The following is a 113447-nucleotide window of genomic DNA, read 5'->3' on the forward strand; positions in this document are numbered from 1 at the left end:
AGCATTCCCTCAATTTTCATTTTCCTTTTGTTCACTCAAATAACCTTGATGCAAAACTAGCTTGAAAGATTCACAGGATCCTTTCTTCCTTTTGTGTATTACAAATAGCTTGAGCTCGGAGAGGACCTGAAATGCTAATGCGAGGGATCAAATCGGGGCGAAGCCGGGTGAACTGTAACGCTACATGACTTTTCCCACATGCCGCGCATTGTTTCCCCGCGCCGCTGGCTCGCCGCCGCCGCCGTGCTTGACGCATTTGCATATTGAAATGACGCTTGATGAATGGAGAGCCGTGCAGGTACCCGGCAGGTATCAGCCGCGTGGCTTTCTAATATCGCTGGCATCACGCCGCGCTAAAAGACTTGCTGTGGACGACCGAACTTTGGAAATGCAACAGCGACGCTTTATGCTCAAAACGTGCAGGAATATTCCAAAAATGCTGCAAAATTACAGGAGAACTTCAGTTGAACTGCAATTTCTAGGTGTCATCCCACGTCTGACACCAGAAAGAGGCGGCTGCGTCGTCGTGAGAGTGAACACGGCCGAAATATCAAGTCAGCTATCATTTGATAATTGTGGGAAACTTAATTCTAAGAAAAACATATTGCTTAAAAAAGGGCCTAGTGCTCTAGGTGTGTCACACAACTTGAAAGAAATAGTCCACAGCATCTCAGCAATCTCAAGAATCTGTTTACCTGTCACAAGCGTTGTCCCATTTCTGGCATCACGTCTTCGTAGCCGCTTAGGACCTTAACTGATTTATTACAGAGAATCTAATTTATTATTAGGACAAAAATATGCGCATGACTTTTTTTTCTTTTACAGAACCATAGAGTCCTATCAAATTCCGAGCCGGCAGGGGGCGCGCTCGTTTGCCTGCAGGTTGGTTGATTACAAGCACCTGTGGCGAAAGCCGAACTGTGGCAAAAAAACAAAAAACAGAACATTATGAACAATATATTACAGGGCTACTGTAAATTCGACACTCCTGCTTCATATATTTAACTTTTCAAAAGCGTTTCGAAAAGACCTGCTGGTTTACGACGTATGTATATAGAACTTCGTCCCTACTTACGTACATAAAATGTTCCACTGACACCTAACAGCAAACCAAACTCATGAGCTCATGTTCTCACAAAAATAAACGTACTCAAACATTTTCAAAGAGACAAGCATAAATGAAATTCAGTGAGTGTCATTCAAATCCCCAAATTGATGGCTCACTAACCTGCGAGAAAGGTCGGTCCTTGGTGCGTACGTGCGTGACGCTTTCTGAAGACGAGTACATACCAGCGGTCGCTTGTCCAACTAAGCTATGTTTACGGAGGACACACATTTTCTAAACTTCAAACGAACTGTCGATCGACGCCGTGTGGGGATGATGTTTACGGAGGACACACATTTTCTAAACTTGAAACGAACCGTCGACGCTGCATGGGGATGGAGTGGACATCCCCGAGCCGAGCCGAGCCGAGCCGAGCCGAGCCGAGCCGAGCCGAGCCGAGCCGAGCCGAGCCGAGCCGAGCCGAGCCGAGCCGACGCGCTCTTCCTCAACTTCCGGTTGGATGCGCTGGTGAGTTTGCTGCCCTGTGGTTGATATCAGTATTACACCTTTCAATGGCTCAGCCAAAAGAAACCAATGGAGGGAGGGCCACTCTGAATGTGAAAGAGGGCCGCCAGTTTCCCATCCCTGCTGTCGAATGTCAACAAACAATCCTTAGAGTTTGTTGCCATTCCACTTGTGACACCACATCCCACTGAACTGCGACAACCATGACAGGAAAGGAAATTTCCTGCAATTGGCCTCAGCTGGAGGTTTACACACCAACGTAAAACCCACTTGAACGCTGTCGCTAACCAAAACAGCAGCCTTTCATCCAGGTGTGCGTTTGTGAAGGAGGCTTGCGGAGTCTTTTCAACTGCTCATGAGAGAGAGAGAAAAAAAAAAAAAAAAAAGAGCGTAGACTTGGATCTTTCCTCCTGTTGATTTCTGACATTTGCGGCATGTTTTCTTGTCCCGCCACAAGACGGGAGACGAGGAGCAACATGCTTCCTGGGGGTGTTGCAGAGAAGCTTGTCTGAGCTCAATAATTCATATTTGTCTGCGTGTGTGTGTGCGTGTGTGTGTGTGTGTGTGCGTGTGAGACCGCCGCCGCATGGGTGCATTCTCATGAAAACCACAGCGGAGCAGCATAAATGTTTCACCACCCGCAGCAGCCACTTCTGTCAAAAGACATGAAAAAAAACAACTTGGAATGACACATAGATGTCCCACAAAATGGCAAGAGCTAAAGAGAGAATTTGAAACACCTTACCCGAATCAACTTCTATGTACCAATTGGCCCAAAATGTTTCAAAAGCGCCTCCAAACATCAAGCGCGACCTTGCAAGTGCTGATTAACATTCGGCCTGATGGTGTCTGAGAAGCAGCTCGTCAAGGGCAGCGGTGCCAATTTTGCGAGGAGCAAAAGAAAAAACGTTTGCAAAAGGACGCTCAGCGTTGTGTCGCCGTGTGAGACTGACCTCGCAGAAATTGAAGCCAGCACGTTACATTGAACGAGAAAGCGCTAAAGGCTGACGAGAATAACGACGATGATGAAAAGAAAAACCATAGTATTCAAGTTTATAATCTTAAAAAAGTCGTGTTTCGCATAATTAGCTGATGCGAATTATTTTCATGATATTTTGCCTTTTCTCCTGTAATTTGACACGGGGTTGGTTCGCTCGCTCGCTCGCTCTCTCGCTCGCTCGCAGTAGTGGGCATTAGACAAGAAGCGTTGCGAGTGTCTCTTCAGGGGTTTATTTACAAGAACAACAACAAGAAAATCTTGCCACACTCTCACTGACGATGGCCGTGCGCTCTACAGACTGTGTACGACGGTCCTCCTCTTGAGGCTCTCCACGTACTCATTAGCCTGGTCCAAGCTGGTCTTCTTCTCCACGGTGGGCGGAGGGCCCTCCACCAGCTTGACAAAGTAGTGGCAGTAGACTTTGTCCATGATTCCAAACATGCCTCTGCCGTGGTAGCGGATGCGCTTCAGGTACATGCCTTTCCCCGTGTTAGACTCGGCTGCGGCGCCGGCAAAGCGAGAGAAAGAAAGAGAGCGAGGGAGGGAGGGAGGGAGAACATAAATGGGGAGGCGGTAAAGAGGAACATTTAGCTCACCTAACACAGACGCAACTTTACGGTGCCTTGTGGGCTTGTAAATGTAAAAACTACCCTAATGATGGCTGAGATGTAAATATGAGGGGAAAGGGAGGGGGCGGGGTCCGCATCGATAGTAGCTGCTGGTGTTACATTGCCCTCTAGTGGAACAAATGATCGTTTCACTCACCCACGTAGAGGTTGGACTTGTACTCCACGTTGTGATTCTTCACCGCCATCTCCTGAGCCTCCAAGAGCACCTGAAACATAAATGGTCATTTCCATAACTCTTCTGACCTTTCAACTTGGGGCTTATAAACGAACTTCTCTCATGATCTTGGCCCCTTTTTTGTCATTGAACTCCAACTGCGCCACGGCCTCGTCGATGCTCATCCCCCTAATCTGTATGGGAAACATCACAGGATCATTTACAACACGCCTCTGTTCAAATTGCCAAACCGTTGAGCCCAAGTTGAATCAATTCAAAACTTGACCCGTTATTACTGACCATTTTAGCCAGGTACCACATCTTGTCTTTGCTGTACTTGATCTGTCTCCTTGAATGATGGATCTCCTGTGCAGGCGCCAGGGAGAACGTGTTGTGTTGTCATTATGTTATGGTTGTCATTTGCAACAGGCGAAAAAGAACATACGGCTGGTCTGCGGGGCTCGCCGGGCAGCTGAGGCGGATAAATGATCTTGTTCTTCCTCTCCCAGTGCTTTGCTTCTAATGCGGTGCTGGTGTGGAAACAGGACAGCTGATGAGGGCCGGCAGCTGCTGTCGCTAACCTGGACACAACCATAAAGTGAGGCAAAAATGAAGAATGTTGAGGTCAAGTAAAGATGACTGCACTGCAGTACATCCATCTGACATACCTCGGTTGAAAAAGTCCCAAAATACTCCTCATTGACACAAGACCTTTAAATAAACCGACAAAAATGTTATATTGAAACGATGTATGGACATTTCAAGTAATAAAATGTCATATTTCCCTTACCGCATCTGTTCACGGTCGCGGCCATTTTGGCTACCGTCAACGAATTGCTTTACGGCAACGCAGTGTTTACATTTTTTTTTTTTGCCTGATCTCTAAAATATTTTATTTGGATGACATAAATTCCCTTTTAAATGTAGTTGAATAGGAACTATGATTGATACGGTATTAATAATTTGGTTAATTCACCCAAACATATGGTTAGACATGAATTCTTTTGTCGTAAAAGGAGTGTTTTGGGGCTTGCCTGATCAACAGGGTTTTACGACAACACGCTGACATACGGTCGTTGCCGTGACGCTCCGCCAGTCATGGGAAACATGTGAGATGCGCATTTGTGTTGCTTCCAAGACTTATTTTTCCTTTTTTAAAGTTGGGAATCATTTCAACGCTTACCACATTGATCATGCATGAACGACTCCTTCCCGCCTCTCCCAATTGGTACTGCTCTCGCTGCTGTGATGTCAGCAGCGGCGGCTTACTGGGCTTCGGAGCCAAAAACTTCATTTATTTGATTGACGTGTCTGCTGCGACTTGCAGTACTCAAGGTAAGTAAGTGAAAGTTACGTAAAACAGTATATGCATCTATATGCAAACAACAGTGCGCCCCCCGTCAAACCCTCCCATTCGGTCCAAAATCAATGCATTCCCTGGTGACCGGTCTCTTTACTTTGTACGTATGTTCAACGTCCCAGGTCTTCTTGTGGGCCACAAAGGCTTGGTGTCGGGAGTTTCCTTCTGCCAGGATGTGACGCAGAGTCACATCTGTGCCAGCGCCTCCGTCGATGGCGTCATCCTCTTCTGGGACACCAAAACTCGATCTGTTTTACGGGAGCGTGCGGCTCATCAGGTCAGTTCTGCAGCTCCGGTTTGATGCCAATCCCAAATAATGACCATTCTTTCATTCTCAGAGCGCTATCTCAGCCTTGCACTGGTCCCCGCTGGACAAGAATCTGGTGGTGTCGGGCGATGAGAAAGGCATTGTGGTGTGTCACTGGTACAACACGGGAGACACAGCCAGCTTCTTCCCCGAACCTAGAAGTATCATCTGCCTCACCTGCTCCCCGCACAACTGGAACACCGTGGCGGTCGGGTAAGATGACGACGCCGACGCTAAAAAAAACAACATATACGTATATATATATATATATATACACACACATATACATATTTACACATATACATACATATATACTATATATATATATATATATATATATATATATACACACACATATACATATTTACACATATACATACATATATACTATATATTTGACTCATTCCTTGGGCTTTATACTTTTGTGCAGATACAAAGACGGCATGATTGCGCTCATCGACGTGAGCAAGAAGGGTGAGGTGACGCGTCGGCTCCGCGGCCACGACGACGACATCCATTCACTGGTGTGGTCGCCGCTCGCCGACGAGGACGCCCTCCATTTGAGAGCGGAGGCCGGCGACGGTAAGGGTAGTCAACCAGACCGTAATGTCATTTTTCGTCCAAACGTTTGCCGACGTCTCTTGCCTACGCTCCAGCTTCAAACGGACCGAGCGCGGGAGAGGAGAAGGGCTGCTACCTGGCGTCAGGAAGCAAAGACCAGACGGTGAGGATCTGGAGCACGGCCACAGGAAAAGGTGAATCGTCTTGAACAAAAGGACAAAATAAAAACGTTGTTGATGACTGAGGAAATGGGGCGCTTGTGCGCAGGCGTGTCCACCCTGAAGCTGCCCTTTGTGAAGAGACGAGGCTCTGCCGTCGACCCCACGCTCAAAGAGAGACTCTGGCTCAACCTCCACTGGCCCAAAGGCCGACCCGCGCGGCTCGTTTCCAGTTGCTTCAGGTCCGGTCGACCGACCGACCGTCCGTCCACGTCTTCGGCGGACATGCCATAAACACTCTTGCTCGTGCGCAGCGGTGAACTGCTGATGTGGGACCTGACCCGGACGGGCAAGCAGAGGTGGACCCTGTTCGGCTCGTCGTCCGAGGGCCAGAACCACAGCAGGATCGTGTTCAACACCGCCGGCTTCACGCTGCCCGACGGCCGCGAGCTGCTCGTCAGCACGTCCTTGGACAGAGAGGTCAGATAACGAACGTCGCCTAGCGTCATGCTAACACATTGTGGGAAAAGATAGGCTAAGACAATTAGCATCCGATTGATCTTTTTTGTTTGAGCGAGCAATTCCCCTCGAATAAAAGCACAAATTGCCCATGTTCAGCTTTTGCCTTAGTTTTCCACTCCGCTGATGTTCAGGTGAAATGTTGGGACCTGGCTGACCTGGACTGCCGTTGGACGCTGCCCACGCTGGGCGGCTTCGTGTACAGCTCGGCCTTCTCGCCCGTGGCTCGCGGCTGCCTGGCGCTGGGCGTGGGCGACAACATGATCCGCGTGTGGAACACGCTCTCCGCCCACAACCCCTACGACGCCCGTTGCTTTTGGCAGGGAATCAAGTCCAAAGTCACAGCGGTAAGAAAGCCTCGTTTGGCGCAAATTTCCAGCAATGGGAGCAATGAGTTTCTACAAAATGGACTTTTGGGTCATTGCAGCTGGCTTGGCATCCCAAACGAGAGGGAACCTTGGCGTTTGGGACAGACGATGGGAAAGTGGGAATCTACGAAGTCTTCTCCAGCAAGTAAGAGGTCTTTTTCACCTCACCTCCACTTATCGCTGACTCTGTCATCTCCTCGCAGGCCGCCTCAGATCTCCAGCTCCTACCACAAAAAGACAGTGTACTCGCTGGCCTGGGGACCGCCGCTCCCCCCGATGTCATTCGGTACGAACGTCTTTCCAGCACGATTATAAAGCCGGTCAGCAAAAAGAGAGAAAGGAAAAAAAAAACAATCTCCGCACGTCTCTCTCGCCGCCTTTCTTGTAATTGACTGTGTAATTGAACGAGCTCAGTTCTTTGAAGAAACTTGGGCCAGATGGCGTTTTAATGAGTCCATCCGTCAAACGCCGGCTCTCGGGCCCTGATTGTTGCCATGCCGACCATCTGCCTTTTGTGGGACTAAGAGAAACCTTTCGTGTCAGGTCATTTGTCTTATTAAGACACGATGGTGTTTGATGTATTTATTTTTACTTTGAAACACCTGCATGCTGAGTGGACGCGGCAAAACATCTGCTCTTCCCGTCGCATTTAAGGAAGGAGACGTCGGTCTGAGAAGAACTACAAAATGAGCTTATTTGTACTTGCGCCTGTATTATACCGCCCCCCGGTGACCGTCCAAAATGCTGTCGACGTGTGGTCTTCAGGCGCGGCGGCGGCGGCGGAAGGCAAGGCGTCCCACAGCCTGTACAGCTGCGCCGGCGAGGGCGTGATCCTGCAGCACCAGCCCACCGACCTGAGCGGCGACGCCTGCGACCTCGACAAACTCATCCGGCAGACCAACGACATCAAGGTACGCAGGGAGGGGGCAAAGTGCCGTGGACCTTTGGAACAAGTTTTCTCTCTTTTGTTAACAGCACAAGCTTTCTCCTCACACCGACCTCAGCTGGAAGCCGGACGGCAAAGTGGTGGCGATCGGCAACGAGGACGGGTAAACGAGGGCCGCCCGGCCACGCCCGGCCCGCCCCGGCCACGCCACGCCACGTCCCTCGTCAAGCCCCGCTCTTCCCGCAGGTGCATCGACATCTACCGGGCTCCGTCGCTGAAGCTTGTGTGCAGCATCCAGCAGCACCACAAAGTGATCAACGCGCTGCGATGGCACCCCGAAGACAACGCGCCGCCGGAGCTGCACGGCCTGCTGGCGTCGGGCTCCTGCAACGCCATCGTCTACGTGCACGACCTGCGCCGGCTCATAGGTCTTTGACCAACGATTGAAAATGAAGTGCAATGAATATTAGGGCGAGCGACAAAGATGAATGTTTCCCGCTGCAGAGAATCCTCCGGAGAAGCCCTCGGTGTTGACGGAGCCGTATCGCCGATTGTGCGGCCACACCAACAAAATCACCGGCCTGGCTTGGAGTCCGCACCACAGCGCCAGACTGGCCAGCGCCTCCTACGACGGGACGGCCCAGGTAACCGCCTTCTTGTTCTCGCCGCCAGTGTGCCGTTTCGACATTTTCTTTGCGGTGTTCAGGTGTGGGACGTGGAGCAGGAGGCGGCGCTCTGCAACTACCGCGGCCACGTGGGCTACCTGCTGAGCGTGCACTGGTCCCCCGTGGATCCGGACGTCATCTGGACGGGAGGGAAAGACTTCACCGTGCAGGAGTGGAGAGTCTCCAAGCAGGAGTTCACAAAGCCGCCCAAAGGTGACGCTACGCCGCCCACCCAAACCAGCAAAGCCTCATCTTCTTCCTCTCAGGGAAGAAAATGGTGGACCTGAAGGAGAAAGCCAAGCAGAAGAAAAAGAGCAAAAAGTCAACAGATGCAGCGTCTCCGGAAGCGAACGGCGAGCACGTGACCAACGGACAGGGAGCCCCGGACGAAGCCGAAGAGGATGTCGGCTCGACGGGCGGTCCCGTGCCCCCGCCAGGTGAAAACGGCGCCTTGCCACCTTGTCTTGCGCAACCTAACAGAACATCTGTGTGCAAGGTTCCTCAGCACCGCAAAGGAAATGCGCACCTGGAGCCAAGAGCAAAGACAAACAAGGTACCTTCCACCACATTGCGTGCGTGCGTGCGCGCCTAATGGCTCACGCTCATGTGTGCAGCGTTTGCCGACTCGACGGCTCTCAAGAGGAAGAAGGCTCGCTCCGTCCTGCCCCTGAGCACCTCCATGGACCACCGGCCCAAAGAGGATCTGCTGCAGGATTGCCTGACGCTGGCCTCCATTACGCACGACGCCGGTAAGCGGACGCTGGAAACTCAAGTGTGCGATTCACGTGCGTTGACTCACTCTGTTCTCCTGTACCGGCACGCTAGCGCCCCCCGCTGGCTGCGTCGCCGGCCAGGGCGAGCACGTCCACCTCGGTCTGTTCTCCGACAGGGCCGCCCTGCACCGGATGTTCCGCGCCGAAGGTGTGTTTGACTTTCACGTGCTCCCGGCGGCTCTAAACTAAGACGAGAGGGTTTCTCCTCTTTTCTTTTTTTTTTTTTTTTTTCTTTCTTTCTTTCCCCTCTTAGAGGAGGCTCACGTGGAGGGCGGCCACGTGGAGTCGGCCGTCTACCTCCGGCTGTGGAGCGGCGACCTGGAGGGGGCGCTGCGGCTTGCCGCCGAGAGAGGAGAGCTGAGCGACCACCTCATCGCCGTGGCTCCTGCGGGTGAGAAACGTGGCCGTGGCGAGGCAGCGTGTGACTTTGCGCTCACTCACTTGCTCGCTCACTGGCTGGCTGGCTGGCTGGCTGGCTGGCTGGCTGGCTGGGGTCTCGCTGGCAGCGGGTTACGCGGTGTGGAGCGACGCCGTGCAGCGCTACGTCAAGCAGCTGTGTCTGCAGGAGCAGCACGTGAAGGCGGCCGCTTACCTGCTGGCCATCGATCGCGTGGACCAGGCCGTGCAGCTGCTGCACTCGCACAAGCTCCACAGGTACGTGGTTGAGATGATTTCATTGCGTCGTTAGTTTTGTTTCACGTCATTTCGATTTCAAGTCCTCATAAACGGCTGTGGCTTTCGTGGTGTTTTTAGGGAGGCCATCGCTCTGGCCAAAGCGCGGCTGCCGGCTGACGATCCCGTCCTGAAGGAGCTCTACACCAGTTGGGCTGTCACGTTGGAAAAAGACGGCCATTTCTCGGCAGCCGCCAAATGGTGACTTGCCACGGCTTCGAGCCCATCGCTCCGACGGCAGATGCGTGTCGTTGCATCCGGTTCACGTTACGTGGCGTTCTCCCAGTTACATCGCGGCGGGCGCGAGCTTCGACGCAGCCAAGGCGATCGCCCGCAAGAACGACGTGACTTCGCTGAGGACGGCGGCGCGTTTGGCCAGCGCGGCGGGCGAGGTCTCTCTGGCCGAGTCGTTAGCCTCGCGCTGCGCCAAAGATTCGGCGGCGGCGCGGGATTGGGTGGCCGCACAGGAGGTTCTTTCCTCCCACCGGGGCCTGCTGGTCAGTGCATTTGGAAGAAATCACGAAAGGACGAATGGATTGTTTACAATTGACTACGTTGTTGCGCAGGTTCACAGGCTTCACCTCAGTGTGGCCGAACTGCTGTGCGCATCCCTCGCGGACGTCCTCCCCGAGATGCGTGGCGTTGGCCACGCGTGGGCGGCCCCGGGCTCCGGCGGCATCCTGGAACGGGCGCGCCACGTCTGGACGCAACACTTGGGCGTCCCTCCCGTGGACTCGGACGCCGGTCACGGCCACCTTGACGCTCGCGGCCACCTTGACGCTCGCGGCCACCTTAGCGCTCTGCTCGTCGAGCTTCAGGACGTAGAGAGCCCCCCGCACTCGGCCAGCCTCCCCCTCACGCAGGTAGCCGACCATAGTGGGCCAACTAAAAAAAGCTCATGTCTGAGCAATGTTTTAACGTCTCAGCGAGCTGCTATTTGTCTTTTAGGTGCTGCTGTGTTTGTCCCGTCACGTGGCCCGCGGTGTCCTGTCCTGGTTGCTCGATGACAGCGGCACCTTGGCAAAGGAGCTGTGGCTGGCGGCCGCGTGGCTCCGGGAGGCCGCCGACTTCCGGGTCTCGGCCGCCCTCTTTGGAATCCTGGCGGCCGCCTCGGAAGAGGTCGATTGCAACGTGGACGGAGAAGCTCGAGCCGCTGCCGACAGCCTGCGGGCGTGGGCCGCCTACCACCGTCTCTACCGGTTGTGGTGGCGACGCCCGGCTGACGATGGCAACGGGCTCCAGGCCCAGGGGTCACCGGAGGAAGAAGAAGAAGAAAGCCAGCTATCCGGTGAGCTGGACGTCTCCTCGCTTCTGTCAGAGCCTCACGCCGCGTGCCAGGCCGAGCAACGGGCGATGGAGGACTTGCAAAAGCGCCTGGCCCTCATGGTGGCGCGGCACGGCCGCGACCAAGAGCAACCTACTGAGGCTGGAGGCCAGTGAGTGCTTGTATTCTACTCGTGGAAATATAGCCATCTTGTGACCCTGCAGTGAGTGCTTGTATTCTACCCGTGGAAAACCAGCCATCTTGTGACGCGACGCTGTCCTTCCTTCTAGGCCCAAAGACACTTTTCTCTCCTTGACTTCAGAGATGGCAAAACACCAAAGGCAGCTGGCTGATATTCCTGACACCATCAAGGTAACAACACGAGATCCTAACAAAATTGAAACATTTCAGGGGTTGATCATTCTTTGCTCACAAAGTTTTCAATGACATACGGGGTCAGTTGTTGGGCCACGACGGCCCTGAGATGAGTGTAATGTGCGTCATTTCACAGCTCAGGCCTGTTTTAACCAATCGGCATCCTGCTCCTTGCTTCCACCGTCTAGCTGTATCCTCGTCCCGACGTAGCGGAGTGCTGCCTGGTCCTCCTCCACCTGGGCTCCCTTGTCCCGGAGTCCCCGCGGAGGGACGCCAAAAACCTGTTGGGGAAATACGGAACGGGCCCCACGCTAAGCAAGGCCTCCCGACCTTTTTTGGGCTAAATGACCTGTGCGCTCATTTTGTTGAATAAAAAAAAAAAAGAAAACTCAGAAGGTACGTCAAGAGCTTCCTTTTTTTTCTCCCCCACAGTTAAAAGAAGAAGCGGAGTGTACGTTGAAAATACATAACAATTTAATGTACAACAGTTTAAAACAAGTCAGAACGTCAAAACAACGGTAACATCTTCACGCCGACAGTAGTTTGGCCCGGTTTGGCAAAAAACGGACGCATGCATTTAAAAGGTTCTCTCTTGACATCCGGAGAAAAAATCTAAAACATTTTTATTTGTCTTTCCAAAAAATGATACATTAGAAATTTACATTGGGTGGAGGAGGGCCCTACCGGCCGGCCGGCCGGCGGGCGCTCACTTTAAAAGCGAGTGAGCGCAACTTGGTAAGAAAAAGCGCCGCTGGTGTTGTGGTCCCACGCTCGCTCGCTCGCTCGCTCGCTCGCTAACGACAACGAGCGAACCCAAAACGAAAAAGGATTTAAAAGCTTCTTAAAACAAGTGCAAGGAGAGCCAGGCTGGGAGTCAGTGCTTGTTGTTGCTCTCCTCCTGGCCCGAGCCGGAGATTCCGTTCTGGGGTTGCGTGGAGCCCGAGCCCAGGCCGTACAAGCGGCCGCAATACTTGGCGTCGTCGATGTTGTCCTCGAAGAAGAGCTGAGGGGGAAAGCAAAGGGACTGGTCAATGCTGGCCCAGCAATGTCCTTCCCCCCTGTGCGGAAGTGGGAGTGCCCGCCGCTACCTCTTTCATCCTGAAGAAGGCCATGCCGGTGAGCAGGGAGTCAGAACCTGCCTGATGCTGCCGCCCGATGCGCTTTAGCTCCAGCTGGTCCGCCACTTCCTGTAAGCCACCCTGAGAGATGTAAATGTTAGCAGGGCACCTTTCAATGGCCTACTTTGTCCACGTTGCTAAAGTGATATGAACACGTAAGCCTGCTGCATGCATGCATGCATGCACGCATGCGTACGTACCTTGAGGTTCTTGCAGCTCTTCATCAGGTATTTGACGTCGTAGATGGCAGGGAAGAAGAGGTTGAGAATCTGGAAGAAGTCGTGTTCCTCCTCGGGCAGCCTGGCGTCCGTCAGCAGCTTCACCAGGTAGCCAAAGTCGTAGCCGCTGTAGACAAAGGATGGTTGCCGCCGTTGTCATGATGAAAAATAGCAAACCCGGCCAGGCAGGCTTCAACAACCTGTGGAAGGAGAGCCACTTGACGTTGTCGCACAGCACCAGGCCCGACGTCATGAGAAGCTCGGCAAAGTAGAGCGTGTCGATGCCCTCCTCCTCGTGCTTCTTGAACTGAAGGCCCGAATTCTGCAGGAGGTCGATGGAGTCCTGAGAGTACATGTCTTCTCTGGAGTCAAAGAGAATTGTTCCAATTATTTTCACCTCCCCTACAAGCAAGTTGCCTCATCAATCATCTTGATCAAGTCTTGCGTAATAAAGCAAAGCAAACGACAATTTGACCTTCTTTCTATGCAGCAATGCTGCCGAGAACTTTAAAAATGGCGAGCGTACGTGAGGTTGAACTTGAAGTTGAACTGCCAGGTGGTGGTGCCGTGCGGGTAGTCGCCGTCCTGGTTCATGAAGGTGAGGCCCAGCTGGATGATCTTAAGCAGGTCCACGTTGCAGCGCAGCAGCTGATACTGGTAGTCCACCGTGCTGCGGAACTCACCGATGGGCCGCACCACCACGCCGGGGAATTCTGTGTCCTGGCCAGATAGAAAACCAAGTAGGTTTCGAAGTCAGTGCTTGTTGTCGCTCTCCTGCTGGCCCCATTCCGTTCTGGGGTTGCGTGGAGCCCGAGCCCAGGCAGGCCTTTTGGCGACGGCAAATGCTGTTTGGCTTTGTAGTGGGGGGGGCGGGGGGGGGGGAGGCCATTGTAGTAATCACTTACCATGGCAATGTAGTTGTAGCTCTGGATGATCTGTCGGATTTTCTTCATCTCATCGTCCACGTTGCTGGCCCAGACCTCGCAGATGATCTGGCTGGCGTCCGTGAGTGCGGCCGGCATGTTGGCGGCGGCTCACGAGACCTTTTGACGATCCCCACCGACAATTGTGCGGCGCTCCGGGGAGGGGCCAAATAATAGCTGATGGGGGGGACACACACATTCGCCATGAAATACATCCAGGCCTGGAAGTGCAGCAGCTTTTGCCAAGCACCCAGGCTAAACCTAGCTCCCCTCCGCTCCCCTCGTCCATGCTCTGCTCATGCTCTGCTCTGCTCATGCTCTGCTCATGCTCTGCTCATGCTCTGCTCATGCTCAGCTCAGCTCTCACTTCAACGTGCTTCTTTGATGCGCCAATGTACTACTTTCCAATAAGTGCATACCATTTCTCATGGTTTTAATGAGTCAAACACACACGAGACGAAAGGGGGCTCTTTTGCCAATCAAATCTCATTCATGTGATTCTTAGAGTGACTTTAGGTGTTCGTGATTTGATTGTAGCTTTTTTTTTAAAAGGAGCGCGCGTTGCATGATGGGTACGGCGCTCGGAGTTGTTTACTCCTACTCCTACCGGACAAGCTTTCGCGTTGCTTTCAATAGTAGGCTTGTTTTGTAACGCAGCAAGAATGATGGATGCCTCTTTGAGCGACTGTTGCTGTCCAACTCTGGGATTTGTAGCGACTTCCTAACGGGACAAGTAACGGCACCGACGCCGGGAGTTTAGCACTCTTGCTAACGTTTGCTAGCCAACGCATTGCAGGCATCACTGGTCGCTCCGCGGCCGCGTTTTTTTGCCTCGTCTCCGATAGCGATAAGGCCTGCCAAGCTGTCGACATGAAAAGAAAGCTGCTGCAGAAATGAAAACGACTGCGCGAATCTGCTTGTACCTGGCGATTTCCTCGACGTAGCCGAGCTAGCAAGTGCCGCACCGGTCTGCTTCTTCTTCTTCTTCTTCGTAGTTTCCGCCCGCGGCTCGGCTCGGGTCGCGGGCTACTTCCTTCTTTGTGGTGCCAATGGCTTCCGGTTCACGTCGTTACCGCCACCTGCAGGTCGTCCGCGAGGCGCATGGCAAGGGTGCGTAACGCAAATGGTTTTATTGAAGGAAAACGCATACAACACACTTGCCACTATCTCTTTTTTATTTAAAGCCCATCATTATGGTTTGTTACACTGTTGGGCTTCCTTCATATTTGACCACCTGAGCTTTGAGTTTTTTCAACCTGAATGGACGCGACTCCCAAAGCAGCAGTGGTAATAGTTCTGCAGTGGCATGTTGGACGCATAGAAAAAAGTCGAGTTAACACTGATTGAAACAGAACCAAAAAAAAAAAAAAACAGGTCTCCCCGCTCAGGAGTCGAGCGGATCGGCTTGTCTCTGGATGTGGCCGATCTCCAGAATGGGCATCAGGAGTTGGAAGGCATCCTGGATGTATGACGCGCTGTTGGATGCCTGCGACAAGGGGAAGGAAGATGCTTTCGTGCTTATGAGCACCAACAGAGCCCCAACTCTTCAATTTCGACACAAACCTCTAAGAAGACTCCCGTTATGAGCGGGTTGAGGACTTCTCCCTTCTCGTTGGACTGGGTGGAAAAAAAAAGAAGGAAATGAATCTTTGACTCATTTTCTCATCATATCTATTTTTCCACTCACCCCTGCAGTGGTCAGACAGGCGGTGAACTTCTTGGAAAGCAGCGAGACTTCTTTACACAGGACAACTGTCAGCCTGAAGGGAGGGAGGGAGGGAGGGAGGGAGGGAGGGAGGGAGGGAGGGAGGGAGGAAGGAAGGAAGGAAGGAAGGAAGGAAGGAAGGAAGGAAGGAAGGAAGGAAGGAAGGAAGGAAGGAAGGTGATACTTTGGCTTGATGCTGACATTTTGGCTGGTTAGCATGTCATGTTAAGTGCTAACTCTGCACCAAAGGTGCTGCAACCTCCATTTGCTGCAACAGTACACAGCAGTGGAGAGCCGTCTTACTGTGACAGGACGTCCGCCTCCACGTCTCCATTGGACAGCAGGAGGCTTTCGCCCAGCTTGTGGAAAAGCTCGATGGAGCGCGCCGTCAACTCGGCCAGACTCCTGATGGCGGCGGCGTTCACTTCCTGGGAAAATGAAAAGGTAACTAACAAAAGTAGCACCAGTTCGACATCTTCGGAATGCGGTGGGAATCTTGAACTGCAATCAAGCGGCCGTTTGAGCACAGGGTGGTGGCGCTGTTTCATGTGGCGTACCTCCACTGTGAGCTCGGTCCTTTCGTCGTCCTCCTCCTCACGGTCCTCTGCCGGTTTGCTCAGGTCTGCCATCACAGCGCAGGCGTCTTTGCAGGCCTGTTTTATTTGATTTCATAGTGTCCCCATTTGTTTTACTGGTCAGAACAGAGAGCGTAGGAGTAAGCGCACCCACTTAGCATATCACAAAATTACCTTGCTGAGTTTTTCAGCCGTGGTGGAGACACTGAGGCCCTCCAGAGCCCGGGCGAGCTCCGCCTCAAACTCGGAGCCGTCTCCGTCTGGAATTACACACGAGGATGATCCGTCATCGCCACCAATGCGGCAAATTCACCCAGGTGATGTTTTCAATGGGTTGGATTTTGCACCTTTCTTCTCATCCACGTCATCGTCGTCAAATTCCATCGTGGAGAATGCGTCCTTGATGAGCTGTAGCTCTCCTCTCAGCTTATTCCGCTGGACGCCCGACAGCGTCGTCAGCACCGACTTGACCTGTGGAAAAAGAACATCAATTTCAGGACGAATTCCTCTCCTCGTCCTCTCTCGCTTCCATCCTACCTTTGACTCGCTTTCCCGAGAAAGCATCTCCAGAGCCTCAAGGTGGGCCAGGCCCTGGTACTGGTCGAAGAGCACCCCGTAGTGAGCCGGCGGCGCCTTCTTCTCCGAGTCCGACGACTCCTCCGCCTGAAGCTCTTCTCGCTCCTTGGCCTCCCTCAGCACCTGGCCGAGAAGACGGAAAGGTCGGTCCTTGGGCTCTCGGCGTTCTGGCCTGACTTGCTCGCTTCACCTGAGAGAGCGTGGAGTTCCTGATCATGAGGCCTTTGGTTTTCTTGAAGCCGGGGTCGCCTTCCGCGATTACGTCCATCGTCTTCTTCCCGATGAACTCCAGCGCGTCCAGGCCACCGCTGATCATGGTCTTGCCCTGCGAGCACGACCCGAGTGGCGCCACTGACTTGACTGCAGCCGTGCGCTTTTGCCTTTAAAAAAAGTACGGAATGACTTACTGTGTTGTGAACGACGTCGGTGAGCGAGGAGAGCATCCCCATGGCGCCGCCCGCTGCCGCTGCCGCCGCCGCGCCGTCTCCACCCGCCGGTTCCGACTCAGCTCCGTCCCGCCGCTCCTCCGCCTTCTCGTCATCTTGCGCTGGGACGGACAGCGCGGCGGGGCTGGGGATTCCCAGCGACGTCTCGGCCTTCTCGATGACTTGCGTCAGCCCCTGCCCTGATGATGGCGCCGATGTCATAAATGCGATGTCAGAGGCTTTCTGGGGAGTCCAGCGGCGCACTCACTCACTCGCTCGCTCGCTCGCTCACTCACTCACTCACTCACTCACTCACTCACTCACCCACAGCGGCCGCAGTGGCAGTGGCGGTGGACAGGATGGATTTTCCCCAGCCGCCCCAGTAACCCCAACCCCCCTGCAAAACTGTCGATTGACTCGGCGGGGCCTAAAACAAGGATCGTGTAGTCAAATGGAGAAACCCAGCGTCAATACTGAGCAAGATTTACGGACAAAAGTGTGTATTTCCATCTTTTTTGTCAACAAAGTTTGACTTTGGCTCGTGGCTTTGATTGCGGTGACTGACGGGCTACCTTTGGTGGCTCCTCGTCCACTTTGGCCGTCGTCTCCTCCGCTCGGGCTTGAAGCTCCGCCCTCCTCCTGGCTTTCCTGGTGGGAGCCACGTCGGGTGAGGTTGGCGGGGAGCCGTCAGGGGAGGCGTCAGGCGCCTGGGCGGCCTGTGCGGCCTGAACCTCAGGCGGCGCGGTAACTTGGCTGTCCGACATGCTCGAGCCTTAGCGCATGCCTGCGGAGAAAGGACGGGGCATCTGTAAAGCTGATGTGGACATAACATTCCTTACTTTCACAAGTATATCATATCCTAGAGGTATGTTGCAATGTATTCAGAATTTCTCTTTATTTCCTAATAAATGCCTTAGCCCTGATGGATGGATGGATGGATGGATGGGTGGATGGATGGATAGTGAGTTGGTAACAATGCTATGTGTGCAACTGACTCCCGTTTGTTTTGAGTCATCAAAAGTTCGTATCTATCTATAGACAACGTTGAGGTGCAAAGTTCTGAAAACGACAGATTGGGAACGTTCGGTAAACCTTGTTGGGTCAAACTATTGAGGTGACGTCACCAAGTAAAACTGTTTTGTTTACTGTATGCGATTGATGTCCAACAAGTTTCAGCCAGCTTTGGCAACCTAAAGTTGTGTCAAAGGGCCAAGTTGATCGCTTTTCCTCATTTCGATACCATTCGATACGTTTTGAAGCGACATCATTTTGTAAACAAACAACTCACCTCGTCTCTTGCTCTCCTGCAGCTGTCAAAGTGTGGATGCTAGCAGTTAGGCTCGCCTCCGCCTCCGTGCAAAGTTTCTCTCTGAAAACCAACACAAATACATGTGTCCACGGGGGGAGTTTATTATTCGATCTTGTCTTGGCTTTGCAGACGGGATCGAGTGCGTCAATATTCCAAATCGACGTATTGCCTGTCTACTTTTGTCTTCGAGTTGGATTAGCCACGTCACAAACGCGTCTGGTCTTCCTGGGAGAGGCACCCAAAGAAGATCCGGTTGAAAGTTTCAAAATAAGAGCAACCACTAAGTCAAATAAATAGGTAGCTTTAAATACGCGAGCGTTCTATCAACGCAAACGTAACCACAATTTCATATTCAATTGAGCATTTGAACGGAAAAGTTGGTCAGAAACACCTGCCAACAAACCACTTTCACGCCAATAACTACACGGAAGTAGTAAACGACTTCCGGTATCGTCTTAACGTGCATGAAAATCTGTCAATAATAACAATACTGTACACGTAGATGGCAATGGAATTATATATATCGTTTTGAAAAAGCCTAAAGTGGCAGTGCAAAACAATTTCAATCTTGGCCAACGAGTACAATTTACAAATATATGAATCCGTTATCATGTACATGGACGTGTAAGTAAAAGGACAACTTAATTCAACCTTTGATTGACTTGGAATAAAAACCGCCCAAGAAATTGTCTGTGGTGTGGCGTTACCTGACAGTTAGCCGCGCCTCCTCGGTTGACGTCATTGTTTTCCACCTTAACGCGGAAATAGACGACGCAACCGAATTGAACTCTTTCAACTTTTAACGTCCTTTTGACGTGAACAAGAGAACTTTGGGGTAAAATACCGTGTTATTTGCATAAGTATTACGCGTTTAAAATTGGAAGTCGTTTCTATTGATTGAGGATTTTCATTTTGCACATTTGGGTTGTGTGTACCGTGGAATTGTAGATTTCTTACGGTCATCCCACGTGAAAAAGACAAATATTGGAATTCGTACCACTGTGATTGATGCAAATGCAATGCAACTCCATTTCATGTTTGTCTTTGAATGTGAACACTTGAGTTTTCTTTTGCATTTGTTGGAATTTGCATGCAGCTACAATGGCTAATGATGAGTTTTGTAAAAATGTCACCTGTCCTGTTTCTGCAGGTCTGCCCCCTGTCGGCATGGCAACCGTTAAGAACATCCCCATGCCGCTGCGGCTCCTCCTCTGCGTCTGCGTCTGCGTCGTAGATGGCACCGCCGAGAACCGCTCGGAGGCCGCACCCGCCCGTGTTGTGCTCAAGGAGGGAACCGATGCACGGATCGAGTGCAACGTAACCGGGGTCGGTGGCAATGTCACATGGTACGGTCCTGGCGGACGGCTGCCCGTGGAGGGCCCGGGTAAGCCTTGTTGAGGAACAGCCGCTGGGACCTGGCTTATCGAGGAAACAAGATCAGGCCTTCCTTCAAGCCCTGCCTGTGCTTTTGTCCCCGCAGGCGGAAAGTGGCGCATTGAGCAAAGCGGTGGCCTCAACATCAGCGTCGTCTCCTTCCAGGACCGCGGCCGCTACACCTGCGTGTGGGAGGACGGCGGCAACTACAGCGTGACGGTCCGCGTGGCCTACACCCACAGCGGCCTGGGCGTCTACTACGTGGCCGTGTGCCTGGCCACCTTCTCCGTCACCATGGTCCTCAACGTGGCTCTGCTGGGCATGGTCCGCAGCCACCTGAAGAAGACAGAGCGGGCCGTCAACGAGTTCTTCCGTACCGAGGGCGCAGAGAAACTCCAGAAGGCCTTGGAGATCGCCCGCCGCATCCCCATCATCACGTCGGCCAAGACGCTGGAGCTGGCCAAGGTCACGCAGTACAAGACCAAAGAGTTTGCGCGGCACATGGAGGAGCTGGCCCGCAGCGTCCCCTTGCCACCGCTATTGCTCAACTGCCGCGCCGGGGCCGACGAGGTTGGCAATGCCGAGCCCCCGCGCAGTGGCAGGGAGGCAGCCGGCGACGGGGCGCCGGCGGGGCTGCTGGCCGGGGGGGGAGATGGAGAAAGCCACGTAGCCCGTCTGGAGGTGTTGATTCACTCGCCGTAATGTTTGAAAACGGGCAAGGAATGCATTTGTGAACAACCCCGAGAAAAAAAAAAACAATTGTACCGCGGATTGGAAAAAGAAAAATAGCGCTGTCTGTTGATCGACCACCAGGGGGCGCTGTGCCGCTGTGTATCACTCAAAGTCCAAGGCTTTTGGTTCACGTATGCTGACGTCCGTTCCCGTTCATTCCACTGCACTTTGTCTGGTAATTGTCCACGGGAAATCAACTATATTGAAAAATGAAACAAAAGAATTTGGAGCCTTGGCAGCGCTCACGGCAAGATCTCTTGGTGTTCTTTTTAATGTGTTGTAAAAGTAAAACCGTTTCATGTACTGTAAAATCATTTGTGTTGTGTTCAACGACGTCATGGAGTTTGACTTGATTTGAATATCCGAATGCCGATATGCTGGACGGTTTTTTTTCCTTTGTTTGTTTGTTTGTTTGTTTGTTTGTTTGTTTTTAACAAAGAAAAAACTTTAGGGTAGGGGACGCCGTGTTAGTGCTTTATTGATGACAAGAAAATGCCGCGTTAGTTCATATTGTCCCGACTTATTTTTTAGTGTAGGTCTTGCGTGGAAGAAAAAGTTAAGTTCCCATACCGGGAGTCGAACCCGGGCCGCCTGGGTGAAAACCAGGAATCCTAACCGCTAGACCATATGGGACTTACATTTGTAAGACCATTTTATTTTGTATTTGTATGTATTTGATCAAATTTCCATGGCTATTCGAACAAGTGCCAACTTGTCTTTCGCACGCTTGCCATGTAGCACGCACGCACGCCTCCAGTTGGTTCGTCCAAATGGCCTCGTGACGTCATTTGCGCAAGGTGTCATCGGGAATGCTGATAGTAGAATTGGGATGGGCAACAAATGTCTTCTTCACGTTTCTCTTTTTTGCATTTTCGTGAATTCATTTGAACCATTCGTGGTAGTATCCAGCTTAACGGTGAGTGATGTGATTATGAGCACTGTTTTTCCCGGTCCGTCTTACTGCAGTAATATTAACGAAGCTGAAGTGCTCAGCCAAGTGAGGGAGCGAGCGAGCGTGCCTGCTAAGCTAAAGGACAACGTTCACGGCTTTCACTTGACACAGAATGCGGCAGGACAAGGACTACTTCAACTTTATTTGTTATATTACGGAATGCACAAAGATGAAAAGTTTTTGTTTGTTGTTTCTCCCCTTTGCCAAATATTTGCTTTAGGTAGAGCTATTTGTCAGGCATCTGCTCTTGGCTTGCATATTTATTTGAATTTCACATGTGCACTTATAGATAGATAGATAGATAGATAGATAGATAGATAGATAGATAGATAGATAGATAGATAGATAGATAGATGTAGGCTACTTTCTTTCTGCTTTTCCCAACCGTATAAGACAAATAGAGAGATGATGCCAACGGTGGTTTAGAAGGTGATAGTTGGATTTCTTGATTGACATCTTTCAAAACATGCACCAGCAAAGTCCGTACTTCCTTCCATCCTGAAGTTAAAAGCCCACCGTGGCTGGCTGTTGGCGAGCACCCCCTCTCGCCCGGAATGACAATAACCTTGGGCCTCCGTGTTGTTGACTCACTTCCCAAAAAGAAATAGATAGATAAATAAATAACAGCAAATCCATCCTCCTTTCCCAGACCTGTCGTCTCCGGAGGCGAGCTTATCTAAATAGAATTGATCGGCCCCAGAGATCATTCATCACGCCGGGCCCGGCCGGCAAGACAGAGGGGGAAGCGAGATTTGAAGGATTTGAATTTTTCCAGCAGATGTCACCGAGGTGAGCAACACACATCGATTGGATTGCAAATAGCTTTGCGCGTGTCTGCGCACGCACGCACACACGCGGGGAGAAAAAGGAAACAAAGTATGCAAATGAGCTATTCATTACTTGAAGTGTCATTTATATGAACTCGTGTTTGCTCTCTTTGGTTTGCTGTGTCGTCAGCGCTAAAAGGAAAGCGAGCCAAAAGGACGACAGATGATGCGTGTGATGACATTTTCCTTTGCTGAGCAGCTGTGAGTATCTCAGCCACTTGTTTGCCCGTGTGTGTTTGTGTGTGTGTGTGTGTCTGTCCCCACGTATCGTTGACTTTCCTCTCGTGATTTTTCTTTTCAACCCAAGTGAGTTGCAGTTCCACTCCAGCCCTGTAAGTGGTGCTCATCTGCATTCCAAACTTGTTGGATGACTCCCATGTATTGAAAACGACTTGATAATTATTAGGGACGCATTATTCTTATTCTAACCAATGTAATCCTGCCACACACAGCTTTGGGAGGGATGCGTACGATCGTTAGGCCGCACGTAGCGTTAACGTACGTTTGCGAGCGCACCAATGGCCGCAGCCCCGCCGTCGATGTACATCCTGTCCTTATGGCCGAGACGGATGAGCCGAGGAGATTCCGTTCCATCAAATGAGATGCCTGGGGGGGTCAAAGATTGCCCCGTGGCAAAGGCTCCGACGGATTGACTGAACCAACGAACGGGAGAACGCATGATAAATATGCAGTAATGAAACTCATGCAATATTCATTGACCCGCTTCCTCCTCCTCCTCCTCCTCCGCTTCCTCCTCCCACTGTGTGTTTTCTAACGCAGGTGAGAAATAACACTTGGATGACACCAACGTAATAACTGTTACTATTCAAGCCTCCGTGCAAATGGAGCTGGCAGATCCGCTTGTATTTACATAATTCGCTGTCAGAGAGCCAGTCTCAGTACAGTCGCCTTTGCCAAGGCCCACAATCAGCTGTAACGTTTGCTCATATTTGGGTCACGGCCACGGACGGGCCAGTTATTGAAATTATTTAGCCAAGAGTTGACGGAAAACTCCCAAACTAGGAGATGTACAAAATCATTTCTGTCATGTAAACTACTCTAGATGGTATGAATGCAGCGTGCTATTATAATAAAAGAAAATAAAAAAAAGAAATATAGCTTCCCTCCACCCCCCCGCCGCTAAAATCCAAACGTACCCTAGCGAGGATGAAAGGAGCATTTCATCTGCCACGCCGCCTTTGTTTTCATGGTTTGGAGCAGTCGCTCACAAACACCATCAATGTGTGTTTGCTCATTTGGCAGCAAACTCAACAGATTGACTGGGGGAGCCAAATAAATGGCAGGCGTGCAGGAGCAACAGCTTGCGCAAACACAATGTGAGGCAAACTTCCCCGATGGAAACCACGTTCAAACAAATCGTTGGACTTCTCCGACCCAAAAGCTACGTATTTTCTTCATCGGGCGCTTGGCAGATGTGCCAACAACCAGCCTACCAAGCGACGACTGACGACATGTCCCATTTTCTCCCGCCTTTAGTATCGGCACCTGGTATCGACTCACTCGGCGAGTCCCGACACCTAAAAATAAGGCCCGATACTCGCTCAGAATTAGTTCTTTCAAAGAAAGAAAGAAAGAAAGAAAGAAAGAAAAAGCAGCTTTCTATAAGGACTAAAACAACGGACAGTGATTTTCAAAATAAGACCCTAATCATGGGCAAAAAAAGAAATAATCACAGCAAAGCCAACCAAAGCTTTTTTGTGTGTGTGTGTGTGTGTGCGTGTGAGAGCCAAGCTCCCAAAAAAATGATGTCAGTACCACCGTAAAAGAACTGCGGGCGCGTTTTATTGTTCGGCTGAGACTTAATCAAGATCCGGCTTTGATCAGAGCGTTTTTCTTTTTTTTTTTACGTCCACATCGAATATCGGACGGCGAGGACAAGATCTTTTCATGTTGCAAAATGGATTTGTGTGTGTGTGGTGTAATTTTCTTTGACGACAGGCGGGCAGGCGATTGCCAAGCCGCTGTTTCGATGACCTGGAATTGTTGTTTTTTTTTTTTCAAATTTGTTTCGCTTTATTTAATCCAGAGGCAAAACATGACAGACGTACATATACGCTATTGTTGCGTTTTTATCGAGACGCTAAATATCTCGCTCTGCGTCTGGTGACTGGAGTTTCATTTTAGAACTAAACAAACGTCTGTCGTGATATCCTAATTGATTGAGATGCAGCGGTATCGTCAGCGTCCCTTGAAGGACGCGTACGTACCAAGCCAAATGGCCCCTGTTGGATTGTGTTTCGCTTAGCTGCTTCCCCAGTTTGTATTTTGCGTGATGCAAAAATAAATACATGAACAATGAGGAGCAATCACACGCATGGCTTCCTGCTTTCTCTCTCAATTACAAGAACATTCTCGTCAGCAGCCAAAGATAAACAACATTAGCGGCGTAAATAGTAAGCAAAAGAAGCGGTGTGACGTACGACTCGACAAGGTTTCAGCTTGGCTTTTTTTCTTCCCCCCCAACAGCTCTCTGTTTGTTTCTCCTCCAGGTGCTCGCCAGACACATGGCGAGAGACGCCGGCGGCCACGATTTGAACATTAATCACACGAGTGACGCGGCACTCTGGCGCAGCAGGCCTCCCTCGCGTACTTCTGGATGGCAGGTGGCGTCGAAAAGCGAGCAGGTGCACGGCGTGGCAGCAAAAGTCACCCACTAATTCCGTCCGTCCGTCCGTCCTTCCTTCATTCCTTCCTTTCAAACACAAAGGAACTCTTTTTTTTTTTTTTTTTTTGCCACGCCAACCCAAACGACCAACTACCCAAAACTGTTGGCAAACAAACCAACTTTCCCAGCATGCTCGTCAAGCAGACTAGCTAGCACGCTAGCGTAGATGAAACGCAAGCGAAAGCAGAGATGACATTACTCAATCAACTCACACACACATAACGTGTTATATTTACAGGACTGAGATGCAAAAAACATCATCTGTAGGTGTGTTTGAAGTACGCTCTGTGATTTCTTTTTTTTTCTCTCTCTCTCTCTCTCTCCAGTTTGCCGTCGGGGATGGGTGGGAAGCCATCGTGCGGAACAGCTGCTCCATCGAATTATCACCTGCCTAATCGGGCCTGCCTGCTGCTTTGTAGTTGCCGCAGCTACCCCGAGGTAAACAATTCCCTGGAAAACAAACTTGCACGCCAACAGGAGTTTCACTTTTATATCGTTGGAATCCATTTTTAGCATCAAAGCACACCTTTTTGGAGTGTCCTTCAAGGAATTCATCATTTACGATTCCATTTTGATAAAACGTCAAGTAAGCCTTTATCTATTCCGACGCCGCGTCAATCGTTGAAAAAGCAAAATGCTCTCGAACTCCTTCTCTGTATGATCTTATTGGAGGGCCCTGTGGGACAGCACAGGTGTGGGGGACACCACAGGTGTGGGGGACACCTGCCTGACCTTAAGCATCATCATGATGCACCGAAATCAAATGTCAAATCACAAATAGTGCACCGTATAAAACAGACAATAACAAAATGATCAATCGAATTTCAAGAAATCCCCAAAATGGTTATTTGTTGAAATCCAGTTTTTGCCCTGTTGTAACGTAAATCATAAAAAAGCAACCGAGCCATGGCTGGTATCTGTCTCGCTGCTCCGTCCTCTCTCTGTCTCTGTCTCTCTCTCTCTCTCTCCCCCCGTCACTTCCGTCCGCTAACGCTTAACAACGCCACATTGGCAAAGCCAGAGCCAGCCGACGTCAGCGCCCGTAGCCAAGGCGTAATTGCACTTAATCACAACAACAGCAGCAGCACAAAGACGGACGGCTAAGTGGTCAGCCGGGTATGAATAGCTGCCATTGTGGCTGTGCGGCTAATGGCTTTAATGCACTTTGGAGTGGGTGGGCCTTTCTGCGGCAACAAGTGCAGGCCTGCCCTTTGCTCTTACCCGCGCACTGGCAGGTATGGAATGGGACCAGGTCCAAAGTGGGAGCCGGCAGCAGCAACAACAACAAAATCTGACAATGATGAAGGAAGACGCAAGTGCAATCCCATGAAAATACATCAATCACTTCTGATTTGATGCTTGTGAAGTTGCATATTAGGAAAAGAGTCCATTTGAATGAATGTGATTGAATGCATGTGCTTACTGCTCTAAGCCTGCCTGTCTTTTCCAGCACAAGAGCACATGGTCAAATGTCAAAAGAGCATTCTTTTCAATTTCATGCCTCCGCTCCAAAAAAAAAGCCTCATAACTCAACACCAATATGATGGATCCTAGCAACACATTGATTCCTCCCTCACGCACGGCAGGGGAATTGCTTGATATGAAAGTCCTTTTCCTCCTTTGATTTAGTAGAATCAATAACCCGCCGGACGAGAAGCTAATCTCGCCGCTTTTTCATCAAAATGATCAACTGCGCTCGCCATCTCGCTTTTATTCGCTCTTTGGACCGCTGATATGCAAATGTGGGGCGAAGAAAGCAAAGTCGGACGGAAAATGCAAATTGGCCAGCACGTGCGTGCTGCAACCTGCCATCAGATAATCCTGCGGCCATGAAGCAGCATGTGGCTCATTGGCTATAATCAGGCGGCGATGAAGCAGCATGTGGCTCATTGGCTACTTGACGTCTTTTATGAAGAAAAGATCATATTCCCAGAAGATTGGTGGAAGTTTGACAAGCGCTTTTGTCAAACTCCCAAACGGCAACTTTTTGACTTGACTTTGTCTATGGAGCTCCCTAAAAGCGTCTTTTCCTCCTCCTCCTCACTCCGGCACATTTGGGCAAACGCAGCCCAAGATAAAAAGGGAAAAGGGACCAATTAGCTACTGTGCGCCAGACTCAAAGCACAGGAGAGTCTCCTCTCCGCTCAACTCTCTGTTTTCATTATCCACAAAGAAAAACTCCTGGAAGTCACTTCAGATCAATTCAATGCAAAACTAAACTTTCCCGTTTGGTGTGCGTCATAACGACAAGGGCGTGGTGGCATTTGTGCCAGTAAGCCGGCGGGAGGGAGCAAAAATACATCCAAGATTGTCCAGCAAAGAATGCCGATTGCGCTTGCGTTTCTATTTAGGGCACGTTATGACCGAGTCGCGTTGCCGCTGCCGCCGCCGCCGCCGCCGTCGCCGCCGTTGTCGCTTCCATTTCCAGTCCACTTGAAAACGGAGCAAATGCAATAGCTTTGAATGCAATGTCAATACGAGACGACCTTGGCCCCGGAAGCGGGGCTCCAGCGAATGCGCATTTCACGCCGTGCTATACGCGTATTAGCGAGCCGGCACGCGGACATTTTCCTCGCCGCCGCCGCCACGGCCTATTTACTGGGTAAACAACGGCGTTGTGTCGACAGGCTTTCAAAAATAATCACCCGGATTAGATTTGGACCCGAGATGCCGAGCTTGCTTTTTTTTCCTCCGGCTGCCGGCAGGACATTTCCAATATTTCCTAGGTGGAAATTGAAGCATTAAAAAGCGCGCGCATCAATATGCTAATACGTACGCGGGCTTGGCTCGGCGTGTCACAGGAAGCGACAAATAAGCTTGCGGATTCTTTTTTGGGCGCTATTTCAGGCAGAACATTCGATTTTGTGTTTAATCTTCAGCGACGCTTGCTGACACGTTTGCTTGGTTTATTCGTCGCGGTTCAACGAGAGGTTAGGGACCGTTAGGCCTTCTCGAGGCGCTTGCTTAAAAAAAGAAATAAATATATATATATTATGTATATTGATGAGAAGCGGGAGCGACATGATCAACGACTGGCGTGAAAATGCGTCGCTAGATGTTGGACTGCCAAGTGGAAATAAACAAACAGCAGCTAATACGAGCGGTCACCGTGGCAACAAGAGCCGACACCTTTCCCGCCATTTCGGCAATGATCCGACAAAACGCAGGAGGAAATTGTGCAGGACCACCAAATGTATTTGTTCTATCAATCAAAGCGGCGGCACGAGACAGTTGCACATGTTGCCGTTTTGAAGGCATCAGCTAAACATCTCGTTCCCAGCTTTGCCATGGATGCATTCTTAAGAGCAGCGCAATTTGTAGTTGGCGCGATGGCCATGCAGCGAGCGCTCCAGCTAGCCGGCCGGCCAGCTAGCCGGCCGGCCAGCTAGCCAGCCAGCCAGCTAGCCAGCCAGCCAGCTAGCCAGCTGTACCTTTCCTCTTGTTTCTCTTCTCTGGTTCGCCCAGTGATCACTTATTTATTTGCTAATCAATCTCTCCATCCAGGCGCAGTCTGGGTCCGTTGCAGTTGGGGGAGGGAGCAGCTGGCCCCTTTTTTTTTGACCGGCCAGGTTAAACACACACACGCACACACACGCAATGTAGGACACGTATTTGGCAAGCGGTCAAGGGCCTCCATGATGAATGCAAGCAAAGCCAAAGAACTGGAATCCGTCTGGGGCCTCCTTGAGATTGACCCGTTGGCCCGCTTTCGAGCAGGAGCTACTCGCAGGAACACTACGAAGTGACGTCTGTTTGGGGTTCTCGCCTTAGGGGCTGGAATAATCGAAAAGTTTGATCCCAACTCCGAAATGCAAAATCATTCAACAGTATCTATCCAGGGAGCTAATGGCTTTCGAGAAAAATGGATCCATACGTTTTTCTCCAAGATGGTTTTTAGCCGGTGAAAGTTCTCGACAAATCGAGGCCGCCCGCCGGCGTTTAGAATCGATTTAGAGCGGCTTTTTTCAATTGAGTATTTGATTTGAAATGGAGCACAATTGCCTCCACGCATTCTTTGCGCAGCCTTCACGTCACTGTGACTGAAGCTCATCTGCACGGAAGCCCATTAGGCGGAGATACGAGGCACTCGGGCGCCCAACGATCTGCTCCAAATGAATTCATGAGTGAGGGATTTTTTCTTCTTCTTCTTCTTCTTCTTTCCCCGCCGCCGCCGCCGCCACACACTTCATCTTCCTCTTTATGCATTCATTTCCCCGTCGGTTTTCTTTTGGCCACCAAAGCCTGGAAAAACGATCGTCTCCATTTCCACATTGATCGACGGATCCCCGCCGGTCTCTGAGGCTTTCATGCAAAAGTGTGTGTGTGGGGGGGGGGGGGGGGGGGCAGTGAATAGGCTCGAATGATGCTTGTGTGCATTTCATTTTCAGGGGCGATGTAGTCACAGAGTGACGCCGTTTGGTCCCTCAATGCCTCCCGCGTGTCGCGTCCATCGATATTTACCCCGCGGGGATGACAATCCGCGTGTGTTCTCGCATACGTGCGCTCCACTAGTGACATTTAAAGACTTTGATTTTTTGGGCAAAAAAATAGACATGTTGGCGCCTTGGCAAGAGAAAGAAATGGAATGTTCCCTAGCGACTAAGTCGATTGTTACCATCATGACTCCATTGATTGATTGATTGAATGAATTTAGTTTCATCGGATAGTTTTCAACGCTGTCCTCCCACGTGAACGTTTGCCGCATATTCGGCCAGCCAGCCAGCCAGAAAGAAAGAAGGGCGAGCCGGTGTCGGATGAGCGCGGAGCCATAAAGCAAACGCTCCTTCCACTCAGCACGCCGGTCATGGCCGATTTGCCGCGCAAAAGTGTAATTCCTCCGCTGAATTACCACTCGTCGACCTTTCGCGGCATTACCAAAGGGCACTTTCACGCATAAATTTGCCACGCAGCGGCGGCCAGGCTGTGCTTTATCACCGCCGCCGTGAGTCCATAGAAGATGGCATAAATACTCCATTGTCGCCAAACCTGTTGACGAACGCTCATTACGGGACCAAATGCTGCAAAGAACTTGCGCGATGGAAGCGTTCATTCGTCGTTCCGTAATTGGGGTCGCGCCGTCGACATGATGTGGCCAAGCTGAGCACTTGACCCCTCCAGATGACGATGTTCCGGCATCGTGGCATACATAACGGAGGGTCCTTCCGAATCCCCAAGCGATGAACCGACTCGTCGCCTCCTGTTGACTTCAAGTGTGACTGAGCAGCCGATGAGTTGGCAGCCATCCTTCACAATAAGAATGAAAGAAAAACAAACAAATGTTTCAGATAGCGAAGCAGAAAATGCCTCGGTGTTAGTGAATCATCTCAAATTGAAACAAACTGAAATTTGGGGCGGCCGTCAAAAATTGCTAAACGACCGGGCAACATATTTGCCTCAGCTGTGGTTTTTAGAAAGGCATTTATGGAATCAATTTACAATATTGATGCTCTTGTTTTGAAAAACAGTGGCAGAAGTGACGCCTGCTTCCGAGCGCCTATTACTTTGAAATGGCTGCGCGGAGGCGGAAGGAGAGAGAGGAGCGAGCTGAGCTGAGCAGAGCTGAGCAGAGCAGAGCAGAGCCAAGCAGTCGGCCGGGGCTCGTTGGCTGGGGCTCGTTGGCTGGCGCACGCCGCACGGCGCGCGTCTCCGCTCCCTTGGCTTCCCTTCCCGTCCCTTCCCGTGCCTTCCCTCAGCTCGTTGTTGCGATGAGGCGGAAGGAGAAGCGGCTGCTGCAGTTGGCCGGGCTGCTCGTCGCGGCTCTCCTCTTCCTCCCCAACGTCGGTCTGTGGTCCTTGTACCGGGACCGGGTGTTCGACAGACCGGCGGCCACCGCGGCGGACGGCGGCTGGCGCACGCAGGTGAGCGAGCCCGAGTGACGCTTTGGGGTGGGAACTCTCCGTGGTGCTGAACTCGCAATGTTGCCATTGCTTCGTCTACGTTTGCCCGCTGCTTGGCGGTTGCCTTTTGAGTCATGAAAATGCCCCCCCCCCCAAAAAAAAAGTGATATGTATGAATGTCCTTTTAACTGAGCGTCGTGCCTGACCTTCTCCCTAATAACCTTTTAAACAACACACATCTCATTTTTATTGAAAGTCGACGCGCTTGGAACCAATTTCATTAACTTCTCAAAAAAAGGAACTTCTGTGCTCCCTGGTGATTTTTAACAGCCTTTTGAGCTAATTAGGTGATATGCCGTCATGGCACAATTGATCCATTAATCAATTGGCAGCTATTCATAAATGAGTTTTCTCGCTGGAATTCCCAAAGTTAAATGAAATTGGGCTTTTTAATTACTTTTGCACAATGGCACGCACTACTTGAATGTGGATCCGCTGGCTCTTTTTTTTTTACGCCGCGCAGACTTGGCTATTGTCATTTAAAGTCACACAATGGGTTGATGGGCATTGTAACTGCTTGGACTGGACTGGACTGGACTGGACAATTTTCTTGTTGTCATGTGACAATGTAATGTAATGCTAAGCCAGAGTGACACAATGCAAAATTTGCTATTGTGACATCACAAAAATTCATCAACTCAACTCAGCGCATTTTTTCGTTCTGCCCGTATTTCTTTTTAAACGGATGTTTTTTTAAAAAATTCCGAAAGAAGACTGCTTGCTGGGGGAACGCGCCGCGCCCCCCCCTTCCCCCCGGGGCGACAAAGCGTACGTTCCCATGCATTCTATTTCATCCGGCGTATCAGGCCGCGTCTGGTCGCGTTTAAGCCGCTCTGATCTCGCTCGGCTGCTTTCCTACGCTCGCCGTGTCATCTCCGAGCGAAGCAGACGCAAAGCAACAAGGGGGAGCAAATGTTTGCTACAAACGGCTCTAACAAGACTTATGTGGGAAAGGCCTGAATAGGATTAGCGTATTGATTTTGGATTTCTTTTTGTACCAGCCCGGCGGGCTCAGCCGAGCGCAAAGCGGAGACGTGCGGTTGGTCCTTAATTTGTCTGTTGTGGTGGTGTTTAAGGATCGGCGAGCAGGGCAAAAGATGAATGGTGCAAGCGGAAACCAGGGTTGCGACGATTCATCGACGAAAAAAATACGACAGAAAAACCAAAGCTGTCGTCAGGGTGTTTGATCACGCAAAAGCCATTTGTGTCCGATGAACGGACGGCGTCATCGATCAAATCGCCGCAGCTCTCATCTGGGCTCGCCGTTGTCGTTTTCTGCCTTTTTGTCATTGCGGCTGGGCGGATGGCCCCGAAAGCGACCCGAGCAACTTTTCAATGACTCGCCGGTGAGAGAAGTGGCTGACCGCGAGCCGGCAGGCAGGCAGATGTGGGAGGTGGCCAGCCAGGTAATTGCGTTTCGGAAGCGCCGAGGGAGGGAGGGAGGGAGGGAGGGAGGGGCGGAACCGACGAGCGACTGCTATCTCTCAGTAGGTGGCAGGCAGGGAGGAAGTATCGACCCCGGCAGGGTGTCGAGAGGATGCACGGGAGGCGCGCCCGTCTTATCGCGTGGGATTTGGCCGACAAATGGCTTTGTTTTGCAGGAGGCGACCGCAAAAGTCTGAGATCAGGCGCTTTCCTGGCTCCAACTGAGACATGATGCAACCCGCATAAAGCTAGCTGGAAAATAATATCTTCACAATATTGCATTGGAAAATTAGAATGTTATTCAGAAGCAAACTATATACGTATAAGCATATCCATATAACAAAGTATTTTGGGCCTTTCTCATGCCACGTCATTGCTCATGAGGATTCATTCGTGTACGAGAGGGAAAAGCCAAAGGCGATGGCGATCGGCGGAGAGCCGCATGAATGGACTCCCGAGCCGGTTAACGTTTTGGCAACATGTGCACAACGCAAACAAATCTCAGGCACCTCTGCCCATAAAAGACCTTTTCCATTTTGTTCCCCTTTTAAGATGACTTTGCTATTGCCTGACCAGTTGTAGCTTTTTGGAAAGTTCAGCCCCCCGTAACCCATCATTTTCATTTTCATTGCTTTTCCATCATTGGTAGAAAGGTTTCTAGACGCCATACATGTCCGTCTTCCAAAGCGCCCATCTTTCAGGTGCGTTGGTTTTGGCGATGCTAAATATGTGCAATTCTTTCTTATCTTTGTGTGAGAGCTGACTGAGCGTGGTATGTATTAAGTCGATGGACTCGCACGTACACGTCGAAGCAGTGAGCAAAGTTCAAGCCCAAAAAGTTGCCGGTCGGCCTTGATTAGCCAACGCGGCGGCCCCCGGCGAAGCCGCCGCATCGGCCACGACAATTACCCGATGCGAAGGCCGAGTCGTATCGATCGAGAACGTCAATTCTCCCCCGAATGCTTAATTAAACCTTTGGATGCTCTTCTCGCCCGCAGGGGGTGAAGCGGATGAAGAAGGTCGTCCAGATCGGGCCAGACGGCGTGCCGCGGACGGACTGGCACGACTACGACGCCATGCGAAGGGACGCCGCTCGAGTTGGTAATTCCCAAAAACAAACAAACAAACAAAGCCCACCTTTGATCCCCATTTTTGACGCCAAGTTAAACAGACGCTTGATTTGTTAATAAGCTGACAAAGATTTTGCCGGCCATTGAGCGAGCGAGCGAGCGAGCGGGCCGTGCAAATGGAGCTCCTGCGGTTGTTTTCAAATGAGAAACCAACGTCACCACGGGGACCCCCATGATGGAGAAACGGTGATGCTGAGCGATTGTTACTGGCCACCGGGGTGGAGGCGTTTATTTATCTATCATCCCGCTAAGAAAAACAAAACAAAGGGAAAAAAATCTCATTAGCACCCGTCCATTTGAAAGTGAGAGGAAGTTAGCCCCTACGCACCAATTGTAGGGATTGACGAGGAATTTAGCGGACCTGTTTATTATAACAGAGCATAGCATGGGGGTGGGGGGGGAAGGACCCGTGCCGGTAACTGAACGGGAAGTCGGCCATTTTGGTCGGAAGCAGCCATCTGAGAAGAGTCGGAAAGCTCGCTAAGGCGTGTCATTTGCTAGACTCCTCCGCTGATGCGCTCTTTCCCCGCAGGAAACGGCGAACAGGGAAAACCGTTCCCCATGTCCGAGAGCGATCGGGCGGATCTGGCCTACAGGGAGAACGGCTTCAACATCTACGTCAGCGACCGCATCTCGCTCAACCGCTCCCTTCCGGACATCCGCCACCCCAAGTAATTATCCAAGCTACCATTTTTGTTCCCGCACCAGCCGTGTTCTATTGAAACTGCGATGATGCATGCATGCCTGTGGAACTTTAAAACCAAACAACAAGTGACCATGAAGGAGAAGCGGTCATCTGAGGCCAGCCACGTCAACTCGTTTAGCCGCACGCCATTCCATCCAAGAAGCTCGTTACAGTTGATTCCACGCTGCTAGCAACAAAGAAAACAACAACAACAACAGCCATCAAATAGCAGTAGTTGTTGATCACGAACCATTACTCAATTGGTGGTTCCGTGTCGGCTTTTGATGATGAGACAGCTTGGGAATCGACGAGGCGGCTTCTGTACGTGGAACGACACGCCCTCAAATCTCAGCCGAGCTTTACATCGTAGCGGTTACGCTTCTGAAGCGCGTCCTCCGAACGGGAACACGGACGCCGAGCGTAAGGCAAAGCTAGCGCGGCCCCTTCGGGAGTCGACCTTGGGCCATCTTGAAAAAGCCGTCCCTGCTCGCTTAACCTTTTGGACGCCGATGGTCATTTTCTCTCCGTTTGCGCCTTAGCTGTAAACGGAAGCTGTACGGCGAGAAGCTGCCCAGCACCAGCGTCATCATCCCCTTCCACAACGAGGGCTGGTCGTCGCTGCTCCGGACGGTCCACAGCGTCCTCAACCGCTCGCCTCCGGAGCTCATCGCCGAGGTCATCCTGGTGGACGACTTCAGCGACAAAGGTAAGCGAGCTTTTTTGCGATACCTATTTCGCTCCGACAACTCGGCCTCGAAATGGAAGCGGTGCCACTTCATTTGACAAAGCAAACGTCCCGTTAAAAGAGCCCATTAGGCTAAAGCTAACGCCAGCCACGCACGCCTCATAAACAAGAAGCGCTCGGCGCCTTCTCACGTCATTAAACACGTGTCATTTACGTATCGATGCCGAGCAACTATCGTTGGAGTTTCGTGGAAGACGAGCCCGGTCTGGGATTCTTTTCCTTCTCGGCCCAAGCGAAGGCCGCATTGTCAATCCCGGCGGGCGGCCAGGCGGGCCGTCGGTCGGTCGGTCGGTCGGCTGGGATGTTCTGGCTCTGTCTCGGGGCCGCTGCCCTTTGATTAGATCTCATTCCGGCTGTAATTAAGCCTCAGATACCCGAGCAGAACGTGAACTTCAATCGATGTCGAAGAGAGAGAGAGAGAGGGGAGGGCGGTGTCATGCGTTTGTGTGCGCAATGCCACGCAAATCAATATTCTTTTCTGCTGAAAGGCCTCCAGTATAAATAGGCAGCGGAGGGAGGAGAGAAGTGCTTCGTCACGGAGCAGAAATATCAAACAAAGGAGCACGAGAAGGTGCGGATGATCCCCCGTTGACGCTCTCCAGGGCCCTTTCTGCAAAACCACCAGACAAGAGCTACAAATTGCTCTGCCGCCGCCGCCGCCGCTTCCACTTTGCGGACGGCGGCAGCGCGGGTCCGCTTCTAGCCCGTTGCCATGGTGACCTTGAAGTGAGTCGTCAAGTGGGTGCAGTAACACTTGCGCGAGCGACCCTTAGCGCTACTAGCCAACTGGCTTTTCTCTCAACAAATGGACACATTTCCGAAATGTGTCCAAAGTTCGTATCTTACGAGACTTGGGGAGACGTGAAGGAAAGGGAGACTCCTTGTTCCTTTTGTCTAGAAGTCTCAATTAGTGTCATCCTCCTGGTCGGAAGGCCAATAATGGCAAATAATTGAGCCAGAGTGCTTTGTTCCCATCGATCATGATGTTTGCGTGTAGGGGACAGTTGGTAAACAACACGCGCCGCGTAGCCCTTGATGACGTTCACAGCGTCTCGTGTGACTCTGGAAAGTGTGGCTTGCTTTTTTTATTATTATTTTTTTTTGGGCCCCGCCGCCCCGCCTTCTCATTTTCCCGCCATTCTAATAGAGACTAATGTGTTTGCCGCCGTTTTCTGCGCGCTCATTAGCGTGATTAATCGTCTCCTTGCGTTGGGTAAACACTTTGAGACGTATTTCAATTTATTTGGGAGAGAAAATGAACCAATCACAATTAAACGCTCTGATCTTACCCCCTGCCTCCCTTTTCCGGAATCTCGTCTCATGAGAGAATTAATTTGCCACTCAGGCTTTAATGCTCGTTCGTGTTGCTGTTGTTGGGTTTTTTTTCTCTCGACTTGATTTATAGGAGCCTTTTTATTTTTTTCCCGTTATGGCTTTGACCCTTCCGACCCCCCCCCCAAGCAATGTCACTTTTTATAGCGTGGAACACCGACCGGTGTTCCAAGTCCTTCACTTGTGTCCTTCCCGCAGAGCACCTGAAGGGGCCGCTGGAGGAGTACATGGACCGCCTGCCCAAAGTACGCATCCTGAGGACCAAAAAGAGGGAAGGTCTGATCCGGACCCGTCTGCTGGGCGCCGGCGCCGCCAAGGCGCAGGTCATCACCTTCCTGGACTCGCACTGCGAGGCCAACGTCAACTGGCTGCCTCCGCTACTCGGTGAGGAAGGGAATGACTTCTGTTGCTAACCAAAGCAATGGCTTGCCTGGATTTCACCTATTTCACCATCATCCTCTCAGACCGGATCGCCCAGGACCGGAAGACCATCGTGTGCCCGATGATCGACGTGATCGACCACGACAACTTTGGCTACGACGCGCAGGCGGGCGACGCCATGCGCGGCGCCTTTGACTGGGAAATGTACTACAAGCGCATCCCCATCCCCGCCCGCTTGCAGAAGGACGACCCCAGCGAGCCTTTTGAGTGAGTGGCGCCTTTTGCGTGAAATGGACTCACGAAAACGGTGGGCGCCGATAACCTGTGCGCTTTTGAGGCGATAATCTGGAGCCCAAAAGCCGCTGGTAAAAAGGTCACCTTTTCTGTTTTGCGTGTGGCAGGTCTCCGGTGATGGCGGGCGGGCTGTTTGCCGTGGACAAGAAGTGGTTCTGGGAGCTGGGCGGGTACGACGCCGGACTGGAAATCTGGGGAGGGGAGCAGTACGAGATCTCCTTCAAGGTAAACTCAAACGGAGACCAAATGATGGCCTACGTGTTTTATAGCCCGCCCGCCGTCGCCATTTGACCGCGCGCTAACACTTAGCTTGTCGCGGCCGCGTAGCTGTCTTAAGTCTGCTCCGATATATTCAATTGGCATTTTATATGAAGATCCCCATTAGCTGATAGGCTTCTCTGGAACATTCTCCTGAGGTAGGTGAAGAGATTAGCGGGCTCTGGCGCTAATCCCGGCAAACCCCCGAGACGCCGTCGCCGACTCGAAAGGCGATGCCTTCCATCCAGAGCGTGCCGGCGATGAGAACGCGGGGCGCTACGCGCTCACACCGCCAGATAACATCACGACCGGACAGACAGTGGTGCGCGCGGAATAGCGCGGCTAACGGCGCAAATAGTCAGGGCCATTTAAAAACGCCATCAGAACAGGTGTCCCTTCCGAACGAAAGGGACGTCTCCGCCGTTGCGGGCGGCCCTGCACGGGAGGGTGACAATCGAGGGCCGTTCATGACCCGCTGCCAGCCTCGTAGTCAGTCTTATTACGTATTATAGTTATTCAAATGGCACCCAAAGTGATTGGACATAGCGCATACTTGATGTTTTATTTATAGACTCAAACACAGCCAGAGACTCGAGACTGACGAGAGTCCGCTTTCTGAGCCCAGAGTTTGTCTTGCAGCTCCATCTTTTATTCATGCACCAGTGCGCGCGTGTGTTTGTGTGTCGCTCGGGGCCAACGTTAACACAGCCGTGTTGCTATTGCTCCCATTTGGCAGCCGAGCTGGAAAGTCCAAACCCTGACTTGACACCCAAACTTTGAGTCTGCCACTGTTTGAAAAAAATCCAAACCTTTAGGTCCAACCTTAACCCCGTGCCTAATTTGTAACTCTTGAATTGAAACCGTGAGGCAGGTCTGATCGAGGACTACGATCTTCATTTTCAACCCAAATCCTTCATTTCAAACCTGCACCTTTGATGAAAGCCCTCATTTGCAAGCCAAAAGTGTGTCTCTCGGCAGTTGTGGATGTGCGGCGGTCGCATGGAGGACATCCCGTGCTCCAGGGTGGGACACGTCTACAGGAAGTACGTGCCCTACAAGGTCCCCGGCGGGATCAGCTTAGCCAAGGTAACCGCTGGCACCTCTCCCCATGCCAAGCCTCCAAAGCCGCACATCTCCCGCTCTTCTCGCAGAACCTGAAGCGCGTGGCCGAGGTGTGGATGGACGAGTACGCCGAGCACGTGTACCGGCGCCGGCCCGAATACCGCCACCTGTCCGCCGGCGACATGACGGCGCAGAAGGAGCTGAGGAGCCGCCTGGGCTGCAAGAACTTCAAGTGGTTCATGAGCCAGGTGGCCTGGGATCTGCCCGAGCACTACCCGCCCGTGGAGCCCCCCGCCGCCGCCTGGGGCGAGGTACCGCCGCCGCGGCACAGTTTTTTTGGATTAGGCTGCTGCTTGGTAGGTAGGAGTGGAAGTAGAAGCAGGTGAACCTGACCGGCCGACCCTCCACAGATCCGCAACGTGGGCAGCGGCATGTGCATGGAGGTCAAACACTTTGTGTCGGGCAGCCCCGTGCGCCTGGAGAACTGCGCCAAAAGCCGCGGCGACGTGGCCTGGAGTCACGGTCAGGTGAGCCGGCCGAGCACATCGTCGGCCGGCCGGCCGGCGCCGCTCGCCCCTAACCTTGGCTCTGGACGTGCAGGTCTTAACGCTGGGTTGGCGCCAGGACATTCGCGTGGGCCACCCGGCGCACACCAGGAAGGTTTGCCTCGACGCCGTCTCCCACAGAAGCCTCGTGGCGCTCTACGACTGCCACGGCATGAAGGGAAACCAGCTCTGGTGCTACCGCAAGGTACGTAGGAAGAAGACCCGCCCGCCCCGTCACCCATTGTCTGATAGGAGTGTCGCCGGGTAGGATAAGAGCTTGTACCACCCGGTGAGCAACAGTTGCGTGGACAGCAGCCCCAGCGAGCATCGCGTCTTCATGAACGCCTGCGACGCATCTTCGCTTAGTCAGCGGTGGCTCTTCGAAAGAACCAACGCCACCGTGCTGGAGCGCTTCAACCGGGGCACCGATTGACGGCGCCCTCGCACGGTATGTTCAGAATTTGTCTTTTGGGGGCGGGCCGGCGGGCGGGCAGGCGGGCGGGGCTACGACGTTCCAGACGCTTACAGTTGAAAATGACGACAAAGACGATTCAAGTCACTGAGCTTAATGATAACGTAGAACGCCAATCGTCAGAGACGAACGAGCTCATGGAAATGAGTGTCGGTCGACGTTACGTGAAGCCACTCGAACAAAAACGGATGCTCTCAGCGCCGTGCCTGATCTTACCCGGCCTTTGCGCAGATATACAAAATGGAGGCCGAATGACGAGCTGTTTGGCAAGCAGTCCAGAAAACGCCGTCGTCGTGAGGGAGCTGCTCGGTCCGGCGGACGACGCCAAGAAATCAATCGGACATCAAGAACTTGAGACTGGGATAAAGGTATGTCATAAAAAAGAATCATAAATGCCTTCTTAGACTGAGCTTTGTGGTAAAAAAAAGACTCCGATAACTGGCCCCACCCTCGTCCACTAATTGTATCATTCATTTCGGAGTAAGAAATGTCTCCCCTTTGCCCCTCGGGTAAAATTGAACAAAAAGATAAATAAAGGCGTCCATGTCACTACTTTGGGGAAGCCCACGGACATCTTGAGGCAAACTTGAAAAAAAAGAGTTCCATTTTCTAGGGAGTGCCAAATCCCCAGAATTAACGGCGGCGTCTCTTCCCAGGTGGTCCCGGAGCGGGGCGGCCGCTCACCCAAGACCCTCCGGAGAAGTTTACTTTCTACTCTTAAAGCGCCGCAAAACAAACCTCTCGGATCTAGAACGGACGCTCTTCTTCCAAATGGCCGCCTTTGAACTCTCGCACGTGCCTGCCGCTCGCTCACCCAAGACCCTCCGAAGAAGTTTACTCTCTACTCTTAAAGCGCCGCTAAAAAACCCTCTCGGATTTAGAACGGACGCTCTTCTTCCAAATGGCCGCCTTTGAACTCTCGCACGTGCCTGCCGCCGACTCGTTTCTCCGAGAAGACGTGTTGATTTTGTATCTGGTCAAGTTGCTGTGTCACGTGTGCGCATGGGAAAGCAACGCGAAGGCGAACAAGCCGCCAAAAGACTGGGGAAAAAAAAGAGGCAGAAATGGGGCCTTTTAGGTTGGAGCTCTGCAAACTTGTCAAAATCCCATTCCGTTGAATAAAGTTGAGTCAACGAAGGCGCATCTTGTCTCTTTTCCAGTTTCATGGGAGGCGTCCACTTTGTCGCTCCGAGAAAGAGGAGAAATGTCTCCGCCTGCTGACGTGCGGTTGTTGAGGCAAGCACTCAATTGTTGTGGTCTATCTGCTCTGCGTTGGTCATTTTTCGTCACACAGGGCCGACCGACGCAGTTAGTATTTCTTTTTTGATCCAATGGCAAGATTTGACGATCAGTCATATCAGTAAGGTGATTTCCATCAATTTCGCATCCTCCTCCACCTGAGCCAGCTAAGCCGCTAACAATTTGCAACCAGGGATTGGATTTCGTATTCCGCACGCAGGACGGGGCCGTTGCGCCGCCGGGAAATCGGACATCCATTACGGAAGCTTCCGCGCGATCCAAATTAAATTCCGCCGGCATATTCTCCGCCGCTTTATACTTCCCCCGAAATCTTTGGGTAGGAAGGAATAAAGCTGAAAGAAGTCCCTGGAAATGCAAAGTGTGAACTGAGTCTCACTCGCATCCTCGGAGAGTAGCGGCAAAAAAGGTAACCTGAGAAGAAAAGCAAAAGTTCTTCGGAAAGATTTTGCCTTTGTGACCGGAATCGCAAATCACCCAGCATTAGCGTAGCATCTCGGCACACGGTTCACCTCCGCCAGGCCGGGTTAAAAGAATTGAATACGTATCTGGCGGCCGCTACGTCTTCAACTTGTCCGACGTGGCCCCGAGCTAATAGAACAAGCTCGCTCGCTCGCTCGCTCGTCCGATTCCCCAGACTGTGAAATTAGCATAAGCGAATGTGGCCTTGCAATCCAATGGTGTCGTCTCCACTCAGAGTCAAGAAGAAGCACAAAGTCCCGCTCGCAAATTACCGGCCCGAAGCGCCCAAACGACTCACCAAAAGTGCACGTTTTAAGCAAGAAAGTACAGCTGAAGCTTGATTCAAACTTGGGAGGATCCGCATGTATCCAAAGCAATTTGATTGGCTCCAAAATACCTGCGCTTACAATAAGCCCCTCCCACTCCGAACAAGCCCCGCCCACAGCCAACCTTCTTTTTTTTCCGTAGAATGCAACAAAAAGCATCAAGTCGTTAGGGATTCACTGCTTTTGATGAGAAACATGCCAGAAGGAAACATTCCTTTTTTTCCGAGCTTGGTACCTGCGTGCTCGCCGCCGAAACCTATCAGACATTCCTTCTGTCTGCTTTACCGTGGAGACGCACTCTTGAGAAAGAGCGAGAGGCTGTTTTCAGCTTTCTTGCGCACCCGCAAGGGCATACAAAAAAGTCCTTACCGGATGACGGGGCGGCGGCAGCGTAGTTTTCACATTCATCACATCTCATAGCAACTAATCACTTTTGACTTGCAGTGTAAAACTGTCTGAGAAAATATTTCAAAACTTAAAAAATGTACCAAAAAAAGTGCCTTTTTTTTTACTCCGTTCTGTAAAGTTCAACATTCATTGCTAATTTTCTTTAGCCACATTCATATTTAAAAGTAGCGCACTACATGTTAGTCTTTTTCCAAGGCCGACATTTATCATTCAAAACGTTGGGCAATATATCCAAATTTTGTAGCCCTTTGATTTTCTTCACCGACTGCTGCCGTGTTTTCCTCCAAAGAACCCCCCGCCACCCCCCACCCCTGTGGCTGAAGAGCATCTGTTTGCCCGGATAAGATTGGAGGCACGTTGCGAGTCTCCTGTCATCACGCTCATTGGAAAAGACGTCGGCGGCCGACGTACATCCCCAACACGCCCCCCCCCTTCTCTGAAAAACCTGCAGTCGCCCAGATAGGAAGTGACAGCTGCACAAATGCCTGTTGATTTGTTTTTTCCCGATTTTTTTTTCTTTTTTTTTTAAATATTTAGTTTTCTTATTATGGTGCGGCAGCTAGAAGAAGCTGACAGCCAACACAAACATGGAAGCGATGCTGTCAGTTGCACTTGTTGTTTGCCAACATTTGATTCTTTATTCATTCTGCTTGGCTCACGTCGCAGAGGCGCAGGCTTGTCATTTAGCGGGTACTGCTAGATTTTGTTCACATTTGATCCAACTCCCAATTGCATCAAAATCACAATCGGATCATCGCGAGCCCTACCGTACGGCACGGTTGGTGTCCCCAAAAACTCTCTGGTGGCAGAAGAGTCTAAGGCAGCAACCAAATGTGGGGGCGGGGGGGGGAAAGAACTAATCCCCCGCAAAAAACCTTTCTCGACTTAGTGAGCCTCTTTGAATGAGAAGTTGTGATATTTGTCATTTTTCCCTGTGCAAAAACACTCATTGAACCCACGCCTGCTGCCGCCGCCGCCGCTGCTGCTGCAAGAAAAAGAAACTTGCTGACAGACAAGGACGATGACTAAAAAGCACTTCCGCCCACACTGAACCCTGCTAAAACTTTCCCCTTTTGCGTTTTTTGGTGGAAGTTTTTACAGTTCCGGCTAATGAGAGACGCTTGACGGGTTGGCGCCGAAGCGCCTCTGTACATATTCAACATCGCCTTTTTGTTTAGATAGCGTTAACCTCCTTCTCACCCTCTGCTTGACGCCGCCGCGGGAGACGGCACGGGAGAAAGAAACAAAACGCACACGTCTGGTTTCCAGGAAAAGGTTCAAGCCGGCCGGGGTTTGTTCTCGTTTGGCCCGAAGGCTGCCGAGAGGGTGGGCCCAGCGCAAAGCGTGCTTACTTTAGCGTTCAATGTTTTGCCGTTGAAGTATGTGCATTTGAAGCCGTACTGCTCGCAACAAGCTAATGAAGCATTAGCGCCTGCGGAACGAGGCCTACGGTAGCATTTGAACGTTAGCGCCAGCTGTTAGCTCGGAGGCACGCGGCCGAAGGTTCCATATGTATTGTAGCATTTGAACGTTATCGCTAGCTAGCAGCGGTGCCTTTTCTGACTGCATCCATTTTAGTCTTCTTTGCGCTGCGCTTGGGGCGGAACCATCTTTTGTCACCTTGACATTTCAAAACACTAACCGGCAGCTCAGTGTTGATTTTATTTATGCCAAAGGCAAGAGACTCCAAGCGTTTTGACGCTTGCTTTCCAAAGAAATGCACTCACAATGTCGGCCGCCGCCCGCCCGCTATCGCCGCAAACAACACTCGCTCGACTGAGGGACGTGCAATTTTCAGGCGACACGGATATGCTTTCTTTTGCCTATTCTCCGAGGCTTCTGGCAGGTTCCCCGTAAGCGCAAAGTAATAAAAGGCCAGCCCGCCGCTGGCTGTCTGGCTGGCTGGCTGGCTGGCTGGCTGGCTGGCGGGCTGGGACACCCCCGTGGATTTCGTCATCTTTAAAAAGAAAAACGAAAGAGTAGGATGGTCTAATGACATGGAGGCTTTGGGGAACCCCATTGCACTTCATTCACCTCCCGCCACTGAAAACCTATCAAGCCCCGCACGATTTAAAAGCCGTTGAAATTGATGACACTTCAACTTCTGGCCCACTTTATAGAGTTTTGACGGTCCGCGAGACAATCGACGGGCTGTGATTTGTAACTGTCCTTCGTCATTTGATTTGGCGAAAAGCCGCTTTTCTCCAGACGTCAGGTAAAGTGTGACGTTGGGCGGATGGCTTATCTCTCTGCGGCCTTCTGCTTCTGCCGCTTATCGCCGTCCATCCGTTGACCCGACGTGCTCTCGGCCGGCGTTTCAGGAGAGAAATCCACTTTTCATTTTCTACCCTTCCAGTTGTTCACCACCAGCACCCTCGCCAGATCGATATCCAATTCTGCCGTCTGTCATCTCTACAAATAACCCTTAACCCCATCAACGTTGAGCTCCTACCACTGAATAAGGCGAGTCGGCGGAATGCTCGAGACCTTCCATGGAGGCTCACTTAGTAATGACTCGTCCTTGAGAAGACTCACCTGTACGCTACATGTTATACATCTAGCCCCGCGGGCAGCGTGCGGGCCACAGGATGCATCTCCTCATATCTCCAAGCTTTGATGAATAAAAGATGCAAGCTCACGGGTGGACGCTTTTCTCTCGGATGTGAAATATTGATGCTTTTTCCTCTGCTCTTGTAAAGACCAGCAGGTGCCACATGAGCGTTGGGTCAAGGGGATCTACATCGTCGAGCTTGGTGCTTTTTCAACAACAAAAAAAATCCCCCATGTATTATTACCATCCCCTTTCTCCCCTGCCGGCTATAATGAATCTGCTCAGACTGATGTTTGCATTGTCTGAGAGCCTGAGGAATTGTCTCAGAAGAAGAAGAAGAAGAAGAAGAAGAAAAGTTAATGCCTCAGCACAAAGTCAAAAGAGATGAGAAGTTGTGCTCCAGGGAAAGCATTGCTTCCTATATTTCTTATCCACTTGAAAGCCAGACCAAAAATTTGCCGAGGCTGTTGGGCTGATGGCTGTGCATAGTAGTGTGTGTGGAAAAACAATCACACCCAGGAATAAATCCACTGACCTCCACCTTGAGTTATGATTCGTGCGGGCCCGCAAACTTGGCAGGCAGCGTTGCATTAAACAAGCAGCGGCGCCGTGTCGCTCCTCGGAAGCGAGCCGCAATCGCATCAATAGCATCACACGCATGCACACACACACACACACACGTGACTTATATGCATGTATGCTTATGAGAGCTCTTCCACTGAGATGTCTTCTGACCCCCCCGTAGGATGACATCATTGATTGCCGGTGCAGATTGGATGTGGAACCCGAAGGCTGGGCAGAGACAGAGAGTCTTGTGATCGTTTGCGCTCGCTCGGCGTCTTCCCACGGTAAGATGAATCCAAGTTCCATTACAAGCCAAACGTTGATTTTGACTGGTGTATGCGGCCCGAGGTGTCCCTAAGTCTTTGTGTCGGTCCAGTCCAGTCCCAGAGAGTCTCGTTATCGCTGGCGTTCAGTCAGCCCAGGTTGGCGTGAGACGGAATAGATTGCCTATTAGCCTGCCGCTTTCACCAAGGAAAAAAAAAAAGCCAACAACTAACAAGCGGCACAATCACGCACGCACGCGCGCGCTCATGGCGAGCAAACGTCCAACTTGTTTTAATGAGCCTTTGAAAAAATGGAACACCATTGATTGTCTTTTGAACATCTCGTCAAAATAAGCAAAGGCTGCCTCGTCCGCGTTTGTGATTAAGAAAGGACCACTTGGAGCATGTCACATGATTTGATTACGTGCAAGGCAATGTCGCTTTTAGTGTTGGACACAAAATATGAGCTCATGTTCAGAAAGTGGACGTTCCAGTTTGTGCTGCTCAGCCTGACATTTTTATTTCATTGACTTCAATGTCCAACTTATTTTGCTCATTTGTTAAGATGTTGCCCCGTACACGTTTTGATCTATTTGAAAAAGGATTCCATTCCTAGGAATGAATCATTTGTTTGTGGTCAACTATTGATGGGCGAGCGATTGGCTTCAGCTCACCAGCGACCTTAATGAGCGCTAGAGAAAATGTCCAGGGTGGACTCGGTCGGCTTCGCTGGGCAAAATTCAGCTCCGGTCCGGCTCCACCCCAATGAGGACCGACCGGCGGGCGGGCGGGCGGGCGCTATGGAAAATGAATGTATGAGATGGAATCAATTGCACCATGCCAGTGTAACATGGCAAGTAACTAAGTACACGTCCACTGACTTGAGTATTGTTGAAATGTGTACTGCTCCGTTTCCAATGTAACTACTGACGGGTCAAATCAGCCCCGGATCTGGTTTTGCCCTTTGTCTACAACGCGTATTCTTCCATTTTGGGACAAAGCCATATAGGGTGGCTCCTTACGTTGGCCTTTGGCTTAAATGTGTCTTTTTACAAGCGCTCGTCATGCATCCGCTCGAGTAAAAGGTAACCGGGTCTCCCTTGACAAACGCGCCGTCGTGACGTGAGGAGAATCAACAGAATGTGGAGGGAGAGCCGAGCCGAGCCGAGCCGAGAAGAGCAGGGCCGAACCGAGCCGAGCAGAGCAGGGCCGAACCGAGCCGAGCCGAGCCCTCACTGTAAACGCCGTCAAGTTTGCTCAGCGGCAACAGCCTTGATTGAATTGGATAATTAACCTTCTCTCGCGCTGCTTTTGTTGTGGCTTCTTTAAATCTTTTTTAATTGAATCTCGCACTCGGCAGCTTATTTGCTCATTAAAGCGCGGGACGCCATCGTCGCTGACATTTTTATTTTGACATTTTCACGGCGGGAGATTAACATTTGCGTAGATTTCAATCTGTCGGATTCCCGCTAATTGCGTCCTCCGACGAGGGCGCCGCTTGTTCTAATTGCCAAAGCGTGCGGATGCGAGCGAGCGAGCGAGCTAGCGGGCGGGGCGGAATTGATAGGCCGGCCAAACACGACTCGCAAAAAAAAACAAGCCCACTCGGTTGTCTGAGTTCAAATTCCAGCCCTACCTACTATTTGCATGCAAGCCTTGCAGAGTTGACATCCTTGAGCACAAAAGGCAGAACATTTGAAAAAGAGGGATTAGTCAGCGTTTATGTGGAGTTCTTCACGTAGCCTCAAGCTCACGCTTATGACAGCCGTCTGCGATTCGTCACACGCTACGGACCGTCTCGCCTAATAAATCAAGGGACAAGCAAGTGCAATATTAGCGTCGGGATTTAAGAGGTGGGAGGACGCGGGTGGGGGAGATCGATCATAAAGTGCGCCTCTGACCCGCCGCCGTGCCAGGCCTAATTTCCTGTCCGCATTTCCCCGGGTGTTTAATAATGCACCTCAAGCGGACGACCAGGACAAACGAAATCGCCTCCCGAGTGCAAAGGAAAATATGTCCGTGTGTGAGTGTGCATATTTGCGTGTGTAAATGTGTCCGTGTCCGTGTGTGTGTGTGTGTATGAGATCGCGCCATGTGAAAAATGCTTCCCCAAACAGATCAGTAATTCCAGAAGGCACACTTGGAGCCTCACAGGACTTTATCATTTCAATTCTAAACAGGCTTTGCTGACTTTCCCGAGAGGTCTTCTGACATTGCTCGGAATATATTAAGCAAGTTTTCAAGGATTAAATCCGCAAATAGTGGAACATCCAACAACATTTTTCTCTTTTTTTTTTCTTTTCTTTTTTACATGACACTGTTGTAGGCAGTACAGTGACCTCGTGGTGCCTTCCAATCTTGGAAAACAAGTCGCTGGGCATCGCTATCTTCTTTTGGCTGTGTATGGAAAACAACAGGTCAGTTTTACCGCTCCATTTTCTGGTCCAAAGTCCCCGACTGCCAACCTCGGCCTTCTCCGGCCGAGCGTGATGCTCGGAATTTCCCCAGACTCTCTTGAAGATAATTAGATCAAGTCCATAAAGAGCCGGCCGGTGAAATTCAGTCAGCACTGCAAAATGCCACTGTTTAAAATGCAAATGCGTAAAAACAGAAAACAATCTTCTCCCATGGTTGGCTTTCGAAATGATGCACCATGAAAACAGAATCGGTGGATTTGAGGCGAAATTAGCATAAGGATCAAGCCACGGTTAAAGTTGGATGAGACTCGACGATCTTTTTTTTTTGTTGTTCCTTCCTTTCCTTTTATTTTCCCAATGACAAAGCAGGTGGTAAAGTGGATGTCCACCTCACCGCTGTGCGTGTACATATATTCCCTTTTTATATTCAAAACAAGAATTCTTCATGATATATAGAATTCAAAGTCCATCAAGGAAATAGTATGGTACCTAGATCAGAACCTTGTGGTACACCACCATAAATATCACTCACCATCAGTATTTATTTTAATCTGTCGTCTCATTGTAGCTGAAATATGCCTTTTTTTTTTCCCTAAATGATGTCTGCACATGCATTCAAATGAAAACGGAGCCGCACTGCTCTGCTCTGCTCTGCTCTGCTGAGCTCAATCACTGCAGGATGATCGAATTTGTGATCTTTGCCTCCCGTTTGAAAGATCATCTCTTACCGGAAAGACAGTTATGAATTTCTGCAAACGTGCCAGATAAGACATAGCAAAGACATAAATAGGATTTCTTGCCCTCCAGAATTATTGGCAAAGATGAGCCCTGAAAAAAAGTAATGAGCTTATCTTCACCGAGGCCACCAATAATACTGGAGGGCACTGTTAAAAAAAAAGAAAAAGTGATAACATGTGAATTGAAACTGCTTTTTCGCAGATATTATTTAGTTGTACCGGCAAGGTCCTCTCTCCTCCCACCACCAGGCAGAAAGTGCAGGTGACCTTTTTGGATTTTTTGCCCACTCAAGGACGACATACACTGTTTTTCGCGAGTACTGAGATGGCTAAAGTGTGTCGAACGCAGGTAGCGAGCTGCGAAGCCGAGAATAAAAATGCTGCTTCTTTTTCAAACTCGCCGAGGGTTGTTGTGTCGGAGCTCGGAGATGACGGCCATAACCTCCGGGTGGCTTTCACACTGATGACCCGACACACTTAGCAGCGTGCCGCCGAGGTGTGCGCTGGCCAGGCGGGCGGGTGGGACTAAATGAATCACATAGTCACATTTTTTTTTACTACGTACCAGGCTTGTGCCTCCAATCCAATATTTTCGCTGGCTTTCAATGGCTAACAAATCGATTCTGTTTTCAATATCTTCTTTGATATGTTCCAAAGATAGATTGTCATTGCTACCAAGCTGCCTGGCTGCCTGGCTGCCTGCCTGCCTGCCTGCCTGCCTGCCTGCCTGCCTGCCTGCCTGCCTGCCTGCCCGCCCGCCCGAACGCCCGCCCGAACGCCCGCCCGACCGCCCGCCCGCCCGCCCTTGAGCAACGGAGCGAAAATTGAAACATTCCCCGTCGAGGACACCGATAATCTTTGTTTTACAGACCGAATTTTTCTTGATAGCCCAACAAAGGAACGGAGCGTTAATTGAACGCGACGTGCCTGGGCCTAATGACCTGGAGCGCAATGCCACAAAAAGAGCCACGCTCTGGCTCTTTCCCCCCTTTCTTCTTGGTGAACATTGTTTCACTCCCCCGAGGGAGGGAGGGAGGGAGGGAGAGCGAGCTGTTCAAGTATAATAATATGCCTTTACTCGCCACTTGAAATTTCTTTGTCCAGCTCCCCTTTATGGTTGCGGCGTAACAGTGTTGACAATAATAACCTCAGCCAAAGACAGTTGAAATGGCGCGCTTGGTAAGAATGAGTCGCACTGACGAGAAAATGAAACCATTTTTTGGGGTGGGGGGTGAAGGGGGCGCCATATGGCTTGGGTCAATTTCATCCAAAGCTAGCAAGGCTGAAGAATTCTTATCTAAGTCTGGAAACAGAGACGTCTTTTCTTCTGCTCTCAACAATGTTCCATTTCATTTCATTTCTGGGAGCCCGATTCATCAGACAATCGTTTTTACACAGGAGCGACACCATCACCTTGATTGCGCCGCAAATGTGTCTGACAAAGAAAAAAAAAAGCCAACAAGGCCGTTTGCGCTCGAATGTGACACGATTGCGTTTCAATTTTGCCGTAATGATTCTCCCCTGCACTCAGACACAGCGGGGAAATCCATCAACTTAGATTGGCTGCGTTTGACTGCTTTTACTCTCTCGGAGCTTTTGAAAAGACGTGTGACCGTCGTCCGTCTCTGAAAGCCAAAGTCAACGACGAAGCCACTTTGTGTGGAAAAACACCGAGCTGTAAGTTTAGGAGGATGACGACCACACGGCCGCACACACACCTCACCGTTATTTCCCTGAACTGATTCTTTTTTTCTTCCCGCTGTCCTTCACCGCACTCATCATTAGCCAAGACCGGCCAGACATCAGTAAAGTCTATTCCACCCCAAGCCCACCGGAATCCTTTTAGCCTCGCTGGCTGGCTCGCTCTTTTTTTTTTTTTTTGCCTTCGCCTAACTAAAGCGTCATCATTAGCCAAGGCCGAGGCCGACATCAGAAGCAAGGCTTCGTTAAGACAGGAGATTGACTTTTTTTTTTTTTGCATCCGCTTCTTTTTTGAAAGTGCCATCGGATCCAGCCCAAAAAGTGGAGGTCTAATCTGTAAAGGTCAAGCGTATAGCTTTCAAGTCAAGGTTCCTACCTGGCCGTGCTTTTCCTCAGCTGAGGACTAATGACCAGTTTTCCAGACAAATTAACCTCTCATCACTCCTCCTTGGACCCTTTTAGTAACTCAACATTTGCTAGCGATGGCTGGAAAAATGGTGTTTGATAACAGCCCTCAAATGAAGTTATCCTTAATATAGTTATAATAGTTATAGTGATTGAAGTTATCCGGTTGTCCAGTTGCGGGCGGCATCCATTTTGTTTTTTTAGACGTGACATTTCAGAACAATCGTAATATCGATCACAGGTGAATGTCAAATGTGGGCACATTTTTTCCTTCGGAGGGGTTTTTATCAGATCAGGTCCCGAAAGGTATTTTATCAGAGAATGCCATAAACGTAGCCTAAGTGAAAATAAGGGTTTCAAAAAGAGAGTCACGCGGTCACTCCGCAATGTTGTGCGTCTTGGTGTTTGTTGCGTGTGTCCAGTCTGTCCACTTCCTCACCCTTTTCATTCTTTGATATCGTTTGAAAGTCCGCTTTCACTTGACATTTCAAATGCATCCAATCGACTGCGCCCACCTTTTAGAGGAGAACAACACGGAAGCCCTTACAGACAGCCACTCGTGAGTGAAGAGCACAAGCTGAGTGCTTCGAATGCTTTATAATCTTTATTGAACACGTTTTGGGGGACTTCAATCTGCCCCCCCCAGCTTGTAGCTAGCCTATGATTTGAACGGGCGAAGCTTGTGGCCATACTTTCTCGCCAACGCTAAAAGACACCAAGAGTTGTCCTGTCACATTGATACTAAACGTACGCTAACGCTAGCATTTTGCTTACTGCCGCTTGCTTAAAAAAGAAAATACGTCCCCCAAGTTGTCAAGTTTATCGAATGTTTGTGGCTTGTCTAAAAGACGAGGGCGGGCGCGGCTTGAACAGCGCTAACTTGGGAGTGTCATCTGAGCTACTTTCTATATTCAAAGCGGGCTCCTCATTAGCGTCGCCTGGTCTCTCCGTGCAGCTTAATGAGCTTGTTTTGAGAACCAAACGACGAGCAAACTTCCAACTTCCACTTTTGCTCCCGACGTGAATCGAGCGAGGGGAAAAAGTTGAGAGCGAGTCCGCTTCTTCACTCGTGGCGGCAGCGGCGGCTAATGAGCTTGATTCAAAGTGCGAGAGACGGCGTGGATGTTGGGGGAATTGGACTTTTTTCGTTTCTTCTTTCCGAGATGGAAAAGTGAGGGGGGGAATCGATGAGACACACTGCAGAAGAAGTCAAAAAAGCCAACGTAATATTAATCAGCTAAAAAGTCAAACAAACTCACCAACTTCCCTTAATGAATGAACCTTTTTTCACCACCTAATTCCATATTTGTCATCTCGAGCACGCCATTGAAACGGGCACTTGGTGGATTTTTATGATGGGAACTCTTAAGTGGTGTCCTGCGGCGGGCGGCTGCTGGAAAATCTTCCCGCCGCGCACGCAAAAGCCAGAGCGCCGAGTTTGCGAGCGGTCGAGGGATGGCCCGTGGTTTTGCGCCGACAAACGAGGAACGGCGGGATTGTCGGGGAGGGGGAAATGCAATTAAGATGGGAGAGCGGATTAGGGCCGCCGCCACTGATACGGCCGATAAGAGACTGGCACGAGGTGGCGTTATGGAAAAGAAATGACAAGGGCCCGTGATGAAGTGTCACGCTCAGCGCTTTTACGCCATAGGAAACTCACATTGAGGGGGAACAACAGATGGGAGAAGAAAAAGCCAAAGAACTCGCTCGGGATGGGACGCTTTTTCCAAACATCAAGCGGACCAGGTGCCACGGCTGCAATTAGGAGCCGGCTTGTTGGGCGTAGAAAAGAAACGCTGACAAAGCGCCACGAGCTTTTGTGGCCCTGGCTGACGCAGGCGCGCAGGCAGGCAGGCAGCCAGGCAGCCAGGCAGACAGGCAGGCAGGCACGCAGGCAGGCAGGCAGGCAGGCACGCAGGCAGGCAGGCAGGCAGGCAGGCACGCGGCCCGTTGAACTTTCCCAAGCGTGTTTGTGTAGCTCACACTTGGGCCTGCGGTGCCCATGTATATTTCATGCTTTGTTGGCGCTTGCGGCATGTCGGGCGGGCTCTGGCAGCCGTCAAACATTTCCATATCAAGGGACCTTGGCCCTTCTACTTGCAGCAGCAGGTATAGTGCGGCTTTCTCCGTCTGTCTCCTTCCCTTCCCACTAACACACGCAACAAACGTTTTGCTCTAATCCTGCTCGTTCTAATCCTGTTAAAAGCCCCTTTTGTTTTTGCCCTCTTTTTTCCTCTCTCTCTCTCTCTCCAACACGAGAAGAGGCAGAGCGAACAAAGGATAGGTGGGACTTGATAAACCAAAGCTCAAATGAGGAAGCCTTAACGGAGGAGCAGCAAAGGATCTTGCTGTTTATGACCTGCTTTGGGTCAGATTCCGTATTCTTGAAAGTCTTTTTAATGGGCTCACAAACACGTCAACCTACCAAAAGGTCTTTTCTCAAGCAAGGCCCGTCGGTGGATTCAATGAAAGAGCGCTAACACAAAGGGGCGTAGCCGGCCGGGCCAATGGAAATGAGCATATACGACGTCCTGCTCATTTGAAAAATGAAACAAAAATGCGGCACTCTGCTGCTCTTTCGAAGCCATCAGACCCAAATGTTGCTTTTCCCTCCTGCTTCATATCACACGACGCTTCCAGATATGCGGCAACACTCCAACGTTGAGAAAGACACGCCCGGCCCGACGAGGGTGGGAAATAATTCAATTGCGGCTGCACTTCCTGTGGCCATTATTTGCCAAGCGTCTCCTTTCTTCATTCCACCGGGTTGCTCCCGCGGGCATGGCCGGCCGGGCCATGGCTGGCCGGGCCATGGCTGGCCGGGCCATGGCTGGCCGGGCCATGGCTAACCCAACACCCCCCCCCCCCCCCCCCCCTCGCGGTTGGCACGATCTGATGGTTTGGGTGGAGGACGGCGGGCGCTCGCCGCAGGGTAAAAACGCAACCGCGGGAAGCAGCTTTTCCCACACGCTGGCCCGGCTTGTCCTTTTTCTCTGCATTTCTCTCCCTATCTGGCGTCATTGGAACAAACACCCGTGATCTCCGAGAGAGACGGCTGGCGATGCCGTGACATGCCCTCAGCTCTGTCAGATCTTTCCATCTCCTCCACTTTGGCATTAGAGATCATCTTTCGACCTTGAAGATGATCACAAGCGCAACCTAAACTCAAATCATGATGTGTTCGCATGAAGCTAATGGACTTGCAGTTTGAGTGGTGAATTTGCGTTTTTCGATCTCATGAGATTGAGTTTCACATTTGTCACATTCTGTCTTTTATGTAATTCCCTTCTCTTTGACAGTCAACCAGAATAAGCATTGATCTTTAAACTTGTCATTCTACCATGACAACGATGGCTGCCTGCAGGCCTGCCTGCCTGCCTGAAAAAAAAAGGAAAAAAAAAAAAGTCTCATCAAGTCGGACAATCAGCAATGTGACATGAGATGGAAAGTTTTGCAAATGTGTCCAATTTGTCACCTCCCGCTCGCCTCCCGCTCGTGTCCCGCCATCCCGCCCGAGCGAGCGACATATTTAATCAAGCGCGAGCGACGGTCCGCTAATCAAAGCGGAGCAAACATCCAAGGAAATCAGCTGGAGCGACACATGCCGCGCGCGTGCCTATTTATATCTCGTCCATACTGTGAATGTTTGTGGATGCAGTTTCCATGGAAACGTAAGGCGTGAGCGCTGCGAGAAAGGCTTAGCGAGTGTCCGTAATTGCAATCTGTTTTCGCTGCTCCGGTTGAAGAGAGAAAGAGAAATGTGCAAGAATGACAACCAAAAGCGAACTCAATGAGAAGACTTGTCGCGACGGCTTGCTTTGACCCAAACGTCACATTTCACGTAGGATTTCGATGATCGATATTAAGGTTGAGGTGGGGTGGCCGCTATTTGCATACAGTTGACGTTGCTTCATATGAATCCACAGATGCATGGCGGTCGGTGTCGAGCCACATTTCGTTTCAATTGACCGATGCTGCTTTTCCTGGAAGCAAAAAGTCATCCATAACCTCCCGGCAGCTTTTGGCTCGGGGTAATCGTTTCCTGCCCACCATTTTGTGCGAAGGTCAGAACAGCTTGACTTCCTGCTGTAACCCGGCCCCCCTCCTCGTCTCGCTATGAATAATAAAATGACATTAATGAAGTGCGAGCGAGCGAGCGAGCGTGTGCCTGCGCGCGTGCGTGCGTGCGTGCGTGCGTGCGTGCGTGCGCTGGGTTCCGTCGCCTTGGCACGATGGGCGCGCAAATAAATAATGAACGAATAATGTCAGCCGCATCAGCCAGACAAGTTGACCTTAAAGTGTCACGTTGGCATAGTTGTCGCTGTCCTGATATACGTATTTTGGTATCATTGGGAAAAAAGAAATCTCACACAAACAACCAAGCCTGTTTGTGCCCCGCATTGCGCATGAAAATATCAAAATAGCAAATAAAAACGCGTCCCCCTTGAGAAAATGTCAGAGAGCATCTGTGCCAGCGCTTTGGTTTGTTTGCCTTTTGCTAATGAATTTGCCAGAAGGACGCGAGAACGAGACAACACACCCAGTGTTGATCTTCTGAGTAAATGCGCCACGTGGCGGATTATTATTCCGAGCATTAGCGGCTTTGAGTCAACGTGGCCGCCGAGTCAATAGATGAGGACAGAGCGGGAGAGAGAGGCAAAGGAGGCGGGCGGGCGGGCGGGCGGGCGGGATGAATGGCTGGCTGCCGAGGATTATCAGCATTCTGTCACCCTGAGATGCACGGATGATGCCGTGCCACCATGGGCAGGGAAACAAACGCCCTCGTGTCCGTCAACGAAGGAAAGATGGTGGCTGTCCGGGTGCTGAAGGCAAAACCAACCAGTGACGGACGGACGGCTAAGTGAGACTAGCACGCTGAAAGAAGTGACTAGCTGTGCAGCTAGGCCTCCACGGAAAGTAGTTGTGGTGAATTCGGCTTGTCAAAATTGCCTCCACGCTAATCTGCCGGGCTCCAGGGAAAAAGCGCCACCGTCGTCGCACCTCACGGACGTCTGCCGCTAAAACGGAGGGAAAAATTCCACTTCACAATAATCACAGGGGTCCCATCAAGTCCATGACGCCATTCACAGCAAGTGTCTGTCACCGGCGCAGTGGGCAATTTTCTTCTCCCGCAACCTATTTGGCAGCGAGCGAGCGAGGCGGGGCAAATTGGTGGCGAGCAAAAGGGAAATTTCCCAGGAGGGCCGGGGCGACATATTGTCAAACGCTGCCACATTGGAACGTATCCAACCGATTGTCACTTAGCGGAGAGACAATTTCAGAACAATAGCGCCGTGGTTCGGGCGGACAAATGGAAAAATCGGCGGGGGGCTCCGACACTGACGTGTAATGTGTGACATTAGACGGCGAGGGATGAAGCAGAGGTAACTCAGAGGAACGCAAGCTAAAATGGACGCGGCAATCTGTTGAGTTGCCTTCCTTTCCTTCAACGAAAGGGGCACATTGGTGTCGGTGAGGCCGGCGAGCCCTTTCCTTCAACATGCCCCGAGCGAGCGAGCGAGCGTTGCGCCTTCAGCGAACAAATTTTGCCCCACCAAATGTGCAATTGGTGCCGGTGAGGCCGGCGAGCCGCTTTTACCCAGACGGCTGCTGGCGGGAAGCCAGACGGCGCCAGCCATTCATTTGCCTTTAACGAGAGCCGACTAATTCGTGCGCGGAAAGAGCCAAACTGGCAGTCGAAGGCAACGTTAGGACGGCACGCCGCCACCAGTTGGAGACATTAAAAGGCTTAAAGCCATCAAAGCTGTGAAGCAAAGTGGCTTTTCTTTAATGTTCCTTTGCTCATTTGGGCTGGAGAGTTTACAAATGGACACGTCAAAGTGTTTTGGCCCCAGAAAAAAAACTAAAGATGGGAAGAATGGTGATGCTTTTTCAGACCACATATCAAAACAGCAAGTACAGCGCTTGGGAAAAGAAAAAGATGTCACTCTTGAGTGATTTTCAGGACAGCAAAAGGTTAAATGGCCTCCGTCGGCGCTGCAAATGAGAAAACGGACGCCCGCGGCGGCAGCCGATGAGAAAAGTTTGCCGCTCCCGGCAGCCATTTCCAGGGTCACAATTTGTCATTTAATTAGCCGGCACAATAGCGGCTGTGGACATTGAGCGTGGGCTTTGTGCGTTGGTTGGCCTGGCCTGGGCTGGCCTGGGCTGGCCTGGCCTGGCCTGGCCTGGCCTGGCCTGGCCTGGCCTGGCCTGGCCTGGCGTAATCAGGCCTGTCCTGGCCTGGCCTGGCCTGGCCTGGCCTGGCCTGGCCTGGCCTGGCCTCGCTGCCGTCATCCATCAGGAAAACACGCCAGCGCTGATTTGGTGCCCATCCATATTCATCTTTCTGCAGACAAAATGATCAATCGAGCACTTTCTCACATTGCTTTTTGTTGCTGTATGGAGAGAGGACAACCAAAGTGAATAGAAAAAGCCTACACCCCCCTGTTTGAATGGCAAACCTTTGTGGTCGAAAAGAATGACATTCATTTCCAAAATTCCAATCATTGCTTTCCAACCGCAAAACTTTGATCTCTTATCTTAAAATTTGATTTTAAAATTATAACCGGGTCGACAACATGTGACGTGACAAATTTGGTGACCGTAGCTTCAAAGTTTCCCTTCTTTTGCTTCTCCTTCTTCTTCTTCTTCTTCCTCAAACTTGAAGCACTTATCAATAATGAGATCTTTTATCTGGAGCCCGCCAAAAAAAATCCTCCCAAGCTAATCTCTTTTCCATATCGTGTCTTTTAGTTTCTGTGTGTTTTGGCTGATACTGCCAGGCGATTACTTTTAATCAGATGTAGCTGGCAGGCTGGCTCATTTGCATTCACCTCTGCCGCTAAAAGGCGAGGCCTCGTCCTTTCCTTTGCCGTGGTTCGACGGGACGCAAATTTATGACGCACGCTCTCCGGTCGCAATCCGGCCTTTTCCGACCAGACTAAGATGGAGGGCCATTAGCTGGGCAAACTAAGGTACCAAATTTGTCTGATTTGATTTGATTTTTTTCCATTAAAAATGGGGGGGGGGAACCCTCAGGTTGCACCGATACGGCTGATACGCAAATGGGCTCATTCCGACCCCCGGTACATCGTTTTGCTCATTTGAAATTCTTCCCTTATTGAACAATTTAACAGTTGCTTGTTCTTTTACTCTGGCTTCTCCGCTCGCGGATGTTTTAGCTAAGCACATCCATTATAAACGAGAGCTAATCGTCGCGTATGAAAATAATAAGCCGTGTCCTTACGAGCGGGAGAAGTGGGCCTCGCCGACGCTAACGGACGTCGCGGCCGGGCCATCCGCAAATGGCCGCGCGCCGCTGTCCTCATTAGCATTCGTCTCGGGGCGGCCAGGAGACGTAGAAGCTAATCAAAAGACGAGCGGCCGGGCAAATTGCAGTCGAGGCGAGTCGGGCAAATGAGACGATAACGAGTCCTTTGTCCGCCGAGCCGGAAGCGTCGGGGACATCTGCCGTGCGCTTGTTGGTCAAAACCAACGTGGCGTCGGGGGACATTTGGCGTGCGCTTGTCGGTCAAAACCAATGTGGCGTCGGGGACATCCAGTTGTTGGTAAAAAGCCAATGCGGACGTCATAGCCGCTGATTCCTCAATTTGGATTTGAAATGCCCTCTTTCCATCTACGAGCCTGAAAGACAAGATTGTCACCGAAACGGCCAAGTTTTAACATTGAAACATAACCGAGCTGCATCGACCCGATCTGCGTGGCAGGGAGCTTGGCAAATAAACCATTTCACCCTCAGCCGAGGAGAAAGTGCTTTTAGAATCGGAAGTGAACTGCCGTCCGTCCGGCCGTCATTTGCGCTTAAAGGTCAGCCGGCCTTTGCTTTGATCCAGATTGCATGTTCTTATCAATCACTCGGCTCCGAGGGGAACGAAAGTGCAGTGATGGCGTTTGAGTGAAGGAAGAGGCGTTTGATGTGTCGGGCTCGCTCGAAACAAAAGCGTCCGTTCGGCCGACCCGGACGTGAAAATGCCGACGCTCTGCTATTAGTTTCAACAAAAAACAAACGCTTTCCGCAAATTTGAAAAAAATGGTGGGTGACCTTGTACGCTAGCTCGTTCAACGTGCAAATAGTTGTCCTTTTGTGACGTCAAAGCGTGTCCATCAATTATTTCCATCGTCGGCCTTGACCCGAGCGTGTTGTTATGCTTAGCGTGACATGTTGTCGTACTTAAATATTCAACGGGCATACATTATTCAGCACGCTGCCAGCCACCTGAGTTCTGCCTTGGTTAGCCGCGCGCTAAACACTCGACCCCGCGCCGCATGGGATGCGGTTTAGTCCGGGAGAGGGGACGCTCTCATTAGGCCTTATTAAGGATTCATTGTTTCTCATCATGCCTCAACCCGACGGGGCTGAACGTGGAGCTCCATTATCCCTCATTATCATCTCACGCCGGCAGCGTTTATTGTCGCTCATTCGATCCGTCGGCGCCGCCCGCTGACAATGGGAATCAAACACAATGGAGAAACAGGCTGTTTGAGAGCGTGCGCGAGAACGTGCCTTTGGAAACACGCCTGCCGCCGCCGCCGCCGCCGTAGTTGCACAAAAAGAAAACAAGACAATGACCGTTTTCCGCAAACCAAAAACAACCTATACAAATGACGAGAAGAGCTAACGGACAGTAAACAAGGCGGTTGCTGCTAATCTCGTAGCGTGCGGCACCTCAAGGTTACTTTGTACATCCCGCTCCATTTTACGATGAACAAGCCGATGTTTGTCATCCCAAAGTGGCTGCAGGTTTCGCGTACTAATCTGCTATTGCACTTAGCATTAGCAAAGACAAGAAAGCTAAAAGGATGACCAGAGAGTCGTATGCGTACGCAAAGTTGAAATCAAATAAAACAAACACACTTGTTTGTCCGCCCCCCCCCCCCCCCCCCCCCCCCCCGCCCCCACCCTGAAGACCGTGGGGAAATATTCGCATGACTTAAGTTGATTTTAAACGGCGCTTTTTGATCTCGTCGCGTGCGCGTTGGCGCGTTGGCGCAGCGGCCGATGATTAATGCATGATCCCCTTTCATACACTTCCCCTCTTTCCTCAATGTGAAGCGCCGCATTAATATGTGAGTGTTTATATGTTTACGCTCTCTCCACGTCTTCTCACGGCCTTGAAATACGCTGGTGGGGAAAGAGAAAAAGATCAATCGGAGCTCGGTAACGCTTACCGTGCTAGCGGTACATCATCTGTTTGCAGGACATAGAAAAGCAAGCGTTCGTATCGGTCTCAGGACATGAATACCATTTGCTAGTTTTCACGCTACCGTCAAAGGCCAATCCGAATTGCTAGCTTTGACTCACGACGACATTCCTACAAGGTTCGAGCGGTTTGGAAAAGAGAAAGGAAAATGTGCCACGATGGCACTACACTGGCTGCTTCAATCTCTAATTGGTCCTTTTGTGACTTTTTCCGGGGCCCGATCATGACTGGCAGGCCTGCCGATTTTCGTAGTACCCTATCAAATTGACTTCAGGGGCTGAATTTTCAAAATATTGACTGACTTGAGTTGTTTTTGAGTTTTTTTTTTTCCCGGCGTGCCTACCGACTTTGATGTTGCCTAGTCACACTGGCTTCAATTTGTGACCTGGCAATGGCAAAAATGGCCATAAAACGACTGCTTCAAACCAAACTGGCAGACTTTTCCAAAATGAAATTAGCAAGAGCCAAACTTCAAATGAAAATAGCCGACTTTCTGTGAATTTTCCGCCATGGCTTCTTGAGGCTTTTTTGCGGCTCTATTTATAATACGTGCTTTGACCAAATGTCATGTTTGTAGGTGTTATTTTTGGAAAGGCTACCATTGTCGTAATCATCAACCTTAGAACCGGAATGGCCGACCGAGCGGCTGTCTTTACAGGCATGGCTTCTTGAGACTTGTTTGTGCTTTTGCTCATGACACACCTCACGATTACATTTCCCGTTGCCTTTCCATCCAGTTGTGCGCTTCATCCATCACCATCAGCTGCAGTCCAAACAGCAATGACACAGCTCACTGCTAATACCAGCGCACGCTTACTGTAGTGCACTTTCTTTATGGCACCTCTCGCACTTGGGAAGGAGGGAGGGATAAAATCTATGAAGTGAAATGAGGATGGACGAGGAAGGTGAGAGTCACGGCGCCGCTAATCGACCCTGGCGGCAATCTATTGATCGCCATGGCAACACCCGGTGACGGGGAGATAAGGAGCCATCGCTCTGCACTTCAGCCGCCACCCCGCCGCCGCGTCACTCAGCCAGCCGGCCAGCCAGCCAGCCAGCCAGCCAGCCAGCCAGCCAGCCAGCCAGCCAGCCAGCCAGCCAGCCAGCCAGCCAGCCAGCCAGCCAGCCAGCCAGCCAGCCAGCCAGCCAGCCAGCCAGCAGAGGTGTTCAGGCGCACGCAATAGACGGCCACCGGTGGCATCATCCCGACCCACTCAAATCACGCCAAATTCATTTCAGCTAGCACCGACAGGGGGCGGGCTTTCAACACCATTAGCAAAGGTGTGCATGCTACCGAGGTGAGTGACGCTGCGCTGAAATGGATCGGTAAGGTCACGCCGCTGTCAGGATCCAACTGGGACACGTGTTTTCCAGTCGCTGCCACGTCGAGCTCTTCTTCCATTAGCCAGATTGCTGTTTGGAGCGCATCTGCGTTGATGGGATCACGGCAGGTTTAACGGGCTCAGGTGGGCCGACGCATCTGACATGGATGTAAGAACAAGCGTTCTGCCCAAGCCAGATGAAATGGAGAGCAGATGGCAGGGACTGTAAATGTTGCCGAGACGCCCCATCTAGGTCAACGGTGTCATCCAATGATACTTCCATGAGAAAAACGTGCATGGGTCATTATTAGACTGCAAGTCAATTCGTGTGTGAATGACTGGCAATGGGCGTAACGTGTTTTTTTTTTTTTTTTTTGCACATTACGACTTTTCTCACAATTTTCAAAAATGCCATATCGTTGCGACTTTTGCCTCGTGTGAAATTAAGAAGATTTTCTTCCGAGCCGATCGTCCATCAAGACAACGTCATCAAAAGCACATCCTTGTGAGCCCTTTACAACAAGTAAAGTTATTTATTTGTAATTCACGGCACTGATCTGTTCCTGATTAGGATGGCTCACGCTCTGCCGCCGCCGCCGCCGCGACCTGCCGTCTACCAGGCTGAGTTGTGACAATTCAATCTGTTCCGCGTCTTCCGACATGAATTATAGATGAACCCCACTGCCCCCCCTTCCCGAAATGCTGAGAATGAGGTGGGGGATTTACGTTGATCGAGCAGCCCTTCACTTTATAACCCATGTGACTGGGCTTGAGGCGGGGAATCGTGATGATAAAAAAAAAAAAAAAAAAAAAAAAGGTGATTTGCCGGCGAGCGAGTCGCCTGGTGGCCAGCTCGTGATTGACGGCTTAGCGCGGGAAGCCATTAACCGCTTTGCGTCATCAACAGTCAATTAATGGTGCAACGAGTTCAACTCAACAATAAGGCAGAAGGCAGAATTTGAATCACTATTAATGCTAATCGCTAATTCACAACAAAAATGAAGAAATTCAATCTAAAGAATGTATCAGCACCGTGCCACCTGTACACACGTCAAAAGGTGTATAATATGCCGGAATGCATTGAACAAACGTCTCCAGATGATGTCATAAACGGGAATGGGAAACACAAAAAATGCTTTGAACACAAAAGATTTGGAAACGTTATGTTCCGGAAGAGACTTGTTTGTAATGTAAAATACTGCCACCTACAGGACTGGAGTAGAACAGTTCGCACGTCATAGATTCAAATTCCACTTGGAGAATAGATTTATTATTGACGAAAGAACAAGGAGTTCGAAAATATTCAGCGACGACAAGCTACATATCGTCGAAGTTGGTCATAATACTCACAAAACGTTTTTTTTATCGTTCAAATTGGGATCGTACATGGTGTGCATCGTTGTCCAAAGGCTAATGTCAAAAAAGTTCAAAAGTGCACATTGACTAAGCCGCGTCAGAGCACAACAGTCGATACTTTCAGGTACTTTGGAACATTTCTCCTCTCAGACCTCCAAAGACTTTCCACGGGAACATTGTAATCTCTCCGCCTTGTTCAGCGCTTCGCCACTCATTTCATGCTCGGGCGGCAAAACGGGGAAACAAGAAACGGGAGAAAAATGACATCGGCCGCCAAGCAGAATGAAAACGATCAGAGGAAAGACACGCACAGGGAGAATCGGAATGAAGCAGATCCCTGTTGCTCATTGCCGGAGACGCAGCTCCAAAGCGCTTGCCATTGATTTGCTGTTCCTTCCATTTCAAACATATCAACGCTGGCTGCTGACACAACCAACTGCGCTGTCGTTCTTGACACTTTTGCTCTCCCATATTTTTTTGCAATGCGACTTGAATTGATTTGAGTGGGGCTTCTTTTTTTTTTTACTATCTTCCTCCCCACTTGCGTAGCAACCACTTGTTGCATTTGATAACTCAAGTAAAAACAGCAGGTCCTGTTTTACTTCGTCATGCACCATTTATTTTTATATCATTGAAAATGATTTGGCAGATATGAGCGATTCTTGCTTGAAGGCTTTATTTCCAAGGTGCATTTGAACGCAACAAATGGCGGATTTATTTCCATGTAGTTTTAGAATGTTTTATTTCTTTTTATACCGATGTTTTGACTCGTCGGTTATATCAACTTAAAAAATAAAATAAAGAAATATTTTCTAAATGTAATATTACTACCCCCCCCCCCCCCAAACCCCCTCCTCCAAGGGGTGGGTGGCTTTCCCCGCCCTCTAGCGGCAGACAGTCGGCGCCCATTCGGCGTCGCAGCTCCGGGCTGACTGACTCCTTCCGTCCCGCTGTCAGTTAGATAGGAAGTCCCTGCGGTCGGATACACCGAAACGAGCGTGCACTCCCGGGGGAGGCTCATCTTGATTCCCCAGCGCCGCTTCCTCCTACGCTTCCTTTTCCCCTCCCGAAGAGATGAGGCGGAGGGAGAAAAGGCTGCTGCAGTTCGCCGGGCTTCTCATCGCGGCTTTCCTCTTCCTCCCCAACGTCGGCCTGTGGTCCTTGTACCGGGATCGGGTGTTCGACAACCCGCCAGACGCGGCAGTGGCACCGGCAGCGGCGGACGGACCGCAGCTTCAGGTGAGGCAGGCGGAAGTGTTGTGGTAACGCGCGCGGATCTATGGCCAGCCAGTGTTAGTTTGATAGGTAGGTAGGTAGGTCGGAAGGTGGGAAGGTAGGTAGGTAGGTAGCCATTTGCGAAGGTCTCGGGTGGACTTGCACTGTTAGTTTTGCACGTTGGTAGCTATTTTCGCTTGCTTGCATTTGCACCCGCTGTGAGCGAGCGAGCGAGCGACCTTGGCCTTTTTCTAATGGTCGTGTGTGTCAGCGCGGTGGCCCAAGCGACCAGGATGTGTCCCGGATCCACGTCGCCCGCCACCCCAGAGCGAGTAAACGTGAGACTTGAGGAAGTTGCCACCGCCGCCGCCGCCGCCGGTGGTGCGTTCACAGCTTGACAGTTGATCGCAGCATCGGCTCTGAGCGGTGCTAGCTTTGCCACGACCCCAACATGTCATGATCCCCCAGGCAAGGGCACCAAAAAGAAAGAAAATCCACGACGGTGAACAAGTGAAAACAACTTTCATTGACGCTATTGACAAGAGTGTAAGGAGTTGATTGAAACTTTATTGAAACTCTGGCTGGCTGGCTGGCTGGCTGGCTGGCTGGCTGGCCTTCTTTATACAATGGTGGTGAGTGATAAAGAATATCATAGAGAAATGTCATCAGAGAGTGCGGGCGGGGACACCTTGATGCTGTTTCAATAGGATCGCATCTGACTGCAGGATCCAAAAAAGCAATCACGTAATGACCGATGAAGAACCAACTGTACGCTCCCCGCCTCTCGACCTATGCTACAAAGCAAAATGGCATGCGTGTTGAAAGTCTTTTTCATTGGCCGGTTAACAGTGCGTTAAAGTGTAGCATCACAATCAAATGAATTCTACATTGAATTGGACCTGCTACTTCCTGTTACTAAGTTACACCGTCGCAGCGTCCGTCTCTGACCGCAACCTCGACATTCCTCCGCATCGTGGGCTTGTCGTCGTCATGGCGACCCCACTCGGGTCAAATCTGGCGTTCCGACCGACGCCGATCGACAGTGGCGGGATTCGACCCCCGAGCTCTGAAGTAAAAGTCCAATATTTGGAGCAAATGCCTCGACTGTACCTGGCAAGCGTTTTTTTTTCATTTTCATGAATGATCTGTTCATTTGATGCTTTCTGGGATGCACTCTGCATAAAACAAATGTTTGTTCGGGTTAAATGTTCCCTGTGCTCCCTCCCCCGAAATGAACCCTGGCAACCCGACAATGGCGCTTCCTCTTATTCAGACGGGCCCAAATGTGCTGAATAGAGGCTTTCATGGAATGCGCATGTGTGTGTGTGTGTGTGTGTGTCGCGTCGCATGGTGGCCCGACCAGAAGGACGTTTCGAAGCCAGTTTTTCATAAGAAAATGTGGATCAACTGTAATTCCAAGCGTGACGCATTTGAACAGCAGCTCATTTGCGAAACGGCCTTCTGATTCGGCGCGCCTGCGGAGTTGACTTGTCTGGATTTGATATCTCGCCTGACAAGCCACGTAATGAATGGGATTAACGGCGCAGAGAGCCCGTTACGTATTAGCAAACAGCGCGATAACGGCCGTCGAGCTTCCGAGTCATTTCATAAGTCAGCCGTTGGGAGGATACGCAAACACGTAAGCGCCGCCGACTGACTGCTCGTCAAACGCAGAGAGACCGGAAGAGGCGCGGATAACCTTCTCGGTCGGGCGCTATTTTGCGTCGGGCGGTTGCCATCGGGTCGTCGTCTGGTCGGGGAAGATGTAAAAGGGAAGTTGGCAAAGAGTGACGGCGGGCAAAGGCTTCATTGCCGAGCCGTTGGCCGCACGTTTGTCACCGCCGCGGGGAGCTTGCGAGCTTCCGCCGCACTCGGACATCCGTACCTTCGATGCGCTTAGGTGGGTTTGGCAATTTCCACCCGCGGCAAATATCCTCACAAAACACGATGGACCCGAGCGAGCGAGCGAGCGTGAAAGATGACGTCTTGAAAACGAGCGCCGACAAACCCTGAGTGAATTTTCTCGACACGGCGTCGGTCGGCAATTAAAGGACTCGCGGCGGCTCGTCGTTTTTAATCCTGTGAGGTGAGGAGCAATTAGAGAAAAGTCTCAGAGAAGGATTTAAACCATTAAGCGCGGATTACGATAGTGGATGTGAAAGTTGGTTTTTCGCCGAGCAGAGTTGAAGGCGTGAAAGCAGAGAGGACAGATTATCAAAAGAGAAAAATGGCAAAAACGTGATGCAGAGTGCATCATGAGTGAGTGCAAGAACAACAATTGACCTGTGAGCCATTTTGGGATTTGCACGAAAACAAAAAAGGCAAATTGTGCGGCTCGAGTTTGGGAACTCCTTGATAGTTGTTTGTGTTTTTTTGGTAGTCGCAATTCCAAGCCACACTGTTACTTTTTGATACTCTTTGTGTGCACAATGTCTGCAGCGCTCCTCTTTGAGATAAAGGAAGCTAATTAAGTTCCCGCTGGTAATCAAAAAAACACGTACAGACTATAAATACTCTGCAGCTTGTGTTAGCAGATTTCCGGGTCTCTTTGTGAACAACACAAACGGAAATAAAGCAACGTCATCTCTCTGTGACCTTTTCGGTGGAGGGTTAGGGTTTTTTTGCTTTGCCAGTCTCGCAAGCTGACGCCGGCATCAGCCGGCATCAGCCGAATTCAAATGCGAAATTAATTGAAGTGACTCAACGAATCAAATGCACTCGCGGCGCTTTCAAGTTTCTTTCGCACTTTTACGCGGCTGCGCGGATGTCAACATTCAAATTGTGCCGAGAGTGGAAGTTACGTTCTTCGTCGAACCTATTAGCTAGCATAATTGCCCAAGTAGCATACTAGTTAGCACAGGCAAAGAAATATCCACTTGACTCGAACTGTAGTGAATTTATATGGCGGTTCAATTTTTGACGTCTCCCTGTTTTGGAAATTCTTCCATTTTGAGTGAAAATGTTGCAAAGAGTCGGCAATTATTTCCCGGAAGAAAAAAAAAAGAAGAAGCGGATTGATTGTACTGCGAAGCAGACCTGGCGTACGTCATCTCCGGTAAAGTAAGTTATGTCAGCTAATAATGGGACGCGAGGCTAGCACCGCTAGCTAAGAGCCGTTTGGCGCACTCCAAGTTGAAGCAACTGGATTTGTACTTCATCACGTCCGAGCGTGCGCTGGCTATCGGGCATCGCTGTGCATAGATTGCATCTGGAAAGTGTTAAGCCCCAAGAAAGCGGCGAGACGGAGAGCATGAAAGTCATTTGCCAAGGCAAGCGGCGCTACCGGCCGTTCTGATAAAACACCTCAGGAGGGAAAGGCAAGCACCAGCAGGTAAACGAGGTGTTTGTTCACAGGCTGACCTTGTTGGAGAGAGAGCGCTTTCCTTCCCCCAGGTCCTGGCGCGCACAAGGCGGCGGGCGGGCTGGCGGGCGGGCGGCACGTTGGCTGGTGAGCGAGCGAGCGAGCGCAGAAGCTGCTCAGTATGCCAATCAGGTGGGTCGCCCGCGCGCTGTGGCCCAGAGCAGCCAAACCCGGCCGGCCGGGCGAGGGAGGGACAGGTGCAGCAAAGCAAAAAGTCAGCCTTTTAATTACCGCAGAAGATTTGTTCACCTTTTAGATGATTCAAGTCATCCCCCAACGCTAGTTGGTGTTTGAAAGCCGCCTTCCAGCCTTTTTAGTCCTTGGCATGAGCCTCTTTTGCTGACTTTCTTGGGATGTTGTTCCATTTGTATTCATGTACAGCAGCTGCTGTTGGATTTAAAGCGCTCGCTCGCTCGCTCGCTCGATTAATAAAATGGAGTTGAGTCCTTGACAGCCCACGACCGACACAAAGGTGACTCATCTATTTGACGGCACGCAAAGAAAAAAGTAACTAGGAGCGTGGATACGAGCGAGCGAGCGAGCGAGCGAGCGCTCTGGCTGCATTTGCCAGACAGGTGCAAGTTTCAGGCATGAACGTTGGACTCATTCTTATCTGACCCTGGCTACTGTCCCCATGAAAGCATCGTTGGATGATTGACCAAAGCTTCCCTGGGCGACTGACTCCACGGAAAGCAAAATCTTTGCAATTCGTCACCATTTTGGATGGCTTTTCATTTGGCAGTTGTCGAGTGTCTTTCGGCGAATGTCTTGAGACTCAGCAGTCAAGGTGATAGGGCAGGTGTGGCTGTTTAACTAGCCGAAAGGTGATAAGGCAGGTGCGGCTGTTTAACTAGCCGAAGGTCACTTTCGTACAACAAAGGGCCTTCTCGGAAAGCCGGAACTTCGATCGTCGCTGCGCCGCTGTTGCCAGTGGCGGCGACCGCTTAGTCTGATTGAAAGTTTCACGCTAATTTACACGTTCAGTTTACAAAGAAACTTTAGAAAGCCTAAAGCGTGGGTGTCAAACGCAGGGCCCGGCCGGGGGGGGGCATCATTTTCGGCGGCCCGCCAAGACCAATTGTGGATCGACTCCACGCGTCTTATTGCAAGTGGCCCGCCGAAGACAACAATGCAGCCCGCGACAAAACATTGTAGACGTCAATGGTATCGTATTTTTGGGAGGGAGCTGTTACTTTTGGCTCACGGCTGCTTTCCGAGGAAGAGTCTAAACTGTGCTCTGCTTTTTGTGGTCAAGGCTGTTGTGAAGGTTGACCTAGCAGAAATGTCTTGCCGGACCCGCTAAACCGTGGCCCAGCCGCTCGCGACAACACCGGCGGATGAACTTAACCGGGCTTGATCAGTACCCGTCGACGCGCATGCATCTTCTCCTTTTGTGTTGTGCCGCCGCCGCACTTTCACAGGCCTTCATTGGAATTCATGTCAAACTATGCAGCAAAACGCAGGCTGTGTGGGCGAAGGTGAATGACACCTAGCTCGAAAGAATGAATGCTAGCACAGCTGCAGAAATGGAGACAACAATGTTGCCAGGCTTCAATGTCGTCTCAGCACGAGCCAGAAATGTGAAATGAAATGAAATGAAAAGTCGACACAATTGTCGCATGCCGAGCCGTCCGTCCGTCCGTCCGTCTGTAAAATCCAGTCAATCTTTCATTCGACACCTGTCTCAGAAAATGTTTCTGTAAACGAGGGGAGGGACACACCTCAGCTCAGCTCAGCTCAGCTCACCTCACCTCAGCTCATCTCCACGAGAAATGTCGAGCGGCTACACTTTTATCCGTCGGGTGGCACTTTCAAGAGTGTAGAACCGTCCCGTCGTTTACGGCTCCTTATCTATATCTCCAGCCTGATGAGTCAGTCCCGTTTGTTGCCTGGTTGTTCACGGATCTCGCCGATTGGTCGCGTCGCCCCTGGCGGCAGCTAACGTGTACGTTTACAACAAGCCGGGAGCGAGCCAGGGAACAGACTTGGTAAACAGTGTCCAGACCTTTTGTTCTTCTCTCATCCAATCCCGTGGCCCAATTGTTAACAAGCATGGAATGTCGCTGTTAAGCCACATCCCGCATTGATTTTGTTTGACTCGCAATCCCCGGCCGGGAATCCGTGTCCTGGCTGGGGAAGCTCCACCAAACGATGCTAGCAGGATTAGGACCACGGAGGCATTTACGGATCATTATGTAAGCCGCCGCATCTGTCCTCTTGCTCCCGCTTGGCCCACGCAAAGCCGGCGGCGAAGAGATAATGTCCCGCTTAGGCACAAGAAAGTCTCGGGACACTGAGAGGATGATTGCTGGCTTTACCCGAGTTGAGCAGGTGACCCACCAAAGTAAGTCTCCGCTATGGATTGTTGGTGGTCAAAGCGGAAAGGGATTTGCTGGCTTTGAACAAATCCAAGCGGTGTTGCTTAAGTGGGATTCTGTCAACCCCCGTTTACAGGTACATTGCAGACCTGACTGTGACAGGAAAGGACATTTTGGGATACTTTGACACTTTGCTACAAACACGCCAGCCATAGCCATTGAAGCTAGTCTCAGATCCTGAAGGTATGAGAACCTCCCTCCACCAAAAATGTCACCGTTTCAAAAAGACATCTCTACGTGGTATTATTATTTCCTTGCATCAAATCCAAAGGAAGTCTTTGACAAGTACTTCTTTTCTCCGAAAGTAGCTACGGAAGCTTCCGAGTAAACCAGGCAACCTTTTGTTTTTCGCCAATTGATTTGAGCGATCGCGTAGGAATGCCTTTGGTTTTGCTATTCATAGCTGCTAACGGAAGCACCGACTCCCAGTTATTTGGCACGACGGACATGCTACGCTACAAAGGAGATAAAAAGTGTCCAAAGTAGCTCTTTTTTTTTTAAAAATTTTTGCTAGCACGAGTACAATTCTCCGCAGGCTGAAAGTCGGGAGGCGGCCATCTGTCATGGCCTTTGTCCAGTATCCGTCTGCGGATAATGACTTGTGACGGGAGATGAGAGCCTGCGAGGGGGGGGGTGCGCTTCCAGGGAGGTCCCAATGCCTCAATCTCTGCTTGGCCAACCTCGACGCGTACGGCAAAGAGACCGTGGAAGTGGGTCCCTGCGGGGACGCTTTTGGATTAGATCCACAGACAAAACTCCTGGCTGGCTTTTCTCCAACTCTGTCAAAAGCGAAGAAAGCACTCCACGCCGGTGGATGTTTTCACAACTCTTCCTTCCCTATGTTTTATTGATGCCATTTCTTTTCCCTTTGGCCTTCACCTCAGATGGTATATGGTTGTTTGTTTTTGTTTTCTTTCCGCTCCTAGCTGTCCCAGACATTGGTCTTTTTGTAGCGGCGGCAAGTATTTTAACCTGCAATGGCACAGCGTGGAATTGAATTGTGGAGAGGGAGCAGGTGCATTTGACCGACCGACCGACCGACCGAGCGCAGTGAAAGATGGATTTCCTCCCCCTTGCGCATTTCTCAACCCATTCCATGTTGAAATTGTTCAGCTCTCTGGAGCGAGTACTGTTCCGGCAATATCCTTGGGACTAAATCCCCGATTGACTTTCCGTGACTCTGATGCGGCAATTTCTGAGACAAAGCAAAACGGACAAGTGCAATTTAGTAGCAGTAGCGTTTTTCAACTCCAACATAGATGGAATGAAGAAGAGGGAAAAAAAAAAAAAATCCATTTGTCAAACGGCTCTTGAAAGTTAGCCATGGAAAAATATCAAGGTCTTAAATGTCGATCTGTCCTCCTTGCTTGGAGCCAGAAGTCAAGCTTTTGGAGGTGTAATTTTAGACCGAGCAGGTTGCCGCTTTTTTCTTTCTGTGTGATGAGCCAGGACAGGAAGAGCAAACGGACACGTCTGCGGAGCATTTGAAAGGCGGAGGACGAGGAACAGGCCGACCGAGCCGGAACGTGGCAGGCGGGCGGGCAGGCGGGCGGTTAATTACGTCTCTGCGGGTTTGGGCGGAACGGGAGCTTTCCCTCTTCTCACCTTGAGCGTCGTCGGTCAAGGAAAGCCAAAGGTGACCACCTCGCGCCACCCACCCACCCGCCAGTGGAACTTTTCCACTCCTTGCTAATTTTTCACCAATATCGCGCATTTTCCTGTCTGGCCGCTGTGGCGCCGCCTCAAATGCCATTGTTTCATTTGAGTAATTTACGAGGCTGTAGACCCGGGGCAAACATTTCTCATAATGAATGTACCAGAGTGACGGGCCGCCGGCAATAAAATGAATTTTTAGTGCGCAAAGAAACAAATGTGTTGTATTTCTTCCCTTGCCGGTGCATTAGGTGATCATTCATGGATGACAGCGGTATTAGCAGAGCATCCAACCTTGAAATATGAAGGACCACTCTGGAACCTTTCTGTGAGTCTAATCATGTCTGCTTAAAAAACAAAAATCATAACAGAATTGGAAATGAGCATACGTACTGTATAATCGTAGATATATTTATGCACGCGCTAATACGTTAGCCTGGAGCTAGTCGTGATGAAAAAGTGTGCATCTTTGGCACGTATGGCCGTATAATGTCCCGCGACATCTGCTGACGGTCTGAACCTCCGGCGGTGGCACCAATCTCGTCCTGCGCCGCTGAATTGCAAACGTAATCTGCTGTAATCCGCCCGGCCGACCGACCGACCGCAGCGGGGTGGAAATGAGGTTGGGCGGCCATCGTTTCCGAGAGGCTCGTCCTAATCTAAAAATCCTTCGGCTGAGGTCAGAAAGAGCAAAGCGGGCGAGCGTTGGCCGGATGACTGCAGATTCAGTTGGTATTGTGCCCGTTGAGATGAAGTGCTGCCTGTCCTGTCCCCTTGCCATTCAAGTTGAATCTCCATTTTTCAGTCTAGATTGCATGACCAAAGCAGTTATTGATTGGCATTAAATCACATTCCCTCCACTCTTCTAATCTGACATCACGGCAGCGCCGTAAAGTCCATTTGAGGTATGAGCGACCGAGCGGACGGCGACGTGCCAAACCGGAGCTGCAAATTCCAAGCTTTTTGTCAGCTATCTCCAAACACCTGGCCGAGCGTGCCGAGCGTGCCGAGCGTGCCGAGCGTGCCTCCCTCCCTCCCTCCCTCCCTCCCTCCCCTCGCCATCCCCGCCTCATTAAATTTAATGCCGCCTTTTAGCGAGCCATTTAACCGATGACAAAAGGCCACGTGTCAATCAGTGTTTGCGCAGGCATTCGGTACTGCGGCGGCTGCATCCGAATGGGATGAAAAGAACCACCAAAATAGATTTGGATCAACCTTGGACATGTGTGCTTTGCTCACAGTTGAAGAATATTTCAAGCAATTGTAGGAAGGCTGGAATGGATTCCAGGCGATGGAGAAAGATGGCACATTCCAAATAGTTGCCATGGCATCTGGTTCTTTGCTTTCGTGATTGATGGAGTTGGTCGTTAAACGCTTAAGCCGCCTGTTGAGGGTTTCTTTCAAAGTGTAGCCATTTTGAAAAGGGACAACCTCCTCGTACTGTCATCTGTTCTTCCGGATGATTCCAACGCTTTCCCACTTTGGCCTTCACTTACTGTCCGTCCGGATTATGTTCCGCCGCCGCCCACGTTCCTCGGGCCGACGCAATTTTTTCCCCTCGTCTTTTCTCAAGGTTCTTACGGAACAAGTTACGAAAGCCCCCAGAGAAACGTTGAAATTTTAATCGGGAGCATAAAATGGGGCCAGCGCAAAAAAGCCCATCTACTTTTTTGAATTCTTCCGAATAGATTGTCACAGGCGGAGTGGGTGTCTTTGCCTGGCTCGTCGTTGGTTGCGTGTGACTCGCCCGCAGACGGAATGTCTTTGCCTGTCTCGTCGTTGGTTGCGTGTGACTCGCCCAGTGCGTCCACCTCTGAACAATGGAGGCGAAACCAAAGTGAAATGAACTGAGTCATTTCTTGATTATTTTTTTGGGAGAGCCGGTAAGAGGATGCCAAATAATGGCTCACACCCTCGCGCTAGCGACATTAACAGATAATTCCTGCTTCTGTGTGAGCGTGGATGTGCGTGTGCGCGTGCGTGCGTGCGTGCGTATGTTCGGGTGTCATGGTGACCCAGACAGAGCTGTCACTGCGTGAAAGAGGGCAGGGGAAAAAAAAGGTCGGCATTGAAAGACATTTTGGGGCTGATTGTTGGTCTGCCAAAAAGGATTTCAATTGCAGAAATGACTACTTTTCTGTCACAGAAATCACAATATTTTGAGTTTTCCAACATGGTAGAAGAACATCTGACGTACACTTGTGAGGTTTTGGGTTTTGAATCCTGGCGATGGCCTGGATAGGTTTTCTCCCCAAAATGTTTTTAAATGTAATTGGTGACTCCAACTAACTAACTCAATCAATCCATCCATCCATCCTACATCTCAGATATGCAGACGTTCAATCTAAATGGGCCACTTGAACCTGCAATGTAAAATCCAACCCACCTTAATCCACTTGTGTTTCCCAAAGTGCTCCTGAAATGCTGCATGGCAGCCACCTCTTCCAGCTTACAGAAACCAATATTACAGCGCGTGTGGCGCTAGTTTGTTATTCTGTGTCACGTTGGCACGAAGCGCGAGTTGGCTTGATAATTCATGCTAATTCATGCCTGCCGGTTGCGCCGTTTGGATTTAAAGCGCGGGGCTAATTGGCATTTCCTGTCACTAATTATTCCCGCGCCGATGCCGTGATCCGGCACGCCAGCGTGCAAAACCACGTCTGCACGTGCGCGTCGTTTAGCACGTCTGGGTGCCGCCGCCCTTTTGCATGTCAAGTGGCCGAGGTGCTCGGCACACATAAGATCCCCGCTTCGCTGCCGCCGCCGCCGCCACCGCCGCATTGGTATTCACCTCACGAGCTTTGCCGAGCGTGAAATAGAAGAGTACACTTTTCTGCGGGTAAACTCTCAGTGGAGCAGTGAGCAGGCTGCAACTGCTGCTCCTTTGAAAAAAAAAAAAAACCCAATACTGTCAGGCAAGAGAAGCCTGTTGTATAACTGAAAGTTTTCTCTGCCCTAGCTATGAAGAAAAAAATCTCATTCTCAGCCTTGTCTGTATTTACAGTACAATAAGAAGGCTCGGCTCGGCTCGGCTCGGCTCGGGCCGTGACTGTAGCGCCATTTCCCTCGAGACCGAATCGATAGTCGTGTGTTTTTTTTTCTCTTCAACTGAGCAAGCGACGAATCTAATCGACCGTTGTTCGTCCACGGATTATAATGCAAATGGCTCGCAATCCAAGATGATAAACGATAGGTTCCTTCAAGTGGTGTTCCCTTTTGTTCCAAATCTTACTCGATGTTATTATTGCTGCTTTTCCAGGGTGTTAACAAAGTGCAGAAGGACAATCGGGTGCGCCGACCCGCTCTCCAGAGGAAAGACTGGCACGACTACCAAGCCATCAAAAGGGATGCCTCCAGATCCGGTGGGTGGCTTTGCTCCCGTAATGTCCCATTGTAAAGATTGACAGCGGATGGCCGTCTTATCGTTGGATTGATTCAGGGAACGGCGAGCAGGGGAAGCCCTTCCCCCTGACGGAGGCCGACCGGGTGGACCAGGCCTACAGGGAGAACGGCTTCAACATTTACGTCAGTGACAGGATCTCCCTCAATCGCTCCGTCCCCGACATTCGTCATCCCAAGTGAGTTGCGGCCGAGTCTCTAGGTATCTGGCTAACGAGCTTTCTCGATTCAGGAGCCCGTCCAACGAAAACCAGCTAACTATAGCAGCTCGCTTCCTAGCTGCAGCATCTTGCTGGACTTTTTAACGATCCATTGAGCTACCTTGCCCGCATATGTGGCAACCAAATACCCCGCTATCCAAGCTACGTAAAGAATGATCGTAAATTGCTATGAATCTAGCAAGCTAGCCCAATGCCTAGCTTGCGCGCTAATTACGCTATGCCCAGCTAGTGTACTTACCACTCAGTCGTTTCATGGACCGCAACACAAAATCTTTTCAATACATCGAGTTGTTTAGCATACCCTCGGAATAAACGGACACTTTTACTGCCAAAGAATCCATTTCCTGGCTTAGCGTTTTGTTGAATGGAGGTGGCGTCGCAGAGGAACGACAGGCTTGTCAGTGGCAGCCAGGACTGCGGGCGGCGGCAGGTTATGGCAAAGATTGGCACGCCATCAACTGCAGAGGTTGGGGGGTCTCCAGAGCACCATTGAAAACCAGCAGTCACTTGAGAAAGGTGTGCGTGTGCTTGTGTGAGCATCCGGATCAAACACGAGCGCCTTTCCTTCCATTCAGATCAATAATCTCCAGTGGCCGGATCTGAGAAATTGAAATCCATTTGAGCGGCCGTAATCTCCTTCTCCCGCTCTCGACTGTGTGTTTCGAGTGTGACGGCGGAGTGAAAGGTGTCTAATGGGGAGGCGTCACAGACCTCCCACAGGCATCCATCCATCCATCCATCCCTTCCTTCCTTCCTTCCTTCCTTCCTTCCTTCCTTCCTTCCTTCCTTCCTTCCTTCCTTCCTTCCTTCCTTCCTTCCTTCCTTCCTTCCTTCCTTCCTTCCTTCCTTCCTTCCTTCCTTCCTTCCTCGCTCTCAGACATTGATGTAGAAGTAGACAAATGAGAGCCCAACCCCACCCCCCCAAGATAATTCCCGTCTGGGCTGACTCGCGCCATTAGATGCGCTTATTATGACGCCATTAAGCTTCTCGGGCGGGCCATGTAACTTTCAAATATGTATTGCTGTTTTTTCTTCGGTCCAACATGACCTTACTAGAAGTGAGTTGCGAGGAATGAAAATGGCCGTTGACGCGGCGCTCTGGAACGACCTTTCCGTGACGGTGCTGTTTCTCATATTGCAAATGTATGTTGACGTTTGCACCTCAGCTGTAAACGGAAGCTGTACGGCGAGAAGCTGCCCAGCACCAGCGTCATCATCCCCTTCCACAACGAGGGCTGGTCGTCGCTGCTCCGGACGGTCCACAGCGTCCTCAACCGCTCGCCTCCGGAGCTCATCGCCGAGGTCATCCTGGTGGACGACTTTAGCGACAAAGGTAGGGCCAATGAGAAAAGCAAGTTTGAGTCAAACGTTTCCGCCCACGTCAACGAGGAATCATATCTCGCCGTGGATATGAATATTTTCAATCGTTCTCCTCTCGCCCTCTTCGCTCACGCGCTCTCCCTCCCTCCCTCCCTCCCTCCCTCCCTCCCTCCCACACTCGCACGTGACTCAGTCGAACGCACGTGAAACGCCGGAATTCTCCACCTGTCACCTCAAAGCGTTTCCGACAAACTCGCTCAGCTCCGGCGCTGCTCATTTTTTTCAAGTAACGACCGACTGACGAGGAATCTCACATCTGCTCGTTATCAGCCAGCACCTCAGGATATAAAAATGCTCGCCATTGTGCCGGGCGTGTGGCGTGGCCTACAGCGGATCCTCTCACCGGAGGCGGGCCAGTTGAATCCAAATTCTCCGAATCTGCAGCTTTGGCGGCCTTCCTCATCGGAGGAGGAGCGTGAATTGACCTCGGGGAGGTTGAAAAGCGCGCGACCCGCTAATCCGCCTTTCGGGCTCCATGACGAGCTCCGGCCTGGAGATGACGAGGTGGGTTCGCTCTTCATTAGCCGCTAATTGAATTTCCTCGGCCCGCGGAGGGAGCCTGTTGGAGCTTCGCTCTGCCTGCTGGAGGTGGCACGTTGGCCTCCCCTCGCATCCTTTCAAGGTGAGCCGAGCTAATGGGCTCGTCTCTGGGCGGATTCCTCTGCTCGCCATCTGTCCTGCTCCCGGCAGGGCTGAGTTGATGAATTCTGACCCCGGTGGCAGTTAGACAGCCAAACTGTGAAAACAACCACATGGAGCGTCAAAGCGCTCGCTCGCCCGCTCGCCCGCCTGCTGTCGGCTTGGGCTCGTATTTGAAGCAGATAACCACGCGGCTTTACGAGAATGACGTAGCGCTTGTGCGGGGGATTGCGTCTTAACCGGGATAGTCGACATTTTGTAGGCATACAGGCGGACATTTTATGAGAAAACTTTTTCCTGTTTCCAAAAAAAGATGAAAATAGTTTTGTGCAACTCTATCATTTTTTTTCTTCATTTTTTGGTCTTGGCGGGCCATAGAAAATGACACGGCGGGCCACATCTGGGGGCCTTGAGTTGGAGTTAAACTCGAGATTTTAATTGTGGTTCTTTTTCTTACCTGGGCATAGTCGAAGATTGATGACGCTCATCGCTTTATCCACGGGCGACACCCTGAAATTGTCCTCTCCCTTCATCAGAATGCCGCTTTCATCATGTTAGGGCGGGCGTGACTGCACATGTGCAAAGCTGCGTGGAGTCCATGTAAAGCGTGGGGGGAAAGTCGCAGTCAAAGACGGGGGGTGGGGGGGGGGGATCTTCCAATTCCCTCCAGACTGGCTTATATCATCACAGACTCTCCCTTGGTATTTTTTTTTTTTTTTATTTAAAGCAGCTTCAAAATGCTCCCCGCTTGGCAACCCTATGAAGAGAAAAAAAAAACCCAAAAAACCCCGCAGTACAGCATGTGCGGCATATTTTGGAGGAATAAATTAGCAACTGGGCTCTTTGGTGATGCATGCGCCTTTGCGGGAACTAATCCAGCAGTTTGACATGGAACCGCTGCAGCTTGCAACGGATTCCGCTGCAAACGGAGGCTAATTGAATGGCCCAGTGAAAGGAATGGTCCTCCTCTGTTGTTAGGCCAATAAAAAGACGTCCATTACGCATTAGCGCTAGATGCAGCTGATTGAAGGTGTCAAGGTTGAGGACAGGACAGAAGGTTGGCTCCGAAAAATAAGGCAGCGTTTCAGGGCCTGCATAAAGGAGCCTTTAAGAGAGTCCACACATGGACTGGGTTATGGCACCCAATATAGACTAATGCCTTTCCCGACGTGTGTGTGCCCGCTCTCAATTAGCGTGATTTCAAGCCTCGCCAATTGTCCAAGCTCTCTCCCAATTCATCGCAGCAAATGAACCATAAATAATGAGACGCCGTGAACTTTCCTCGCCGTGTCAACGTGGAACGGACGGACGGACGGACAGATGGCTGGCTTGTCAGGGTTATGCCAGAATCAGCCCGCCTGATCTTTAACCCAAATGGATCTCCTAATGGCTTGCCACTAATGGCCTGACCTTCTTTTTTTCTTATCCCTCTGCTCTCAGGAGCCATTTGCTTTTTTTTGGCAGAGCGCTTTGTTTGGAAGGTAGCACAACAACCGACACCATTATACCATGATATTGAGGGCATAACTTAGACATTTGGGGCTGATGTTGGCTAGAGAATCCCAAATAGGACCCTTAGGATTAAGTGGCAGAGGCTTGTTTGTTCCTGCTGCCATTCTTTTTCAAAAAGTCACCGGCCTCACTGCGGTCATGCGCGAGCAATGACATCATCAAATCATCAGATTGGTCCATGCTATGTCTGATTTTACGGGCCCCTGTAAAAATGTGCCACATTAAACCGAATCGTATCGCTTTGGGGAAATGATAGAAGCTATTAGAAAGCCACTAAGGAGAAACGAGAAGATGGGTCAAGTCACCAGAAGGCTCGGAAGACGTCGCTGAAGGTTTTGTTGGGTTTGGCCGGTCCCGCTGTCCGTCGGGATCAGCGACGCCTTCCCGAGAGACCGGCGCTGCCGAGTGACATCGAGCCAGATGAGCAAACGCAAAGAAGCAAGCCAGGCGAGGCCAGGCCAGGCCAGGCCAAGCCAGGCGAGACGAGACGAGACGCCGTCGAGTCAGTGCCCAGATAAAACCAGCCTGCGTGTCATCCGAGCAGCAGTGCCCAGATGAAACCAGCCTGCGTGTCATCCGAGCAGCGGGAGTTTCTCCTTTAATGGTTTGCAAGGACCGTTGCTTGTCCTCCACCCTGTCCTCTGATATTCAGAATCCAATTAGTAGATGTGTTGCGAGGGTGGTGGGGGCTTTACTAACAGCGGGCCATTTGTAAGAACTGCTATCAAGCAGGAACACCGACCAGGCTAATATTTTATTAATGAGGGCTCGGAATGTGCAAATAACCCCAACAATTGAAAGGAGATTTTCAGACAGGTTTGAAACAAAAACATGCACTCGTTTTGGTCTCAAGATTTAAACAGCACTTCAAGTCTGATGTTTGTTTGTTTGTTTGTTTGTGTGTGTGTGTGTGTGTGTGTGTGTGTGTGTGTGTGTAGGGGAGGCAGTGCTGCGTCCTGTCAGGATTAGTAGATGAAGGCAGGTAGTAAACAAGAAAGCACAGGGCCTGGCAGACCATCTGACGTGATGGATAGCAAATAGGACAGGACAGGACAGAACACGGGTGGTGAGCTATTCCATGCTAGGTCCGAAAAGGATAGGAAAAAGACCAACCAACGGCAGGCGTCCTCCACCGTTCCGTGACTTGCTTTGGCCCGCGATTTTACAAGACTAGGCTTGTTTGGGGGCGCTTGTACATGCCCCCTTTATTAAATTAGCACTAAAAAAGACAGAGCGGGCGGGCGGGCAGTTTGTTTGTTTCGCCTCGTCAAAACGACGGTGTGGAATGAATCACGACCTCCAGACGTGAAGATTTATTTGCAGCAAGCCAGGGAGGGAGGAGGGGGAATTGATTTGCATGAAGGCGACACAGAGGAGGAAAGCCTGGCACTTAGAGGCCATTTTGTGCTTGATTGATGCTTGTCGAACGCCGCGACAAAAATGGGAACCTGCGTCTACAAGTGAATTGTGGAAGACGTTGCACCTTTTTCAGTTTTTTTTATTTGATTTGTTTGTTTTATTTGTGACACCTCAAATAATAAAAGCGTCGGCTTCCTCCAATGCCCCTGGCCTCCGTTAGCCACGTAGCAAATACGTTTCTGATCAAGCAGTCTGTTGCTGAATACTGAGCATTGCAAGCCTTGCTCCTGTGCCAGCAATGTTTATGCATGCATCTTTTCTTTTTTTTTTTTTTTTTGTCTTCCACTTGGATGCTTTTCAGTCTCCCTATAGCCCAACGACAGCAGTAAAAAAGCCAAAAATCGGCAGATTGCAGAAAAGTTTGTGCAAAGAAGTTTGTGAGTGAGTTATGATAAGAAAGGCCAAAAGGGAATATTTTACGTTTGGAGCAGGTGGCGCTGCCAGATGTCTTATTTAATGATGATAGTTAACTTCTTTTTTTTTTTTTTTAATCTTTTCTCACAGTGTAGTAAGGTGCTGTTAAAGATTGAAGTCACCCAAATGCTGCTTTCAATACTGAAACAATGTTTTATTTCTTTTTTAACAGTAGTCATGTTAAGTCTGGTGATCATTTTGTTGAATGGGCATTGCGCTCATGATTTCCAAACATTTCTCACAGTGCACCTGAAGGGGCCGCTGGATGAGTACATGGTCCGCCTGCCCAAAGTACGCATCTTGAGGAGCGAGAAGAGGGAAGGTCTGATCCGGACCCGTCTGCTGGGTGCCGCCGCTGCCAAAGGCGAGGTCATCACCTTCCTGGATTCTCATTGCGAGGCTAACGTCAACTGGTTGCCTCCGCTACTCGGTGAGGGAGGAAACAAAACAAACCCAAAAAGTCGCACATCCTTAAAAATACACCTTGCTTCGGGGAAGAAAGAAAGAAACAAACCCAAAAAGTCGCACATCCTTAAAAATACACCTTGCTTCTCAGACCGGATCGCCCAGGACCGGAAGACCATCGTGTGCCCGATGATCGACGTGATCGACCACGACAACTTTGGCTACGAGATGCAAGCGGGCGACGCCATGCGCGGCGCCTTTGACTGGGAAATGTACTACAAGCGCATCCCCATCCCCGCCCGCTTGCAGAAGGACGACCCCAGCGAGCCCTTTGAGTGAGTAGCGCTTCCTGAAACTTTCGGGAGAGAACTCGCCAAAGTGTGTGTTAGCAGTGATGGGAAAATGAAGCTTCAAACGTGCTTCATCAACCAGTTGTAGTTTTTCACTCCTTTAAATGACACCCACCGGCCGCCATGGTGTGGCCATGATGTCATTACTGTGCTTTGAAACCGGTACGGGAAACCCAAAAGTTGCACAGCAGTTGGAATCAATCGTCATTTCTTGGAATTAGTTGTCTCACCTCGCCTGGCGAGATGACCTTCATCGGTGCAAATCCAATCGGAGTCGCAAAGATTTTCATTTTCATTGTGATTGACATTGACGCATGAAAGGGGGGGGGGGGGGGGGGGGGCGAATCCATCAAGCCCCTACCTCAATGTCAAAGGACCAGAAATAGAAAGCATCGAGTCGGCCGTTCCTAATTAAATCTCGGAATATTCACGGGCCATTGAGTCAAATCTCGTTCCCCCTTCAAGTGTGATGACACTTGATACCGGCCTGTCGATATGCTGATGTCTTTCACATGGCTTGGTCCCAATAACAGGCGGCAGCTAGCGCAAGACGCTAACGGATGTGCTCCATTTATTTTATTTTTTGGGGGGATTTAGGTCTCCGGTAATGGCAGGAGGCCTGTTCGCCATTGATCGCAAGTGGTTCTGGGAGCTGGGGGGCTACGACACGGGTCTGGAGATCTGGGGAGGAGAGCAGTACGAGATCTCCTTCAAGGTAAACAGCAGCACACCTCAAATTCTCCAAAAGCAAATGATGGATGGAAGATAGCGCGGCCCGCCCACGTGGGTCATGCGCAATCACGTCCAAGGTCTTAAAGCAGGTTTTCCCGCCAGTGTTCTCCGTTCGGCTCTTGTTAGAATGGAAGCCAAGCGACTTGACATCAATCACGCTCACGGCACCTTATTATTAGATTGAGCGTTTGTTTGCCGTTTCAACGTGAATTATTCCGTTTAACTCGGTCAGCATGCTAAGAAGCCGCGCCGTCGCTCTCCCAGTCAGTCGAGCGAGCCGGCTGCGTAATCGAATTGCACTTTGAACGAGTGCCTCGCTTTTGTCGTCTCACTTAATCACCCCCCCCCCATCCACCCCTTGGGGGGAGGCTGATGCGACGGGACGGATGACGCGGCGCAAGAGCAAATGTTTGCCGCCTTTCTTAGGATTACGAATTGAAGCGTCAAATGGACTCGGTTTCCTCTTTGAACCAAGCCGGAAAAATGAGCGACGGGCTAGTTGCAAAGTCTATCAGAAAGCAATAGGCGCAGATTTCCACACTAGCAGCAAATGACAAAGAGTGAGCCGCCAGCGACTGACGGCCAGTTGTTACCACGCTCAGGTCTGGATGTGCGGCGGTCGCATGGAGGACATCCCGTGCTCCAGGGTGGGACACATCTACAGGAAGTACGTCCCCTACAAGGTGCCCGGAGGGGTCAGCCTGGCCAGGGTGAGTCTGGCTCATTTTCTATCGCTGATGTACTCGGTCTCTAGCCGACAGTCCAATAGGCAGGCTCACAGCGGCAGCGGCGCTCTTCTCGCAGAACCTGAAGCGCGTGGCCGAGGTGTGGATGGACGAGTACGCCGAGTACATCTACCGGCGGCAGCCCGAGTACCGCCACCTGTCCGCCGGCGACATGACGGCGCAGAAGGAGCTGAGGAGACGCCTGGGCTGCAAGAACTTCAAGTGGTTCATGAGCCAGGTGGCCTGGGATCTGCCCGAGCACTACCCGCCCGTGGAGCCTCCCGCCGCCGCCTGGGGCGAGGTAAGCCAATTTGGTTGCCGTTGAAGCCCTTCTCGGACATTTGGTACCACGCCGTCCCTATCTTGGCAGATACGGAACCAGGCTAGCGGCATGTGTATGGAGACCAAGCACTTTGTGTCGGGAAGCCCCATCCGCCTGGAAAACTGCGGAAAGCTCCGGGAGGAGTTCAGCTGGAGCCACGGGCAGGTGAGTGAGCGAGCGAGCGAGTGAGTGAGCGAGCGAAAAGCCAAAGTTAACCCAAACAAAATGGCAGCACAAATGGGAAAAATGTTAAAGCCAATGTTGCACTTCAAGTCAATTGTTCTGTAACTGCTTCGAGAAGCTTTTGGACCAAAATGTCAACCCATTTTTCACTCTGAAAATGGTGACAAAAACTTGATGCTCCAAATTCGCTCGCTCCAAAACAAACGAGTAGAAAGCGAGCATAAAAACAAGTGATTGATTGTTTGAGGAAAAAAAAAGAATGATCATTTCAACTGGCTCAGTAAAAGTTGAACAAAGACTTAAGCCATGAAACAGGCAAGTTGCGTGACGCTCAAATTAGCCGCCATCGCAAGTTGAATGACTTGGACAAGTCGCATATTACTTTGAGATAGACACACTTGAATTGTTGATACGCTTTCCCATTGTTGATGCACTACATTTGTCCCTCGGGAAATTGCGTTTCCACATCCAAACACACATGCACGCTTTGGCTTTGAGCGTGATTAAGTTGACACGCTCCCGCGGGAGCGTGTTTGTTTGCAGATGTGTCATTCCAGTTGAGAGAAGGAGCCTAATAGATTGCGCGTCTGCTTTTGTTTCCGCCGCCGCCCAAAACGGACGGCAGCTTAGCTGACGCTCAAATTGCTTTCAAGCGCCGACCGACCGACCGACTCTTTGTTGTTTAATCGATGTCACGGCGCCACGTCTCTGTTCGGCCAGGAGTGACGCAAATCGCAGGGAGGACTTTGTTGGCTATTGTCCAAAAACTGCTCAATGGAGGAGGCAAAAGTCAATCCATGGAAAACGTGAAATTAGGTGGACAAAAAGAAAGTCTCAAGGGCTCATGATGAACAACTCACCGATATTTGAGTGTAGCGTGATTAAAAAAAAAAAAAAAAAACATATCTATGCATTCAGAGGTCGTGACCCCAGCACAATTTAGCGCATCCCTCGCTCCTGGCAGGTCTTCACGCTTGGTTGGCGCGAGGACATCCGCGTGGGCGACCCCATGCACACCAAGAAGGTGTGCTTTGACGCCGTCTCCCACAGCAGCCCCGTCACGCTGTACGACTGTCACGGCATGAAAGGAAACCAGCTCTGGCGCTACCGCAAGGTACGTAGGAAGAAGCCCCGCCCCCACCCCCGTCACCCATTGGCTCATAGGAGTGTCGCCCGGCAGGATAAGAGCTTGTACCACCCGGTGAGCAACAGCTGCGTGGACAGCGACGCGGCCGAGCACCGTCTCTACATGAACACGTGTAACCCGTCCTCGCCCAGCCAGCGTTGGCTCTTTGAGAAGACCAACGGCACCGTGCTGGAGCGCTTCAACCGTGGCGGCGCCGCCGCCGCCGCACATTGAACACCGCCTAGCTGGTACCGTCCGCTGCTGCCGTCCTGGGGTGGGCCCCGACTTTGGTTGATGGGATTTTGCGACGCATTCCTACTCCTGCCCTCGCCTTATTTTTCCTGCCTTTTTCTTCACCGCCGAGTTCCTTATCTCGTCCTGACGAGGAGTGGGCGGCTTCGCCGAGCAGAAGCACCCCACCTTCATCCTTCACCCCCCTTGCCATGGCTTTCCTATTTTTATTTTTTCATTTCTTGACGCTCTCATGTCCCTCGTCACAGGCGGATGAGCGTGGGGTCGTCCCTGCCCCGCCCCGCCCCGCCCCGCTTGTCGTGTGATTGGCAGGTGGCATGGGGCAACATGGGCGGGAGCGGGAGGAAGGGCGACTTTGATGCACTTGTGATACACTTGAATGAAATCTTAGTGCCTTGCTGAACATTTTAGATGTGTACGCACGCGCGTGCGGTCAGAGTGCGACAGCGAAAATGATTTGACCGAGGAACAGTGAAAGCACCGCCTCCCAGATTGAACCGAGTGTTGTGCGTCACAATGTTCCTTTTCCAATCGTGAGGTAAAGTTCTGCTCATTTCTTGGTCCAAAGTCAATCTGGAGAAAAGTGGAATTCTGACAAACAAGTTTGGGAAGCTTAGTATGTGGCCTTGTTGAATCAGTTCCACATGCCAGTGACTTTTGCATTTTGCACATTGCTCCACGAGTTCCCGCGTGCGTTCGCTGCCAGACGATTTCCAAGCGGCGCTCGCTCTTGGCAGCTGTTTGAGAGCACTTATCTTTCAAGACCCACAAAATATTAGCAGCAAACAACAGAAGATAGAACGGATGCTTTCCTTTTAACCTGAAAGGAAAAAAAAAAAAAAAGGCAGTGGAGCATGGTATTTCACTAAAACTACTGGCTTCTGACCATACAGGGGAGAAAAGGCACAAACATTAGTTCAACGTTCAGTTTTGGGGATGGGTCCTTGAGACTTTCTCGAGTCCTGGTATACTAAACATTCCGACTTCATTTTGTGTCCGTTGATCAAACTTGCATTTGTAATGTTTTCCCAACCCTCCAAGGGGCGCTACCGAGGCCGTCTGAAATGCAGTTTCTCCCAAATAAACAAGCGTGGCAAAAGTGGTGAAATGACGCCACGCATAAGAGGCTTTTTGTTTTTCCTCCAAGTAACTAATTTGGCCTGTTCTTATTTTCCCCAAAAACGTCGTTCTGCCCAAAAATCTTGGTAAAGTTAATATGCAAATTTGCAGGCATCTCAATCATTTAGTTCTCCTCCCTGGTTAATGTGCGACCGAAACAATTCAGCAAAGAAACAAATGTTTTGCGTGCGTTTGTCATGTGACCAATGTGTGTGTCGCCAACTGTACACTTTGTACGGTGGTTAATACAACATCTTGATGATTTTCTACTGATGTTGCAAAAAAGTGGTTTAAAAAAAGTTTATTTAGATATTTAACAAAGTGTACAATGAAACTGGAGTTGTATGATATTTTTGCTGAAATTGTAAAAACAAAAGAAACAAAATAAAAAGTTTCTATATTTGAACAAAAAACATTTGATCGATTGGACTTCTTCGATATCCTCAACGTTAGCGTTGTTAGCTGACGGCTTCCGACATGTATGTCGGTGTACTATAAACGACATCGTCATCGATCTCATTCGTTTGCTGTTTTTGCGAAGATTGTTTGCTGGCGGCGATGATGGCGCGCCATCTGGCCCGCGTTGCCGTCTCGCTAACTCCACTTTCTCATTTCCCCCCCCCCCCCCCCTTGTCACTTGTTATTAGCGCTCTGCTGTGACTTTAATCCCCTCACGCCTCCCCGGTGGCCCGAAAAGCACCAAATCCCGTCTTCGTTTCCTCCACAAAGAAAAGGCTTCAGGCGATTGCGTCGGCTCGTCGTCTGATTTTAAAGAAATGTTTTATCCCTCTGGGCCTGAAGCCACCGAAAGCCAGATGAAGTTGTGACATTTTTTTTTCCAGTCAAATTCAAATTATTTTCTCATAATAGTTGCGTTTTTTTCTTAGATTTTGGATCGTCATATTGTATGTGATATTGACGTTATTGCAAAATCCGACACATTTTTCTGACAATAGCACTTTATTCTTATTCAATTGCATTTCAAAGGAAGTTTGAAATGAATACAAACTAGGAATGTTACAAAGAAAACAGTTGTACGAAAGAAGTAACCCAAAGGTTTTTCCGTTCTCCCAGCTGCCTTTCGAAAGTCAAGTAAAATGATCGCCACCGTTCTTATTTCACTTTCTTTGTCCACTCCCGGCAGCAAGTAAGCAATCTATCACCATGAACGATGAGCTAGCACGTGGCGTTAGCGTCACGCTAATGCGGCCGTAAATCTACGCGGCGGGAGGATGCCGGTGATAAAGAGATGAAGAGTAACGCCGTCACTTTTTAATTTGCCAGGATAATTCAGCTCGAGGCGAATTAAGATGTTGTTTTGGTGTTTTCCGCACACACACCCACGCAGACAAAAATGGAAATAATGAGCCACGGCTGGATTGTCTCGCAGCAAAACAGCCTTTTTAGGGGAAAAGTAGCAGACGATGATTTTTGGGTTGTTTTCTTTCTTTTTAGGGCTGTGTTTTGGGGAGCATGAGTGCTTTATCATTGTTATTGCTTAAGGCAACATTTTTAGTGAGAAACCCTACTGGGGATGGTTATTTGGAAGAAAAGCTCCCTCCCGCAATCGCTCACTGAAAGCTGCAAACTATGACGAACGTATCCTCGCGCCACAATTTGTCACGGTGAGCCGTCCAAAACACGAGACGGCGTCCAAGAAGCAATCTTATGTCGTGGCAGCCCATCTGTCAAATTGCTGCTCATCGGGCATAATCACCCTTTGTCATCGTGTAGGAAGTGGCCCAAAATGGCTGCTTGCAATCAAAATGGCTGACTTGTGTCTCATGCGTCTTTGAGACTTTCTCGCGCACCTCCTTACGATCGACGTGCAACCCGTTTGGTGTGGATGGCGAAATTGCTCCAAAATGTTTGTTTCCAGCCAAAATGGCCGACTTCCTTCTCAATTTTGCGCCCTTTTTCACGCATCCTCTTCAACACTTAGATTAGAGATGCTTTTCCATTGTGTTTGTCATGCCGAGGGCTCTCCAAGGACACCCTGAAACGAAATTCATGACCAATGCGGTCGTACTTTGGCGTAGTTGAGTTGGCAGCTTGCTACTTTGACGCCAGCCAACCTTGTTTGGCGCTGGCTGGCTGGGTTCCACGACTGCGTTCTAAATGAAACGCCTGCTGTTTGGCACGCAAACACACCGAGAGCTCTTCGCCAGTGACCCAGTTGTTGAAAGCACCTGCAGGGCCGGCCCGCCAGCCAGGCAGGCAGGCAGGCAGGCAGGCAGCGTGTCGGGCAGGCAGCGCGTCGGGCCGCTTGTAGGCAATCCGCCGGGACGCTAAGGCTTAACTGCGGCCGCTTTGACTTCCCACCGTGACATTTGGGAGGCCTATCTAGCGCCGCCATCTCAGGAAGCCACGCCTGAAAAGACGCAAGGAAGCCAATGGTCTTGGCTTCAAGCAGCAACCATTTTAGGGTCCTTAACAGCGTGCAGCAAAGAGAAAGATTGCAAGAATCATTTGAAAATGTGATGCACGTATACTAGACAGATGGCAAATTGGACAGAAGTTTTTGTCAACACACGTGGACAGTTGGTTTGATGACTGGGCGTAAAATGGAGCTAATATCCTTTTGACACCATGCAAGGATGACTTTCCCGTGCTGCATTTGTACCTTCCCCTTTTCTTTGGCATCTCTGCAGCTGCTGTTTTGATGGCGATGATCACAGAGGAGCACGCAATCACTGTCATTATCTTCAGCACGTTTTTCCTCCTCACACTGCTGAATCGCTAACAAGAGCGAGTGATTGGCAGCTAGATAAATCCGCCGCAATAACGAGTGGGAAATCTGTTTTTTTTTTTCCTCCTTCTTCTTCCCCTCCAACTGAAATAACTCGAGAGTTTATTTTCAACATCTCTTTAAATGAGATCCCGAGGAAGCACCTGGCAAGGGAGGCAGGCAGGCGGGCGGGGTTTTGGGCTGCCGTCATCTCGTGCGGGATGATCAAGGTGTCAATTAGGGCAGACGCGAGGAAAGGCGGCTTAATGACGCCTTTCAAGCCCAAGCGTCGGGCTTCTGACGGCTCAGACCAGCGGTGGGGGGGGGGGGGGGAGCGTCACAGTTAAGAAAGTTTATCAAAGATATTGTTGCATGCGTTTCTCAGCTGAGATTTGTTACCATTTAGCGGCGTACAAATGGCCTCGTATTTGAGCATTGACTTGTTTGACGCTAATTTAGCATTTGTGCACATCCATTGTGCCGCATCTTCTCAAAGAAATGCCATTAATATCCCTTCAAGTTGCCAATGTCACCTGAGGCAGAGAGGGATGGATCCAAGGAGATGGATGAATCAAGCGCAGAGCCAACCAATTGTGTGAAAAGGAACGCTGGAGCCAGAGTAGCTCGGGGCGGCTCTCGGCACAACAATGATGAACTGCGCTAACTGTTTGAACCCCGACTCACAATAATCTCTTTAGCCGCGTGACTGGCCAACCAACGCCGCCTCCCCTCCCCTCCCCTCCCCTCCCCTCGCGCTTCTTCTTCCTCTCCCTCGCACTGATCTCATATCATCAGCGTGCAGATCACTAGATGGTGTTATCATCAAATCTCCACCAGTTGCTGCTTTTATTATCTACCTAACCTTTCACCGACGTTTCCATCCCCGCCAGACTTTTTCTTACATTCTTGTAATGATGATCAGCTGTCTGTGGTCCGGCGTCGCTATGGCGACTGCATCACTCGCCGTGTGTGTGGGTTTTTTTTTGTTTTTTTTTTCCGATCCCCGTTATGTATGGTGTGTCAGTTTGATCAAAGCGACAGGATGATTTTGTCCAACCTTTGTGCGCGGAGCCTCGGCCGTTCTCCTTGTTTCATTTGCAGCCATCGCTGTGCGGACGGACCGTCAACAGTTTGAGCGGCCAGCTGAGGTGCTGGCCAAAGTGGCAGCCAAAGAAAACAAGCCATGAAAGCGTTCCGCACTCATCACACATTTTCTTTACAAACTTCATCTTCTCTCCGGCTGAGGTGATTTTGCTGCGGTAGGCGGCAGGCAGTCTTGCTAATCATTTGATCAAGCAAGAGCCTCCGGGCTGCATTTGAACATCACGGTTTTCCATAAACGCATGGGGGGGGACAAGATTGATCAGATAGCCCAACACGAGGCTTTCGGTTTGTTATCCAGTTATGAATATCAGCGTTCATGAGTTAGCATCCAGAGTTAACGTGTAGCATGAGTTAGTATTCAGAGTTAACCCCTAATGTGTTGTTGTTTTTTTGGGCTCCGGTGTTGATCCACAGGTCCAATTATCCACACGGCTACGCATTCCCTCCCGAGCTGACAAGTTTCCGTTGAGCTTTCTACGGCTAATTTGTCCTTTTCTCATTTGCGCCAATCCCGTTGGGTCGCGCTCGGCCGAGCCCGCCCGCGCGCGCCAGGAACCTCGAGCCGTCCGCGGAGACTAATAGGCGGCGCCGGGAGGATCCATAAAGTCGATAGCAGATGAAAGCACGTACGAAGGTGTCCTGTCCGGCTAGCGTCAACGGGCTAATGGAACATGACTGCTTTTATTGCACAGGCCTGGTGGAGACGCTTTCAACCTTCGCCGGCAGAACGCTGGCAGCTGTGTGGGATTCAAAGGTTCATCCCCAAAATAAGTCGGATTTGTTTTGATGTGCCATTTGATTGACTGACGGCTGCGACCCTGGAAATGACCTTTTTTTTTTTCCTGTTTTAAAAAAAGCCTCTCGACAAGGTGCCGGCCGCCAGACGGCCAGCGCGGGAGGGCGAGGCGAGGCGAGGCGAGGCGAGGCGAGGCGAGGCGGCTTCCTAATGAGGCGGAAAGAGCAGCCGAGGTCTCTCCGAGTGACCCTCACGGAAGGACGCTTTGGGCCGGGGCCCATCTGGTCGCCATGGGTCAGACCCTCCCTCCCTCCCTCCCTCCCTCCCTCCCTCCCTCCCTCCCTCCCTCCCGCACCTGGGATGAAGCGTCCGTCCACCTGCGTTCGCTCACAAGTAGGCCTTCACTCAAAAGCACTAAGTAGAGATGAGGACTTTTTGCTTCACGCTATATTTGCCAACAAACAATTTGCCGAGGACTCCTCTCCACTGTGAAAAGGATCATTAAACGCCTCCATAATGAGCCAGGCCAATGTTAATCAACATTCCCGCCCGCCCGTTTTGTCTGCCTCGGCCCCAGGCTGCCCGCCATTAGCGCCGGTCGGTCACGCCGGTCATTTCCACGCAAAATACTCCTTTTCTCCTGGAGGGTTTTCAGAAGGATGCTTTCACACTACTTGTGGTCAATTGGGTGTTCTGAATATGGCACGTGAGAGTTTCAACTAATCATTTGCTCAAACTTGGCGGCGAACGGCGCTGAGCAATCAATTACAAGCGTGGCAGGAAAACGGTTCTGTTCACAAAGCGCTCCCACTTAGCCGTGACTGACGTCGTCCCCGCAAAATGGCGTCCGTATATCTCCGGCGGGACCTGTCAAACCGTTTTGAAAAAAACAAACATTTTGTCGTCATCCTCAGCCGGTTGTCGGCAATAACGGCACTGACGCTGACGTCTTCCTTAAGCGCAGACAATTTTACACACGAGAGATTGACATGTCGACAATTTAGCGCGGCTCTCCGAGGTGTTAAGGAATGCAAAAAAAAGAAAAGAAAAGAAAAGAGAAGAATGGCTGTCAGACTCGGAGAGGCGGAAGCATGTGTGGGGGGAGAAAAAAAAAAAACAAGCCCGAAATAGATATTCTGTCCCCCGTGTGTTCAGCGCGTGTACGTCGATTCGGTGAAACAGGCGAGGTAATTCCTCCGCCCCAAATTTAGCTCGGCAGAAAAGTCGCTTGATATGCAAATGAGCTGATGAATGTTTCATGCCGTCTTGGCGAGGTAGCGAGCGCGTAAGCCCAACACAGCATCAAATATACATCACAACTTCTATTTTTTTTTTTTTTACATGACTGCGACTTAATGAGGAAGCGCGTCCTAACGAGCACGACCCCTGCAACCAGGTCGTCGTCAGTTGACTTACATTCGTGCGTGAATAATTTGCGTAGGACAACACCACAGAGTGTACCAATATGAAATATTATATTCAGTCCACCGCAGCCCCCCCACTCCCCAAACTGCTGCCGGTATTTTTAAGATACTTGGACATTCCGTCCGCGCTCTCGGAATAAATGAGATTTTTAGTTGGAAATCAAACTTGTCACTATCGATCGGGTCGAAGCCGGCTAACCGGAATGTTCCTCCCCCACTCGGCATTGCGAGCATCCCGCCGCCTCGTGTTGCGTTCCTTTGGACTAAACGCCATCCATCATACTTAGAAAAACATATTAGCTTATGTTTTTTCGCCGGCCGGCCGACCGACCGACCGACCGAGCGGCGGATGAATTATTCAACGGGCGATCTGGACTGGACGCCAGCGGAGCCGACGGCTTCTTTTTCCCCCACAATGGCTCAAAGCGCTCGCTCTAATCCAATTGTGGTTTTTCCGAGAGTTCCATCTGGTGGCATTAAGCGCAAAGACAACTGTACTTGTCCGCCGTGATTGTTTTCGAAGGGCCTTCAAAGTCGCTCGGCAGTGTCGCGACAAGACAAAGTTTGCATTAAAGCTTTCAGCTCGGCTTTGCGTCATCTGAAGTCGTGTTGCGTAACGCCGCCGAGCCCGAGCCCTTCTCGCTAACTGGGGTGTATTGCGCTACAGAATAAAAGCTAGGGGGAAAAGAAAACAACGGAATCCTTTTTTCGCACGACCTGTACTCAAACACCTGCTAAACGAATAGAAGCCGTAAAATTGAAACGTAATAACTAGTCGACGTGAGGATGAAGTTGTCGAGGTGTACGGCGCTGAAAGAAAGAAAGAAAGAAAGAAAGAAAGAAAGAAAGAAAGAAAGAAAGAAAGAAAGAAAGAAAGAAAGAAAGAAAGAAAGAAAGAAAGAAAGAAGGAAAGAAAGAAGCGGGAGGGAACCGAGGCCCGTTTGCAATCGGCCGCCGAGTTTAATCAGCCCGCTGTGAAATGTCATTAAAAAGGCCCGTTATAGGCTTGACGACAAACCCATTTCCAGGGAAGGTCCTATTCTCCTTCCGTGCCGGTCGCTTTCACCCTTTAGGGATTTATTTGATCCAGCTGGCCCCAAATACACACACACACACACACACACACACACACGCACTCCAAAAATAATATAGAGAAGAGCTCACAGGGTAAATAGTTACCGAGGCAGCAATAAAATAAATGAGGGATCTCAGCCTCACTGCAGCACAGCAGATAGCGAAGCAGCTTGAGATGAACCCGAGGACCAAATAGCCGCCAGCGTGAACCAACGCCGAGATTCTTTTACTGAAGGTCTATTACTTTTGCTTTGGCTTTTTTGTGATGTCACTACAGAAAGCATCAATCAATGTATGGATGTCATGTGACCTGATGTTATGCATGTAACAATTTGTAGCAAAAGTCATCGCAGCGTTACGTCGCATCACAGTTTTTGTTAGTACGGTGTAACTGTTGAATGGCAATCAAACAAACAAGCAAACAAACAAAAAAAACAATCAAACTATTATTCTGATGACATCCCATTCTGGACAGGAATGTAAAAACGTTGCTTCCGGCATCGTCTCTATAAAGCTTTTAGGATGACGTCGACACTTTGAGATGAATCCAATTGACTTGCAAAAATGTGGTATGGCAATTATTCAGCGGGAAATGAAAACAAACAATGGCCACAGGCAGACAGACAGACAGCAGATGTAAACCGTTTGGACGACAACGTGGCAAATAACGATTGCCCTCCGTGACGGCCTTCCACTTTTGCACAATTTGCAGGGAGGAACTTACCTCTGAAAAAAATGTCACGCATCTCTGACAGGAAGGCGTCTCGACGGGTAGCGCCCATTCACCCGCACGTCATCCGACCGTGAGCCAGCCGAGCGTGTGCGCGAAAGATAATTGCCGCCCTCGGAACCAGCCGCAAAGGCTGGGACGGGAATAAATGATTACACAATTCAAAATGAAGGCGGCAAGGAGGAACGGCGCTTCCTTTCATTAGGGAGGGAGGGAGGGAGGAAAAAAAGGCCAATATTCTCCGGGTCAGGGCCACCAGAGACCCGCTCACACAGGCCTGCCTTTTGAAATCCAGACGCAGCGCTCGCAGGTCAAAGGCGAGAGCAGACGGGAGGGATCGCGGGTGATAATGTCGAGAAACGAGGGAGGAGGATCGACAGCCGGGGTCCAGAGAGCGGCTGAGCGGCCGAGCTGCCGAGCTGAGTGACAGCTCAGGTATCCCCTGAGACTCGCTCGCTCGCTCGCTCGGCTATGCTAATGGCTCACAATGTGACACTTCCGCAACGGCGGCAGCCACCTTTTATGACCAGCGTATTTCTCACTCATCTTTAGCAACTCATACTTGGGATTTCCAGACTCGGCCCGTCATCACCTTCACGGTTGGACGGTCAAGCCGGCCCAATGGACGCAGCGTGATGATCTCGCAAGACCGACAGACCGGGTCGCGGTTGGGAAGGACGACCTTGCAAGGAGGAGAATCGATCAGAGGCTGGGAGGAGAAAGTGGACAGAAGGCTATTGGTAACGCCGCTGCTGCCGCCTCTGAGCTGAGCTGAGCTGAGCTCCAGATGTTGCTTCCTGGAGGTTACGGCCGGGGATTTACCAGCCCCGTCGCTGGGCTGGCCCCGCCCCGCTCCGCTCCATATTTGGCACGCTTGACGTTTGTTTTTACCATTCCCTTCTTCCGTCTGCAGGATCAGGAGTGAGTGTGTTTGGCAAAAATGGCAATTCCACTGTGAAAGGTAAACACAAATACTAAATTGGACTCAAGTTAATTGGCCTCAACCTGTTGTTACATTTCCTCACAAAAAGAATTGAAGTCATAGTGGGAGCCAATTACAAACTGTGGATGTGGATACGAGCAACGTGGGAAACATTTGAGTCGTTGACCACTTAATTGCGTTTTAGTCACTAGCAAATGGAAACGGAAACGAGCACTGGGACCTGTGCACCGTCGCAACACTCAGAACGAAATCTCCCATTTCCCAGTCCCCTTGCAGGCAGCAATTTGTGTTCTTCGTGTACGGTTGACAGCGATCGTCGTTAGTCATCCAGCTAAGTCGGGAAGAACGGAGCGCTGAAAGCCAACGATTGGATCGGTGGACATTCATTACTCTCTCTCCATTGTCCAAAATGGACACGCAAAGCCTTGGAAGTGCCTTTCCATTCCATTTCATGAGAAACGATGATGGAGGGCTGGCGGACTTGAAAGGAAGGACGAAGCGTGTCCGAGCTCATGTTGGGTCATTGATCACCGACCACTTGCGCCTTATCACAGAGTGGCCAAAATCAATGGCTCATTTCGCCTTGCGAGCGGACGGACGGCCGCCCGCAGGCTCCCCCCGAACCGCCTCGCCCCTCCGCCTCCTCTCTGTTCAACTGTAGCCAATAAAGACACGTAGCCAGCCAACGTTCACGCGAGCGAGGGACGATGACACACACCGTTGAAGACAGCAAAGGCGCTGTCTGTCTGGCTGTCTGGCTGTCTCTCTGGCTGGCTGTCTGTCTGTCTGTCTGGCTGGCTGGCCGGCCGGCTAGCTGGCCGCCCGTAACACGGCAGCCACGTGACGCTTTGTTTGTTTTCACTGCGGTGGGGTGCGGCGCCGCTACGAGCGAGCAAATATCGCAATTCATCTTGATATCCATCACTTGATGCGTCTTTTTATGGCCGTCATTTGTTGCGCAAGAGGCCTCGCCTGGTGCGCTCCTCTTTACGCTCTAAATATATTGTCACGCCTGTCCAACTAATAGCAACACAGATAAATTCTCCTAAACAGCAGGCAATATCGCGCAACGATAAAAGTTGATTGATTCCTGATTCGCGTCGCAGTGCTCTCGTTTGACCACCAGATGGTAATAAAATACTGCATACTTGGCCTCGGGGGACTCCCAGGCTTCACTTTTTTGCGTATTTTTCTTCATGGCACTTGGAATGTCAGTGCTCCCAGGACAGATTAAGATTTTAATAGTATAAGATAGAAACGTTTTTTTTTTATTATTGTTACTGTCATAGAAAAAAAAATGAAAATCGGTATCATAAATAAATGTATAAATATTTATGAGTACATTTATGCTTCACCGTTTTCGATGAGGTGCATAAATAAAGTGGCCACACAAAAGTGTTCCAGCCATCTGAGCATTGCTGAAAACATCGTTTTTGACCTTTCGAAGAAGTCGTGTTTCATTCGAACCAGTCCGTGAAAGCATTCAACAGTCATCGGCCATGTTTTGCATGGATCTCGCCAACATCTTGTCGCTCATTTCTCTTCTCTCTGCTTTCTTTCTGCTCTACAAATGGTGAGTGTTCTGTCTTCTTTAATTTCTTTTTTTTTTTCATCATTTAACCTCCAGAAAAATCTCATTTTGCTTTCCGCTGCGCTCCTTTTGACGGACTGCATTACACAAAGAATCAGCTTCATTTACGCTCGCTCGGCATGTTTGGAGGGAGGGCCACGCTGCTTCTTATCAGGACAAAAAAAAGCATATTGAAAACATCCTGCAGATGGAATCCAGGGCCAGGAAGTCCGCCTTAACCGCTTCATAAATTGCCACTTCCCTAAATATTTATTCCGTCGTGGTGCTTTGACTGCCCGCCGTTATTTGCCGGCGCTTTCACATTCGTGTCAGCACAAGATTTAAGGTCGACCTTCAGATGAACCCTCATTCGGTCTTCTCTGTTTATATGAATACCAAGGAAGAAGAGAAAATGATTCCGTGACCGCCCCCCCCCCCCCCCCCACCAAGACTTTCTGGTGACTTTTAGGATTCATGATGTGATTTGCAATTGGGGAGTCAACTGGGTCAAGTGGCACATGCACACATAAGAAACACTACTGCCATCTAGTGTTGTTGTTGAAGAGGCCATTTTGTCATAAAAGGACGCTTGAAAGAGTGTCGAGAATTCAAACAGGAAGTCAGCCATTTTGCTTTGTGCAACATCCATTTCTAGCTCATTCCACTGCCTACCTTGAGCCATCGAAATGTCAACTATTTCCATGTTATGAATATGACCTAGTATGGTTGGCTTTACCATCTCTAGTCAATCCATCCTCACAGCACTTCTTTGCGTATCCGTCTAATGAACATGGAAATCAGCGCTTTGAAAGTGACGACAGAAATCTTCACGTTCAATCCCAGTATTGTACTTTGCTAAGTGCGTGGTAGTTGTTGTTGTTGTTTCAAGTTGTAAATATGAAATCGAGTGACTGTATCAACGAAAGCTTTTGCAAACGTTTCAACAAAACATGTTGACCGTTTTTGCGGCTCTTTTTCATTTGGTAGACTCTGTCGCCCTCTGTCAGGTCAACGATGGAATGCTAGCATGACGATGTCAACAGACAGAACGCATGCATCTTGCCTGATGCCTTCGTGTTAATAAATGCTGCCTAAACGGTTAACAGAGTAGTTTTATGGTCTGGTTGGTCGAAAATTGCTCTCAGTGACTCAAATGTGTCGTTGAATGTCCCTCGCGTTAATCACGACCGAACATTTGAATAGCCGTGTGGAAAACACCGGAGACATATGCACAGGGAGGTGCCACGACATGATTGGCGTTCATCCTAGCCAATCACAATGCGGCGTTTCCTCGCTAAACCCGCCTCAACCGAAAAAGCGACCAATTGCGGCGAGGGAGGGAAACTTCCGTTACCCCCACTCCAGCACGTCCATCGTAAAACGCGACTGTCTGTCACGATTGAAACGCCAATTTGTTTGCAAAAAAACTTGTGGCGCTCGCTGGGTTTTATTTGAAGCCAACCCGGAGTAGGTCGTGATTGCTGTCACAGGCGAAACGTGGGCGCTCAACGGAATATCCATTCCACCTTGTGCTAACTAGCCGGAGCTAGTACACGTTAGCCGGCCGCGGTCGGGCTGCTCGAATGGCGACAGACAGCAGCAGCAACCGCAGCAGCAGCAGCATGTTTTCGACTCGCTTCGGAGGATTTCGGCGCTAAAAAGTCCTCATTGGGGGAAATCAGCCCGATCCCGACCAGCTCATCCCCTCACCGGACTTGCGCTTTCGTAAGGGATTTAGTGGTGTGTGTGAAATTGTTTTGTTGAGGAAGTGGTTCCCTCCAGGATGAATGGCTTCAGTACCGAGGAGGACAGCCACGACGGGCCGCCCGCGCCGCCCCTTTACGGCCAGAGCTGCTGCTTGATCGAGGACGGCGAGCGCTGCGGCCGCTCGGCCGGCAACGCCTCCTTCAGCAAGCGGATCCAGAAGAGCATTTCGCAGAAGAAACTCAAGCTGGACATCGACAAGAGCGTGAGTGACATTAAAAAGGGGAGAAGAAAAAGACTGCTTTTACTCGCTGGCGGCCCGGCGGGCGGGCCGGCGTTCAACTCCACGCGACATGTTAACCGGTTGATTGACAGCTAATGCTAAGCTACGGCGCTTGGATCGTCTTCAACTCTATGACTTGGTCTTTTCAAATGATGCTTGGCTGCTTTTTGGCAAGGCAAGCTTTATTGGCCTTTGTTGTTTGTGCCGCTCTCTGCTAAACGAGCGAGTTTAGACATCTGTGCTAATGTTAGCCGCTTTAGCTGTTCCCTTAAGTCCAACATTCCGGCGAGGATATTGCGCTACTCTTACAAAGACCGTGCGTGACAAGACCTCCATCCGACGGGTCCCGATGGTCACTCCCTGTTCTTAGCATGTCATGACATTAGGGAAAGCGTAATCAAACATTCCGGGTCCCGTGCTAGACTTGAGAATGACATGCCTGGCAGGGGATTGGCGAACTCTGCAATCTTTAAAAACGTGTCCTCCCTCCATCATGTGTGCCAAGTCATGTCAAAGAAATGGCGTGCGCTGGCTCACGTAATCAAGGTCGCGCCAGGACACATTTGAAAGCAACATTCCAGCGTCTTGCCTAAGTTCACATGCTTCTGTCGTGTGGATTTCCCACTCGGTGAGATTGTTAGCGGAATCTGCACAAAGGCGTATGTGGATGCCCCCCCCCCCCCCCCTTTTTTTTTTTCTCTAAGTGCTGATATACTGCAGATGGGCTTAATGTGCACTTTAGTCAGCAGAGAAACTTTCTGTTACACATTTGCCACTCTCAACTGCACTTTCCCCTCTTTTTTTTCTTTTTCCTCATCTGTAGGTGCGCCACTTGTACATCTGCGACTTCCACAAGAATTTCATTCAGAGCGTGCGCAACAAGAGGAAGAGGAAGACTAGCGACGACGGCGGCGAGTCCCCGGACCATGACGTGGAGGTGCCAGAGGTAAGGTGCTCGCTCCCAAAGCCGAGGTGCCGGATCGCCGTCGGACGACTCCGGTCTGGGGAACTGACTGACTTCCGTCTTCCCAGGTGGACCTGTTCCAGCTGCAGGTGAACACGTTGCGGCGCTACAAGCGACACTACAAGCTGCAGACCAGGCCCGGCCTCAACAAGGCCCAGCTAGCCGAGGTGAGCGCTCATTTGACGACGGCAAATCCGCCCGCCCCGATGCCAAATAGGAGTGAATGAGGTGGAGTTGAAATTCGGTTGACTTGACCTTGTGAGGTTTGCCGTCGGTCCACTTTTCATTTTCATCGTGCTAAAACGCCTCATTATGACCCGAAGCCGCCGCGGTGCCCTCGCCATAGGCCTTTGTCGCTGTAGCCGTCGTTGACGTACGCGGTGTCGCGGCTCCCGCTCGGCCGTAATTGCTCACCGGGAGATGGTTAGCCGCCTTATGAAAACCTCCTGTATGGCGGATGAATGGCACCGGCCGCAAGTTGAATGTTTCCCCAGACTAGGACGTGGCTTTAACGAGCCGCGCACGTCATTAATAACACGCCAGTCGGCGGCTGACAACCAGCCACAGCTGTGCCAGTGTCCCTCCCCCGTTGCGCTTAGCAGCACTGAGTGTTTGTTTACTTCATCGGGGGTTTTTTTTTTTTTTCCTTTCCTGCTAAGCTCAGGGCAGTTGCTCGCATGCACGCTGTCAGGCAAATGTCAAAAACACCTCTCGGCGGGCAGCACATTCAACTCCCCACCTGCTAATGGCCAATCATCTAAATAGATAGAAGTTAAAGAAAGGCAGAAATAGACCAAGTGGACCGGACGGAGGCGTTTTGGGGGACAGAGGCGTGTTGAGCCAAAGAAAAATGGAAGAAGTGATCCGGCTGCGCGTGCTTCCTGCTGTCAAGTCCTTGATCCCCTGTGTCCTGTGCGTCCGCAGACGGTGAGCCGTCACTTCAGGAACATTCCGGTGAACGAGAAGGAAACGCTGACCTACTTTATTTACATGGTGAAGAGCAGCAAGAGCCGCTTAGACCAGAAGGGCGACGGCGGCGGCAGCAAAGCGCTCGACTAAAAAAAAAAAAGAAAGAAAAACGCAAGCGGCCGACGCGACGAGACGAGGACAAACGGCCAAAAACCGGACCCTCCCGCCAAAAAGCACATCCCGGGAGGACAGTCGCAAGCATCCGCCCAAACCTTTGCAACTCAAGCACCGGCCGGGACTGACTCGCGTCGACTTTGCCTACCGTGTGCCGCCAAAAGGCTCACCGAATGACAGAACGACGACCCCTTTGACCTCGTCGGGAACGTCAACGTAACGTACTTCCAAAAATCCTTTTGTTTTGAACTTAAGGACCAGGACCAGACTGCTGACATTTTGCATGTCGTCTTTTCCCCACCAAGATGCGCACTGCGTAAAAAAATTGTTCACGCTGAATGCTAGCACTGACACGGTAGATAGAAGCTCTTGGCCCAGTCTTTAACCCTCCTGTTATTTTGCAGGTTTTACGATAGAAGTATTACATACCGTGGCTTAATTCATGTATGTCAACAACGCCATTGGAATGGTGAGTCGTGTAACTAGCTTAAAAAAAATCCTCATTGGGATTTTTTTTTCAACAACTTCCAAATAATGGGTCAAATTGACCTAGGAACAATTTTGGTTCCTTAGAAACAAATAAGGAGTGTTACATAAAAGCCTTCACCCAAAAGCTTAGTGTTGATTGTTATATGTGAAAAGCTAAAAAAGAAAAAACTCATGTAACGATGCGGGTCAAATTGACCCGTTTAAATAACTTTTAAGCGTAGTGGTTACAATACATTTTTCTTTTTTTTTTTTTGCTACTATCCCACTGCTGACACTTTTTGGTGAATGGGTCATATTGACCCACTGTCAAATTTTCTGGCCTTTTTAACGTAAATATATTGGATAACGTGTCAAACTGACCCAACTGATCACTATTAATGTATCAGGAGCTTAAAAAAACATCTCTGAATTTTAGCACCATGAAAAGCTCCATAACCCGCAATGTCAACAGAGGGCGCTAAAAGTCACAGTTGAATATTTGTCTATGAATTCCCAACAAAATTTGGGGCAACGGTCAAATGGACCCAGAGAACATGATTAGTTTTCCGAAGAAAGCAGCATAAACAGGAGGGTTAAATGCACCCGTGATGAGTGTTGATCGTCGATGCGATGTGATGCGCTTGTTTGTAATCCTAGATAGCTGAAGGCTAGCTTTTCTTTGGCTGTAGTTCTTAAACAACAAAAGTTGAGCAGGCCTTTCGCTTTAGTCCAACTACCACACCAAGAAGGTGTTTGTACACACTTTATTTTGACTCATTTTCCGTTTTGCTGTTGGTTTTCATTGGCATCACATAGCTGATGGACGTCTGTCTGTCTGTCTTCACACATAAGCTGCATTAACCGTGGTCATATTAGAAACCCCACTTGTATTGAAATATGGCTGCTTATTGCTCCTCCTAATGAAACAAATAAATGTACAGGCTTATACGTGACTGGGTGGTTTAACTTTGTACACAAATGAAATAGTATTCAATCTATTCAACTTTCTTCTAAACTCCAGAAGTTGCTAAACACCCCGTTAGCTGACAATATTGATCTCCAAACAATTCCTTGCACCTCATTTACAGGCTTCATGGACAGGTAAGTAAGTACACTGACGCTTGAAGTCAGTCTGATCGCAAATTTGACACGTCACACTTAAACCCAGCAGTGCCGGCAAGTCGCCACTAGGTGACACCCTTGTTCCATAAATACCTCTCTTTACAGGAAACGTGCAAGTTGCAGACCCTTCTTTCTCTCGCTCGCTCGCTCTCTCTCTCTCTCTTTCACCCAAGCAGGTCTCAGTCTGTTGGAACTAGTCCCCTCCGGACGGCGTTCCAGAGCGCGGTAGGCCAAAACCAGCAGACCTAGCGCAGTGCAGTGCAGCGCAGCGCAGCGTCTTTCCCCAGGCTGCCGCTTCGCTCTGATGCGCTCACACGCCCATGTCCCGCTCATAGACATCCATCACTGGGCAATAACATCCTGCTCTCGCCAGCCAGCCAGCCACTTCAACGTGGGTAGTTGTCTGAATGTTGTCAGTCACTTAAATGCAAAAAAACAAAAAAAAAAAAAAGGCTGAGATCAACCGGAGTCAAATTCCCTGTTTGGCATGCCAAACTTGGTCAATAATTAAGCGGGTGAGTAGTTTGACTTCATTTTGGTTTGACCTGGTTCCATTCGAAATGGAGTTGGTTTCTCAGAACTGTTAGGATTAGAGATGATTCCAAGCATATGCATCAAGAAAATGAGCATTTTCTACGGAACATTAGCATTACATTAAGGGAGTAATTTGATGACTCCCCCAAAAGAAAAATACGTCACAAGAAATAACGGGTGTCATAAAATAATATTCATTTATTATATCGTTTCACGTCTAATGTACATTCCAATCCACATTTTGCACAAATAATGATCGACAATTGAAATGGTTATTTTTCTTGTGTTTTGCAAGTTTATCAAGCTGCGTTGAAAGTGAACCACATTCGAGTGCGTCTATTCAAGCGGACAGTGAGCACGTTGAGGTAGATTGTCATTCTTCTTGTACAACAAAAACAATACGTTTACGCATTTTGCCTGAGTATGGCTTCGTGGAAAATACCAGCAATGCTCTCATTTTGAACGAAATTGCGTCACCTTGAAACAAAATCAGCACACCAAAACGACCTACAGTAGACCAAGAAAAAGAATGTGCCAGTACAAACACAACACAACACAACACAATACAAAAGGGGAAGCCCCACAACAACAACAAAACCCTCCAAATAATCAGCTAAATATACCCACATGACATTTCAACCAATAAGACAGCTAGTACACGTGTTGCAATTTAAACTTGAGTTCAAAAATAAAAGAATAATTTAAATGTACCATTTGCCCCAATACATAACTTAAACCGTGATCTTTGCGACACAACAAGAGGGCGGGAGGGATAAACACAATATTCCACATTTGTTAAAACAGCAGGAGAGAACACGAGCGGTCCTTTTTTTTCGGACTAATGATGCATTCACGTATGGCCGTAAAAGTGGTTTTGTGGGGTTTCTTGAGGGTGGATTTGCGGTGTGAGTGTATGTGTGTGTGTGTGTGGGGGGGGGGGGGGTGTCATTGGTTGAGCTCCAGAGCCCAAACCTGCTGCGGCCATCCGGTCCGACCCTTCACCTTCTTCTCGGTACCAAACGAGTCCGGTGCAGGACCTTCGTTCTGTGCGAACCACAACAAGAACATATTTGTAATGACATGACCAAAAAAAAAAACAAAAAAACGCACAAACATCTCACGATAACTAAAAATGTGTTCTACAGCTTTTAGCCTTTTTTTTTTAAATTACATTATTAAAATATATATATATATATATATAGACTAATCAGCCCGTATGAATCGTTTGCTACAAGAAAACTCATTTATCATAATTATAATCTTTATTGTTTAATTTTCTGTATTTATAAAGACCTAATTACCCATGTTGTATACTAAAATATGAAACGTTTTTTTATGATTATTACCACTTGGTAGAAATGCTGTAGGTCTATTTGCCCATGCAATTGGTTTAACACTTGAACTGAGACAACACCTGAATAAACGCATTCACGCCACAGCACATTTAGATAACTGTATTGTATTAAAAAAAAAAATCAAGTATTTAATTCAGTTGTTTTTTTTCTTCTTACAAAGCAATAATGCACGTTGGTCAAATGAGCAGATCAAAATATGTTGATTTTAAAGCAAAGCGTCATTAAAAAGCATCAACTTACAAAGCAGCCAATTAAATTGACAGTACTTGTTGTTTTGACAGCATTTAAATGTCCACACTTATTTCAAGCAAACCTCAATTGATAGCTACTTATTCTTTTCTACATGTGAATCCGCTTTTTCCACGCCATTCCTTTTTTAATACCTCCGTTCTAGATCTTATCGTGCTATTACTAGTTGAACTATCGATAACCTTCTAAAAAGCTGCGAAAAGTTTCATTCGATTTGATTAAATAGTCGATTTGTTATAAGTATCGGATTTTGAACTGCAATATTCATTGATTCGCAACCGTCCATTAAAACGGGACTGACATAGTGTCATGTTCATTTTTGTCACGACACTCACTGAACATAAACTTCAAATTCCATGAATTTAAAATTCTCCCCTTTTTTAGATCACTGGTTTTGAAACTATGTTTTACTTACCAGACTCCAACTGTAAATCAGTTTCTTGAATCCCAATTTCCGTTTAAACGCTACCAACGACAGAATATAAAAAAAGGATTGACTATTGAAACGTCCACACTCACTCCGCCTGTTTTTCATTTTAGATTCCAATTTGTTCCAATTTCATTTCAAATTTTCCAATGTCTTTTTAAAAGACCTTTTTCCCGTGGAAATATTTGCCAAATCATTCAAATGTTGACAAACTCGAATTGAACACACTTATTTCCACGAAAGTGGGACATGTTCAGGTCCAGTCCATTTTCTGATCCCAATTTTCAAGTGAACGGTCTTAAGCAGCTACACGATTTGGTTTCGTGATTTTTGAACACCGGACGCCCTTTGACGCAATTCAATACAATTCATTTCAGATGCAAATGTAGAGACCATCAAATGAAACGCCACGTCAATTTCGCCTCCCCCATTAATTTCTTTCTTTCTTTCTATTTTATTTTCATCCCCAATCAAGAATGCATTTCTTGACAGACTCCAGTTCCGAATTGTCCGATTGAAAGCAAACTTACTTTGAAGCCAGCTCATTTCCCCACTTCACTGAAGTGGCTCTTCGAGTATTTTCCTTTGGCGTGGATTATGCAAAGTGAACGGACACTCACCATCTCTCTTTTCCTTTTCAGATCCCGATTGTCGAATTTCTTAATTTCGGCCTTGAAGCCCTCAGTCTCTCCGGAGTCCTTGGCCAGCACGTCCATCAGGTAGGCGATGTAGCTGGTGGCCAGACGCAGCGTCTTGATTTTGGACAGTTTGGTGTCGGCGGGCACGTTGGGGATGCACTCCCGGAGCTCGGCGAACGCCGTGTTGATGCTCTCCGTCCGCCGGCGCTCCTTCTTGGGCCCGGAAGCCCGCCGCTTGGCCATGCCCGCCTGCAGGCCATCCAGGCGGGCGTGGTCGTGCTGCGAGGAGGAGGCCGCCGCCGCCGCCGCCGCCGGCGTCAGCTCCGCGCCCGCCTGGTAAGGCGCCTGGATTTGGAAGTCCGGAGGCACCTCGCCGTGGTTGAGCACCCAGCTCTGGAAGTAAGGCGGCGCGTCCTGGTGGCAGCGCTGCACGAACGGGAAGGCTTCGTGCATGAGGTGGTGGTGGTGATGATGATGGTGCTGGTAGCCCCCGATCAGGTTCATCCTGGCCCGGCTGCCGCTCTTGCTGCCGTCGCCGCCGCTCTCGGTTGACGTCTCGCTTCTCGACCACTTCCACGAGTCATTCACCGCTCAGGTATTTATTTGTCCAACATGTCGCATTTCAAATGAGGGGAAGAAAGACAAAAACACACACACTCAAAACGAAAGTAATCATTCCACAAAATCGCCACATTTAATTTCCCCGGTGAGGCCCCAGCGGTTGGTCAGAGAAACTTGACCCGGGTGAAGGTGCGAGGCCGCCAGGTTTATAAAGCAATGCGCGTCCAGGAGGGAGGCGGCCAATGGGGTGGAGAGTTGACGAAAGCGGCAGGGAGGGAGGGAGGGAGGGAGGGAGGGAGGGAGGGAGGGAGGGGTTTGTTTGGCAGCTTCTCGACGCGCCTCTGCAGTGACGTCAACGTCTTTTGGATCTGATGATGAAATGCATTTCGTTCATTCAGCCTTTTCAAAGTCAGACATATTTGAAAACATCAGTTTTGCTTTATCATTTCATTCAAAAACAATTTGAAACATCATCTCAAGCTTAAATGTTAAATTTCGATTTTTTGTTTATTGACAGTAACGTCTCATTTTTTCCTCATGATTGAATGAATGCATTATTTGGTGAAGGTCCTGATGAGTTTTGAGGGAGCACTGACTCCTACTCCTGCTCTGCCGTCCGTCCGTCCGTCCGTCCGTTCTCCATCGCGTCGAAAAAGCAAGAGCAGCAGCAGCCAGCAGCAGCAGCAGCAGCAGCAGCAGCAGCAGCACGATCCCATTACATCGCCTGACCTTGACGCTATTTTCAAACCATTTAGGGTCGCAGCTTATCTAAATACAACCATAAATCACGCAGGGTGTGTTTCTTTCGTTCTTTTTTTTCCCTGCATATTCCATAAAAACTGTTCGCTCTCCTTACTGTGTTTACACGGCGCCACTTTGCTGCCTTTTCTTTTAAATAATCAGCTGTCACTACTTCTTGTCGAGGATGTGTGCAATGCTTTCTCTCTTTTTTTTTTTAAATCAACTTTTGGGTGATTCAAAAAATCGTAATTGCCTTTTTTCTTAATTGATTGTCATTAAGTAAAGAAAATGGAAAAAAATATATGAGTAAAAACAATAAAAAGGAAATTTGTAGCGGCATATATTTTGTTAAACACTATATGTCATGGGCAAAGGAAAAATAAATATATGTAATAGGAATATATTTTAGAAAAATTGCAACAAAAGTTTTTAAATTTGCAGACGTTTTATTTAATTAAACATTATGTATAGGAAATACAATAGTAATAATAATAATACGTTTTGTCACTGCATTCCTTTATTTTCACACGTAGCAATGTTTTTCAAATGTGACCATTTTGATCTGAACTGGAGAATTGTACAACTAAAATTTCCGACTACATTTTATGCCGATATTTGGACACAAATGCTTTAGTTGCACCCTTCCTCTTGAAATGTCCGTGTGAACGTTGCGATTGAAAAGTTTTTGGTGACTTGGCCGGCCGACTTGCTGTCAGCCTGAAGAAGTCCATGCGGCCTCCAGAAAGCAAACCTGACACTGTTGATTAAGACGTCCACTACGCAGGCATGAAATCCAAGCCTCTAGCCCCAAAGCATCTCGCCCTCTTTCCCCGAATCGCTTCTTTCAATCTTGAATTCTTAATTCTATTGCGTCAATTCAGTCCAACCACCAAAAACAACAAAGTTCTCTTAATGTTCTTTTTGGATTTGATATCAGACAATGGAGGTGCTGAAAGGGTTGAGTGGCCATTTGGCGCCATGGGAAATGACCCAACTAGGCCGCAAGCAGCCATCTTGTCCGTGTTATGAATTCCCGGCGTAATTGCTTGTGTCGTCACGTCTACTTTTCGCGAGACGCCGATTTTCATAGTGCTTACCCTCAACTCCACATCTCCAAACAAACAAAAATTCGGAGCCTTGATTCAAAGTGTGTTTACGGCTCTACAATACGGCACGCTAGGCTAATTCGACCCAACGGTTTCAATTAGGAACGGCACGGCACGGCAGGGCACGGCAGTGGCTCGCTCGTCGTTCCGGGAAAAAGCGGAGGTCACGTCACGCCGATGCTATCCCTCAGAAGTTAAAAAAAAACCAAAAGGTCAAGTTTCCGTCCCAATGTCGCCATTACATTAGTTAAGACGGGGCGAGTCGAGTTTGCGGAGACGAGCGGTGGCGCCGCTTTGACGGTTGCGGGCGGGCGAGTCAACCACCCAGGAGAAAAGCGGCTGGCTCATCCAGATGTCCAGAAAGTCACAATGGACGACGCTAGCTGAAAATGTCACAAACGTTTTTAGTCAACACTCAGCCGTCCGTCCGTCTCTTTTGTAGTTCGTGTACAATAATGTAGGATTTCAAAATGCATGTCATGATACAATTGGAGCCAAGTTAGCATTATGTCCCCAAATATTTTTTTGTTCCATAAACACGCAAACAGATACAGTAATCCAGTAAAACAGTTTATCGCGGTTTCACTACATTGCGGTACATTGTTTTTTTTCTCTCCAAAAGAACTGAAATTCCAAATCAAACTTCTAAATTGAGGAATTATGGCACGAAAGTTGCCCACACGCCAGCAGAAGGTAGGGAGTGCCCACACAATTGCAGTGCGTACACTTATACCTTCTTATATTTTTTTTTTAATAACAAGAGTTCTAAAAACATATTTACAGTGTTGTACCTTGTTATAGAAAAATTGTTATAATAATGAAAGAGTTCTAAAAACATACTTACAGTATGTAGACTTGTACCTTGTTATTAAAAAATGGTTAAAAATAATAAAAGCTGTTGTGAAAATATATTTACAGTATGGGTTAGGAATTCTGCATGTTACTCAGCCGTTCTTTGATTTGAGGGTGGGTGCCGCCTTACTTTGAAGGCCGTTTTCAGCCGATACCACTTCCTGTTTCACGTTCGCGTACGTAATGTCGGTTACAGTGGTGCAGCAGTCTTTGACGATGTAAGTGGGTCTCCTAACGAGAAACGAACGATCACATGGGTCTCACCTTTAGGACAACGTAGTATTGCTCCAAATGTTGGTTTACATTCCTTTAGAGATCCGTTTTCGTGTGTTAGCACAATCGCGAATTAGCATCTTTCCGCTAATTCGTTAGCCTGCCCAGTACTTCTTGTTAACATGTTTCACGCTCACACGTATAATATTTATATTTTCAATATTTATACAAAATGTTCTGCAGGTTATATATACTATTCATGTATTATTTACATGTTTGAAACAATTATTTAATGTTGTAATAATAAAATATGCACTTAAATGCTTTCCTATGCATTTATTGACACCAAAATTGTACAGATGAGAGGGTGACCCTACTTCGCGGATTTCACTTGTATTATAAATGTCCAAAAAAAACAACCTTCAAATGTTATATTTGTAATCTAAACCATAATAGCATTTTCTTATTTTATTTTGTTTTATTTTATTATAGCCATTTCCCACAACAACAACAACAGCAACAAAAAGGCCCGAATCCGTACAAGCACGCCTTCCCTTAGACGGACGGAATCATGATTGACTGCTCTCAAGCTGTCCTTGAGAAACTTTTTGAACTGCTGCTGATCCGGCAGCTTTAGCGCACCGTTTACTTTTACTGCATCCACTCCACTCCACTCGAGCTAGCTCGCACCTAGGCCAGGCCGGGCCAGGCCCAACCCGGCAGACTATCCCCGATTGTCTCTTCTTACGCATAGATATTAATTTTGTCCCGCTGTGGCCTTTTTCTGTGATCCCGCAGGACCCCCCCCCCTGCTGTAATGCTGCCCGTCCGCAGCCAATAAAGATAAGAGACGGACGTCTGGGATGGCGCAGGAAGGTGACACTGAGGAGATGGAGAAAAGGAAAAGACGCACCGTGACACTCTGTAAGCAACTTCTTGGCTTTTTTTTTTTACTTTTGTTTGCGCTCATTAGCAGGAATGTAAAACTTTACAGCTACGCTTGATTTATCTTCAAATATACACCAGGCAGGGATCAGCATCTTGTCAAATCTATTCGATTAATTCCGTGTTTGTGTTATTTGTGATTTTATTTTTTCTCATTCGATTTCATTTTCTTCCATATATGGCAAATGAGTGCAGGGTGAATCAACAGCACCTCTACAGGGCAGTCAGGGAATCAAAAATCGCTTTCAAATCGACAAATAAGTGCGCGCAATTGGCAGTTTGTAACAAGCCATGAATGGATTATTATGAAAAAAAAAAATCAACCCTAAAGCAAAACAAATTTTCTTTCTTTGTAAAAAACCTAAAAATTGACAACAAAGTACACAAATGTATTTACAAAAAAAAAAAAGAGTTTCACTTGAAATGATAGAACTCAAGTTTTGTCATCTTATTTTTAAAATCCTAAAATTGGAATATGAGTTTAAAGTAAAGGTTTGTTTTAGCAAAAACTCAATCCAAGCTCACACACAAAAATCCAAAACACTGAGACTATAATACTAATTGAGCAAAATTTTGCTCATGCGTATCTTCATGCTCAACGCTTTGTTTATATTTCCTGCCACAAAGCAATATGAGTGTTGACATCATTTTTAGAAGATCAGCAAAAACAGGAATATCCATGTTTGACAATCCGGTCAAATTGGCCGCATTGGCATCCTTGTCCTGCGGGTGGTGCGTGCCCACGGTGGTCCGCTCGCCGCTCGGCCGGGGCTCTAATGATTTCACAGCGGCGGCTTGGCTTTAACAGGGGGTGGCTGCTCTGCTCTGCTCTGCTCTGCTCTGTGTCAGAGCAGCCGGCGAGGATTGCAGCAGCCAGGCTGACAGTCAAAACAGCAGCGCTTGGCTTGACCCCGACAAAAGCTCCAGGTGGAGACGCGCCGCCCGCTGTCTCTAAAAGCTTTTTCGCCAACACACTGCAGGCGGCCAGGCACTCACAAATGTAAAGGCCCTCTTGAAATTGCTTTGTCGCCATTTGGAGGGCTTCCCCAGACTCAAAACGGCTCCAACGTATTTCACTCGTTTTTTAGCGTGGCGCTGACTCTTAGCGTAACCCTAACTCACCAGCACAAAATCATTTGTTTTAAATCCGTTCAGTTCAAATGGTTTCAGATGGGGGGGATTTACTTTTTATCGTCGGCTCGGGTTAGATGATATGACACTTGGCTTTGGTCTCCACTCAAATGTAAGCAAAAAAAAAAAGAGGTATTCTTGGAATTTCCCCTGACGTAACCACCTGTTGAATTTAATGTAGTGTCCGAGTATAGCCGTAAATATGTGCTATAAGTCAGGTTCAAAAAATATGATGGCACGCAATAAGCTCCTTAACGGGGATCAAATGGAATCTTCGGGGACTTCTCTTTGGTTCACCGCATTGGCAAAAAAAAAAAAAAGAAAGGGGTCGTCAGCCGTGTAAAAGTCGGATGCCGCTTTTCCTAAAGGCTCTTTATCCAATCAGGAAGAAATGCAGCAACACTCTGGAGGTCATTGTGCTCAGGCCAAACGCAACGGCCCCTAATGGCAGCGGCGGCAGCTAGTTAAACTGGCCCCGCTTGTTCATTCATACGTGGCCGGCCAGCCTCATTAAAGACCACCAATGGGTCGCAGATGTGCCATTGGACCATTAGTTTTACCTGCAAGGTGATTTGAAGTCCCTTTTTGTTTGGCCACCCAAGCTCCGTTTATTTGCTTGGTGGTTAGCTTCTTCTCAAAACAAAAGCCAACACAGCCAGCTTCAGCCCTATCAGCCAGCATCTAAAAATAGCCTGATAACTCCCAAACGCCGCCGCCGCCGCCGCAGCAGGCTTCTCCAACCCACTCCCGACGGATGCTTATCACGGCCGACACCGGCTCCGATCGGACGCTTATCGAGGCCCGGTCGCCGCCGTGACCTTTGCGCTCTCAACCCAAAGATGCCGTCCGTCGCAGGCATGCCAAGCGGCGAGCTTTTTAGTTTTTCGCACCTTTGCTGCTTTGAATTTCCGCTACCGCATAGATGGAAAGGCGCCAAAAGGAATTTTTCTCTTGACAGTGATACTTGTTTTCCACATGGTGTTTTTCCTTATCGACACTGCTCATAGTAAGTCACAGCGGCTTATCTTACTGAGCTACTTTGTTTATGCCTTGGAAAAAAAAGCTTTTCCCAAGCGGCTGTAATCGTAGCGTGGGAAGAAACGTAGCGCTGATAACGTTGTATATAAATTAGCCTGGATTTCTAGGTTAAAATACTTGTAAAGATAAGAGCGACTCCTTGAATTTACACCTGAGATGGCATTGGGCCGTTCCGCCGCCGTCCGCATAAATCTGAGCGCGAGTGCTTTGTGGCTGCCCAGGTCATGTGGGAAAGGAGAGATGAGAGGCTGGGGGTCAATCTGGGCTAAGCCCCGCTGGTGCCAGCGCACTCGGAAAAAAAGAAAGAAAGAAAGACCCCTCCTCCCTGGCAGCCATGACATCATCATCAAACGGCGTCCACCGGGACGACGCGCTGTCCAGGTACGTCGTCGTCGTCGTCACGTCTGGCCGGGAAACAAATGGCCTGTTCCGGAGTCTTTGAGATACGCAGATCAAAGTTTTGACAACCAAAAAATGGCCCAAACACTTTGGGGGTTATTTATTGCACCAAAAAAAAAAAAATTCAACAACTCCAAAATCTTCTGTTTTGCACTAAATAACTGTTGGGTTATTCTGGAAAAAAAAAAGAATGTGGAGTTGGTTCTTCATTTGGGAGTTAAATAAACCTCAAATTGGGTGCGTCACTTTTGAACCTCATTTGGGTTAGTGATTTTAGTCTTTCGATCCGGCTGTTCTCTCGGGAAGGAGTGAACGCAAAGTGTTGTGTGCACGCATACGGGAAGGCTTGTGGGAGCCGGTCGGAGGCGCTATGCCGCTACCCGGCGCACCATTTTCTCATTCCGCCGGCTTTTGCGTGTCGACTTGGCTGGGCCGTTTGTCCGCTGAGGAAAAACAGACGCCTCCTGTGTTGCTGCCCTTCCTCCTCCTCCTCCTCCTCCTCCTCCTCCTCCCCCTCCACTTTTTTTGCCCCTTGGGGCTTTATTCTTATGGCAGACCGGCCTCCCTCCTATAACACATGACCTCAGTTGTGCATTTGAATACAAGCCACTTTTTGGCATCAAATTTTCACACAAGGTGCAAGGCCAATTGAGATTTATTTGCCGTCGTGCCGGCTCACCACGCTGCCGAGCGTCGGCGTGACAAGCGTTCATTTTGGCGAGGGAGGGAGTCACACTTCCTGTCGCCAAGTTTGATGAATTCGAACGGCGGGTACTGAAAAGCGGAGGCCGCCATGAGAGTCGGGCGCTTTCCTTAATTCCGGAAACATTTTAGTCACAGTTGACAAATCAATTTGGAGACCAGACTGTTGTCTGCTTTCTTGAAAAAACAAATTCCGTTTGAATAGTCCTGCCATTCCGACAAGACAATGAAGCTGACATTTTGGGAGCCTTTCAATGATTAAAAGGCGATTACGGGCTAAGACGGAACATTGTCCATCTTGATCCGATTATCGGTGCGATTAGTACACGAAGCGTCTCGATGACATCATGGCGGGGGCTTTGTTTGATACGTTTGGCACACCCCCTTTGTCAAAATCAAAAATCCATCGGCCAAATTGGAGCGTCGGCTACGTCCTGCGACCGACTGAGCCAACGATCTGCTTTCATCCACAAGTGGCCGTTTGCATTTTTTTGGGCTCTGTTTTGAGGCAAGCAAGATAAATGGAGCTTCCACGCACAAGCCGCATCCTCTGCGAACGTTGTCTTCCAAGTCGCATTTGCCCAGATGTCAAAAGATTTGATTTCAACACCGATATCTCCACTCAAAGAAACTCTTCAGATGTTATAGTCCACGGAAGGAATTCCGATTGTGTACATGTTGTATGTTTGCGTGTAAGGTGTGTTTGGTGTCTGCTTTGCGAAAGGTCCTGAGTTGTGTTCCCTCGCGAGGCTCGTACATTATCCAACTTGTAATCCATTCGGGGCTTTTTTTAAACACACATAGCCTCCACATCATGTGAGAAGTCGGCCCCCAAAAAAAGAAGCCGCCTTGTTTTTGTTTTACGGCATAATCCGTCTTGTCCGTCTCGCTGGCCAATCCTCTTTTACGGCTTGCTTATACATTCCTGCAGCACATGGTTTACATACCGGGGAGGTGGCGGGCGGCGGGGGGCGTCCTAAATCAGCTGGCAGCTCAGAGCAGCTGGGATAAGGTGGGGAAACTTGTCATCGGTCAGCCCTACCTGCGATTAATGACGCCCCGCGTTTGGAGATGGCAACATTCGGGGTTGACCCCGGTGGATTATATCACCACCGCGGAAATGAAATTTGGACGCAAAGGGGGGGCGGGAATCTCAGTGCCCCTCCCCCCGGAACCCGCCCATTCATGAAGCAGTCTGGTTCTTGGTGGTTGCCCCGTCCATCCTTGGAAATTGGCCAGGTAAGCAAGGCAGAGGACAACACCTGTAAATGTAGTCCTTTTTGGGTGAGCCACTTTCCCCCAAGCCGTATGCACCGCCCTCGCCCATTCGTAAAATGCTTCCATCTTTGGAGCGGTAATGAGCGGAGGAAGACGTCAGTGACCACCCTTTTGTGTCGCTCAATTTAAAAGAGGCCAGGCCTGTGTTGCAGGTGAGGGCCGGCCAGCCTGCATGGCTGCCTGCCTGCCTGCCTGCCTGCCTGCCTGCCTGCCTGCCTGCCTGCGTGGCTGCCCCCCTGCGTGGCTGCCCGCCTGCCCGCCTGCCTGCCTGCCTGCGTGGCTGCCTGCCTGCCAGCCTGCATGGCTGCCTGCCTGCGTGGCTGCCTGCGTGGCTGCCTGCCTGCCTGCCTGCCTGCCTGCCTGCCTGCCCGCCCGCCCGCCCGCCCGCCCGCCTGCCTGCCTGCCACACAAATCCACCGTTACCTCTTATGCCTTTAAAAGCTTCTTTCAGTCATGTTAACAGCTCATAAATGGCCGCCCACAGCTTCAGCCTCTCCGAAATAAGCGCAGGATTTCTTTTCGCTTTGAACGGTGACGGCTTTAAAAGCCATAACGCGAGTTGCTGGATAAGGCGGACGCTCGTTAAATCCAAAAGTCCGTGAAATGAAATCAAAGACGCCAGTGAACACCGTCGAGTGAT

At 49.9% G+C, this 113447-nt stretch overlaps 9 protein-coding genes and 1 non-coding gene across 19 annotated transcripts; 5 read left to right on the forward strand and 5 right to left on the reverse strand.

Moving 5' to 3' along the window:
- Positions 1-2784: 2784 nt before the first annotated feature.
- Positions 2785-79332, reverse strand: mrpl22 (mitochondrial ribosomal protein L22). Of its 2 annotated transcripts, none has more exons than XM_049742100.1 (7): positions 79328-79332; positions 4022-4065; positions 3799-3934; positions 3654-3719; positions 3470-3547; positions 3336-3405; positions 2785-3070 (listed from the first exon to the last, which is right to left on the reverse strand). In XM_049742100.1, the coding sequence occupies exons 2-7, from the start codon at positions 4051-4053 to the stop codon at positions 2862-2864; spliced, it is 591 nt and encodes a 196-aa protein (XP_049598057.1). In that variant the 5' UTR covers positions 4054-4065; positions 79328-79332; the 3' UTR covers positions 2785-2861. The 2 variants fall into 2 exon arrangements, with proteins under 2 accessions (XP_049598057.1, XP_049598056.1); XM_049742099.1 differs by lacking the exon at positions 79328-79332 and adding an exon at positions 4144-4229 and having other exon boundaries at positions 4022-4064.
- gemin5 (gem (nuclear organelle) associated protein 5) lies at positions 4400-11656 on the forward strand. Its single transcript, XM_049742057.2, has 27 exons — positions 4400-4688; positions 4836-4990; positions 5052-5233; positions 5451-5602; positions 5677-5775; positions 5849-5981; positions 6054-6219; positions 6393-6605; positions 6686-6771; positions 6830-6912; positions 7392-7537; positions 7602-7675; positions 7759-7940; positions 8017-8156; positions 8219-8390; positions 8444-8614; positions 8674-8730; positions 8792-8926; positions 9003-9098; positions 9204-9341; positions 9457-9604; positions 9704-9823; positions 9909-10119; positions 10189-10485; positions 10571-11058; positions 11177-11258; positions 11450-11656. The coding sequence occupies exons 1-27, from the start codon at positions 4547-4549 to the stop codon at positions 11603-11605; spliced, it is 4224 nt and encodes a 1407-aa protein (XP_049598014.1). The 5' UTR covers positions 4400-4546; the 3' UTR covers positions 11606-11656.
- cnot8 (CCR4-NOT transcription complex, subunit 8) lies at positions 11714-14589 on the reverse strand. The gene is made up of 7 exons (XM_049742095.2): positions 14444-14589; positions 13503-13697; positions 13124-13317; positions 12798-12959; positions 12580-12724; positions 12350-12460; positions 11714-12264 (listed from the first exon to the last, which is right to left on the reverse strand). The coding sequence occupies exons 2-7, from the start codon at positions 13617-13619 to the stop codon at positions 12136-12138; spliced, it is 858 nt and encodes a 285-aa protein (XP_049598052.1). The 5' UTR covers positions 13620-13697; positions 14444-14589; the 3' UTR covers positions 11714-12135.
- fam114a2 (family with sequence similarity 114 member A2) lies at positions 14678-18364 on the reverse strand. 2 transcript variants are annotated; one of them, XM_049742084.2, is made up of 13 exons: positions 18090-18364; positions 17374-17585; positions 17126-17228; positions 16784-17001; positions 16567-16701; positions 16338-16499; positions 16148-16271; positions 15975-16060; positions 15783-15878; positions 15529-15653; positions 15208-15280; positions 15084-15137; positions 14678-15006 (listed from the first exon to the last, which is right to left on the reverse strand). In XM_049742084.2, exons 2-13 carry the CDS (start codon positions 17563-17565, stop codon positions 14905-14907), a joined length of 1470 nt encoding a protein of 489 aa, XP_049598041.1. In that variant the 5' UTR covers positions 17566-17585; positions 18090-18364; the 3' UTR covers positions 14678-14904. The 2 variants fall into 2 exon arrangements, with proteins under 2 accessions (XP_049598041.1, XP_049598042.1); XM_049742085.2 differs by having other exon boundaries at positions 17374-17615.
- Positions 18788-20527, forward strand: LOC125981978 (microfibrillar-associated protein 3-like). The gene is made up of 3 exons (XM_049742098.1): positions 18788-18945; positions 19261-19494; positions 19591-20527. Exons 2-3 carry the CDS (start codon positions 19278-19280, stop codon positions 20184-20186), a joined length of 813 nt encoding a protein of 270 aa, XP_049598055.1. The 5' UTR covers positions 18788-18945; positions 19261-19277; the 3' UTR covers positions 20187-20527.
- trnae-uuc (transfer RNA glutamic acid (anticodon UUC)) lies at positions 20778-20849 on the reverse strand. The gene has a single exon. It is a non-coding gene; the product is annotated as a tRNA-Glu (tRNA).
- On the forward strand, positions 20957-73870 carry LOC125981966 (polypeptide N-acetylgalactosaminyltransferase 10-like). 6 transcript variants are annotated; one of them, XR_011088271.1, is made up of 20 exons: positions 20963-21132; positions 21818-21957; positions 22126-22196; positions 24506-24640; positions 25008-25119; positions 30147-30539; positions 33002-33104; positions 33666-33804; positions 34358-34524; positions 36094-36279; positions 36360-36543; positions 36678-36795; positions 37807-37914; positions 37980-38201; positions 38301-38417; positions 38491-38640; positions 38704-38883; positions 39139-39275; positions 44657-44759; positions 73767-73870. XR_011088271.1 is itself a non-coding variant. In XM_049742078.2 (17 exons), exons 6-17 carry the CDS (start codon positions 30189-30191, stop codon positions 38706-38708), a joined length of 1845 nt encoding a protein of 614 aa, XP_049598035.1. In that variant the 5' UTR covers positions 20957-21132; positions 21818-21957; positions 22126-22196; positions 24506-24640; positions 25008-25119; positions 30147-30188; the 3' UTR covers positions 38709-38887. The 6 variants fall into 6 exon arrangements, 2 of the variants coding, with proteins under 2 accessions (XP_049598035.1, XP_068509384.1); XR_011088272.1 differs by lacking the exon at positions 73767-73870 and adding an exon at positions 47065-48573; XR_011088273.1 differs by lacking the exons at positions 44657-44759; positions 73767-73870 and adding an exon at positions 40068-44567.
- On the forward strand, positions 62789-85120 carry galnt10 (polypeptide N-acetylgalactosaminyltransferase 10). 3 transcript variants are annotated; one of them, XM_068653284.1, is made up of 13 exons: positions 69516-70490; positions 70759-70835; positions 73767-73869; positions 73947-74085; positions 75294-75460; positions 79736-79921; positions 80048-80231; positions 80844-80961; positions 81581-81688; positions 81783-82004; positions 82074-82190; positions 83173-83322; positions 83389-85120. In XM_068653284.1, exons 2-13 carry the CDS (start codon positions 70773-70775, stop codon positions 83566-83568), a joined length of 1737 nt encoding a protein of 578 aa, XP_068509385.1. In that variant the 5' UTR covers positions 69516-70490; positions 70759-70772; the 3' UTR covers positions 83569-85120. The 3 variants fall into 3 exon arrangements, with proteins under 3 accessions (XP_049598039.1, XP_068509385.1, XP_049598040.1); XM_049742082.2 differs by lacking the exons at positions 69516-70490; positions 70759-70835 and adding an exon at positions 62789-63139; XM_049742083.2 differs by having other exon boundaries at positions 69516-70835.
- An 11226-nt stretch (positions 85121-96346) lies between these two features.
- On the forward strand, positions 96347-100469 carry LOC125981981 (histone deacetylase complex subunit SAP30L). The gene is made up of 4 exons (XM_049742102.2): positions 96347-96983; positions 97825-97947; positions 98034-98132; positions 98890-100469. The coding sequence occupies exons 1-4, from the start codon at positions 96798-96800 to the stop codon at positions 99022-99024; spliced, it is 543 nt and encodes a 180-aa protein (XP_049598059.1). The 5' UTR covers positions 96347-96797; the 3' UTR covers positions 99025-100469.
- Positions 100470-101343: 874 nt separating this feature from the next.
- LOC125981980 (heart- and neural crest derivatives-expressed protein 1-like) lies at positions 101344-104345 on the reverse strand. The gene is made up of 2 exons (XM_049742101.1): positions 103824-104345; positions 101344-102216 (listed from the first exon to the last, which is right to left on the reverse strand). The coding sequence occupies exons 1-2, from the start codon at positions 104343-104345 to the stop codon at positions 102118-102120; spliced, it is 621 nt and encodes a 206-aa protein (XP_049598058.1). The 3' UTR covers positions 101344-102117.
- Positions 104346-113447: the final 9102 nt, after the last annotated feature.

Source organism: Syngnathus scovelli, chromosome 15 (assembly GCF_024217435.2).
Source record: "Syngnathus scovelli strain Florida chromosome 15, RoL_Ssco_1.2, whole genome shotgun sequence".
NCBI classification, from domain to species: domain Eukaryota; kingdom Metazoa; phylum Chordata; class Actinopteri; order Syngnathiformes; family Syngnathidae; genus Syngnathus; species Syngnathus scovelli.

Coding starts and splice junctions, on each gene's coding strand:
- LOC125981978 (XM_049742098.1), top strand. CDS start 19,278: ATGGCAACCGTTAAGAACATCCCCATGCCGCTGCGGCTCCTCCTCTGC. Junction 19,495..19,590: donor GCTGCCCGTGGAGGGCCCGG/GTAAGCCTTGTT, acceptor TTGTCCCCGCAG/GCGGAAAGTGGCGCATTGAG.
- mrpl22 (XM_049742099.1), bottom strand. CDS start 4,168: ATGGCCGCGACCGTGAACAGATGCG. Junction 3,935..4,021: donor TTGGGACTTTTTCAACCGAG/GTATGTCAGATG, acceptor GGTTGTGTCCAG/GTTAGCGACAGCAGCTGCCG. Junction 3,720..3,798: donor GCGAGCCCCGCAGACCAGCC/GTATGTTCTTTT, acceptor GCGCCTGCACAG/GAGATCCATCATTCAAGGAG.
- LOC125981980 (XM_049742101.1), bottom strand. CDS start 104,345: ATGAACCTGATCGGGGGCTACCAGCACCATCATCATCACCACCACCAC. Junction 102,217..103,823: donor TGAAAAGGAAAAGAGAGATG/GTGAGTGTCCGT, acceptor TGGTTCGCACAG/AACGAAGGTCCTGCACCGGA.
- gemin5 (XM_049742057.2), top strand. CDS start 4,547: ATGCATGAACGACTCCTTCCCGCCTCTCCCAATTGGTACTGCTCTCGC. Junction 6,606..6,685: donor TCAAGTCCAAAGTCACAGCG/GTAAGAAAGCCT, acceptor GGGTCATTGCAG/CTGGCTTGGCATCCCAAACG. Junction 9,605..9,703: donor CACTCGCACAAGCTCCACAG/GTACGTGGTTGA, acceptor TGGTGTTTTTAG/GGAGGCCATCGCTCTGGCCA.
- galnt10 (XM_049742082.2), top strand. CDS start 62,975: ATGAGGCGGAGGGAGAAAAGGCTGCTGCAGTTCGCCGGGCTTCTCATC. Junction 73,870..73,946: donor AAGGGATGCCTCCAGATCCG/GTGGGTGGCTTT, acceptor GGATTGATTCAG/GGAACGGCGAGCAGGGGAAG. Junction 80,232..80,843: donor GACCCCAGCGAGCCCTTTGA/GTGAGTAGCGCT, acceptor GGGGGGATTTAG/GTCTCCGGTAATGGCAGGAG.
- fam114a2 (XM_049742084.2), bottom strand. CDS start 17,565: ATGTCGGACAGCCAAGTTACCGCGCCGCCTGAGGTTCAGGCCGCACAG. Junction 17,229..17,373: donor TGGACGAGGAGCCACCAAAG/GTAGCCCGTCAG, acceptor TCCTTGTTTTAG/GCCCCGCCGAGTCAATCGAC. Junction 15,138..15,207: donor CCTGTCTGACCACTGCAGGG/GTGAGTGGAAAA, acceptor TTTTCCACCCAG/TCCAACGAGAAGGGAGAAGT.
- cnot8 (XM_049742095.2), bottom strand. CDS start 13,619: ATGCCGGCCGCACTCACGGACGCCAGCCAGATCATCTGCGAGGTCTGG. Junction 13,318..13,502: donor GCTACAACTACATTGCCATG/GTAAGTGATTAC, acceptor CTATCTGGCCAG/GACACAGAATTCCCCGGCGT. Junction 12,265..12,349: donor CCTTCTTCAGGATGAAAGAG/GTAGCGGCGGGC, acceptor TTTCCCCCTCAG/CTCTTCTTCGAGGACAACAT.
- LOC125981966 (XM_068653283.1), top strand. CDS start 30,189: ATGGCTGCGCGGAGGCGGAAGGAGAGAGAGGAGCGAGCTGAGCTGAGC. Junction 33,105..33,665: donor AAGGGACGCCGCTCGAGTTG/GTAATTCCCAAA, acceptor CTTTCCCCGCAG/GAAACGGCGAACAGGGAAAA. Junction 36,280..36,359: donor CTGGCTGCCTCCGCTACTCG/GTGAGGAAGGGA, acceptor TCATCCTCTCAG/ACCGGATCGCCCAGGACCGG.
- LOC125981981 (XM_049742102.2), top strand. CDS start 96,798: ATGAATGGCTTCAGTACCGAGGAGGACAGCCACGACGGGCCGCCCGCG. Junction 96,984..97,824: donor AGCTGGACATCGACAAGAGC/GTGAGTGACATT, acceptor CCTCATCTGTAG/GTGCGCCACTTGTACATCTG. Junction 98,133..98,889: donor ACAAGGCCCAGCTAGCCGAG/GTGAGCGCTCAT, acceptor GTGCGTCCGCAG/ACGGTGAGCCGTCACTTCAG.